This window comes from Haemaphysalis longicornis, unplaced genomic scaffold (genome assembly GCF_048455015.1).
Source record: "Haemaphysalis longicornis isolate Haplotype H1 unplaced genomic scaffold, Haemaphysalis longicornis Haplotype H1 scaffold_11, whole genome shotgun sequence".
In the NCBI taxonomy this organism is placed as follows: domain Eukaryota; kingdom Metazoa; phylum Arthropoda; class Arachnida; order Ixodida; family Ixodidae; genus Haemaphysalis; species Haemaphysalis longicornis.
The window spans coordinates 25,453,347-25,597,525 of record NW_027526214.1 but is presented as its reverse complement, the minus strand read 5'-3'; the positions used below and the strand labels follow the sequence as shown (position 1 = coordinate 25,597,525).

General features: G+C 43.9%; 1 non-coding gene across 1 annotated transcript; it reads right to left on the bottom strand.

Annotated features, from left to right (window-relative positions):
- Positions 1 to 9,495: 9,495 nt before the first annotated feature.
- On the bottom strand, positions 9,496 to 9,567 carry Trnak-uuu (transfer RNA lysine (anticodon UUU)). Its single transcript has one exon. It is a non-coding gene; the product is annotated as a tRNA-Lys (tRNA).
- Positions 9,568 to 144,179: the final 134,612 nt, after the last annotated feature.

Sequence of the window (144,179 nt, the reverse complement as noted above, 5' to 3'; positions counted from 1 at the left end):
TCAGAATCCACATTAGTACACATTTCCATAAATACAAGATGCATATATAATACTTGTATATGTCAAACAAAATCTCAGGCACATGAATTAACAAAAGGTCAACAGGGCTTTTTTAAGTTCTTGTTTTGATTGTGCAGCAAGGACTTCTTGGGGTAAATCGTTAAATAATTTTGGGACATAAACACTTCTACGTGCCATACCATACGATGTACGGGAGCGTGGGACTGAAAAGCGGGGCTGATTTCTTACAGGCCGGGCAGACTTGACTTCATGCTTAAAATCAGGCAACCAAAAATGTTTAACCACCACTGTTTCAATAAATAAATCACCAAATGACGGCAAATTAAAAGTTTTGAATATATCCTGCACATCTGTCAACGGCAATCCATAAGTGATAGACATCAATATATTTTTCAATAGGCTGTTCATGCGAGCTTTCCAACGGGATGAACAAAAATAAAAAATGGTTATCCCATACCTTAGTACACTATAGGCGAGGGCATGCGCAATAATTTTCTTGACGTGAAAGGGAACTAACGATTTAATGCTGTAAAGCACACAAGCCACACTTCGGAGCTTCCCACAGATATACGCTAAGTGTTCATGCCAAGAGAGTGCGGAATCAAAAGTAATGCCTAAATATTTAATAGAATCAACATCATTTACAACTACACACTCGCAGGTTCTGCACTGGTGATCATGAATATAAACAGGAACGTTAATCACAGTAGTTTTCAACGGATTACGGAAACAGATTAGTTTTATTTTACGGGAATTGATTTTAAAGCAATTTTCGGAGAACCAATGCACAGCATTACAAATGTCATTTTGAAGCATGTTTATCGCCTTATCATAATTCATATGTTTAGCAACCAAGACTGTGTCATCAGCGTACTGGTAAACTATGCATTTAGAAATTGACATAGAAAAATCATTTATGTAAATGTTAAAAAGCAAGGGCGACAAAATGGAACCTTGTAACAATAATGGAATAACAATAATAATAATAATGAAATAACAATAATAATAATAATATTAATAATAATAATAATAATACCAGCAATAATAAAATATATTATTCAATCAATCATTTTTCTGCGTGCGCAGGAACAGCCGGGGGCCCTTTCTGCTGCAGTAGGGAAACAAAATAACACACAAAACAAGACGTAGATATCTCTCAAAATATTAAAAACAATAATCAATGAACAAATTATTATTCAATCAATCTTCAATATTGTGTACAGGAACAGCGGAAGCATTCGTCCTGGCACAACGATAGGAAAAAGAAAGGCGGTACTGAAATATATCAGTGGCTCACAGATACGCAGTCGGTAAGAAAATCCCAAAAGTAAAAACACTAGAGCACTACATAGGTGAAAAATGAAAAAACCCCATCCAATGCACTTAGCTCAACATACATAGATTGTAATATCTAACACTTGCATGAAGCCACCGTGCAATAGGCTTAGCAATAGCACGAGGTAAATGTCTACAAGTAAGGGATAACATGAAGCTTCAATTTCGCATGAACGCATCCACCAAAATAAAGGACAAAGTTATGGATAATATTCCCAGAAAATCCTACCTGCCAAAGAAATGTTTTACTGTGGCCCCTCCGGGCCCCTTAGAAATGCACAACTTGAGATACGTTAAAAAAAATGTGTCATGGTACTTTTATTATTACACTCGCATTATTAACATCGTACACGAACAACTAAAAACCAACACGTGAAATCAAAGAACACTTGAAAGGAATTACTGTAGAAAAGGATTACGGGAGAAATGTATTTAGTGCGCCTATGCTAACAACCCGGCCAAAATCTCCCGAAGAGGACCGTGGAAATTTTGTAGTTTCCCTGAGGGAAACTTATATAGGAGCTACAGCCTATGAAATGGAGAACTACTGCTTAGTGTTTAGCTGTGTTGAAAATGTTGTAAAGCCTTGTTACTTTATTCTAAAACCAAAACGAATTCGTGCAAGCAGGTCTGGGCATAAAATAGTACCATGAACCACTTTGTATAAGAAAATACGTGTGACCGCGTTCGCTTGGAACTTAAACACTTAGCTGAAGACGCTGAGAAAGAAATGGACGCATGGGTATTATTTAAAATTCGGTATGTACACTCTGTATACACTGACAACAAAACTACACGTTGAATTCCCGATGGCAGAGTCATATTCAACTGCTGGATTACAAAGGGCTCAGAAGAGTTTTAGGAACAAAGGAGGACACTGAACGTATGGTAAAGCCTATATACAGCCCAAAGGGATCGGAGCACCCGTCTGGTGCCACGTCAGTTGCCACCAGCAAGGTGCCAAACCCCAAATCATCTGAGTGACATTTGGCGAAAAAGTATAGTTCCTGTCGAAGAGCAGTCCGAGGCCTTTCATCTCGTTGACCCTAGACAACAAACCTCCATCTATATTGTAGCGAAAAACTATGTGGTTTTTCGGTTATAATACACGACCTTTGTTTTTGCAAAATTAAGATTTATTCTTTTACCTCAGAGCTATTTAGCAAGGGAGAATATATCTTGCTCCAGGGCAACACTGTAATGGATGGACTCAATATGTGTGAATATTTTGTTATCTTCAGTGCTAAGAAACACGAAGACTTTTTGATTGCGGCTGACATGCAGTTTATGAAATGGAGAAGCAGAGTGAGCCCAGCCTTGTGGCACACGAATAAATGATCTGTACCTAGGTGACGTCTGCCCTATAACGCTAACAAAACTGAACCGATTGTCTAAATAACTACCCACCAATGCCACGACGGCGGTATCAGTGCGCGACAATAAAAAGATTATCAAATAACAATTCGTGGCATACGATATCTGATGCTTTGTGAAGGTCACACTAGACAACCTCCAACTGTCCTCTCTAACAAACTGCAGCCGAGGCCTGCACCATAAATAATTCCAGATTAGTTCTGGTCGCTCTTTCTGAGATAATACAATGCAGTTTACTCGTAAGATGATGTACAGAGAGTGAATATATTTTGTGCAGCGCTGTCTCAAAAAGCTTGAATTCGCCACAAAGGAGCGAAGCTGCTTTGTAGTTGTTTACAACAGAATTGGTGCTTGATTTGAAAATGGGACGCACCCAAGACATTCTGCTCTGGGAGAGAACATGAATATTTGTAACAGTGAATGAATATCCCAGTAAAATAGAAACAAAAGTGGTGCAGTATGTTTAAAATAGCAGGACGCATAAAGTGAGGGCCACACGACAACGATGGTCTCATGGGCCTCGGACTATCAAACACCAAATGCTCGTGCAATTGTTCTAACCTAGACTTCTGGAAGTGATTACACATTACATTTATTCTATTTACACCTCATTGGTCATATGTACAAAATGTATTTGTATAATTGTTGGCGACATCATTAACTTATTCCCCAAGTAATCAACAATACGGATGTGCTCATGTGAGTTATTGTTTGCTGGCTTTGCTGGTTTACTGGCCAGATGTTGCTGTCTTGGAATTTACAGTGCTCTCCACAAACTCAAGATTTGAGTACTAGTCCTGCGCAGAAAGACTTTACTTATTTTACGGTAATAGCGGAAGTCGTCTTTTCATCCATCCAGCCCGTTTTTTTAGATTGTCTGTGGCAGCGGTCTTTCATTTTAAGGGTGGTACGATGTTTTTCAGAAAACAAGAAGGGGTGTTTTTAACGGCAAGGTTTGCTCTTGGGGATAGACTGATTTATTCCGCATGTGACACTTTCAGATAACTGCTCTACCTGCTCATCGCAAACAGGGGGTTCATGAATAGCTAACCAATCAAAATGAAGAAAAAAGTCATACAAGCCAACGTAATCACCGTGGGTACAACTCTAGAAAAGGATTTTTTATTCTGCAGGCGGGCACTGCAAAGCTGAATAGCGACGGGAGCAGAATCTAAAAAAGGAGGATGAAGCATGTCGGGTTCAAAAAAAGGCATGTGAGAAAACCATACTCGCGCGTTTTTGGTGTCTCTAAAGCAAATATTTAAGATGTTTTGGGATCTGTACATGATATTGTTCTGTTGCACCATACATAAGAAAACTACAAATTTAAAACCAATGCATATTTTCGCTGTACGCAAAAACTGTAGTGTTTATAAGTTAGACTATCTTATTCTACACCAACTGTATTATAATAAGCCAGAGCAATAGGATGGTAATTCGCGTGTGATGAACAAACTTCTTGTATTGATGCAAGGAGCTCAATAAACGAAGAGATAGGAACATCCTGGGAAATGTAAAAAAGCTCCTACTAAATCTCCTCGCCCACACTCAGACGAATGTTTACCCAGACAGACTCGTTGTAACCCTCCTCAAGTTCATGATTCCGCTTAGACTGAAGAGCACTAGCCACTTCTACTAATACCAATTCATTTTCGTTTAACCTTAAAAAAGTTGCTATCTTTATGAAAAACGTGGTAATTTGTTTGAAACTTATCAGCTGAGCTAATGTCCACACGAGGCCGGTTTTCAAAAATAATAATACTTTGAAAATTTGAATATATTGCATTTGAAAAGCATCGCGATGCTTTGGTGTGAAATCAGCATGCACTCTGATACTTGATGGCCACCCTATCGTCCCTTATAATAGTCACATTATGATATGTAATATCACTTTATTGCCATTCACATCAGGAAATAAATGCATGTCAAATCCAAAAGGGTACTTAAGGGACCGGATAATGAGCAAAATGAATCAGCCTGCAAGTTACACCAAAAAAGCAGCCGGTTTCTTGAATATAGTTCATTTTTTGGTGCTTTAAAAATTACCGTAGTGGTTGCGAACGTTTTTGCAGCGTTTAGATAGTTTAATAAAACTTAATAGGCACATATAAATTTGTTTGTTACTTTGCGATATCTGGGGAAAAATGGGGTTCTCAAAAAACACTCGGTTTCCTAAAGGGGTCCTGAAATACCTTCCGCCGATGCATGGATGTACGTGTAACAAAATAAGACAATGTATTAGCAATCTCCTCCCGCAAGAATTTTCCTAAAGCGATGAGTATTAGCTGAGAAATCGTAAATCAAAAACCGCGCATTATCGTCGCGCCGCGCTTCCTCCTCTTTTCAACTGTTGACGGCGCGCGAGCACTCCCTGCCATGATGCTGCGCTACTCAGCGGTGACGTACTTCCGCATTACGCTCCTCCGACTGCCGTCTGCTACGGGCAAGTTTTGTTGACACCATGAATTCCGCACTCCGCTCAAGGATAGATAGGCGAACGAAAAATCTGGCCGCATGCGTGCGGTGGCCTGGCCTCGCCCTTTCGCGGTGTGCGTTGCTGCAGTGCAGCACATGACTTTTAATCGGCGGCGAACTCGCAGCCGCTGGGGAGGATCTTGCGCTCGGTCCCTTTTATGCACCGCGCACTGTTTATCCAAAAAGCGCCGTATCATATGTGGCCCCGCTGGTGCCGGGTCTTATTTTGCGGTGGTGGTACTTCCTGCCGGCGCCATGTGAAAAAGGCATTTTAAACCGATACAGAACCCGTGCACAAAACGCTTCAATCATGTGACAAGTTCAGCTTGGGGCGACGTGTGGTGGAGAGCGGCAGCGTTGGCAAAACATGCTCCGGCGCGGCTCTGAGCTTTCTAGCGCTGGAGCGAGCGCCTTTCTTTGACGATCTCAAACATCGGTTGCCTTGGCAACAAGGCACAAATGCCCCAGAGGTCAGTTACGGTTGCGTGATCCCTGTTTAGCTCGGGGCCCCACCTCGCGACATGTGGGCACTCAGACGTACCACTCACTCTCATTAGGAAGTGTGATATGCGTTTGGCATTACAGGAGGCGATGGTGTGTGTGTTGTGGACGCCTTTGTTTCGCGATGAAATGCGACGTTGTGCTTCTGCAGGTGGATAGTGCTTCCCATGGTATGGATTATCTTTCTCGAGCGACGTATGACTCAACCTCGCATGGGGTATGTGCAGTGTGCGTGGCTAAAAGCCATCTCGGCTTGCGCGCCAGAGTTAAGTGACTTGCTGTTGGTCCCCGAAAACCGCGCGGGAGGTGAGTGCCGAATTTACAATGGGCAGGAGGAGGCACCCCATCGTCTGTCAATCGCGGTTCAGACTTGCAACGCATGGTGTGACGTTGTGCTCGTTCGAAACGCATCTCTGGATTGTTTTGAAGTGGGAAAAAATGTACCCGTCAAACCCGGGCATTCGGCTCAGGGCGTTCTCTGCGATTGCACGAAAGAAGTGCCACGGGGCTTCAACGCTTTCTTTATGGAACGTACTCCGGTAAGAGAATATCCATGTCGTGTTATGGCCGTGTTGCATTCAATACGAACGGTTAAGCGTTTGCTTACACTTGTTTCGTTTGTCGTAAAATGTTCAAGCACTCCGGCACTACGCTAGCATATCAGCCGGCGAGTCACCGCTGAGCAGACGACTCATCTCTTTGCCGGAAGGGCGTGAAAAAGCCGCCCAATAGCAGGATGCCTAGCTCATGACGAACATCTGGGAATCGATGATGTAGACATGTGAAGATGGCGGCGTCCCAAAACACGAAGGAAAGGGTGAGAAAAAAGCGACAAACTTTGCAACAAAAGTGTGAGCTTTCCGCTGCGCGTAAAAGAGTAATACTTGGCCCAGATGACCTTGACGACCCAATCTAACGATTGCGCTACTTCATTTAGTGTGCTCAAAATGCCTTTCAGGGCTCCTTTCACAGTCTTGAAAGTATGGGTTTAGTTTTGAAATTGCTGCACCCGACATGCTGGAGAATGAGAGCCTCAAAAACAAAGAATGAAAGAACGAAGTTGAACAGCTGTGAACAAATTATCAGAGCTAGGTACGGGAGAATTCTAGACAGTAATGTTTAACATATTATTTCACAGAATATCAAATATTTTCTACAGTGCGTTGAACAACGCTCATCAAGAGTGATGCCATATCCTGAGGAAACCCTACGCCAGGGCGTCGATGAGAGTTTTTTACCTGTAGCGTCAGGAGAGGTTTTATGTAAAATAACGCGCATGCAGCCCCACGCAGTCTACCGCAAAGAAAATCTAAGTGGCTGTTTTACTATATGTCATTGTCAAAACCGACACCTAAGTATTTGATAAAATGTAAGGTATCCAAAGGAGAACAATTACTTGGAAGCAATTCTGCGGAAGCAAAAAAATTGGCACATTTATGTTTACTTTGTTCAATGGGTTACGGACACATAACGGTTAACTTTTATTAACGTTGATTGACAAACCATTTTCCGCGAACCACTTTCCTCTCTTAAAACATCGTTTTTTAATGCCCGCACTGCTGTCATCAGTTACAAGTGTGAACTCAGTAACACTCTGTCGTCTGCGCACTCAAAAACAGAAATTTCGAGGTAACTGCAGGAAAGACGTTCATATATATGTATATATATATATATATATATATATATATATATATATATATATCTATACACAGAAAGAAATGCCGGCAGTCTACAACGCCAAAGGCGACATAGGGGAGTGATTAGACTATTTTTTACCGTTAGTTGCGTTACATATTTTTTTAATTATTATTATTAATTACGTGAGAAAGAAAGAAAGAAAAACACGCGCCCAGAGTGGGGACCGAACCCACGCCTTTCGATTAGATTTCGAATGCCTTACCAATTCGGCTATCTGGGCGACTGTGTTCTCCTTCACATTCTGGGGTATTTATATTTACTACAATTGTATCTGACGCTTGAGGGTGGTAGCCAGCGCCACTCAGACTACACGGGGAGAAGGGGACCTTCTTTTCAACCCCCGGGGCGTGACGCGAACGTCTACAGCCTGTCATAAGCGGGTAACTGGCGGGAAACCCTCTTATGCTACCTTGGCATCAAGGCTGCCAGAACCGAGGCCCTCGCTAAGCTTTCGCACGATAAACGGGTTTGGAAATGAGGGGCTCGTTAGGATATTACAGAAAGAAATGCCGGCAGTCTCCAACGCCAAAGGCGGCATAGGGGAGTGATTAGACTTTTTTTACCGTTAGTGACGTTACAGATTTTTTTTGTTATAATTATTAATTACGTGAGAAAGAAAGAAAGAAAAACACGCACCCAGAGTGGGGACCGAACCCACGCCTTTCGAATAAATCTCGAATGCCTTTCCAATTCGGCTATCTGGGCGACTGTGTTCTCCTTCACATTCTGGGGTATTTATATTTACTACAACTGTATCTGACGCTTGAGGGTGGTAGCCAGCGCCACTCAGACTACACGGGGAGAAGGGGACCTTCTTTTCAACCCCCGGGGCGTGACGCGAACGTCTACAGCCTGTCATAAGCGGGTAACTGGCGGGAAACCCTCTTATGCTACCTTGGCATCAAGGCTGCCAGAACCGAGGCCCTCGCTAAGCTTTCGCACGATAAACGGGTTTGGAAATGAGGGGCTCGTTAGGATATTACAGAAAGAAATGCCGGCAGTCTCCAACGCCAAAGGCGGCATAGGGGAGTGATTAGACTTTTTTTACCGTTAGTGACGTTACAGATTTTTTTTGTTATAATTATTAATTACGTGAGAAAGAAAGAAAGAAAAACACGCACCCAGAGTGGGGACCGAACCCACGCCTTTCGAATAAATCTCGAATGCCTTTCCAATTCGGCTATCTGGGCGACTGTGTTCTCCTTCACATTCTGGGGTATTTATATTTACTACAACTGTATCTGACGCTTGAGGGTGGTAGCCAGCGCCACTCAGACTACACGGGGAGAAGGGGACCTTCTTTTCAACCCCCGGGGCGTGACGCGAACGTCTACAGCCTGTCATAAGCGGGTAACTGGCGGGAAACCCTCTTATGCTACCTTGACATCAAGGCTGCCAGAACGGAGGCCCTCGCTAAGCTTTCGCACGATAAACGGGTTTGGAAATGAGGGGCTCGTTAGGAAAATACAGAAAGAAATGCCGGCAGTCTCCAACGCCAAAGGCGGCATAGGGGAGTGATTAGACTTTTTTTTTACCGTTAGTGACGTTACATATTTTTTTTATTATTAATATTAATTACGTGAGAAAGAAAGAAAGAAAAACACGCGCCCAGAGTGGGGACCGAACCCACGCCTTTCGATTAGATCTCAAATGCCTTACCAATTGGGCTATCTGGGCGACTGTGTTCTCCTTCACATTCTGGGGTATTTATATTTACTACAACTGTATCTGACGCTTGAGGGTGGTAGCCAGCGCCACTCAGACTACACGGGGAGAAGGGGTCCTTCTTTTCAACCCCCGGGGCGTGACGCGAACGTCTACAACCTGTCATAGGCGGGTAACTGGCAGGAAGCCCTGTTATGCTACCTTGGCATCAAGGCTGCCAGAACCGAGGCCCTCGCTAAGCTTTCGCACGATAAACGGGTTGGGAAATGAGGGGCTTGTTAAGAAAATAAAGAAAGAAATGCCGGCAGTCTACAACGCCAAAGGCGGCGTAGGGGAGTGATTAGACTATTTTTTACCGTTAGTGATGTTACATATTTTTATTATCATAATTATTAATTACGTGATAAAGAAAGAAAGAAAAACAAGCGCCCAGAGTGGGGACCGAACCCACGCCTTTCGATTAAATCTCGAATGCCTTACCAATTCGGCTATCTGGGCGACTGTGTTCTCCTTCACATTCTGGGGTATTTATATTTACTACAACTGTATCTGACGCTTGAGGGTGGTAGCCAGCGCCACTCAGACTACACGGGGAGAAGGGGACCTTCTTTTCAACCCCCGGGGCGTGACGCGAACGTCTACAGGCTGTCATAAGCGGGTAACTGGCGGGAAACCCTCTTATGCTACATTAGCATCAAGGCTGCCAGAACCGATATATATATATGTACATATATATATATATATATACATATGCGTATCTACATATATACATATATGTATATACATATATACATATAGATATATATATATGTATATATATATACCCGCCGCGGTGGCTCAGTGGCTAAGGCGTTGCGCTGCTGAGCACGAGGTCGCAGGCTCGATTCCCGGCGGCGGCGGCCGCTTTTCTGATGGAGGCGAGAAGCAAAAACGCCCGTGTGTACGAGATTTCGGCGCACGATGAAGATCCCCAGGTGGTCAAAATTAATCCGGAGCCCTCCACTACGGCGCGCCTCATCGCCTGCGTTGCGTCGGCGCGTTAAACCTCACAATCAATCAATGTGTATATATATATATATATATATATATATATATATATATATAAATATATAAATATATATTAATTATTATTGGAGACATTGTCGATTCTCGCAGACCACCAGCTTTTATTGGGACTTTTGTGCTGAATGTAGTTGGGCTATCGACAGAGACAACCTGAAAATGCTAACCCTAAACTATTTTGCGTCTAGCGTGTAAAGGTCTACGAAAACCAACAAGACACAACGTTTGAAGGAATACATTAAGGTCCAGCGTGTAAAATGCCTTTGAAATGAATTAAAACAGTGCAGAGCGAACTAAGCTTTTGTTTAAATGGAGTATAGATATCAGCGTGCACTCTTGCAGCAATTCTACAGTCCCTGTTTCAGCAATAAATTCGAACTATCAGAAGTCACCCTAAATTTAACCATAAACTACATGATGCAGTGGAGTAAAAACTTCTCCAGAATTTGTTTTGAATCAATAAATACACACCTATATTTTGTTAGAAGATGAGGCGTACGGGAGTAGAAGCTCCAACAAATTATAGTAAAAATGGGTAATATAGGTGTTGGTCGGTGGTTTTGGAACATGTCTGTCTTTCCTTTTTTTGAACAGAGGCGTTGCTACTACCGTCGTTAGAGTCTGATGTAATATGACTGTTTCAAGGAACCCATTGAACATGTAAAGTAAGATCCCAGGAAGAACCTTGCAGTTACGTTAAAGGTACGCTATTGATATATCATTTATTACCGGGCGCTTGTTTTTCCAGAAGCTAAAAATGATGTAATCAAGGTCATTGAAAGGTTTGGGTTGACGAAAAGCTCACAAGGCTGCAGCATTGGTTAGCGCAGTATTAACCAGACCACCGTGTTGAAGTGGTAGCTGATGCACTCATTAAATACGCATTGAATAAATCAGCTGCTTTTACTGTAAAAACTTATGAGGGCGAAGAGTCTTCATTATCTTTACATCCAACGTTGGTATTAGAGAGAACGCTTTTTCTGGGTTTTTGGCGATTTTTGCCAAATATTTCAATGAATCTTGAGGTTATCTTCGTTTGGGTGCATGAATCAGAGCTACACTTCGATTTCTGGATGATCTGCACGGAAGTGTGAGGATACGTTAATTAGAGCAAGCTTTGAACGGTGGCATATTCATTCTCTGTGCGAAATCGCCTGCATAACACCAGAAGTCACCCAATTACACTCTTTTTATTGCTTCGAGACTAGAAAGCACTGATGTTGTGTATGAAAGATAAGCAATTCTTTGACAAAATCTTCGTAAACTACTAGTGGCGGAACAAAATTTATAACGAGCGACCAGTTTATCACCTCAGATCATCTTGTTTAATTTTATTTTGTCAGTTTCTTTAAGTATTTCGTGATCAGCCTGACCCCAAGAATTGGAAAGAAGGGAATCAGAAACACCAGTTTTTCGACAGACAGTGTATTTGTAGTTAGCTCACTTGTAAAATTATGCTAGAATCTGTCTTTGGCTTGGGAGCCGCAACATTTATGTAATTTAGGCAAGAGCTGTGCAATGTACTCTTTAGGGTGCTTTCAGTTGTGGGGGTGTTTATGGTGCAATGTATGCCACAACAAGAACGGGCAGATAAAAAGTCGGACGCCGTTTTTTTCGTGGTAGATATCAATGTTTTTAGTCACATGCCTACATTAACGGTACTTCCGAAAACTGTCACCGTAAACCATCTTCCAATTGAAGCAGAAAACGACTTTTGCTGTTGCACGGGGGCCCCATATAGCCAGACGAGTAAACAACTCTGCATGTAGCTTAGTTTTAGTCCTAGGTTATCGACGAGTGAGAAAGTGCTTTGCAAACGCATCACTTCGTGTTTATTTATCACAAAAAGAGCAATGCCTCTTCCTGTCCCCCAAAGTCGCGTAATGGAATACCAGTGGTAATGTCGCAGTGGAATATAATACAGCCACGGCTGTGGCACAATAATCTCGGCCAATATAAATGGAATAAAGAATTTTCAAGCCGATTTAGCCAGAAACCCTATTTCGTCCCAGTATTACCGGAGGCTTCAAATGTTCAGGTTTACAAGTGTAAAATTGGGATTGTGGTTTGTACCAAAATAACCTTGAAACTTCCAGAGTCAGGAAAGAAGCTCACAGAGGACATTTTAATGGCTGGGATTCTAAGCGTTTGTTTCAGTGTTCTCTGATACAGAAAGAGGCCTTGCCTCCCTAGTTATCCTTTCGATGTCTGCCTCGATGATCACACGCGTAAGTGTTGAGACTTGGAACTTAAGAAATTTTTCAGCCTTTGACCAACGCAAATTTCTAACCGTTTGACTATGCAATTTCCGTTGCAAGCCAAAATACCTTTCTGTTTGCTCACGTCGTGTTTCCGCTAAAGAATCACCTTGAAGTGACGGCGGAGTAGCGAAGCTGGCGAAGGTTTCCGCGCAACCAGACCACGTTTCCGTGGGAGTCACTGAAGCAAAGAAAACCAGATCCGGAGGAATCGGGCCCTGTATTGCCGGATGGCGAAGTATCGCAACTCTGTGTACCATAATTTTTTTAATTTTCAAACCTCTCGACACGCTTCTCTATCCATTCTGACATGTTGTCATTACGAGCCATGTTCAAACCATAAATTTATATATTGGCCCTTGTATTGTACTGCTCAGCTTCGCTCTGATCATGCAAAAGCTGTTCCAGGTGTTGCGCTAGCATCTGCACCCTCTTCTTCAGAGATTTTACTTTTAAATAAACTGCCTACGGGGCGCTCTTTTCACGAGTTCACTTCAGTTTCACAAACGGTGTCGTACTGCTTTGACAGGAAAGACAAAGGCTGTTCTCTCTCTCGAACTGGTTTCGCAAACTTTAAGACTTCTGCCTTCAGCAAAACTAGCCCATCGAGCTTACTGTGCATGCTGTTTACTTCTTTGATCTGCCTCGATATACTTCGCCAGTCTCAGAGGCAGCACCTGTTTTTTGCAACCCGACACCACGCCATTTTGTTCCGTGGGGCACAGTTTGGAGACCCTGTTATCTCGCTTCCTTTGGCTTATAGTTGTGAAAGTGTTACCAGTTATGTCTGACCTGTTCTTCCAGACATTAAAGGATAGTTTACAATTGGAACTGTCCAAATGCAGCCATCAGCAGTCAAATCATTATCACATGCATTTATACACCAGCCATAGCAAGCACAAGGTGCCAAAAAATTGGCACTCCGGCAAATTGGCAGTCATGGGCAATTGGCATCTCCTAGTGAAGAAAGTATCGACCGTACCTTTCAATGACTGTGCGTGAGTGTCTGGCCCTTTCGTTCGCTGCGGACGGCTGAGCATTTCGAAGAAGAGGGAGGTTCATCTCGGCACCCGACGAGCTGAAGTTCAAAAGTAGGATGCTCCTCCTCCGAACTCAGACCAAATTCTTCTGCAGAAAGCAGCTGAGAAGCAATGGCCTGGCATCGCTAAACACTGGGTCTTCAGCACATGCCAGCCGGTAAACAGCAGTCGGAGGGACCCACCTGATTAAGCGAAGTATTTGCTACCACACCGTCACCACCGCAAGAGCCTTTTAATAACAATGCTTGAGTTCCCGGTCATTGCGTTCAACTTCCGACGTATAGCATGAACAACCAGCAGAAAATCCATCATTCAATCAATCAGTGTTTTATTGTGTTCCAAAGAACAGCCGAGAGGCATTTGTGATGGCGAACAAGAATAAAAAAAGCAAAATGGAACACGCAGCGCAGGATGTGCACATCTCACAGAAAAAAAAGTAATACATTGGTTACTCTGAAAAATTACACAATTTGACACCCCCACAAACACACACACACCTATATAAATGACAAATTGCAGTACCTACAGGAATAGGGCAATGCACGCGAATGGTTATTGACCCATTGCATTGATACTGGCAAGGAAAATATGCAGATGGAATAAAATAGGCCATACAAAAACGGAAATATCTAAGATGGCAACCAGTTCAGATAACCGCCTAAAAGAAGTCTAACCATGGTAAGGTACGACACAATAAAAAACCATAAGAGAGAAGTAAAAATGTTTATGGGGCTAGCGTTTCAAGCAAGAATGCAAGAATAAAAAAGCGTAAAGTTATGCAAGGACAATCTCACAAACACGGTTGCGAAAGAAAACCGGAAAATAATAAATATATTTAGGTATATAATTAAAATACTTAAAATCAGTAAATCAATCTTTATCAAAGTGTCCTAGAACGGGCGAAAGCGACCATGCTGGCACACTGAGCGGGGAAAGATCAATCAATAAATCATTATCTACGTGTCCAAGAACAGCCGGAGCTTTCATGCGGCACACTGAGAGAGGAACGAAAGCCGGCACTGAAATACACCAGCGCCTAACACATTAACAATAAGAAAGAAAATCATATACGTAAAAAAACTATAACACTGTGAAGTTTAAAAAGAAAATATTTCCAACCAACCTATATAACCCGACTAGTATAGATTTTTGTGTTAAACACATCGCAGCAAGCCATCTGCAATAAGCATAGCAATAGCACAAGCTAAGGAAGACAGATATCTTCAAGTTGGGGGTTACATTAAGTATTCAATTTCACATGAATGCCTGAATAAAATTGGAGTAAAGTATATATGTATAATAAAGACAGAAAACATTAGGCACCTAATATTGGTTACTGTGGTGGGCCCGGGCTCCTTGGAATTGTGCTATGTAAGACGACTTGTCTACAAAAGTGTGTCATAGTACATACAACAATTAAACCCGCACCATCAACCTAATGCAACAACAAATCGGAATCAACCCTTAAAATCTGCGCACACATCAGATAAATAACCGAAAAAAGAAGCACTGCCAAAATAAAGTGTGTGCACCACGGCTAACAAACTGGCCAATACCTCCCGAATGGGATGGCGAAAAAAAATACCAAGTTACCCGGTGGGAAGTTATATAGGCGCTGCAGTCTATCAATGGAACATCTGTTAGGTGCTCCAGTATGCGTTTGAAAGTATGTTAATCCTTGGTGCTTTATTGTCGAACACGGTAACTTCTTGATGCAAGTAGTTTCAGGCACGAAATTGTAACTTGAAGCACTTTGTATAAGAAAAGAAGATCTGAGTGGTTTCGTCGAGCACTCAAACAAACAAATATTGAGGGAGGATCAGAGGGAAAAGATGCATAAATATTGATAAACAGTACGGTGTACATGCTCTACACATTGTCAATTATATCTGCAGGTTCCCCTCCAGATGACCAGGGCATATTCAAATTGAGGAATACCAAGTGCAATAAATATTTTAGAAACGTGTGAGGAAACTGGAAGTCTCGTGAAAACATGCATACGGAACCCAGCGAACAGAGCCTCGACCGAGTCATTTGAGTGTCATGAGGCGCGAAAATTAAGGCGCTGTCGAATTGCAGTCGAAGGTCGTTGGTCTGGATTACTCTAGACATGAAACCGCCACCAATGGTTTAGCGAAAGACAATGTGAACATTTTTCTAGCTGTAAGACATGACATTTGTTTTATTACGAGTAAGAAGTATTCTGTTATCTTATTAAGATGCAATACGTCTGCTGCAGGGCAACAGAGTCATCAATGGACCCCATACATCTGATTATTTTGATATTTTCAGCGTATATCAGAAAGGAAGAGTTTTTTTGCGTCTGACACACCGTTTACCCAAATTGACAAAAAGAGAGGGCCTAACACGGATTATTGGGGCACATGAATAATTGATCTGTGCATAGAGGACGTCTTCCAATTAACGCTTACGAATCTGAACCGAATAGCTAAATAAATACACAGCAATGCCACTAGTGGCGTATCAATGCCCAACTGCAAAAGCTTATCTAACAACCCGTGGCCGACAACATGAAATGCTGCGCTCAGGTCACAGTATAAAACTCCAACGGGCCACTTTCGCAAACTGCAGCGGAGACTTGCTCCATGAAGCAGGCGAGATTAGTGGTTGTTGACCTACCTGACATGAAACCATGCGGTTTACTTGTAAGAAAAGGCTCAACAGAACTTGATAATACTTTGTGCAGAGCTGTCTCAAAATCTTGGAGGCAGCACAAAAGGTAGAAACAGCTCCATGATTTGTGCATCTGATTCGGTGCCTGACTTGGAAAATTAAACGCACAGGAAAAATTTTCAACTGGCGAGGGAACATGTTTGGTTATATGCAGTGATTGAATATCCCAGTTAAACAGGAACAAAACTGCTTCTTAATGTTCTTAAAATTGTAGGAGGTATTCCGTCAGGAGCACACGAACGCGGTGGTTTCACGCGCCCTACATTCTCAATAACCAACTGGTGGGACAATTATAGTTTGCGAGAGCCCTGTACATGATTCAATGTTACGTTTATTTCCTTGTGACTGCGCTGGCCATATGCAGTCAAACATTAGGGCTGTAAATGATTGACAGCGTCCTCACCTTCTTCCACTGAGGATAGAAAGAACGAAGTGCTAATGTGAGTAATTGTTACAGGATCGAACATAATACCGCAATGTTGCAGGCTGTGAATTTCCGCTGCTCTCCACAGAATTGAGATACAAGCACTGATCACGCTCATAAAGACTTTACATATTCTGGTAAGAGCGAAAGTCCTCTTTGTGTTATTCCACCCTCGTTTGCTTAAAATCTTTGGCAGCTCTCTTTTTACGTTAAGGGCGGTAAGATGTTAATTACAGAACCAGAAGGGGTGTTATTAAGAGTACGGTTTGCACTTCGGAATAAAATAATTCATGTCGTTTGTGACAGATTGAGAGCACCACGCTACCACCGCATTGCAATCTGGGAATTCTTGAATTTCTAACCAATCTAATGAAGAAGAAAAGCTATGCATTCAAAAATAGTCACCATGGGCTTAACAGTATAGAGAATTAATCAATATTCAGGGAGGCACTACGACGCTGGATTTAGATGGGAGCAGAAACAAGAGAAGAAGGATGAAGCTTGTTCCGGTTTAGAACAGAGATATCCGACAACGATACTCGCGTGTTTGCAATGTCAAGAAAGCAAAGATCTAAGGTATATTGATAGCTGTTTATGATCGTATTAAGTTGAACTCTGAAAGGGAAGTCAACAAAGTTTAAAATAAGGCTTCAATTCTGCCGTACGTAATAATTGTAGGGTTGATGGTGAAAATGTTTCAATGTACACCACGTGTATTGATATCACTTAGAATGATATGTTGGAGATTATGGTGCAATGAGAAATATTCAGCACATATAAAGAGCTTAATAAAAAAGATATACGAACATCACGTGCTATATAAACACTCCAATTAAAAGCTTCTCGCCTCCAGTCAGGCGAATGTCCATCCAGATCGCCTCGTTGTGTCCTTCAAGTTCATGACGCCGCATACATTCAAAAGCACTATCGACGACAAATAACACCCACTTCCAGTTTGTGTAACCCCCGAATAGTCGTTATCCTAACGGAAAACTTGGTAATTTGTTTAAAAATAATCACATGAGCTAATATGAAAACAAAGCCAGGTTTAAGAAACTCAAATAGTGGAATATTTTGAAGAAATAGCACTTGAAATACATTTTGACCCTTTGGTGGGAAGGCCGCGTTTCATTCGGTAATAGATGTCCAACCTATGGCATCTTTTTGTCGTTATTTTGAATATCGCAGAATAGCAACGTGTTGGCATGCAACTTTGTATGGCACAATTTTAAAGACAGTTCTTGGGCCAGAAGAAAAAATCACCCAGAAGCTGCGAAGAGATTTCGTCGACAGTCACACGAAAAAAAACAGTAGGAGTTGTATTTAGTTTAGAGCCGCTGGTAAGCCAAAAGTACGACGTGTACTGTCGACAAGTGCACCGTCGGTTGCGCCGAGGTTGTGCAAGTTAATATTTTTGACAACAAGCTGTGCCTCGGATGTTTCGAACGCTGGACGACAGTGATGCGAAACGAATCATATGCACCTACACACGCCATGTGGTCGGCCCCTTCGTCAGGGACGAGTCATCGCAAAGTTCTTGGGCGGACGCAGCAGTTGCCGCATAGATTGCCGGTGCTGGGGCCAGCTGCGCAAGCGTTTACTTGGATGGTGTTTCCCCTGTTTCTTCACAACGATGGCGAATGATGAATGAAGCCCACGCTGCGAGGCAGGTGTCGCTGGCGTTGCTTTGAGCTCAGGTGTCTAAGGGGAGGCTGCCCATTCGGGAGGGAAGAGACCGGCTCATGCTAGCCGCGTTCCTGGAAGGCGGCGAACGTCCGTCCGCAGCGAAGCAATTATGCCTGCCTGCTGACACTACTTTTCTTCTCTCTACACAGCCGGTCATTGGACTCGCTCTACTTGGTGACTTCGTACATACAACTTGGAGGACACAAACCCGAACTCCACCAAATGGCTGCGAAGGCCATTTGGTGGAAGGCCGTTTGGTGGATTTCAGGTTTGTTTCCTCCAAGGTGGTTCGATCGGGGAGCGCCATCCTCTTGTTGCAAGCACGGGGTATGTGCTGGATCTTTTCTCGGGGTCGTCGCTAGGTTTAGAATAGTAATATATTATTATAATATTATATTAACCAATGAATCAATAAATTAAAAATCTTCTCTCTATTATAGTTCCCAGGTGCAGCCGTACTCTTTGTTCTGGCACTCTTAAGAAAAAGACAGACGACACAAATACATCCATGCGTGAGAACAACAAAATACAACTGAAGAAACAAACTAGAATGAAGAATAAGGGTCAATTACCAAAAATCAATGATTGCGGCACAATAGAGTTGGAACAATCACGAGACGATGAAACAGCGTGTCATAAAAATTTGACAATACAACAGGGAGATATATATGAGTAGGAAGTGTAACAACGCGAGAAAGAAAATCAAAAATAGGGCAATGACTATACAAGAGATTGTATGTTGGTTGATGGTTGTAGAATGGGCAGTATCGATGGCATGTTTTATGGGTACGAAGTATAGGGAACTTACGGGTGAATTTCGACCGTACTCTAAGGTTTACATTTGCGAGCAACTCTAAGAATGAAATATTCCCGTGAACAAACTGAAATGAAAAATTTGGTCAGCATTCGTTCTTCTGACTTTAGGCTTTGGAAAGGATGACAAATAAATAAGTCTGAACCATTCCCAGGCAGCACGAGCATGTGCGGTCAATCTTTGCCCAAAGAACATCGGCCAGCCTTTTTTCTCCTGGCCAATCCTCGGCCAAAGTGTTTGGCCTTCAGTCCAAAATGGTTCGTGGCCGTGTAAGATTGGGGCTTATCTGTCATTCAATGGCCAATATTAAATAAAGAGGATGAAGTGCGCCACGAGCGCAGCCAGCGGGAGCTCGCTCCACAAGCGCGGCTCTCGCAGCAGTCGGTCGTAGCAATCTTGGATAGCCGGACGTCTAGTCTTCTTGTTTTTTTTTTTGCTACACAATTGTCTCGTGCCAAAACCCCCAGCCGTCCGGTCCCGCCGACTCGCGCCATGGAATCGCTTCGTCGCCGCTGGGGAGTTTCTTCGCACCACCGTCACGAAGAAGATGAAGGCACTGGAAGCGCTCCTGCAAAACCCGGTGGCACCAACTCTCGAATTTCAGACGCTGCTGGACATAATTCTCGACAAGCAGCGAGCATTGCCCGAACTGGACAGCCAGATTCAGGCGACTCTCACAGAAGAGGAATTTGACGCCGACGTTTTGGATGCTATTGATTACGACGAGCGCATCTGCGCCCTTCGCACGCGCGTGTGCTCCGTCACGAGCCCGGCCCCTTCAGCCAGCGCAGCTACAGCCGAGTCTGGTGAGCCTTGCGGGAGCGCTCCTTCTCAGCCTCGACCTGGCACGCCTCGGACAACGCAGGGGACCCGCTTCGCCGCACTCCCAAAGCTCCAGATACCGAACATCTCGGGCGACCGACGCGACTGGCAAGGGTTATGGAACCAGTTCGAGTCAAGCATTTATTCGAACGCGACTTTGCCACGCATCAAGAACTTTAAGTACCTTTTCTTCTACTTGACCGGGCCCGCCAAGGACGCGATCGAGGGCATCAGGCTGGCCGACGACAATTACGACCTGACCGTCAAAATCATTACCAACATATTTGGGCGGAAAGACCTACTAGTGAACGACCACCAGGACAAAGTGCTCGCCTTGGAGCCGGTGCATAATTCGGTCGACACCGACAAATTGCGGGTCCTCTACGACACGGTCACGTTTCGCATAAACGCGTTGGAGGGCCTGGGCGTTTCCTCGGACCAGTACTCCATCGTGCTTCATCGCGTACTGCTGCGGACCTTGCCACACGACCTGGGCCTCCTGTACCGGCAAAGGCTGAAGGAGGCGCAGCAGGACGCATCCGAGGTGCCCGCGTCGTCCCTTTCCGCCAGATCCAAGGACATCAAGGTGATCCTGGACTTTCTCCGCGTCCAGGTGGAGATTCGAGAGGAGAGCACCTCCTATCGTTCTGTGCCGTCAACGCACCGCGTCCAGGAAAGGGGTCAGTCGTCGGCACCGCGTGTCGTTCTACCAACGGCAATGACAATGAGCACACAATGTTCCTCTGCCGGGCGGCCCAGGTGTCAACTTTGTAACGCTCAGGACCACGTCCTCGCCCACTGCACATCGGTGGTATCACCCGAGGAAAAGCGAAAGCGACTGCAGGCAAACAGGTGCTGTTTCTGGTGCGGAAAGCACAACCATTTCGCCAGACACTGCAGAGCAGCCAACAGTCTTGTCTGCAGCCACTGTTCCTGTCGCCACCTCACGTCGCTGTGCGACATCTAGCTCCCTGCGGAAGGGTTTGAGCCCACCAGTCTAGAGTCGGAGCAAAGTCGCCGCAAAGGGGCAGCAATCAATAATGCCGGCGCGGTGACTTCCGCATCAACCCGCGGAGCAGGACCCATGTCGGTGCTTCTCCAGACAGGCCGTGCATGGACACTCGGCAAGGGTCACCAGCTGCTCGTTCGCTTTTTGTTGGACAGCGGGAGCCAGCGAACGTTCATTCGACACGACGTGTCCCGAGCACTTTGTTGTCCTGTCAACGGTGTCGAACGTCTGACGCTTTTTACGTTCGGAGACACTTGCCCGAGAGCACTTTTTACGTGCAACAGAGTCTTTCACACTTAAAAGCCAGCACGATGGCCAGAACCTCGCAGTCGGGTCCCTGGAAGTCCCCAGCATCTGCACCATCACAAGCCCGCCGGTCAGCAAAGAAATCGTTCGTGCGATTGCCGATAAGGGTCAAGTTGCTGCGGATGCCCGACTTGCGCCCACGTTTCGAGAGAACCAGGTGAGCGTGTTGATCGGTTCAGACGCGTATTGGAAGGTGCCAACAGTAAACGTTTCGAGAATTTGCCCCACTCTGAAGGCCGTGGAGACGGTTCTGGGCTGGACAGTTCAAGGTACTCAACGCGACAGCTCAAGCCTTTCGACCGCTCACTCGAGCGCACTCTTTCTATCCCTTGGAGAATCGTCCACGGAAGACGCCTCCGTAGACAATGATCGATCGTCCACGCACCGCATGGAGGTCAGCGAAACTCGGGGCACTACGGAAAACTGCACGTTCAACGACCCGCCGTCCAACCTTTCGAAATTCAGGATCGCAAGGAAAACCTCTGGTATCAGGTGTTGCTCCGCAACGAAGAGCAAAGAAGCGACGTGGCAAATCATTTGCCCTTCCAAAAGGTGAAACTTGATTTTAAAACGAAGAGAGGTGACCCCTGCTTCATGAAAGTGCTCGGCACTTAGTGGAAGGGTTTAGACAGCCTTGTTCTGAGGGAGGACAATATCACCAAGTTTGTGTCGGAAACGCCTGTGGCAAAGAGCGAAGCCATGCCCGCTGTTCCAAGCCCACTCCTGGCTAAGCAAACAGAACACGTGCCTGCAGCAGAAACTCTGCCTTCTAGAACACATGTTGACTCGCAGCGAGCTGCGCATACTGTGACAGCACCGTCAAGCCGCCAAGGGGTATCGTCTGTGGCACCGTCCGATATGGGGATACCTCGTGCTGCTTCGATTCACCCACGAGGTGACAGAACAGCCGCCAGCCAAGCTCGAAGTAGAGGACGTCGTGTTTCTATAAGACAAGCCGATGCCTGCCGTCTAACAACTCGACCACCATCGTCCCCGATTTTTCGGTCGCGACGGAGTTGTGCGACCATGCTTCTTCCGCCAGTGGATTCCCGTCCGCCTGTCATCAGGACTTAAGATACGGCGACCGGGTCCGCAGATATTATGGTGCAACAAGTCCCTGCTCAAATTGGGGGCCGCGGGAGTGTGTTAAATAAAGAGGACTAAGTGCGCCACGAGCGCAGCCCGCGGGACCTCGCTCCACGAGCGCGGCTCTCGCGGCAGTCCGTCGTAGCCATCTTGGAAAGCCGGACGTATTGTCTCCTCGTTAGATTTTGCTACACATTCTCTGGTGCCGAAACAGCTAATCTGCTATGGCCGCAATACCATTGGCTGACCGATCATTGGCTTAATATGCATGGTCTACAATTGGCCAAAGAATTATTGCCTACTTTTGGCCAAGCTTATATAGCCTACCATTGGCCGAGTCTGTATGGCCTACCAATGGCCAAATATGTATGGCCTACCATTGATCTGATTCAGACTATTATATGCAGGTGGGAGGAAGCCCGCCCAAGCCGGCAGCCATGCATGCCCTAAAGCAGGCCGTTATCTGCGGATTAACATTGAAAGTATATATTTATTTCATTTTAAATGCATTAAAAATGCTCAGAAAATATCGTTTTAAATACGTGCATAATGCATTAGTAATGCAATTTAAATGCACTGAAAACACTGCTTCAAATATACTCAAAATGTGTTACTAGTGTATATATGAATAAAACCGTAAAAATAATGAACGATCCCTTGCAATGTGTCCTAGGGAGAATTGTTAACATCAACTAGAAATTTTTTCAAAACGTTATAGGCTATAGCCTAAAGATATGCTCCTTTGTGAAAACGTAAACCAGTCATGCTATGATTGCGGGCCAGCAAATGACTGAAAAGAACAGGATGTATGCACCCAGATTGGCAGTTTGAAAGTTGTTTATTGTACACCTCAGCAAAGGGGCCAATTTCGCCATTACTAAGCAGCAGGAATGATTGCCTGTCAGTCACCTCTGCAGCCAGCGCAGTAGTAGCGTTGTGAGTTGGAATCACGGTACTTTGGATTCTCCACGCGGGAAATTTTACCAGCACCTGAAGTGAAAACAAAAAGAAAACAGGAGAAAATCTTAGGGAAACACTTCTATTTTAGAGGCAAATAAATGTCAAATCAATCAGACCTTTTCTCTAGCCGTGCCATTGTTCCTCGTGAGCAGGGAGTTTTTGTTTCCCTTCAAACAAAAAAAACCGTCATGAAAACAATGCCCCTTTGAATCACTTAAGACAATGTATGCAATGTTAAGCATACTTTATAGCGTCATGCGGCCGCGACATTGGATGTTCAATACAATTGTAAAGAAAGGATGGTGGCTGAGGAAAAGGCCTATGTTTGGACATTGTCTAGCAATACAAATTAGCGAAAATTAGGAGAAATAAAGACGCAGCTATCAAAACAACGTTACCAAACATGCAACAGAGTTCTTAGCGTTACGCTAATTCACTTTCTTAGGCGCTTGAGTTAACTTACAATGGTGGCTATTATAGGTTTTACCTATAATAGCCACCACTTAGCCACCTATAATAGCCACCAATAGCCACTTGGACAAAACTGGTCTGTGACCTCCCAGTAGTAATCTTATAAACTAATATATTGTTATGTGCTCTGTATTTTGGTGTCAACTTCTCCGGAGATTACGTGCTGAAAAAATAGTGCTCAGCGAAATAGTTTAGAAATGCATGGGCAGGATTGTAGTAGAAAGCTTATATAAAAGTCATTAGATCGGCGTAAGCACTAAAAAATGCCTTGAAAGGAACGGCAAAGTAAGTTTATTTCGAAAAAAGGAAAAGTTTCAAGCCGTCCTTAACATTACAAGCTCTGATATGGTAGGCGCCTAACCAAAGCGATTAAAACAAGCAAAGCAAGAAAAAGTGTATTTTTGCTTACACACATAGGCAATTTTCTTGCTCTACGCCGCACATCACCGGTAATTTTATATATTTCGCTGTACACAGACAACATAAATGTTTAATTAGGGAGCAACGCGGAAAATAATTGTAAATGCTCGCGTTGTTAACATACAAAAAACAAATAAACTCCTGTTAGCGTGGGACCATCAAGTAAAAAATAGTGGCTTCATAAATACTCGAGACACCTAAAAGAAACTCGTTTAAGTACACCTTTTAGAAGCAAATGAGCAATTGCGGCGGCTAACACGCACAACCGCCAAGCAGCCCACGCGCACCAGCTCTACACCTATTGTTTTGTGGTACCTTTGGCACAATTTTGAAATTCTCACTGGACCACGAGCGGCCTAAGGGCCCCTCGGAATGCGCACACGTGTCCGTGAATTCGCTACAAAATGAATACAGAAAGGAGCGGAAAAGTTGCTAGGAAACACAAAAGAGGATGGGTGGAACATCCTGAAGTTCCCCGATATTTTGGGGGAGTGATCCATGAAACAGAAAGAGACGAACCCGGCAGGGGACCCATTCTGGGAACCGAGAAGTCTTGTGCGGGGGAACTGGTTGCCCACCTCGCAGCACCTTCCTTCTCCGTCCTTCCTTTGCTGGTTCTTGGTTCTCGGAACGGAAACTGATTGTAACTTAGCGGCGACTGTCATACAGTTTGTCTTAGATGGGCAAATCATTTCAAGTACCTGGGAATGAAGCACTTAGTGTCACTACAGCCACTTGCAGCGAAGATTAGGTGGTGGCTGTTAACACTTTTGGTCACTTCGAAAAAGACGCATAAACTCTTTCATGGCTTTGCATGACATAATGGCGACATTCAACAGAGGAAAATCGCGAAGGCTACTCGGCTTCTCGCCGTATGGCCCGGGCATGCGCATTAGTCGGATTCATGTATGCCACAAACTGGGTTCCTTCCACGTATTGCGGCTACTGTGAACATGCCCAGCTGTGAGCGGCACTGCGAACAGAAAAAAAAGAAATCTGCGTCCCTGAATACACTGAGTTTATTGTTTTTGGGGTGCGATACTTATGTATTGCAGCCGGGTAACCTCTTTCCCTCTCACACACTGTTGGTAGGGTTTAACACGCCGACGCTACACAGGCGATGAGGCGCGCCGTAGTGGAAGGCTCCGGATTAATTTAGACTACCTGGGGGTCTTTACGTGCGTCGAAAACTCGTACACACGGGCCTTTTTGCCTTATGCCTCCGCCAGAAAAGCGGCCGCCGCGGCCGGGAAGTGAACCCGCGACCTCATGGTCACCATGAATAAACTTCGCAAATTTCTCAAGCCCGTAAACATGGACAGCCAACGTTCTGTGGACAGGCTGTGCTAAAAACGTTCCTGGCTGTTGTGTTTAATGCAAGCGTTAGTCCTAAAAAAGCTCAGAACGGAATAACTTGATCTACCAGGAAACTCGTAGCAACAGTCCCCCGGCTACTCAGCGGGACCCGAGCTAAAAATTACGCGCACAATGAAAGCACTAAAATCCGTTCTTTTACGTCTTGTTGATATCGTTTATTTGTGAGTACATTCCCTTGCAGTGAGTAGTTACGGGAGAAAATCTTGCTCGCAGGGGGTGCTAAGCTTTACAACCACGTGCGGATTCCAGAAAAGGTGTTAACACTCTTTGATTGCAAGGCAAACATACATCGAATAATTGTTGTGCCACACAATACGCGCGAATAGACGGTAAATCGTGCAAACCTTGGCTAGACGGCAATCCCGATAAAAACGCCGCTGCAACGCACCGTCCAAGCAGAGACTCCATCCGCACGACGACCGCGCATTGAGGTGTACGAAAACTTGTAACACCACAAGACAGGCAAAAGAAACGCAGTGAGGGAAGCCAAAACTTGAAAGAGGGGTGCGCCGTTCACCGCAGGTACCGGGCACAGCGAAGGAGGCAGTGAGCGACAATGAGAGGCGCCGGGCGGCTAGCCCTTGCAAGCATAGCCAGCGTGGTCCATCTAAGGCCAATAATTTTCCGAAAAGAACATTGTCAAAGCCTCCACAAAGATACCGCCATAACAACGCTGGCAAAGTGCAAGTGTTTTCATACATATATATACTCGTTGAATTAGATGTTTCTGCTTTGCCGATTGCGTTGGAACACCGCTGCTTACTTATTTGTACGCCGAGTTTCTCTCTGCCTTAGTATGCCTGCCTTAGACAACGCAGTAAGTGAAAGTATCTCCCTCAGTTTCTTTTATTATAAGTAAACATCGAGGAGAAATTGACAGTACGTTTATTCATTTGAGGTGTACTTTATCCGGCACTTAAAATATGCTTCACGTGAATCTTACGAATCAGCAACTAAAGCAGCGCCTGTAGTGTACTCGAAATGTATTTCGGTAAAGCTTTTCTAATACATTTAAAATGTTTTTTTCAATAAATATTATTCCTGCATTGAGAGTGTATCTCTACCATGTTCGTTCCACAAACGTAAAATACATTTGAAATATATTTTGAATATAATCGGAGTATATTTCTATGCTTCAGCACACTTTTAATGTATACTAAGAGTACTGCTCTAAATGTAGTTAGGTAAGCGTATTTTTATAATATTTGCAGTCCATTTACAGCGTGATCGTTTCGTAGGAAGAAATACATTTTGAATAAATTCTGAATGCCTTGAACGAGCATTCGTGAGGTTCAGTACATTCCTAATCTTTTTGTACGGTACTTAAAAGCACTGCATTTTTATGCATTTAAAAAATGTATTTTCAATGTTTTTAATAAAAAATGGGAAAATGCAATTTTCAGTGCACTTGAAATACATATACAATACAAAGCATATTTTTAGTGCACCTAAAGCATACTCGTAGGTATTTCAAACGTATTACTTTTCGCTAAGGGCCCTTATCCTCCCTCTCCTGCCCCTTCTCTTCTCTCAGTTACACTCAGCCCGACGTTTGAGCCGACAGTGGACCTTCGATTGATTGATTGATTGATAGTAAAGTTGCACGCGCCGACGCAACGACGGCGATGAGGCGCGCCGTACTGGAGGGCTCCGGGTTAAATTTGACCACCTGGGGATCTTTAACGTGCGCCGAAATCTCTTATAAACGGGCATTTTTGCTTTTCGCCTCCATCAAAAAAGCGGCCGCCGTTGCCGGGATTCCAACCCGCGACCTCGTGCTCAGAAGTGAAACGCTCTAGCCACGTACCGAGCCATCACGGCGGGTGACAGTAGAATTTTTCTTCCTGGCCTAAGTTTTTAAACAAGCATTTAGTCTTGCACAGAACTGATGCTTCTTTTTTCTATCTTTTGAGTGAGGAAAATTCCATAGAAGTAGCTCAAAAGCATTTCAGTAACCACAAAGGTCCGCTAGGCCAGAAATGTTTGTGAAAAATTAGGAAGCGACGGGTTCGAGAGTAGAGCGCATGTTGGAGAAACTGAATAGAGGTGACGGAGCCGTAGGGGCAAACATTTTTGTGTTTAGGCAAGACGCGACCTCATGCCGGATCTTCCTTCAGCAGTGTCACCAGTAACCTACATTGGTGTGTCGTTCACATTATAGATGGTTTGTCACTGACGATATCGAATATACTATTGAAGTACCAGGCCAACTGATAGCCTCACAAGAAAATTGTACGGAAGTAACTATTCGTAATGCTCTCGTAGTAATTCATTTTGGAGACTGATTGATCACCTTACTGCGTAAAAATGGCGGCCGTCAAAATCGTAAAGAAAGGGTTGAAATGCGCTAAATTCGCTACTTTAAAAAAAGCTGTGATACATACGTTGCCTGGGTGAGAATATGTTTGTGGTAACGACATGGACAAGATTAATAAAGCTATAATTGAAAGTATGCTATCACGTTGCAGGGAAACACCGCGTAACGTTCCTTTAAATCCCCATGTTATAGCACGCATACGCGTTTCATCACACCCACGGAATACACTTTTTCAAAATTCAGGACGTGCCCTGGACGTGATTTCGTACTATTAAGGTATTCACAATCGTGGTATGTATAACTTTAATTCAACAACCTGCGTGCAACCTCGTAACGCTTGTATTATCCTCTGTGCATGCCAGGGGAGTTCTTATGCCCTGCGCGCCAGTAATATAGGGCTGCGCAACTGCCATGGTTCCTACCATTTTTGATGAATAACTCACGTCGTTTCAGAGCATTCACGTTTCATATAAATATACATAAGAGCATAAAACCTCAGCATGGCCTGTGGCTATTGTAAAAAAACATATTTCGAATTCTCGAAGGGTTCTTTTTTTTTGTCCAGGTACTGAATTCTATAGGAAATATAACCGCAATTAGGCGTCAAGGAAGTTTCACTAACCAATCACGAAACATCGTGTTTTCGGCGAAGCAGCTGGGTCACAAGACATTGTGGTGCAGCGACGTATGCAGCCATGCATAGCAGGGCTAAGCGGTATGTTGTTATTACGACGCAAATTTAATATTATTAATTAACAAAACACATGTCTCAAATGAAAGGTTGATGTTAATCAGTAGCGCCACGTGTATCAAGGGCACTTAGCTGTATGCTAGGAGCATATGCATGTGCTTGGTAGGCTTGGAAAAAGAAAATTAAATGAGTTGCTACATGCTCGTCACCTGTTTTTGTTTTATTCATGGGTGTCACGCCTAAAGTAACCAGAGTGGCGCGGTGCTTCCAAACAAAACACGAATATTAGTTAGGTATATCGCAACAGCTGCGGTTTTTTTCGCTTTTTTCAACAGATGCCTTACGTCGCTTTTGCGGTGCCATCTTTGTGTGATGTAAATGTAGCGTTTGGGTGTGCCTTTTTGTTTAGGCCAGCTTTATCGCAAAAAAAAAATGTTTGACGTTCAATTTAGCCTCGAACACGCTAATATTTAAATTATAGCAAGTCTCATGTCAGCAGCATTACCTGCTTTATCAGAGCTTATAAATTAAAGGGGAGATCTTTCTGGCTATAATGGCCATCATTAGCTGACTCACCGAATTGGAGATTCGCGGTAGAGGTCACTGCCACAGCCAGGCGCTCGCGAAGCTGCATACCATGCTACGGAATGCCATAGAGTCCCCGCGGAAAAACGGCTCATTTCCCCGCACCGTTGTATTTCCCGCCACCTCGACCCCGCCTTCCAGAGGTAATCACGTACAGACCCGGAATTCTCTCCCAGGAGATTTTTTCCACACAAGTGGCCGCACAGAAAACGAGTATTCCGCAGGCAGACGCTCGTCGTTCGTGTGCGAACCTTTGTTGGCCAAATAGGAAAGAGTAATTCGTGGGCAGACTGTTCCCCCTTTGTGTTCCGCCTTCCGCTGGCCAAATGTGAAACGATTACTGCGTGGCCAGACGCTCTTGGTTCGTCATCAGACGTATGGTGGCCATGGAGAAAGCGTGTACTCCGTGGGCAGATGCTTGCCGTTCATCTAGGAACCTAGGCTGGCGAAACAGACAAAGCGGCCCCAATGGCCAGACGCGTGCAGTTCGTCTTCCGGCCTCCTCACGTGGCAAAAAAAAACAAGTAATCTGTGGCCGGACGCTTGCTGTTGGTCGTCGGACGTATGGTGTCTAATAAAAAAACATGTTCTATTTGGCCAGATGCTTGCCTTTGGTGTAAACACCTCGGCTGGCCGAACAAACAACAAGTATACCGTGACCAAATGCATAACGAAGAACATAAGTTCTCTGGCAGTCGAAATTTTGCAATGGCGAAAAAGGAGCCAAAGGCTTGCCACGTTTTCTGTGCTGCCTGAAATTGTCACTGTGGCGGGAGAAACGGTGTTGTTTGATAGATATGAAGTGTTTTTGCACTCTGTCAGGGATATCACTGTTTCATTTGAACGTGCCGTTGAAAACAACACAGGCATATTTAAAACAGGGCGGACAACCGACAAAAAAGTATGTAATAGTGAGACAGGGTTGCTGACTTCTGTTGATACTCTACAAACGAACTAAACGCGGCGAAGGGGGCGTTAGAAATAGAATCCACAAGAGAAGAAACATTTAGTGGACTGTAAAAAACCACTCCAAGGTCAGATATGTTTCACACATGAGGTAGTGGCACACGTTTAACAACGTACAGATAAAGTGTCAGGTTTGTTTTGTGAGTGTAGGACATTACCTTTTTTAGTGCCCCTAAGAGCAGATTTGTTTGTGGTACGCCAGTTCCTAACGCCAGCTATGCAACCTTCATCACTAGTAACTTCTCTAAATCTTTTGATGCCTTTGCGTATTTCAGAAAACAAGGGTGATTTATAGAGGCTGCGACGTCATTACACTCAATGAAAACAAAAGTGTCGCGAGAACAGATCCCTGAGGCACACCACTGGAAGTATAGTAGGCAGCAGTTTTCTTATTATAAACAGAGACAAAAAATGATATATTATTAATATAGCTGCTGAGTAACTCCACGAGGCAAACGGGAATGTTACAGGTAAAAATGTTATGCAGAAGCAAGGAAATGCTAACTACGTCAAACGCTTTGCTAAGGTCACTATACAGGGTATCGAGCTGACTTCGACCATGCAGAGCTTCCGAGGCAAAGGACATAAAATACACAAGGTCCGTAGTAGTTGAAAGGCCAGATAAGAAACAGTGTTCTTCTGGAAGAAGGATGTTTTTGCCGCTTTTTGACAAAATTACGTGCAAAATTGTTTCGAAGAGTTTGCTTGCCTAGCAGAGGATATAAATTGGCCTTTAGTTTTTAACCTTTGTTTTCACACCAGACTTAACCACAGGAACAATACGCGCGACTTTCCCAAGGCGCCGGAAGGTAGTAGATTATATACAATTGTTAAACAGAGAAGCGAGAGTCGGAGCAAGTATCGCCCCATACGCTTTAGTAGAGCGGAAAACATTCCATCCAGACCAGAGGGAAAATTTGCTTTATCTCTTTTGAGTGCCTTAAGAACGTCTTCTTCGTATATAAGGTTGATACAAAATTCCGAAGAAGATAGTACGCCTGGGTGGAGAGGGTATTTTGTCCAATAACGAAAATAAAGTGCTCAGCGAATGCATCAGCAACACAAGCGATATCCTTTCCCTTATCATTGAGAAGGCTGATGTTTACTCGGCTGCTCGCGCCGGAGCGAAAACGCACGTACTGCCAGAATCATTTGGAACTGCGGGAAGCATCATTTTCATCAGCAGAGGTGTAAAGTGACCGATCCCGCTTGTAGAGCACTTTGCACAAACACATGTAATATGCAAATTGCTGTTGCCGTGACTCACTATTTTTCCGCCATGCCTTCATATGGACACGCTTCTTATGTTCAAAGACACGCGTAGATCGTCTGAAAACAAGGCGGGGAATTTAGAGTTCTTGGGCCGCTCACGCTGAATGATTCTGCGCATACCTTCATTGCATAATACAAGAAAATTGTTCGTCTTGCTCGTCACCTTTTCCAGCGTTCAAAACCTCAGACCAATCAAACTCCAACAGATAATTTTAAAAACCTATGTAGTCCCCAGTTGCAAAGTTAAAGCAAGGACGGGCAGATAGACAGCAGCGAATAAACTGAGGCGAACACGGTAAAGAAAGATGCACTGTTGGATGATACCTGTCAGGACACACAAGATGAAAGTCAAACTTGGAAACAGTGAGAGAATGAATATTGGAAAAACAAAGGTCAAGCTTGTTTCTATTGCATTTCTTACACCAATTCTTGCTGGAGGTCATTAAAGGAAACGAAGTCGAGAAGGCAGGCGCCATTCTTTATTGCGTAGTCGTTTTGATGCTGGACGGTACAATCCAACCAGTCTATACCAGCTGCGTTAAAATCGCCAGCGATACAGAATTTATGATAGGGATTTAAGGTGACGACGTTTTTGATGGCCGAAATACCCGACTCATACTCACGTGGATGAAGATTTGTAGAAAAGTAAAATGTAGATACTAATATATTCCGCTTACCTAGGCAGCATAATTCCATCCAGAGAGATACCCCCACAGTTTAAGTATTACTGCGCCTCAAGGAAGTAAAAAAACGATCCGCTGAAATGAGGACATCCACACCAAGCCTTTTACCTTTTGTACAATCCCGGTTACTGCGGTAAACATAAACGTTTCGGTAAAATATCCCACGAAGGCAATATCTGTTTCAAGCCAGGTTTTCATAAGTATAATATTTTGAAAATCGTATAAAAATACGAATAAAAACTGACAAGCCTTTGTCCGCAGGCCAGGCACATTTTGGAAAAGAATGCTCAGGGGCATCCGGGTGGATTATTGTTAGTTGTTTTGTTTCTGTAAAGAATGTAGTCATGAAGAGGACCAATAAACAGTTTAAAGAGGCATCCGTTCGCCCAAAAGATTGGGTCTTGCAAGAGTTCGAAGCACTCATTGGAGAACTCAACATGAAACGTGGCATAGTTGGTGAATCTTGTTTTTAGTCGTTTGCAGGTCATAGAAGGGGAGTTCACAGTGGTGAGGTGGGAGGGTAAGGATCCACTGGTAGTCTCTAGTGACAGCCTAGAAACAAACATAGCAGTTTGCCGCCGGTATACGTCACGTGTTGGATGTTGGTCAGCCGAGTGTGTTAACGTCAGTGAACCCACCGTGATAGATCCCGGGTCGCAAATTCCATAAGAAGGTTGTAGGCTATCTGGGAGTCCCTTCGGCTGTACAATCCCAGTGGCAGTTGGAGGGACAGATGCAACTACATTACCCTGCACACCCGCGGCAGTGGCGGATGTCTTCTATGTGGATGCGGTACGGGCAGGCACAGATGGAGCCGCCACAACTGCAGAAAACACAGACTTCAATTCTGGGGAACAGGGCTGGGTGCGCGTCGCTGGAGGCCGTCGGGCGAGTACCCCACGCAGGCAGCGAACTTCATCCCGGGGGGAGACAACAATATCGGCCGGCCGAGAAAAGCCCTGCAAGCTCTCACGACGGACCTGTTCGTTTTCTTCTCGAATCCGGGCCTCAATGTCGCTCATAAAAAAGACTTCCTCCAGTGCGTCGATGACCACCGCTTGGAGACAGGCAACTTGGGTCCGAAGATCGGCCGGTTGGGATGGCGGCGTGGGGGACTTGGCGGGCGGCGATTGTCGGCGGGAGCCGGGTTAAGAATGCATGCTGGACGGGCCAGGGTCGTTCTCGCCGGTAAACTTTCCGTACGCTTAAACACCGCATCGGCTGTTTCGCACAAATTGCATATAAATGGCGAGCACCCGGCTTCAAAAGCTGCAACTCCACGTCCGGCTTCAAAACCCACTTCGCGTGAACACGTTTTTGGCACGACGCACAGCGAAAAAACTTTCGTTTCCCAAAAAAGCACGGGAGAAGAGCACAGAAGTCCTGTCTGGGCGTTTTCTTGCCCAATAAAAATTTAATAGTAACATTTTTTTATTGATTTATTTATTTACCACCAGGGCCGGAAGGCATTACAGAGGGGAGTGGTTACAATCTACAATACAAACATAATAAAAAAGCAGTCAGTTACAATACAAACGCAAATAAAGCAATCTGTTTTTTATATAAAGCTACATTCAGTTCAAGTATATAAACAATTCAGGTAAATAACAAAAGCAGTCAGATATAATTCAAACGCAAATAAAGCAATCAGTTTGTTATGTAAAGATTAGTTCACCTTATTATACAATGTTAGGTAGGGTATCGTGAAAAAAATGGTTATCAGTAATCGCTACATCTTCTGCAGGAAGGTGGTTCCAGTCTCGTGATGTACGGGGTATAAATGATTGCACGAACGTTCTCGTAAGACATGAATTGAGACCTACTTTGTGAGCGTGATCAATGCGATGGGAAAGGTACGACGGAGAGGGAATTATTTATGGCGTAGCTCATTATGATGATATAGTTTGTGAAATAAGCTGAGGCGAGAAATTTTACGACAAGTCTGTAGTAACGGCAGGTCAAGACTGGACTTCATAGTAGTTATGCTGGCTGTACGGTTATAATTGGAAAGAATGAAGCGTGCAAAGTTATTCTGGACCATTTCAAGACGGTAGGTTAGTTTATTGTGACTGGGGTCCCATACTGATGAAGCATATTCTAATTTAGAGCGCACTAATGTTTTATACAGTAGTAGTTTTAATTATGATTGTGCGTTATGGAAGTTCCTACGCAAGTAGTCCAGCATTCTGTTAGCGTTATTAGCCACATATTCCACGTGAGCATCCCACGCTAGGTTAAAAGTAATACGGACACCTAAGTACTTGTAAGAGTCAACGGATTGCAAGCATACGTTATGGAGGTAGTAGGAACATCGAGTTACGTTAATCCTAGAGACATGCATGACTTTACATTTATTTGTATTCAGTTCCATTAGCCAGGTATTACACCAGTTAATAATAGCAGAGAGATCAGATTGAAGTGTTGGACTATCATTTTCGCTGGTAATTTCCCGAAGTAAAACACAGTCATCTGCGAAAAGGTGTAAATTAGAAGTCACGACATTATGAAGATCGTTAATATAGATAAGAAATAAAAGCGGACAACGGACGGATCCTTGGGGTACACCAGAATCAACAGTACTTAGTTTTGAGTTATGGCCGTTAGCTGAAACACATTGGGTACGATTAGTTAGAAAATACTCAATCCATCTAAGGACATTCCGATCTATGTTTAGTTTTCCTAATTTATGGAGTAGTAGTTTATGTGATACCTTATCGAATGCTTTTGAAAAATCCAGAAAAATACAGTCGGCGTGTGATGAGCGATCGAGGATTTGATGCAGCTTATGAGTTAGCAATGCAAGCTGAGTTGTGCCGATGTGAAAAATTAGTTTGATTCTAGGAATTTTACCAAGTTGGAATAAATGGCGTGTTCTAAAGCTTGCAACAAGTCCTTGTAAGAGAAATAGGATGGTAGTTAGCAGGATTAGATTTGTTCCCCGATTTGTGAACTGGAACCACCTTTCCGATTTTCCATGATGTGGGAAGACTGGACATATCTAATGATTGTTGAAAAATTTTTTATTAGGATGGCACTGTAGGTGGACGTGTTTTTTAGAAATTTTGTTGTGATGTTGTCATAACCGGGGGAGGAATGATTACAAAGACCACTAAATAATTTATATATACCAGCTATGTCGAAAGATATTTGAGGCATGATGGTGTAGTTATTGTAATTTGCCACAGGAAGGTAGTTCTGTGTTTTGCATTCGAAAAAAATGTTAACAAATTCCTCTTGCAAGACAGTAGCCCTTTCATCTTCAGGGATCAGGTTATTTGACTGGTCAACCAAGCTAATTTTGTCAGAATATGACGGATTAATAGCTCGCCAGAACTGTCTAGGGTTGTTTTTTAGCATGGCTGGTAGTGTATTGGTTAAAAAGTACAATTTGGCATTTTTAATAGCTGAAACATAAGCCTTTGAAGCAATATAATAGGCGGACCAGCGCGTGTTTGTAGGATTTCGTTTGGCCTGGCGATAAAGACGCTTCTTTTTGTTAGCTAGACGTTTGATATCAATATTGTACCAAGGTGCATGTGTGTTAGTGGTGATTGTACGTTGTGGAATGTGCTTTTCGGTTAGTTCATGAACTTTACATGCAAAAATGTCCCAGTTTTCTTCGACCGAACGATCATCAAAATTTTGAAAAAAAAAACTTCAATAAATTGTGACTAGGCGTTATTTATGGAAGCGAAGTCAGCTCTGCAGTAGTCGTGTACAGTTTTTCTAACTCGTCTTGTTTTTAAGATCGGTGCGTGAATATCGAGAGTGAGAAGACAATGGTCGCTTATTCCAGGCAAGTAAATGATTGGGGAAACGGAATTAAGGCGATTAGTAAGGATAAGGTCGAAGGTATTTGCACAGTTATCCGCAATTCTAGTCGGCTCAGAAACTAATTGTGTTAAAGAGAATATAGCACACATTTCAAGAAAGTCGCTGGATTCCTGAGAAAACGAGGTAAGGTGAGGCTGCTCGGCGTGCCAATCTATGTTTGGAAAATTAAAATCGCCGAGTAAGAAAACAGGCGACAAAGGAAAACGGTTTCGAATATTGTTAATTGCGTCGTGTAAGTGGTTAACAAAACCGGGTGGTGAAGAAGGAGACCTGTAGCAAACACCTATTACTACTTTTTGATGATTCATTGTGACTGAAGCCCAAACCATCTCGAGGGTGTTTTTTTAATGTGCATGCATAACGACGGAAGATCTTTTTAAATGGCTAGCATTACGCCACCGCCTCGTCGTATGGTTCTATTGCAGCGATAAAGGGAAAAGTGAGAGGCATTATGAAAGATTTCGGAGTCCCGGATATTAGTTGATAGCCACGTTTCGGTTAGGGCGATAATATGAGCGTTGCAGGTGTCGACGACTGATGACAGCGCGTCGCGTGTGTTAACTGTGCTTCGAACGTTGCCAATCAAAATGGATACGACAGATGGACACCTGGGTGAAAGTGACGAGCCACTGCCCCTCATGCGTTCCTATGTTCGGGCCTGTAATTGACGGCTGGAAGAAGCATCTTCCTCTGCCTGCATTTCGCGTATGGAATTCGAGATAAGATCGTAGGTGTACCATTTGTTGTTGAGCTTGATGTTTTTGTACCTTAGCTGACATTTGGGTGATCCAGGTTGTTTTTTGGCGAATTCAATCACTTTTTTGTGTATCAGACGGGTACTGGGTGAAAAGTCCTCACCGACAGTGAGGTCTTTTTCTTTCAGTTCTTTCCTCAAACCGAGGAATTTATCTTTTGTTTTGAAGTTGCTGAATTTAACAATGATTGGCCGGACTTTGCCGTTTGAAAAACTACACAGTCTGTGTGCGCGCTCAATTTCATTAGGCGAAAACCCATCAAGAACCGATGTTAGCACGGTCACTATTTTGGTTTCTGTTTCTTCCCACGTTTCTTTTGTGTCTGGCATGCCGTAAAAAATCAAGTTGTTTCTGCGAGATGGGTCTTCTATTTCGTCTAAACGAGATGCGAGTTCATAGTTTTGACTTGTTAGTTCGCGGGTTGTGCTCTGCAAGCTCAAAAGTTCCTGCTGTTGGCTTTCATTCTGCTCCGATTTTTGTTCTAATTTATTGAGTTTAATTTGTAAATTTGACATTTGGGATTCAATGGCTTTCTGTCCATCCTTAACAGCCTTCATTTCAGCCACAACATCGGTCTGCCACGCAGAACTTTGCAGAGCTAGAGAGTGTAAATCCTTGAGGAGGTGAACCATGTCTTTTGTTTGTTCTGTGGGGTCATCAGGTATGGTATCTAGGTTTAGTACGGACTTGGAACGTGTAGACTGACGGGGTTGCTTTCTATATCGCCTGAACGTAGCAATAGAAAAACCATAGAAACACAATTGCAAACAGAATCACAGAGCACTTGTGGGCACGGGAAAACTATAGAAACCTGTCATCCGACTTTCTAGCATACAGTGAATACGGCGTACACACCTGCAACAAGCAAGGAGGGCGATTAGCCATGTCGGCTGGAATGCGACCGTGCCCACTGAAGATTAGAGCGGGGGGAAGTCTTCTTATATCCTTTTCCCAGGCTGTCGATGTCGATGAGGAAGGTGGTACGTCACAGAACTTCACTGGCGCCACCACACGCGGAGCGCACGACCAGGACAGCTGCAGCGGCCCATCCAGCTGTGGAGGAGGCGAGCAGCAAACGAAGATGCCATCGCGCAGGTGCCGGAGTGGTCCAGGAGAAGAAAATCCAGGGGAGGGGGGCGGTGATAAACACCTGATCATTGCAAGCAAAGCCTGCAACAAGCAAGGAGGGCGATTAGCCATGTCGTCTGGACTGCGCCCGTGCCTACTGAAGATTGGAGCGGTGGGAAGTCTTCTTATATCCTTTTCCCAGGCTGTCGATGTCGATGAGGAAGGTGGTACGTCACAAAACGTCACTGGCGCCACCACACGCGGAGCGCACGGCCAGGACAGCTGCAGCGGCCCATCCAGAGGGGGAAGAGGCGAGCAGAAAACGAAGATGCCATCGCGCAGGTGCCGGAGTGGTCCAGGAGAAGAAATCCAGCGGAGGGGGCGGTGATAAACAGCTGATGATTGCAACCAAAGCCTGCAACAAGCAAGGGGGGCGATTAGCCGTGTCGGCTGGACTGCGCCCGTGCCCACAATAATAATAATATAATAATTATAATATTATACTCTTCAATCAATCAATCAATCAATCAATCAATCAATCAACCTCTATTTTCGATTCCCAGGCACAACCCCTTGGTCTTGGTGCTGGTACACCATACAAAACAAAAAACACTAAAATATAAGACAAGACAACACACAAAAACAATATGTATGAAAGAAACAATAAAGGAAAATATAGTTACAGATATCTGAGAAAGCCAAAAAAAGGAAGAAAAAAGACCGAAAGGTCAAAAAGTAAAGAAAAGACAGGCCAACTGTGGCAATTCATGACAGTCGGCCGGCGAAATGTTCAAGAGATGTGAGAATAGGACCTATACAAGGAAATATTGAACGAAAATGACGTATAGTATACCTAAAAAACCAAGATTTTCTAAAAATTGTTAGGAAGTTCCAAAAATAATAAAACTTGAGCTTTACCAGCACTGACACTAAAACGTACAGATATTTCAGTAACACAAAACAAGGAAAAGTGAAAAACAAACAAGAACACAGTTTGCATATAATTAGTACGGTGCATAAATTTGGAATGGGACAAACCAGCTAAGCTACAACAGTTTTCAACTCATTAGAGAACTAAGTAAAAGAGCTCCGGAATATATCCAGACGAACGGAATATTAATTATATGCACAATGTGTTCCATCGATTGGCGAGCGTCGGCTATTTAAAACAACTGGTCTGAAAGCTGGAAATTTTCTGAAAAAAGTTTATTTGGAAAGTTGGCATTGATAAGTGTAACCAAATCGTCACAGAAAATGTCACCGTGAACAAGTTTAAAAGAAGGTAATATTACCTCGCTTGCGTCACCACCAAAGTAAAGGAATAGTTTTCAGAGACGATATGCTGCCGTTTGTGTCTCCTCGCACATAACAGAAACGGTGCTTAACGATTGATTAGAACTTTTATCTCTTTCGATACGGTCACTGTTGTACTTGTAAATTCCATTCTAAACAACAGAACCGTATTACAGAAGAGGTAGGCATAGAGTGGAAAATACCTTTAATGATAGAACAGGTCCTTTGAACTCTCTATAATACCTGCAAAAAGCACCCAGACATCGAAGAGAGCGTCGGGTAATTTGTGTAACGTGGGAGGAGAAAGCTAGAGAAAAATCAAATAGTACTCCCAGGTCCAGAATTTCGGTCACCCTCGGCAGTGCAGTGCTTGCCATTTTATAAGAGTATTGCAACTGTTGAGTTCTATACTATAGGACACAACTTTTGGTTTTGAGGGTTTCACAATCAGATCTTTTTCGGTGCACCAAACATGAAATGACACCATATCATCCCGAAGAGAATTACAGACCTGAACATGACAGACTTCTCTAAAGATTTTCATATTATCAGCATACAACAAAAAAGAAGAATCGCGAATGGCAGAAGCAACATAGTTTATGAAAATGGAAAAAAAGAAGGGGACCCCGGGCAGAGCCTTGGGGCACACAACGGATTGCTGCTACCTAAATGATGTTTTCCATTAACACATTCATAGCAATATCGCTCCCTGAGATAGCAACGTTTAAGACCCACCAAGAAAGCTTGTACATCTAACAGAATGAGCTTGGCAAGCAATAACAAGTGGCTGACAACATTAAAGGCCTTGCTCATGTCATAGTATACCACAAAAAGCTGGCTTCTGCCAACGATTGCTGGGACACCTACTCCATGAAGCATACAAGGTTCGTAGAAGTTGAATGACCACGCGTAAATCTATATTGATTAGGAATGACTGCGTTTTTAAATGAGAAAGACAGAACCGTATGAAGAGAAAACTCGAAAATTTTAGAGGCACAACAACGGGGCGAGACAGGTATATAGTTTATAGCGTCCGTTTTTAGGCCTGACTTGAAAACACGGAACACACAAGAGATTTTTCATGAGCGAGATAACGTGCCAGACCGGAGACCATTATAAATATTGAATTACACACAGGAACGAATATATTTGCATACGTTTTTAGAATTGCTGCAGGAATACCATCTGGCCCACAAGAAAGCGTGGGCTTTAGCCACTTGATGCTGGTCCGAATGATGTTCAGGTCCTGTTGCAAACAACTGTAGTTCCCGCCCTGGTGACAAGGGATGCTGCTGTTATCACTACGACCACTAATCCCAAAGCATTCGGCCACCTAGGCAACCCTATCGGCGCTGGAGTCTAATAGACAGAAAGAATATTTAGTTGTACTAGATCTACAGCGAATGCTCTTCCAATACTCTCCCTGTTGATCACCAATTTAGCTTCTACCGATGCCAGGTACGAAGTAAGACCACGTTTTAATCATATTTTACATACGGCACGTTCTCGCCCGAATTCTTGAGCAAACAGGTTGCACCACAGCGCTTCACCTTTCTGTGCGCATGTTCGTTGAGTTTCAGAAAATCGCCCAATTCAGGCGAAAACCAGTGTGTGAATTTTAACTTCTTCGCTAAATATTTCAGGATGTATTCTCTAATTACCCGAAAGCACAATATTAGTAAAACGGTCAAGTTGTCTATTGATATCAGTGTGCACAATGACTGTCGACCATGGGGCAGCAAAAAAGTAGCCCTACAGCCCGACAATCTGCCCGGGCGAAAACGGAAGGAGGTTGCGTGTTGTTGGAATTCAATGAACGGTGCAGCATTGAAGAAAGGGAACAGGAAATAGAAATAGGAGGGTGAAATCTTTCGGGTGTCAGAGCGCGGTACACTAAAGCCATCAAATTTCGAAAAGCACAGGTCTACAATATTTCCCCTGCAATTTTTTACGCAATTACACTATGCCATAAAATTGAAAGCCAAAACTATGGTTACCTATTACCCTTCTGTTCATAGTGGTGGTTATAGTGGGCACAGGTAGCAGGCTTCACTGAACGCCAGGATCATTAAAATCTCTAAGGAGGAGGACCTCGCGGTTGCAATGAGTAGTAAGCATCTTGTCAATGAAAGGGAATAAATATTTCAACGCGCAAGGAGCTACACCAGGAGGAATGTAAAATACACCAACTAGTAGTTCTTCAGATTTAAAGAGATGAACTTCAACCCCGAGAGACTCATCTGCGTTCTCCATATTGCTCCGTAGCACACACGAGAAAGATTTGTCAAGGGCAAGAATTACGCCATCCCCTTTTTTTGCATCCCGTTAAGGTACGATCATTTAGATTTACATGATAATTTTAAGGAAAATATTGACTGGACAGGATATCACGGCGCAACAAAGTTGCTGAGATAGCTTATACGGAAAATCGAAGCGAGAACATTACCTTAAAAATCAGTGGCCTTCGTACGAAGACCTCACACATTCTGATAAAACACATCTAAAGTAGTCATCATTGTTTGTCTTATGTGATTCGCTCAGAGATGTATGGCATGCTTTCGCGAAACATGCCTCCAAACTCCTTAAACGGGCGGCCTTTCGGCCATACAGCGGGGTCATTATGCCCTTGAAACACCCTACATTCAGGGAAATATAAAAGGATGCATACGTGTCAAATTTAGTCTTCAGTCGTCGGCAGCTCAAGGGTGAGACACCTAAGCTTGACAGATGGGCATTGAGACTAGCAGAGGTGGCGGTCGGAGAAAGCTTTGAAACAAATGGTGCTTTGGGGCGATTCGGCAACGAAACGACGACAAGTCCATATATCTTCGATGCACCCACACATCCCCGGCTTTGGCGCTTCTTCTCAGTATTGGGAGGGTGAAAGAAAACCCCGATTGCTTAGATAGCTACCCAGCAATGCCACGAGTGGTGTATCAATGCCCGACTGCAAAAGCTTATCAAGTAACAACGCGTGGCAGACAACATCAAATGCTTTGCTCAGGTCACAGTAGACGACGCCCAAATGGCCTCGCTCAGAAAGTGCAGCGGAGGCCTGCTCCATAAAGCAGGCGAGATTAGTCGTTGTCGACCTTTCTGACATAAAACCATGCTGTTTACTTGTGAGAAACTGCTGTACAGAACTTGACAATACAGTCAAACGCCGCTACAACGAACGCTTCTACTACGAAATGGCCTGTACAACGAACCATGCCATATGGCCTGGCCAGATTCCGGTGTTTCCTATGTATTGTGAACGCCACTACAGCGAATACCACTACAGCGAATTTGCCTGTTTAACGAAGAAAATCATGCGTTCCCAATCGCTGAATTGTTGTTTGTTAACGAATACGGCTAGCCGCACACGTTGTAGCGCGCAGCAGCGAACCGAATCCGAGCAACCGGGCTGCTCGGGGCTGCGTCGCCGCGGCCCGCTGCTGCCGCTGATGGCACTGGCTAATGCAAACGGCCAGACCAAGGTCACCCAGGGATATCTTTTAAAGAACTACAAAAATAAAAAAGGCGATAATGCCGCTGCACTGCTGCTCAGGGATGTAGCCAGCGGGATGAGGGAGTTCGACCCCCCCCCTTTCCCCCTCCTTCCGAAATATTTTCCAGGCAGCGCGCGTAAGCGAGGGCTAGTGTTTCCTCCCACAAAACTCCTCCTCGGGAAGCCCATATGATTCCTTTTACGCAGCCAGAGAGGGGACGGTTCGCCTAATTGCGCCTATGGCCCTCGGAGCGAAGAACACAATCACTGGGGGGCGCAAACGCGTTCACAGAATGGCGGCGTGGCCCGACTGCGGTTACTGCTGAACCAGCTGTAGTACCTTCGGCCTTTCTTGGGTCGACAGGCGCCGAATAGACAAAATAGGAGCGCGGAAGACATCGACAAACAATTTCCATGTCGCCTCTTAACTTCCAGGTTGGGAGGCCTTCCTTTACTTCCGCTCCCTTCACTGTTTTCCTGCCGGCGGAAAAGCAGTCTGGACCGAGTTTCGCCGTCGCAGCAGGGTCTACAGTGTAAAAAATTCCCCGCATTTCGCCGAGGGGAAGAATGTGAAAGTGGGAATGCACGAGTTGAATTTGCGCGGTTCGGTAATGTTCGCGAAAGAGAGATCACACACACGCACACACAACTACAAAGAAAGAAAGATGCATTTATTCACAGACACCTATTTGTGTTGTCGTTGTACTTGATTGCTAGAGCGGATCTCAGCTTTGAAATTTCGTGTCAGTACTCCTTTAAGCGGGTGCATTAGCCCTTCTCACGCCCGATTCCTGGCCAATCCCCCACGTGGGTATGTGCCATGTCAGCGGCCAGGCAGCGCGCGCCCATCTCCCCCCGTTGCCAAGGAAGACGAGGAGATTCCTGGCCAATCCCCCACGTGGGTATGCTATGCGGACATCGCCGGTGGACGCAGGTTCAGGGTCGCTTAAGAAGTGCATTCGCACTTACCTGGCCAATCCCCCACGTGGGTATGTTATGCGGACATCGCCGGTGGACGCAGGTTCAGGGTCGCTTAAGAAGTGCATTGCACTTAATAAATAACATGAGAAATGGCACAAAACAGGCACGGTACGTCGGCATGGTCCCAAGTCCTGACTGGCTGTTCTGCTGTTCCCGGAGCACTTTTACTTTTTAGCGATACGAAAGAAAGAAAAGGGCGATCGGTGTGCAAATTTGGGATGAAACGTGTATTTGAGTTTTTTTTAGAATAACAGGGCGGTGGCGAGAAGGAAGGGACAAAGGACAATAACGATTTGGAGGAGAGTTTTTGGGCTAGTCTGGGGAGGCGGCACAATAAAAACGGCGTAAGAAGAGTCAGCTAAGTGTGCGCATGCGCGCACTGCCTGACTGCGGAGAGAAGCGAGTCTGTTCCTGACCTGGTCTGTAGCGTGGTTGTTCGATTGCGCCGTGTTCGTGTTGCAACGTCTTCGAATCGCGATGAGTGCAGGTGAAGGGGCAGGGACTAAAAGGCGACGACAATTAAGCCTCGATGAGAAGATGAAGATCATCAGTGCCGTGTAGAGCGGCCGGAAAAAAAGGACGTAGCCGAGGAGTACGGTATCAGCGCATCGACCTTGTCGACGTTCCTTAAGGACAAAGAAATGTATGTTTGTAGTTCTGTACTGGGTATTTATTAATTTATGTTACATTTCACTTTAATACCTTCTTTTCCTTTTTGCTTCATCGTGTTTTCTAATACTGAGTGAATGTAATTATGCCTGCTCTTGTTTCTTGTGGCATAGGGTGTTTAGAAATTTCACCTAGATGCGCGGTTTAGTGTTTTCTATCTCGTGAAAATTCCTTAGTGTTCTTTTGAATATTACTATAGTTTTACATGTATAATATTGCGTTTCCTGTTATTCTATTTGTCCTTTTTTCTCCCCCTTCGAGTCCGCCCTAAATATACAACTTATTTTGTAATGCTATATTGTCAATATTTTTTTATAATTTATATTACTACTCTGCAACGCATATAGCTCTATAATATGCCACTGTATAATATGATTCTAGCGGCTTTCACTGTGTGTTATTCTTCTATGTAATATTTACCCGAGGGTCCTGGTGCAGTCTCGACTATGGGACCCTCGTCTGTATAATTCTGCGTTGTAACCTTCATCTTCTTGTAAGATTGAATAAACTTCTTCTTATATATGCTTATCTGCTTTATAGAGTGTCAATTTAGTGCGCGACGCATATAACGAAGTGACGTGTATAACGAACAATTACCACGGTCCCGCACGCTTCGTTATACAAGCGTTTGACTGTACCTTGTGCAGCGCTGTCTCAAAAAGCTTGGAGGCAGCACAAAGTAGAGAAACTGCTCTATAGTTTTTTACATCAGATTTGGTGCCCGATTTGAAGATGGGGCGCGCTCGAGAAATTTTCCACTTACGAGGAAATGTGTTTGTGCTTAGACAGTGATTGAATACCCCAGTTAAAACAGGAACAAAAATGCTGTTGAATGTTTTTAAAATAGCGGGAGGTATTCCGTCAAGGCCACACGACAGCGACGGTTTCATGCGCCTTAGACTCTGGAGCACCAACTGTTCGTCCAATTGTACTAAGCTAGGACTCTGTACATTATTTAACATTAGGTTTGTTTCGCTGTCATCGCGCTGGCCATATGTAGTACTAAATTGCTGAGCAAAATGGTTGGCAACATCACGAACTTCTTCCCCAGAGAAATCAACAAGACTGATTTGCTCATGAGAGTTATTTTTACGGGATCGAATATATTTCCAGAATGTTGCAGACTGGGAATCAACGCTGCTCTCTACAGAATCGAGATAAGTGCGCTGGTCCCACTCATAAAGACTTTTACACATTTTACGGTAGGAGCGGAAGTCCTCTTTCCATTCATCAAGCCAGGTTTTCTTATATTTTCTGTGGCTGCGGTCTTTTGACTTAAGGGCGGTAGGAAGTTCATTAGAGAACCAAAAGGGGTGTTTGGAACGGGATGGTTTACACTTCGGTATAAACAGATTCATGCCACTTTTGACTATTTCAGTTAACTGCTCGACCTGCGCATCGCAATCTAGGAGTAATCAATCAATCATTCAATCAATCATGTTTATTTACGTGCCCAGGAACAGCCAGAAGCCTGAGTGCTGGCGCACTGGTAGTTACATGAAAACAAAATACAAGAAACATATAGCAAGAAACAAACAAGCGAGAAGACACACACAAAGTGAAGTAGTGAAAATGACAGAAATAAAGCACATGCGGAGCCTGGGTACAGGTAAAAAAAAAAAAAAGAAGATGCCTATGTTGCTCTGCCCGTCGTAAAGGCCACACGACAGGCACAGCAACAAAGTTTGACAGTAATACAACAAAAACAACGGCAAGAGTGTAGAGACAAATGAAAAAACGAACAAATGACAGTAAACAGTTTCAAAAATAGGCAACTATCAGTTGGATAGACACAACCGCAGAGAAATCAAATTCTAGAAAAAAAAAGAACGACAGACATATCATAGGTGTTTAACATACTGTATTCAACAGCGTTGTACGGTAAACTGTAAAGGATTTCTGAAAGATGCCAAGGCGTTCAAAGAAGCGGTTGTAACAATTCTGTATTCTGCGCACAGGAGAATGATTGGAGTTGCGCGCAGCGGTCAAGAACGGGCGATGCGACCTGGTGGGCCTTTGTGGTACACTAAACTCTAAACAGTTAAGCAGGTCTGCGCAAGAAAGGTCACCATGAACAATTTTGTGAAGAAATGTAAGGTCTGCACGCAAACGTCTGCAGTTCAAGGAAGGGAAGGAAGGGACCTTGAATAAGTCAGAATCAGGATGAATACTGTGATTGTGATGACGGTGCTTAAATATGGATAAAAACTTCTTCTGCACACGTTCTGTTAATTCACTACTAGATTTGGAGATGCCGTTCCAGGCAACAGAAGCATATTCTAACTGTGGTATACATATTGCATTGTATAGCTTTAGAAATGGATCTGGAGAAGAGAATTCCTTTGTAATCCGACACACATTTCCAAGGCTTCGGAGTGCTCGCCGGGTGATGAACCTATTATGAGGAGAAAAAGAGAGGGTACTGTCGAAAAGCACCCCTAGGTCCCTAATCTCCTCAACCCTTTGCAGAGGAGCTCCCTCAATACTGTAGGAAAACAGCAGACGGTGGGTTTTCCGGCTGTAGGTGACAATCTTTGTTTTAGTGGGGTTTAAAATTAGGCAGTTTTTCCTGCACCAGACCGATAATTCCGACACATCCCTCTGCAAGGCACAGCAGTCCTGAACACCGCTAATGTGCCTAAATAGTTCGACATCATCGGCATAGAGAAGAAAAGAAGAGTTTGTTAACACTGTTGAAACATCATTGATAAAGACAGAAAACAATAATGGACCCAGCATGGAACCCTGGGGTACACCACTTGTTGCAGAGTAAACACTAGACTTTTTGTAGTTAACATCTACATAAAAGGACCGGTCAAGGAGATAGTTGGACAACAAGGCAACAAGGCTTGCGTCTACACCAGACTTAGCAAGCTTGTTAATTAATAACTTATGGTTCACCACATCAAACGCCTTACTGAGGTCAAAATAAATAACGTCCAACTGGCCGTTTTCACAAACTGCAGCCGAAGCCTGTGTCATAAAGCTTGCAAGATTTGTGACTGTCGATCGACCCGAGAAAAAGCCGTGCTGATTTGGTATCACAACGTTCTTGACGCAGGCAGCAAGAACTTTGTGCAGAGCTGACTCAAAGAGTTTTGAGGCGACACAAAGGAGTGAGATCGGGCGATAGTTAGAAACGGCTGACTTATCACCAGACTTAAATATTGGAAAAATTCGAGCGATCTTCCATGCACGAGGAAATTTACCTAAAAGTAAGCAGTTATTTTCAATGGAAGTTAAGACAGGCACAAAAATGTTCCCGTAAGCCTTCACGAGGGCTGCTGGAATTCCATCTGCACCACAGGAAAATGATGGTTTCATCCGTTGAAGGCTATCATTGACAATTTTTTTCATCGAACCTAAGTGTGTTAAAATTAGAGTTATTAAACGATAGGCGTTCGTCGTTGCCATCTGGCAGTTGAAAGACAGAATAAAAGTACTGAGCAAAACTGGTGGCAACATCGTCAACCTCTTCACCTGCGGAATTTAGCAGGCTAACGTGTTCTTTAGACGCCTTAGAACGGCCGCGTACATACCTCCAGAATTCAGCCGGTTTCTGAGACGCAGCAGCCTCTAACGATTCTATATAGAGCTGGTGGTCACGCCGGTAGAGGATTTTACAAAGTGAGCGATACCGACTAAACTCCGCTTTCCACTTGTCACGCCCAGAACGCTTGGCCTTTTTGTGGGCTCTATCCTTAAGTTTAAGCGAACTTCGAAGTTCTTAAGAAAACAAGTGGGGAAATTTGAAGGAACAGGAACAAGGGATATACTTTTCCATGCCACTTCTGACTATTTCGGTAAAACGTCGAACCTGTTCGTCAACATCATTGACATCCAAAACACTAGACCATTCAGCAGATGAATAAAAGTGATACAGCCCAGCATAATCTCCACGCTTGAAAGCATATCGCGGGACTGAACAATTGTCAACACCGCCAGAGCGATGCTGGGTCGCGACCGAGACAGAGACAATAAGAGGGGGGTGAAACTTGTCGGGGTGCACAAAGGATATTTCGGAGGCACACACTTGTACGTTTTCTAAGTTTGAGAAGCACACATCTGGAACATTACTACAAGAGTTTTCTATGCGGCAAAACTGCTGCATGGAGGTGAACGACTGAAAATCTAATAGCATGCTGCATTTCTGCGCTGCATAATGGTTGTTGTGCTCAAAGGAAAGACTGTTCCAGCGAATACCTGGGGTGTTGAAGTCTCCAAGTATGATGAGCTTATGGTTGGAGTGTGCATTTGAGACATTTTCTATGGATGTGTGTGTTCGAGTAAATTCAGAAGGTAATACACCCGGGGATATATAGAATGCACCGATGAGTAGCTTCTCGCCCTTCGTGAGGCCTACCTCAAGCCAGACTGATTCGTCTAGGGTCTCGAGGTCAGCACGCCGCATGCAATGCACTGAATGATCAACGGCAACGAGAACCCCGCCACCTTTTTGTTTAGGTCCAGTTAATTTTCTGTCGCTTCTAAAGATTTGATAGTTAGAAGGGAAATAGTCGGAAGACGAGATATCATCGGAAAGCCAGGTTTCAGTAATGAGAACAGCAGAAAATTTAGAGCATACAATATTTCTAATAAATTCAGAGGACTTAGTTCGTAGAATAATAATATAATAATAATAATCAATCAATCAATCAACCTTTATTTTCGGTGCCAGGAACAACCCTAGGGTCTTGGTACTGGTACACCATATATAAATCGTACATAAAAACAAACTAAAATCAAGACAACACAACACACAAAACCGTATGCATGAAAGAAACAATGAAGTAAAGACAGTTACAGTAATCTCAGAAAGCAAAACAGCAAAAAAAAATAAGAAGAAGAAAAGAAAAGAAGCAGGAGACCTAGCGTTGCAAGCCATGACACTCGGACAGCGAAATGTTCAAGGCACGTGAAAAACAGGAAATACTCACTGAACATGACGGAGATAAGTTATACGCATAACACGAAGGTTTTATAACAAAATGTTCGGAAGTTTCAACTTGGAAAGAAGTTCAGCATTACAAGCACTGGCACTCATACCTACCGAAATTCAAGCAACGCAAAACCAGGAAATGTGAAAAACAAACAAGAACATGATTTGCCTAAAATAAATACAGCACATAATTTTGCAATGACTAAAGGCACTTAAGCTACAACAGTTTTCAAGTCGTTTGTGAACAAAGAAAAAGAGCTCTGAAATATATCAAGACGATCAGAATATTCATTATACGCACATTGTATTCTACAGATGGACGAACGTCTTCTACTTAAAGCATCTGTTCTAAAAGTTCGAAACGTTCGGAAAAGTTTGTTCGGCAAGTTTACATTGATAAGTGTAACCACGTCGTCACACAAAATATCCCCATGAAGAAGTTTATAAAGAAAGATAATATCAGCTCGCATTCGTCGACACCGAAGGGAAGGAAGACTTTCCAGAAAAGGCACACTGCCGTTAGCGTCTTCTTGCACATGACGGAAGCGGTGCTTAAAGATAAAGAGGAACTTATTTTGAACTCTTTCGATACGGTCACCATTGGACTTACAAGTTCCATTCCAACCAACAGAGCCGTATTCGAGAAGAGGTGGGCAGAGAGTCAAATACAACATTAAAAAAGGAAGAGGCCCATTAAACTCTCTAGAATACCTGCAAACAGCACCCAGACATCGAAGAGAGCGACGGGTAATTTGTGTAACGTGGGAAGAGAAAGTCAGAGAAGTATCAAATAGTACTCCCAAGTCTCGAATTTCAGTCACCCTCGGCAATGCAGTGCTTGCAATTTTATAAGAGTATTGCAGCTGATGAGTTTTTCTACTATAGGAGACAACTTTCGTTTTAGAGGGGTTCAAAATTAGGTCGTTTTTGGTGCACCAACGATGGAATGACGCAATATCAGCCTGATAATAATTACAGTCATGAATATTGCGCACTTCTCTAAAGATTTTCATATCATCAGCATACAACAAAAAAGAAGAATTTTGAATCATAGAAGCAACATCGTTAATGAAAATGGAGAAAAGAAGGGGACCCAGAACAGATCCCTGGGGTACACCACTGGTTTCTTTGTACCTGAATGAAGTTTGACCGTTAACACTAACATAGCAATATCGCTGCTGGAGATAGCAACGTATAAGACCCACCAAAGAAGCGTGGACATCTAGCAGAATGAGCTTGGCAAGCAATAACGAGTGGTTGACTACATCACCTTGCTCATGTCACAGTAGACCACATCAAGCTGGCTTCTACCAACGATTGCTGGGATAGCCTGCTCAGTGAAGCACGCGAGGTTTGTGGAAGTTGAATGACCACGCATAAAGCCATGTTGATTAGGAATGAGGATGTGTTTAAGTGAGAAAGACAACACCATATGAAGAAATAACTCGAATAGTTTAAAGGCAGAACAAAGGAGCGAGACTGGCCTATAGTTTATGGCGTCAGTTTTTGGGCCTGACTTGAATACAGGGACTACGCGAGAGATTTTCCATAAGCGAGGGAACGTGCCAGACCGGAGACAGTTATTACACATTGAAGTGAACACTGGAACGAATATGTTTGCATACGTTTTTAGAATGGCGGCAGGAATACCATCTGGTCCACAAGAAAGTGAGGGCTTCAGCCGCTTGATACTGGTCCGCACGATGTTCTCATCCAGTTGGAAACAACCAGAGTTACTGCCCTGGTGACAAGGGGCGCTACTGTTATCACTGCCACCGCTAATTCCAAAAAAAGAAGGAAACTAACGAGCAAAGCAGTCGGCCACCTCCACAACCTCTTTGCCGTTGGCGTCTAGTAAACGAATAGATTCTTTAGTTTTACTAGATCTTGAATGAATGTACTTCCAGAAGGCTCCCAGTTGATGGGTTGCTTTAGCTTCTACTGACGCCATGTACGAAGCATGATCTCGCTTGTGCAATATTTTGCATAAGGCACGTAGGCGCCGAAACTCCTGAGCGAACTGGTTCGCACTAGAGCGCTTCATCTTTCTGTGCGCACGTTCTTTGAGTTTAAGGGCATCCCGCAATTTAGAAGAAAACCAGTGTGGGAAATTAAACTTCTTTGGTAAATATTGCGGGATGTATTTTTTCATACCCAAAAGTACAATATCAGTAAAAAGGTGAACTTGTTCATTGACATCAGGTTCGTCAATGACTGTCGACCAAGGGGCAGCAGAAAAGTAATCACACAGCCCAACGTAATCTCCCCGGGCGAAAGCGTAGCGAGGTTGCGTGTTGCAGGAACTTACGGAATGGTGGAGCCTTGTGGGAAGGGAACAGGAAATAGTAAGAGGAGGATGAAATCTGTCAGGTCTAACTAGAGGACAATCAGAGTGTGACACACTAACATCATCAAAATTCGAAAAACACAGGTCCAAAATGTTTCCACTGCAATTTTATATGTGCTTATGCTGTACCATGGAAGTGAAATACGAAAAATCTAGTAATATATTACCCTTCTGTTCAATGTGGTAGTTATGGTGGGAACAGGATAGATGGCTCCTCTGAACGCCAGGAGCGTTAAAGTCTCCAAGAAGGAGGGCCTTGCGGTTGCATTGAGTAATAAGCTCTTGTTTAATGGAGGAAACTAACTGATTGAATGCGTCAGGAGCCACATCAGGGGGAATGTAAAAAACCCCAACAAGAACTTTTTCAGTTTTAGAGATAAGAATTTCAACCCATATAGACTCATCTGCATTCTGATTATCACTACAAAGCACACTCGGGAGTGATTTGTCGACGGCAAGAAGGACCCCACCCCCTTTTTGTTTGCTTCCCGTCAATGCACGATCACTACGATATACATGGTAATTTTGAGAGAAATAATGAATGGACAGAATATCAGGACACAACCAAGTTTCAGAGATAGCTATTAACGGAAAACACGAAGCCAGAACATTACCAAAGAAGTCAGTTGCCTTGGTACGAAGACCGCGCACATTCTGATAAAACACATCCAAAGTACTGGTCATCATTGCTTTTCTTATGTGATGCGCTCAGAGCTGTGAAGCATGCCTTCACGAAACAGGCCTCGAAACTCCTTAAAGAGGCAGTCTTTCGGTCAAACAGCGGGGTCATTCATCGCTCGAAAAACTCTTCACTGACGGATTTATAAAAGCATGCGTACGTGTCAAACTTCGTCTTCATTCGTCGGCAGCTCAAGGTCTAGACACCTAAGGTTGACAGATGGGCATTAAGGCTAGCAGAGGTGGTGGATGGGGAAAGCTTTGAGACGAACACAGCTTTGGGGCGCTTCGGCTGCGGAACGACTACGAGTCCACATGTGTCCGATGCACCTACACATGCCCGGCTTCGGCGCTTCTTCTCAACAGTAGGAGGGAGACAGTCAAGCACAGGCGCAGAATGCACCAGGGAAAGTTGGGACGGAGTAGGAGGCAGTGCAGGAGAAACCGAAGACACCGACTGCAGCGGAACCGACGTAGCCGAAGGCAACACTTCCTTATTTACAGCTTGGGCAAAAGAAGGCTGCCCTGAGCTGTGACGCACTCCGTCCGGCAACACGGCGGGGTGTTGAAGTAGTTGGGCACGCAAGGAGCACACCTCCGCTCGCAAGGAGGCAACCACCTGCGCATAATGGGCGCGGTCATCCTCCCTTCCGTGACGGAGACGGCCGAAAGCCTGCGCGTTTTCCCGGCGTAGGAGGTCGTTGTCCTCCCGCAGCCGGGCCACTTGGTCGCTGAGGAAAGAAATGCCGTCCAGCGCGTCGATGAGGAGTGCGCGAAGACCGGCAGCTTCCCCTCCTAGGTCAACCGGTTGGGACGGCGGAGGCGGGGCTTTGTTGACTACTGCCGGCGAGTCTCGTCGAAGGGAGAAGGAAGGAGCCCTGCTTGCGGACAGGTCGATGTCGTCGTTGGCTACGCTAGGCCTAGCCGCCACCCCAGCCTTTCACAAATATTACACTTGAATGGCCGAGCACCAGATCTCATGAGCTGAAGCTCAGCGTCCGGCCATACAACACACATCGCCTGCACGCGTTTCTTACAGGAAATGCAGCAGAAAAACTCTTGTTTACCGTAAAAAACACAGAAGCACAGAATACAGCAATGCTTGCTAGGCGCCATCTATCGACGCAATAACCCCCCGCACGGGGCACCTAGAGCAATCTTGGTGACGGTACTGGCGATACCGCGGACCCCGAGCCCCCAAACATAAGCTGGATCCAACCGTGGCGATGTGTTTATAGGTGGAGGGTTAGAAACCACGAACGGTGGCCGTCGGAGCCCAGGTCAAGCTCCGGCGGATGGGCTCCCTGTCTGTTCACCAGGCAGGGAGCTCCGGGACCTCTTTGGCTACCAGGGTAAGGTCAAGGAAGAAAGTACCCCCGTCTCCCTGCTTTTTCCTATGCTATATGGATAAATCAAAACCCCCCCCCAGACGTGATCGGCCCCCGAAAAGGGGCCGCACAGAAGTTTCCTTTCCATCCCTTCCAACAATCCACAGTCCGAAACCTGACAACTATCCTCAATTTTTGGTTATCGAGGCAGTTGACAAAACAAAGCCTGTTTCATCCATGTCCGTATTCTTGATCACTAAGTTCCTGGAAAGCATCCTCGGAAAATCGTTCGATGCTAAGAAACTCCGTACCGGTGAAGTCCTAGTCAATGTCAAGACGCAGCAACAAGCCACTAACCTCCTGTCGCAAACCTGCATGGCAGATCTGGCCATCACAGTCACTCCCCATCGTAGCCTCAACAGCTCTCAGGGTGTGATCTCGGAGACCGATTTGTTGAATGAGACCGAATCTGATCTGTTGGAAGGCCTGAAAGATCAGGGTGTAACTGCAGTGAGGCGTACCACCATCAGACGAGACAATAAGGAAATCCCCACAAAGCATATAATCTTGACATTCAACAAATCAAAACTTCCTGAACACATCAATGCTGGCTTCATTAGGTGTGGTGTACGACCGTACATACCTAACCCGCGCCGCTGCTACAAGTGCCAGCGATTCGGGCACGCTACAACTTCTTGTCGCGGCAAAATGACCTGCGCGAAATGCGCCGCACATGACCACCCTACTGAAAACTGTAACTCTACTACCTTCACCTGTGCAAACTGTCTGGGGCCGCACGCAACATGGTCCCGCAGCTGTGAAAAGTTTCAATTAGAAAAGAAAATAATCAACATCAAAGTCACTGAAAACATCACCTTCCCGGAGGCGCGAAAGAGGTTCGCCTCTTTTCCCCTGGGGAGGTACGCCGACGCAGCTCGCCGGGGGGCGGAGCGGCGTCTGGTTTCGGCGGGGACCCAGTACAGCGAGTCGGACTTGGTCCCGCCCCCGCCCCCCCCCCCCCTGGGTTGCCTCTGGCAGCCCAACCCGCCTCCGCACCGCTCGCTGAGCCAGCAGCGGCTGTGGTGGCATCCACGTCCTGTGGGGATGCTGCTGCACCCACCGTTTCCCCCTCTCCACCGGCCCGAAGCACACGCGAGGGCCCGGACGAGATGGAGACGGAGGCAGTCGCAGCGACCCCCTCCCCCTCCTCACTGCCTGTGCCATCTGGGGTGCTCCCCACGCCTTCGGCACTGGCAGCGCAGGCAAAGAACACCCGAAAGGGTACCATGGCAAGGGGGCCCATTCCGCTGGGCACCCCCTTGCCTTCAGATGACGTCATGGACGTCGAGCCCTTCCGGCTTTCATCGCAGCGGAAGGAACGGGCTGCGACGTCCAGGTCAGTAGAGAAGGTCAGAAAACCCCCTCCAAGAGTGCAAGCCCCGAAAGACCCTACATAAATAGTCACACTCCAGTAGCTCTGAACACATAATAATGGGAAGAGAAAATATTGTTCAATGGAACTGCAGAGGCCTTCTGAATAATCTTGACGACGTTTATGAGATTCTGCATGCCAATCAGCCAAGTATAATGTGTGTCCAGGAAACACATCTGAAATGCAAACACACAAATTTCTTGAATAGTTACATGGTATAACAGGAAAGACAGGGGTGGCTGCACACACTCTTCTGGCGGTGTTGCCATAATCACCCGCAAATCTTTAGCATGCCACCCTGTCATCTTGAACACCGTCCTTGAGGCTGTAGCCGTCCGCACAATAATATTTAATAGATTGATAACGGTATGCTCCATTACATTCCTCCTCATGTTGCACTTACGAGCTCCGACTTCGAGGCGCTGGTTGACCAGCTGCCCGAACCATACATCCTTACAGGCGACCTTAATGCTCACAACTCTCTTTGGGGCTCTTCCAGAACGGATGCCCGAGGTCGCCTGATAGAGAAATTCCTTACATCTTCTGGAGCATGCCTTTTCAACAATAAACAGGCTACATACCATAACATAGGTCATAACACATACTCATGTATTGACTTGGCTATTGGCTCCGCAGTTCTCTTTCCTCTTGTCGAGTGAGGAGTGGGAACTGACCCATATGGCAGTGACCACTTCCCCACCTCACTAACATACATAGGTGAAGGCCCATGTAGTCAATCTTCCCATAATAGGTTCAATGAAGCACGAGCTAACTGGAATACATTTACAGAGACATCCAAACTACACCACACATCCATAGGACACCTACACGTTGAAGAAGCTACCCAACTGCTCACGGCGCACATCCTCGACGCCGCCGAAAAGTCCATTCCCCACGCCTCTGGTGCCCCGCGCAACCAGCGGAGGCCGTGGTGGAATGAGGACTGCAGGCGGGCGCGAGAGGCCCAGAACAAGGCGTGGGGTGTCCTTCGTCGGTACCCCACGTCGGGTAACCTCATTTTGTTCAAACGGGCCAAGGCGTTAGGAAAACGTGTGCGCCGTGAGGCAAAACGAGAGAGTTGGCACACCTTCTTGACATCCATAAACTCTTACACAGACACACAAAAAGTCTGGACACGAATACGAAAACTAAAAGGACAACAGACACACAGCCTTCCCCTGGTTAGTACAACAGGGGACACACTGGAAGCCCAGGCTAACACACTTGCACAACACTTCGAACACGTGTCCAGTTCAGCACACTACACAAACACTTTCATGAAACACAAAACATCTGTAGAAAAGAAGTCCCTGCGTGATCACAACAAGTCGCACACTTCTTACAATTGTCCTTTTTCAATTCATGAGCCGAAGGTTGCTCTCAGCACAAGTAAGCCTTCAGCTCCAGGTGCAGACAAAATCACATACACCATGATACAACACCTACACCCAGGCACTCTTGAAACACTCCTACATCTATACAACAACATATGGTTTTCGGGGCACATTCCTCGCTCATGGAGGGAGGCCATAGTGGTGGCTTTCTTGAAGGAAGGAAAGGACCCTTCCTCTCCCGCCAGTTATCGTCCTATTGCCCTGACAAGCTGCCTGTGTAACCTCTTTGAGAAGATGATAAACAAGAGACTCGTGTACTTCTTAGAGTACCATGGTCTTCTCGAGAGCTGCCAGGCAGGCTTCAGGGCGGGGCGATCTACAAATGACCAACTTGTCGCTCTTGAGTCATACATAAAGGACGCTTTCATTCATAAACAGTTTTGCACAACGGTGTTTTTTGACCTTGAGAAGGCATATGACACCGCCTGGCGCTACGGGATCCTCAGTGACCTGAAGTCATTTGGTGTCTCAGGGAACATGATGAACATTCTTGCTAGTTATTTGTCCGAAAGAACTTTTCGTGTGAGAGTTGGTAGCGCACTCTCAAGGGTTCATGTACAAGAAAACGGCGTTCCGCAAGGTGGAGTTTTTAGCTGCACTCTTTTCATAGTTAAAATGAACTCCCTTGGGAAGGCATTGCCACCTACAATTTCTTATTCCATGTATGTAGACGACGTCCAGGTATCTTTTAAATCATGCAATATGTCCATTTGTGAGCGTCAAGTCCAGCTAGCTGTCAAAAAACTTGCCAGCTGGGCAGACAAGAATGGGTTTCAATTTAATCCAGAAAAAAGCACCTGTGTTGTCTTCTCCAGGAAGCGTGGGATCCATCCGGACCCAGACATTACACTTAATGGCGTTTCGCTTCCTGTGAGGAAGGAACACAAGTTTTTAGGAGTGGTGTTGGATGAAAAACTTACATTCATACCTCACATTAAGCAATTGAAACATAAATGTCTAAAGGCTCTCAACATTCTTAAAATCTTGTCCCACCAGTCTTATGGAACGGACAAGCAACTCCTCTTACGTATTTTCACAAGCCTAGTGGGGTCCCGATTGGACTACGGAAGCGTTATTTATGGGTCTGCAACAAAAACGGCACTGAAAATGCTCGACCCAGTGCTGCATCTGGGTCTTCGCCTTGCATGTGGTGCTTTTCGCACTAGCCCAGTCGAGAGCCTCTACGCCGAGTGTGATAAATGGTCCCTATATCACCAGAGGATTTACATGGATTTGTTGTATGCCTCGAAAATCATGGCCCTGACTAACCACCCTTTTAATTCCACCATTAATAACACATCCTCACAACAACTGTTCTTAAATCGTCCATCCATCTCTCTGCCCTTTTCACTTAGGGTAAGAGAGGAAGCCTCTGAGCATGAGGTACCCTTTTTAGACATTCACAAGAAACCCATCACTGATTTTATACCACCATGGAATCTGCGCCCTGTGCTCTGTGACCTGTCTTTTACGCATCTTGATAAGAACAGGGCACCAAGAATTGCGATTCAGCAGCATTTCATGTATCTGCAGGATAAATACAGGGCTGCAGAGTTTTTCACTGATGCTTCCAAAACGTTCACTGCGGTGTCTTGTGCTGCTCATGGACCCAATTTTGAAGGAGGTAGAGCCATGAATGCAAAGACAAGTATTTTTTCGGCAGAAGCATATGGCATCTTTCTGGCTGTAGATCACATAGTTGAACATCATATTCCTAAATCTATCATCTATACAGATTCGCTGAGCATCGTCCGTGCATTATCATCCGGAAAGTCATCGAAAAACCATGTAGTTAACCTTGTCTTGAAATCAATTGTGCTGGCGTATTCTTCAAACCTTGAGGTGACTGTGTGTTGGGTGCCAGGCCACTCTGGCATCGGCGGAAATGAACTGGCGGATGAAATGGCCGCCAATGCTGAACTCCGAAACACAGTAGACATAACAACACTACCTTACACAGACCTCAAGCCACACATAAGACAACACTTGCGCAGAACATGGCAAACACACTGGAATGAACAGACAGACAACAAACTACATGTAATAAAGCCACACTTGGGACGGTACACATCTGACTCGCACAACAGACACACGGAAGTCGCCTTGGGTAGGCTGCGGATAGGGCACACCCATGCAACGCACTCGTATCTGCTGACGGGATCTCCTAGACCCCAGTGCGGCAGGTGCGGAGAGGCCCTATCCGTAGTGCACATACTAATCACATGCAAGGCACTTCACACAACACGACACAAACACTTCAGAGAACTCTACAGACAACATATTCCCCTTCATCCATCGTTTTTTCTATGTGACGATGCAATTGTTTCCGTCAAACGTGTGTTTGAGTATTTGTCAGAAGTCAAGTTTTTAAACCTCATTTCCTATCACGCATCATGAAATCTGGCCCTTTACACCAGCCATCCTCACTGTCATTTATTGATTTTACTTTTGTTCTTGCTTACTGATTTCAGTGTCTAAGTTCTCACCTCTCATATTTAACCACTGTTTTGGCGCTCTTTGCCCTAGTTGGCCTTGCGCCATTAACATCCAACCATCAACATCATCATCATCGACGCAATAATAATATTATTATTATTATATAATCAATCAATCAATCAATCATTTATTTGCGTGCCCTGGAACAGCCGGGGGGGCCTTTGTGCTGGCGCACGGAAACAGAAACACACGAAACGTAATGTACACATCTCTCAAATACAAAATAAAATACAAAATACAAAAAAACGAAAGGATAGCTTATGTTGAAGTTACAGAATGAAAGTCATTTAAGAGCATGAACTCAAGAATAAAAGACAAATGCGCAATAAGAAATGTTGGCAGTTAGGCCAATACAAACTAACAGACATGTTTGCGAAACAGAGTAGGGCAATCAATAAATATATCAAGGAATCCGAGTACCGATTGTACGTGCATTGCAGTCGGAACACAGGGCACAAGACATGCAGACAATTGGGGTTGCAAAAGGTACCATGTTTCCTGGTCCACTTTTGCGGCACATAAAGATGAACATGTTGTAGCAGCTCACCACAAGACACTATGCCGTGCACAATTTTAAAGAGGAAGAAAATATCACCCTTGTTCCCCCTGGAAGTTAATCATGATAGCGTCAATGAAGAGGGCGATCCAGGGTTATAATTACTACTATCGCCAAAGCGATGGTTGAAGATAGATATGAACTTACTTTGGACCCTTTCTACAAGCTTACGGTTTGTTTTGCTCGTGCTGTTCCAGACAACAGATGCATATTAAAGCTGAGGACGACATATAGTTGTGTAGAGCTTGAGAAGAGAAATCGGCTACTTGAACTCCTTGGACACGCGACAGACAACGCCAAGTGATCGAAGAGATCTACGAGTAATTACCTGAATATGTGTAGAGAAGCTCAGTTTACTGTCGAAATGACGCCTAGGTCATTAACCTCTACCACAAGTGGGAGTAATTCACCGTTGATGTTATAGGGATACAAGATGTTGTCAGTCTTTCTTGTGTATGTCATTACCTTAGTTTTAGATGTAATAATGAGGAGTTTGTTGCATGAGCACCAATGCGAGAAGGACGAGATTGCTCTCTAGAGAGCGGAACAGCTGGCAGAGTTGGAAACAGATTTAAATATTTTTACATCATCGGCATATAAAAGAAAATTACAATCATTAAATATTGTAGCGACATCATTTATAAAGATTGAGAAGAGAAGTGGCCCGAGAACTGAGCACTGAGGGACACCACTGGTGACCTCATAGGAAAGAGAAGACTGTCCATTTACATGCACGAAACATGACCAATCACATAGGTAATTGCATATAAGAGATATCAGGGATGGTTGTATATCAAGCTCAGATAGCTTTTTGGATAAGAGCTCGTGGCAGACGACATCAAAAGCCTTGCTTAAATCAAAGTAGGCTTCATCAAGTTGACCTCTCCCTTGCACAGCTTCCGAATCATGCAGCATGAAGTTGATGAGATTAGTAGTGGTCGATCGGCCCGCGAAAAAACCATGCTGTTCAGGTATTAATTAGGTATTTTTACTGAATGTGAGTAGTTTATGCAGTATTGACTCAAACAATTTAGAAGCAGCACATAGAATAGATATCGGTCGGTAGTTCGTGGGGTCCAATTCTGAACCTGTAATAAATACAGGAACAACCATTGCATTCTTCCAACGAGCAGGGAACTTGCCATACTTGAGAGAAGTTTGAAATATACACGTCAATACTGGAACTAGGATATCACCAAACGCTTTCAGTACGGCAGAAGGAATGCCGTCAGGGCCGCATGAAAATGACGATTTCAATTGTTTCAGAGCTTTCAAAACGAGACTTTTTGAAACCAACACTTCTGAGTTTTACAGTAACCTAGAGATTGTAGAGGGGGGCAAGCTGCACTGTTGTTGCCATAAATAGAACGGAATTGTCGCGCAAAGGCATTGGCAACGTCTGATATGCTCTCTCCTCGTTCATCGATGAGGTTAATGTTCCCAGGTGCATTTTTACGTGTTTAAGAACGGACGTGGCCCCAGAAAGCTTTTGCATTGCGTGTTGCATCAGCCTCAACCGCGACAACGTAATTCGACGTATCGCGCCTAACCAGACATTTACAAAGAGATCTGAGTTGACGAAACTCATTCTGCCACCTTTCCTGCCCCGTTTTCTTTGCTTGCTTGTGCGTTCTATTTTTCCTCCCCACAGCTCGTTTAAGTTCACCAGAAAACCAACTCAGAAAATTGCCCTTCTTTTCAAATTTTCGGGGAACAAAGCTCCTCAAGCCATCATGAACAACTTCAGTAAAAACATTGGTCTGTTCATAAACGTCGTTGAGGTTAGCTATTGGTGACCAATCAGTGTTACTAAGAAAGTGAAATAAACCAATGTAGACACCATGAGCAAAGTCGTAACTACTGCTTCCTGGTGTGCAAACAGGGGGACTGTAATAAAGGAGAGATACGTTATGGAATAAAATATGTAATGACGGATGAAACTTGTCCGGTTTTACAAGGTTAGTATTACTGCGCGAGATATCGACAGTTTCTAAGCTAGTCAGACACAAATCTAAGACGTTCCCACATGAATTCCTAATGAGGTTGCACTGCTGCAAGGAAGTAAAGGAAATAAAATCAAATAGAAAGTCACACTTCGGAGATATTGGATGAGACGCCAGACTGACCCGCTGAGTCTCCCAAGAAATCCCCGGTGCGTTAAAGTCCCCAGTGACAAGGAAATGGTGATCACTGTGAGATAATACTGTAGTTTCGATTGTGTTAAGGATATTTCTGAACTCACTGGCATGTGTCTCGGGGGAAATGTAGTATGTACACACTAAGAGCCGTTCACCCCGATCACAAAACACCTCTAACCAAATACACTCACTCTCTAATTTAAGGTCAAGGCGGCGTTTACCCTTGATGGAGTCATGTAGGGCAATAAGCACACCACCACCCCGTTCTTTATCGTGCAACGGGTCACGGTCATGCCGGAAAATTTCGTAATGCGGAGGGAACAAGGTATCAGAACTTATGTCCGGGTACAACAAAGTTTCTGCAGAATAATTATAGGCCAGCAAGAAGAAACAACACTTGAGAAACATTCAGCTGACTTTGTGCGAGGTCCACGGACGTTCTGATAAAAGCAATCAAAGCTACTATTACCTGCCATCATCATCAAGTCGTTGCTGCTCTGCATGAACCATTTTTTCATGCAATTCACCACGGAAGGGCTTGAAAAGACAGTGCCGAGGCCACAGCGCTGGGTCTTTGAGCCGCTCAAAACACGTGTCGTCCACAGCGACGTAGAAAGAGGCGTAAGTGTCATGCCTCGTCTTTAAACGTTTGCACAGAATCGGGGCGGCCCCCACACCGGACAGGTGCTCGAAAACTTGAGCTGGAGTTGTAGACGGAACCAGTTTTGTTACAAACACAGTTTTTGTGGGCTTGCGACGGTTGACAGCCACATGACCAGATCCCTCAGATACACCAACAGCCAGGGGACGCGGTACGGAGTTCTTGGGAGTGCGTTGCTGCAGGGGTAGGTGCAGGGCGGATGGTCCAGGCGATGGGATTTCGAAGAAACCACCTTCGAGCTGGGATCGGCCGAGAGAGGTGATGCGGCAGGCGAAGCGCTCTGCGACAGCGGAGTGGGGGGTATTGTTTCCACGGACGACGCGGTTGAAAGCGGCGGGAACTCGGCTAGCCGAGAGGAGGAAGGAGGGTCGCCCCTCAACCGAGTCAAATCTGTGCGCAGTGCACGCACCTCCTGCCGCAGGGTTTTCACGACATCGGCGTGAGCTTCAGCATTTGTCGCGTTGTCCCGGCGCAGCCGCTCATTGTCCTCTCCCAACTTGGCAACCTGATCGGAGAGGAAGGAAATTCCTTCCAGGGCGTCCACGAGAAGGGCGCGCAGGGACAGCAGCTCGGCCGCAAGGTCAACAGGTTGGGTGGCGGGGGCTGTGCGGGGAGGGCTCGACGAAGGGTTGCTGCCGAAGCAACGCCGCCATAGTCGTCGTTAGGGCTAGCCAGCACACACGGCGACGAGGCAGACTTGCAGGCATTGCACACAAAACGACGCGCGCCTGACTTTATAGACTGTAGGTCCTCGTTCGGCAACGTTATGCACTTTGCGTGAGCACGAGTGTTACACTCACCGCAACGAAGAAATTTCTGTTTCCCGTAGGAAACGCACGAGCACAGAACACACGCATCCCTACTGGGCGCCATCTTGGAATAATAATAATCAATCAATAAATAAATAAATAAATAAATCAATCAATGTTTATTATAGTGCCCAGGAACAGCGGAGGCCTTCGTGCTGGAGCACTCAGAGGGGAAAATGCAGCACTGTAGTACATCAACAATTTGCTAATAAACACTCAGTGAGCAAAAAAAAGACAGAAAGACATTCAAAAACGGCAAAGAAGATTAGAAATAAAATAGTGCAATCCAACCGACTTTACACATTCAGGTCGTGCTGGCGCACAGACAAGGTATAAGACAGCAATGAAATGCATCAACAGCTGGCAAAAGAACAGTGAGTGAGCAAAAAATAAGAAGAAACTACAACTTCAAAGAAGAATAAAAATACCATAGTGTATTTTAGGCAACATTACACAATCAATAGAAACTGTAATGTCTGGTCCGTTGCAAGAAGACATCTTACAATCAGCGCAACTATACAGAAGGGGGAGTGAAAAGAAGAAAGTTTTTACAAGATTCGGGAAGCGTACAATTTCAGTTTCAAATGGACGCATGAAGTGAATATGGCAACATTTAATGATAAAAACGGCAGAAAAAGAAAAATTCTACGATAATTACAGTCGCAGTATCAGCACAATACATGAATAACCAGGAACAAGAACAAGCTAGGTGAAGTCAATGCACACGTCAGGACGATAAGTGAAGAAAAATAGCACTGCCAAGATTAACCTAGTGTGTCAGAGCTGACAACCCGGCCTAAAACTCCCAAAGAGGACGCTGAAAGATATCGGCTGTTGGTCAGCCAAGTGTGTTAATTTCGGTGAAACCACCGTGATTGAGCCCGGGTCGGAAGTGCCTTACGACGGTTGAAGGCGAGCTGGGCGTCCCTTCGGCTGTACCATCCCAGTGACTGGGGCAGGGGCAAATGCAACTACATTACCCTGCACACCCCCGGCAGTGGCTGATGTCGGTGAGAGACTTCGATTCCGGGGAGCAGGGCTGGGTGCGCGGAGCAGCAGGCCGTCGAGCGAGTTCCCCACGCAGGCAGCGAATTTCCTCCCGGAGGCAGACAATATCGGCCTGCCGAGCAAACCCTCCGTGCTCTCACGACGGACCTGTTCGTTTTCCTCGCGAAGCCGGGCCACTTGGTCGCTCAGAAAGGAGATTCCCTCCAGCGCGTCGGTGAGGGGGGCGTGGAGAGAGGCATTTTCGGTCTGTAGGTCGACCGGTTGGGACGGCGGCGCGGGGGTCCAGGCGGCCGGCGACTGTCGGCGGGCTAAGGGTGAAGAATGCGTGCGGGACGGCGGGCCGGTGTCGTTGCTGGCCGGCAAAGCTTCGGTAGGCTTAGGCGCCGCATCGGCGGTTTCGCACAAATTGCACCTAAATCGCCGAGCACCCGACTTCAAAAGCTGCAGCTCCTCGTCCGGCCACACAACGCACTTCGCGTGCACACGTTTTTGGCACGACGCACAGCGAAAGAACTTCTGTTTCCCGAACAATAATAATAATAATATAATAATAATAATAATAATAATAATAATAATAATAATAATAATCAATAAATCAATCAATCACCCTTTATTATAGTGCCCAGGAACAGCCAAAGCCTTGGTGCAGGCGCACTGAGAAAAAAAAAGAAAAAATGCCGCATTGAAATGCATCAGCGGCTGACACATATAAAACCACAAAAAAACTTGGGTGAATGAAAAACAATAAACTGGAATACCACAGAGAAAAAATTAAAAGTATCCAAACTACATTATACGAAGTTATGGTACATTGCACAAACACAGCGTACAATGACCATAGCAATCGGCTGAAGCATCAATTACACAAAAACGTATGAAACAAAGTACAGGAAATGTTTGTAACTATTCACATAAACTGATAAGTTATAGAAACATTTGTTTCTATAACATTTGGTTCGCCTGGGCCACTTAAACATATGTATGAAGTGTTGACTACAGAAGTGTAGCATAGTACATACAACGATTACGCCCGCAGCACTAACAACATATATGAACAAATGAGAACAGACTCTGTGAAAACAACATACACATGGGGAAAATAACTGAAGAACACGAGAACTGTCGAAATGAAGTTAGTGCGCCACGGCTAATAGCCCGGACAAAAACCCCCCAAGGGGACAGCAAAAAATATCAAGTTCCCCTGAGTGAAGGTTATATAGGCGTTGCAGTCTATCAAGAGAGGAACATCTGCTAAGTTGAGAGAGAGAGAAATAACATTTATTTACACATCCGGCGTGTGGAAAGTCCCCGGCCTCGCACGGCGCGGATGTTCCCTATCTTAAGACTACGGCTATTAGAGTCCGATAGTGCCAGAACCTAGACCTCGAGGGTGTTGTGCTCCAACTAGGCGACAGGTACTCGGGTGCCTCCGCGCCCGTTAGACGGGTCGTCGGCTCCCTTTCTCCGCTGCTTCGCCAAAGCTTCCTCAAGCCGCTGGATGGCCCTTCTTTGTGTCTTCGGGTCTTCGGAGCGTATCCACGCTCCCATCTCTTCGGGATACGTGGCGTCCTGGCACTGCCCGTTCCCATTGTCCACAGCACTGTTACACCCTCCCCACATGATGTGGCGGAGAGTAGCTAGTTCACGTTCGCACACACTGCCTAGTTCTGCTAAGTTGAGCAGCTGTGTGAAAAGGGTGGTTAAGCCTTGTTTTTTCCGAACACGAAACCCGATTGCTGCAAGCAGTTCCGGGCATGAAATTGTACCATGAAGCAGTTTATATAAGAAAACAAGATCTGAACGTGTTCGCCTGTAACTTAAAGAGACAGTTATCGGGAGAGGCTCAGAGGGAAAACGATGCATAAATATGGATAAAAATTTGGTCTGTACACGCTCTACACGTTGACAATAAGATGTGCAGGTTCCATTCCAAATGACAGAGGCATATTCAAGTTGAGGAATACAAAGTGCCATAAAAAGTTTTAGGAACAAATGAGGAGACTGGAAGTCTCTTGAAAACCTACATACAGCACCAAGCGAGCGGAGCGCCCGCCCAGTCAGTTGAGTGACATGAGGCGAGAAAGTTAGGGCGCTGTCGAAGAGCAGTCCGAGGTCTTTGATCTCGTCGACTCTAGACAGAAAACCGTCATCAATACTGTAGCGAAAGAAAATGGGGTTCGTTTTTCGCGTATAAGACATGACCTTTGTTATCGCCGGGTTAAGATTTAGTCGGTTATCTCGAGCACCGCTTGGCAAAGGAGAATATATCTTGCTGCAGGGTATCACGGTCTTCGATAGACTTTATACGTCTGAAAATTTTGATGTCGTCAGCATAGACAAGAAAAGAAGACTTTCTAATTGCGACTGACACATCATTCACAAAAATGGAGAACAAGAGAGGGCCCAACACGAAGCCTTGGGGCACACCGCTTGTTGATCTATACATAGAGGACGTCTGCCCATTAACACTAACGAAACTGAACCGATTGCTTAGATAGCTACCCAGCAATGCCACGAGTGGTGTATCAATGCCCGACTGCAAAAGCTTATCAAGTAACAACGCGTGGCAGACAACATCAAATGCTTTGCTCAGGTCACAGTAGACGACGCCCAACTGGCCTCGCTCAGAAAGTGCAGCGGAGGCCTGCTCCATAAAGCAGGCGAGATTAGTCGTTGTCGACCTTCCTGACATAAAACCATGCTGTTTACTTGTGAGAAACTGCTGTACAGAACTTGACAATACAGTCAAACGCCGCTACAACGAACGCTTCTACTACGAAATGGCCTGTACAACGAACCATGCCATATGGCCTGGCCAGATTCCGGTGTTTCCTATGTATTGTGAACGCCACTACAGCGAATACCACTACAGCGAATTTGTCTGTTTAACGAAGAAAATCATGCGTTCCCAATCGCTGAATTGTTGTTTGTTAACGAATACGGCTAGCCGCACACGTTGTAGCGCTCAGCAGCGAACCGAATCCGAGCAACCGGGCTGCTCTGGGCTGCGTCGCCGCGGCCCGCTGCTGCCGCTGATGGCACTGGCTAATGCAAACGGCCAGACCAAGGTCACCCAGGGATATCTTTTAAATAACGACAAAAATAAAAAAGGCGATAATGCCGCTGCACTGCTGCTCAGGGATGTAGCCAGCGGGATGAGGGAGTTCGACCCCCCCCCCTTCCCCCTCATTCCAAAATATTTTCCAGGCAGCGCGCGTAAGCGAGGGCTAGTGTTTCCTCCCACAAAACTCCTCCCCGGGAAGCCCATATGATTCCTTTTACGCAGCCAGAGAGGGGACGGTTCGCCTAATTGCGCCTTTGGCCCTCGGAGCGAAGAACACAATCACTGGGGGGCGCAAACGCGTTCACAGAATGGCGGCGTGGCCCGACTGCGGTTACTGCTGAACCAGCGGTAGTACCTTCGGCCTTTCTTGGGTCGACAGGCGCCGAATAGACAAAATAGGAGCGCGGAAGACATCGACAAACAATTTCTATGTCGCCTCTTAACTTCCAGGTTGGGTGGCCTTCCTTTACTTCCGCTCCCTTCACTGTTTTCCTGCCGGCGGAAAAGCAGTCTGGACCGAGTTTCGCCGTCGCAGCAGGGTCTACAGTGTAAAAAATTCCCCGCATTTCGCCGAGGGGAAGAATGTGAAAGTGCGAATGCACGAGTTGAATTTGCACGGTTCGGTAATGTTCGCGAAAGAGAGATCACACACACGCACACACAACTACAAAGAAAGAAAGATGCATTTATTCACAGACACCTATTTGTGTTGTCGTTGTACTTGATTGCTAGAGCGGATCTCAGCTTTGAAATTTCGTGTCAGTACTCCTTTAAGCGGGTGCATTAGCCCTTCTCACGCCCGATTCCTGGCCAATCCCCCACGTGGGTATGTGCCATGTCAGCGGCCACGCAGCGCGCGCCCATCTCCCCCCGTTGCCAAGGAAGACGAGGAGATTCCTGGCCAATCCCCCACGTGGGTATGCTATGCGGACATCGCCGGTGGACGCAGGTTCAGGGTCGCTTAAGAAGTGCATTCGCACTTACCTGGCCAATCCCCCACGTGGGTATGTTATGCGGACATCGCCGGTGGACGCAGGTTCAGGGTCGCTTAAGAAGTGCATTGCACTTAATAAATAACATGAGAAATGGCACAAAACAGGCACGGTACGTCGGCATGGTCCCAAGTCCTGACTGGCTGTTCTGCTGTTCCCGGAGCACTTTTACTTTTTAGCGATACGAAAGAAGGAAAAGGGCGATCGGTGTGCAAATTTGGGATGAAACGTGTATTTGAGTTTTTTTTAGAATAACAGGGCGGTGGCGAGAAGGAAGGGACAAAGGACAATAACGATTTGGAGGAGAGTTTTTGGGCTAGTCTGGGGAGGCGGCAGAATAAAAACGGCGTAAGAAGAGTCAGCTAAGTGTGCGCATGCGCGCACTGCCTGACTGCGGAGAGAAGCGAGTCTGTTCCTGACCTGGTCTGTAGCGTGGTTGTTCGATTGCGCCGTGTTCGTGTTGCGACGTCTTCGAATCGCGATGAGTGCAGGTGAAGGGGCAGGGACTAAAAAGCGACGACAATTCAGCCTCGATGAGAAGATGAAGATCATCAGTGCCGTGTAGAGCGGCCGGAAAAAAAGGACGTAGCCGAGGAGTTCGGTATCAGCGCATCGACCTTGTCGACGTTCCTTAAGGACAAAGAAATGTATGTTTGTAGCTCTGCACTGGGTATTTATTAATTTATGTTACATTTCACTTTAATTCCTTCTTTTCCTTTTTGCTTCATCGTGTTTTCTAATACTGAGTGAATGTAATTATGCCTGCTCTTGTTTCTTGTGGCATAGGGTGTTTAGAAATTTCACCTAGATGCGCGGTTTAGTGTTTTCTATCTCGTGAAAATTCCTTAGTGTTCTTTTGAATATTACTATAGTTTTACATGTATAATATTGCGTTTCCTGTTATTCTATTTGTCCTTTTTTCTCCCCCTTCGAGTCCGCCCTAAATATACAACTTATTTTGTATTGCTATATTGTCAATATTTTTTTATAATTTATATTACTACTCTGCAACGCATATAGCTCTATAATATGCCACTGTATAATATGATTCTAGCGGCTTTCACTGTGTGTTATTCTTCTATGTAATATTTACCCGAGGGTCCTGGTGCAGTCTCGACTATGGGACCCTCGTCTGTATAATTCTGCTTTGTAACCTTCATCTTCTTGTAAGATTGAATAAACTTCTTCTTATATATGCTTATCTGCTTTATAGAGTGTCAATTTAGTGCGCGACGCATATAACGAAGTGACGTGTATAACGAACAATTACCACGGTCCCGCACGCTTCGTTATACAAGCGTTTGACTGTACCTTGTGCAGCGCTGTCTCAAAAAGCTTGGAGGCAGCACAAAGTAGAGAAACTGCTCTATAGTTTTTTACATCAGATTTGGTGCCCGATTTGAAGATGGGGCGCACTCGAGAAATTTTCCACTTACGAGGAAATGTGTTTGTGCTTAGACAGTGATTGAATACCGCAGTTAAAACAGGAACAAAAATTCTGTTGAATGTTTTTAAAATAGCGGGAGGTATTCCGTCAAGGCCACACGACAGCGACGGTTTCATGCGCCTTAGACTCTGGAGCACCAACTGTTCGTCCAATTGTACTAAGCTAGGACTCTGTACATTATTTACCATTAGGTTTATTTCGCTGTCATCGCGCTGGCCATATGTAGGACTAAATTGCTGAGCAAAATGGTTGGCAACATCACGAACTTCTTCCCCAGAGAAATCAACAAGACTGATTTGCTCATGAGAGTTATTTTTACGGGATCGAATATATTTCCAGAATGTTGCAGACTGGGAATCAACGCTGCTCTCTACAGAATCGAGATAAGTGCGCTGGTCCCACTCATAAAGACTTTTACACATTTTACGGTAGGAGCGGAAGTCCTCTTTCCATTCATCAAGCCAGGTTTTCTTATATTTTCTGTGGCTGCGGTCTTTTGACTTAAGGGCGGTAGGAAGTTCATTAGAGAACCAAAAGGGGTGTTTGGAACGGGATGGTTTACACTTCGGTATAAACAGATTCATGCCACTTTTGACTATTTCAGTTAACTGCTCGACCTGCGCATCGCAATCTAGGAGTAATCAATCAATCATTCAATCAATCATGTTTATTTACGTGCCCAGGAACAGCCAGAGGCCTGAGTGCTGGCGCACGGGTAGTTACATGAAAACAAAATACAAGAAACATATAGCAAGAAACAAACAAGCGAGAAGACACACACAAAGTGAAGTAGTGAAAATGACAGAAATAAAGCACATGCGGAGCCTGGGTACAGGTAAAAAATAAAAAAAGAAGATGCCTATGTTGCTCTGCCCGTCGTAAAGGCCACACGACAGGCAGAGCAACAAAGTTTGACAGTAATACAACAAAAACAACGGCAAGAGTGTAGAGACAAATGAAAAAACGAACAAATGACAGTAAACAGTTTAAAAAATAGGCAACTATCAGTTGGATAGACACAACCGCAGAGAAATCAAATTCTAGAAAAAAAAAAGAACTTCAGACATATCATAGGTGTTTAACATACTGTATTCAACAGCGTTGTACGGTAAACTGTAAAGGATTTCTGAAAGATGCCAAGGCGTTCAAAGAAGCGGTTGTAACAATTCTGTATTCTGCGCACAGGAGAATGATTGGAGTTGCGCGCAGCGGTCAAAACGGGCGATGCGACCTGGTGGGCCTTTGTGGTACACTAAACTCTAAACAGTTAAGCAGGTCTGCGCAAGAAAGGTCACCATGAACAATTTTGTGAAGAAATGTAAGGTCTGCACGCATACGTCTGCAGTTCAAGGAAGGGATGGAAGGGACTATGAATAAGTCAGAATCAGGATGAATAGTGTGATTGTGATGACGGTGCTTAAATATGGATAAAAACTTCTTCTGCACACGTTTTATTAATTCACTACTAGATTTGGAGATGCCGTTCCAGGCAACAGAAGCATATTCTAACTGTGGTATACATATTGCATTGTATAGCTTTAGAAATGGATATGGAGAAGAGAATTCCTTTGTAATCCGACACACATTTCCATGGCTTCGGAGTGCTCGCCGGGTGATGAACCTAATATGAGGAGAAAAAGAGAGGGTACTGTCGAAAAGCACCCCTAGATCCCTAATCTCCTCAACCCTTTGCAGAGGAGCTCCCTCAATACTGTAGGAAAACAGCAGACGGTGGGTTTTCCGGCTGTAGGTGACAATCTTTGTTTTAGTGGGGTTTAAAATAGGCAGTTTTTCCTGCACCAGACTGATAATTCCGACACATCCCTCTGCAAGGCACAGCAGTCCTGAACACCGCTAATGTGCCTAAATAGTTCGACATCATCAGCATAGAGAAGAAAAGAAGAGTTTGTTAACACTGTTGAAACATCATTGATAAAGACAGAAAACAATAATGGACCCAGCACGGAACCCTGGGGTACACCACTTGTTGCAGAGTAAACACTAGACTTTTTGTAGTTAACATCTACATAAAAGGACCGGTCAAGGAGATAGTTGGACAACAAGGCAACAAGGCTTGCGTCTACACCAGACTTAGCAAGCTTGTTAATTAATAACTGATGGTTCACCAAATCAAAAGCCTTACTGAGGTCAAAATAAATAACGTCCAACTGGCCGTTTTCACAAACTGCAGCCGAAGCCTGTGTCATAAAGCTTGCGAGATTTGTGACTGTCGATCGACCCGAGAAAAAGCCGTGCTGATTTGGTATCACAACGTTCTTGACGCAGGCAGCAAGAACTTTGTGCAGAGCTGACTCAAAGAGTTTTGAGGCGACACAAAGGAGTGAGATCGGGCGATAGTTAGAAACGGCTGTCTTATAACCAGACTTAAATATTGGAAAAATTCGAGCGATCTTCCATGCACGAGGAAATTTACCTAAAAGTAAGCAGTTATTTTAAATGGAAGTTAAGACAGGCACAAAAATGTTCCCGTAAGCCTTCATGAGGGCTGCTGGAATTCCATCTGCACCACAGGAAAATGATGGTTTCATCCGTTGAAGGCTATCATTGACAATTTTTTCATCGAACCTAAGTGTGTTAAAATTAGACTTATTAAACGATAGGCGTTCGTCGTTGCCATCTGGCAGTTTAAAGACAGAATGAAAGTACTGAGCAAAACTGGTGGCAACATCCTCAACCTCTTCACCATCGGAATTTAGCAGGCTAACGTGTTCTTTAGACGCCTTAGAACGGCCGCGTACATACCTCCAGAATTCAGCCGGTTTCTGAGACGCAGCAGCCTCTAACGATTCTATATAGAGCTGGTGGTCACGCCGGTAGAGGATTTTACAAAGTGAGCGATACCGACTAAACTCCGCTTTCCACTTGTCAAGCCCAGAACGCTTGGCCTTTTTGTGGGCGCTATCCTTAAGTTTAAGCGAACTTCGAAGTTCTTTAGAAAACCAGTGGGGAAATTTGAAGGAACAGGCTTAAAACAAGGGATATACTTTTCCATGCCACTTCTGACTATTTCGGTAAAACGTCGAACCTGTTCGTCAACATCATTGATATCCAAAACACTAGACCATTCAGCAGATGAATAAAAGTGATACAGCCCAGCATAATCTCCACGCTTGAAATCATATCGCGGGACTGAACAATTGTCAACACCGCCAGAGCGATGCTGGGTCGCGCCCGAGACAGAGACAATAAGAGGGGGGTGAAACTTGTCGGGGTGCACAAGGGATATTTCGGAGGCACACACTTGTACGTTTTCTAAGTTTGAGAAGCACACATCTAGAACATTACCACAAGAGTTTTCTATGCGGCAAAACTGCTGCATGGAGGTGAACGACTGAAAATCTAATAGCATGCTGCATTTCTGCGCTGCATAATGGTTGTTGTGCTCAAAGGAAAGACTGTTCCAGCGAATACCTGGGGTGTTTAAGTCTCCAAGTATGATGAGCTTATGGTTGGAGTGTGCATTTGAGACATTTTCTATGGATGTTTGTGTTCGAGTAAATTCAGAAGGTAATACATCCGGGGATATATAGAATGCACTGATGAGTAGCTTCTCGCCCTTCGTGAGGCCTACCTCAAGCCAGACTGATTCGTCTAGGGTCTCGAGGTCAGCACGCCGCATGCAATGCACTGAATGATCAACGGCAACGAGAACCCCGCCACCTTTTTGTTTAGGTCCAGTTTAGGTCTGTCGCTTCTAATGATTTGATAGTTAGAAGGGAAATAGTCGGAAGACGAGATATCATCGGAAAGCCAGGTTTCAGTAATGACAACAGCAGAAAATTTAGAGCATACAATATTTCTAATAAATTCAGAGGACTTAGTTCGTAGAATAATAATAATAATAATAATAATAATCAATCAATCAATCAATCAACCTTTATTTTCGGTGCCAGGAACAACCCTAGGGTCTTGGTACTGGTACACCATATATAAATCGTACATAAAAACAAACTAAAATCAAGACAACACAACACACAAAACCGTATGCATGAAAGAAACAGTGAAGTAAAGACAGTTACAGTAATCTCAGAAAGCAAAACAGCAAAAAAAATAAGAAGAAGAAAAGAAAAGAAGCAGGAGACCTAGCGTTGCAAGCCATGACACTCGGACAGCGAAATGTTCAAGGCACGTGAAAAACAGAAAATACTCACTGAACATGACGGAGATAAGTTATACGCATAACACGAAGGTTTTATAACAAAATGTTCGGAAGTTTCAACTTGGAAAGAAGTTCAGTATTACAAGCACTGGCACTCATACCTACCGAAATTCAAGCAACGCAAAACCAGGAAATGTGAAAAACAAACAAGAACATGATTTGCCTAAAATAAATACAGCACATAAATTTGCAATGACTAAAGGCACTTAAGCTACAACAGTTTTCAAGTCGTTTGAGAACAAAGAAAAAGAGCTCTGAAATATATCAAGACGATCAGAATATTCATTATACGCACATTGTATTCTGCAGATGGACGAACGTCTTCTACTTAAAGCATCTGTTCTAAAAGTTCGAAATGTTTGATTGATTGATTGTAGGGTTTAACGCGCCGACGCAACGCAGGCGATGAGGCGCGCCGTAGTGGAGGGCTCCGGATTAATTTTGACCACCTGGGGATCTTTATCGTGCGCCGAAATCTCGTACACACGGGCGTTTTTGCTTTTCGCCTCCATCAAAAAAGCGGCCGCCGCGGAGTTAGAAATGTTCGGAAAAGTTTGTTCGGCAAGTTGACATTGATAAGTGTAACCACGTCGTCACACAAAATATCCCCATGAAGAAGTTTATAAAGAAAGATAATATCAGCTCGCATTCGTCGACACCGAAGGGAAGGAAGACTTTCCAGAAAAGGCACACTGCCGTTAGCGTCTTCTTGCACATGACGGAAGCGGTGCTTAAAGATAAAGAGGAACTTATTTTGAACTCTTTCGATACGGTCACTATTGGACTTACAAGTTCCATTCCAACCAACAGGGCCGTATTCGAGAAGAGGTGGGTAGAGAGTCAAATACAACATTAAAAAAGGAAGAGGACCATTAAACTCTCTAGAATACCTGCAAACAGCACCCAGACATCGAAGAGAGCGACGGGTAATTTGTGTAACGTGGGAAGAGAAAGTCAGAGAAGTATCAAATAGTACTCCCAAGTCTTGAATTTCAGTCACCCTCGGCAATGCAGTGCTTGCAATTTTATAAGAGTATTGCAGCTGTTGAGTTTTTCTACTATAGGAGACAACTTTCGTTTTAGAGGGGTTCAAAATTAGGTCGTTTTTGGTGAACCAACGATGGAATGACGCAATATCAGCCTGATAATAATTACAGTCATGAATATTGCGCACTTCTCTAAAGATTTTCATTTCATCAGCATACAACAAAAAAGAAGGATTTTGAATCACAGAAGCAACATCGTTAATGAAAATGGAGAAAAGAAGGGGACACAGAACAGATCCCTGGGGTACACCACTGTTTTCTTTGTACCTAAATGAAGTTTGACCGTTAACACTAACATAGCAATATCGCTGCTGGAGATAGCAACGTATAAGACCCACCAAAGAAGCGTGGACATCTAACAGAATGAGCTTGGCAAGCAATAACGAGTGGTTGACTACATCACCTTGCTCATGTCACAGTAGACCACATCAAGCTGGCTTCTACCAACGATTGCAGGGATAGCCTGCTCAGTGAAGCACGCGAGGTTTGTGGAAGTTGAATGACCACGCATAAAGCCATGTTGATTAGGAATGAGGATGTGTTTAAGTGAGAAAGACAACACCATATGAAGAGATAACTCGAATAGTTTAAAGGCAGAACAAAGGAGCGAGACTGGCCTATAGTTTAAGGCGTCAGTTTTTGGGCCTGACTTGAATACAGGGAATACGCGAGAGATTTTCCATGAGCGAGGGAACGTGCCAGACCGGAGACAGTTATTACACATTGAAGTGAACACTGGAACGAATATGTTTGCATACGTTTTTAGAATGGCGGCAGGAATACCATCTGGTCCACAAGAAAGTGAAGGCTTCAGCCGCTTGATACTGGTCCGCACGATGTTCTCATCCAGTTGGAAACAACCAGAGTTACTGCCCTGGTGACAAGGGGCGCTACTGTTATCACTGCCACCGCTAATTCCAAAAAAAGAAGGAAACTAACAAGCAAAGCAGTCGGCCACCTCCACAACCTCTTTGCCGTTGGCGTCTAGTAAACTAATAGATTCTTTAGTTTTACTAGATCTTGAATTAATGTACTTCCAGAAGGCTCCCGGTTGATGGGTTGCTTTAGCTTCTACTGACGCCAGGTACGAAGCATGATCTCGCTTGTGCAATATTTTGCATAAGGCACGTAGGCGCCGAAACTCCTGAGCGAACTGGTTCGCACTAGAGTGCTTCATCTTTCTGTGCGCGCGTTCTTTGAGTTTAAGGGCATCCCGCAATTCAGAAGAAAACCAGTGTGGGAAATTAAACTTCTTTGGTAAATATTGCGGGATGTATTTTTTCATACCCAAAAAGTACAATATCAGTAAAAAGGTCAACTTGTTCATTGACATCACGTTCGTCAATGACTGTCGACCAAGGGGCAGCAGAAAAGTAATCATACAGCCCAACGTAATCTCCCCGGGCGAAAGCGTAGCGAGGTTGCGTGTTGCAGGAACTTACGGAATGGTGGAGCCTTGTGGGAAGGGAACAGGAAATAGTAAGAGGAGGATGAAATCTGTCAGGTCTAACTAGAGGACAATCAGAGTGTGACACACTAACATCATCAAAATTCGAAAAACACAGGTCCAAAATGTTTCCACTGCAATTTTATATGTGCTTATGCTGTGCCATGGAAGTGAAATACGAAAAATCTAGTAATATATTACCCTTCTGTTCAATGTGGTAGTTATGGTGGGAACAGGATAGATGGCTCCACTGAACGCCAGGAGCGTTAAAGTCTCCAAGAAGGAGGGCCTTGCGGTTGCATTGAGTAATAAGCTCTTGTTTAATGGAGGAAACTAACTGATTGAATGCGTCAGGAGCCACATCAGGGGGAATGTAAAAAACCCCAACAAGAACTTTTTCAGTTTTAGAGATAAGAATTTCAACCCATACAGACTCATCTGCATTCTCATTATCACTACAAAGCACACTCGGGAGTGATTTGTCGACGGCAAGAAGGACCCCACCCCCTTTTTGTTTGCTTCCCGTCAATGCACGATCACTACGATATACATGGTAATTTTGAGAGAAATAATGAATGGACAGAATATCAGGACACAACCAAGTTTCAGAGATAGCTATTAACGGAAAACACGAAGCCAGAACATTACCAAAGAAGTCAGTTGCCTTGGTACGAAGACCGCGCACATTCTGATAAAACACATCCAAAGTACTAGTCATCATTGCTTTTCTTATGTGATGCGCTCAGAGCTGTGAAGCATGCCTTCACGAAACAGGCCTCGAAACTCCTTAAAGAGGCAGTCTTTCGGTCAAACAGCGGGGTCATTCAAGCGCTCGAAAAACTCTTCACTGACGGATTTATAAAAGCATGCGTACGTGTCAAACTTCGTCTTCAGTCGTCGGCAGCTCAAGGACTAGACACCTAAGGTTGACAGATGGCCTTAAGGCTAGCAGAGGTGGTGGATGGGGAAAGCTTTGAGACGAACACAGCTTTGGGGCGCTTCGGCTGCGGAACGACTACGAGTCCACATGTGTCCGATGCACCTACACATGCCCGGCTTCGGCGCTTCTTCTCAATAGTAGGAGGGTTACGATCAAGCACAGACACAGATTGCACCGGGGAAAGTGGGGACGGAGTGGGAGGCAGTGTCGGAAAAGCTGAAGACACCGACTGCAGCGGAGCCGACGTAGCCGACGGCGACACTTCTTTGTAGACAACATGCGTGAAAGAAGGCTTTTCCGAGCTGCGACGTACTTCATCCTGCAAGGCAGGGGGGCGGCGAAGCAATTCGGCACGCAAGGAGAACACCTCAACACGCAGGGAACTAACCAACCTCGCATAATGGCCGCGGTCTCCCTCCCTCTCCTGACGGAAACGGTCGAAACAGAGCGCGTTTTGCCGGTGCATGAGGTCGTTGTCCTCCCGCAGCCGGGCCACTTGGTCGCTGAGGAAAGACATTCCATCCAGCGCGTCGATGAGGAGTGCGCGAAGACCGGCAGCTTCGGCGTCAAGGTCAACCGGCTGAGACGGCGGGCCGGGGCCTTCGCGACGACAGGCGGCGAGTCTCGTCGAAGGGAGCAGGGGGAAGGAACCCCGCTTGCGGACGTGCCGATGTAGTCGCCGGCTCCGCAAGGCCTAGCCGCTGCCTCAGACGTTTCACAGATGTTGCACTTGAACGGCCGAGCGCCAGGACTCAGGAGTTGAAGCTCAGCGTCCGGCCACACAACACACTTCGCGTGCACGCGTTTGTTACAGGAAAGGCAGCGGGAAAAGTTTTGTTTACCATAAGAAACACAAGAGCATATAATACAGCAATCCTTGCTGAGCGGCATCTTGCCGCAATATTATAAAATAATAATAATAATAATAATAATGATAATCAATCAATCAATCAATGTCTTTATCATAGTGCCCAGGTACAGCCGTAGCATTTGTGCTGGCGCACTTAAAAAAAAGACAGACGAAGACACAAATAAATCCACGCGTGAGAAGAACAACAAAAAACAAGCGAAGAAAAAAACTATATTGAAGAATAAAGGTCATTTAACAAAATCAATGATTTCGGTACACTAAAGTTTGAACAATCGCGAAACAATAAAACACAGTGTCATAAAAATTTGACAATAAAAACGGGCAGACATAGTTTTATATCAGTAGGAACAGTAACAAAGGCGAGCAACATAAACGAAAATAATGCAATGAAAATATCATTTAAACTGGTCGGAACCAAGTCGGGGAGAGACAGAAGTCAGAAGGTCGCACATGTAAGACCGAAGGGGTGTATAAAACAGGTCAATATTATGGGAGTAGAGATTGTACGCTTCTTGTAGGCGGTACAATGTGCAGTGTCTATGGCATGTCTTACGGGTACGAAGTATAGGAGTCTTACGGCTAAGTTTCGACGGTACTCTAAGATTTACATTTGCAAGCAACTCCGAAAAAGAAATAATCCCGTGTACAAGTATAAATAAAAAAATAGGTCAGCATTGGTTCGTCTGGAGTTCAAACTTTGGAGAGGATTAGAAGTAAAAAAGTCTGAACCATTTCCTCTGTGGCGGGCGAAACGATGTTTGTGGATAGATATAAACTTATTTTGCACTTTGTCAAGTATATTACTGTTCGACTGGCACGTGCCAGTCCAAACAAAACAGGCATATTCTAAAATAGGGCGGACAACAGACAAAAAAGCTTTAGTAGTGAGACAGGGTTGCTGAATTCTCTTGATATTCGACAGACAAACCCCAAGTGGCGAAGGGCGCGCTTAGAAATAGAATCCTCACGAGCAGAAAAGTTTAGCGCACTCTCAAATACCACTTCAAGGTCAGATATTTTACACACACGCGGTAGTGGCACACTTTTCACAACGTACAGATAAAGTATGGGGTTTGTTTTACGAGTGTTGGACATAACCTTCGTTTTAGTGCCACTAAGAGCAAGTTTATTCGCGGAGCACCAGTTGCTAAAAGCATCCACATCAGATTGAAGATCTATGCAATCTTCAGTGCTAGTAACTTCTTTAAATATTTTGATGTCATCAGCATATAAAAGAAAACAAGAGTGATTTATAGAGGCTGAGACGTCATTAACAAACAAAGAAACAAAACATGCCCCAGAACAGATCCCTGAGGCGCACCACTGGAAGCATAGTAGGCAGCAGATTATTTATCATTAACAGAGACAAAACATGACCTATTATTTAGATAGCTGCTGAGTAACACCACGAAGCAAACGGGAATGTATAAGTAGACATTTTATGCAGAAGCAAGGAATGGTCAACTACGTCAAACTCTGCTGAGGTCACAGTACACGGTATCGAGCTGACCCCGCCCATGCACAGCTTCCGAGGCAAAGGACATAAGAGACACAAGGTTTGTAGTAGTTGAACGGCCAGATAAAAAACCGTGTTGTTCTGGAAGAAGGAAGTTTTTCACACTACTCGACAAAATTACGTGCAGAATTGATTCGAACAGTTTGCTTGCCGAGCAGAGGATAGAAATTGGCCTGTAGTTTTCTACCTTTGTTTTCACACCAGACTTAAACACAGGAACAATACGCGCCACTTTCCAAAGGCGCGGAAAGGTAGATGATTTATACAGTTGTTAAATATAGAAGCGAGAATCGGAGCTAGTATGACCCCGTCAGCTTTTAGTAGTGCGGAGGGAATTCTATCCAGACCAGGGGAGAGAGATGGTTTTTGCTGTTTGAGTGCCTTGAGAACGTCATCTTCGGATATAAGGGTGATACAAAAGTTCGAAGAAGACAGGTTGCGGGCGCGGGAGAGGGTATTGGGTCCAAATACTGAACTGAAGTGCGCAGAAATTGCATCGGCAGTAAAAGCGATATCATTTCCCTTTTCATCGAGAAGGCTGATGTGTTCTCGGCTCTGCGTGCCGGAGCGAAAACGGACGTACTGCCAGAAGCATCTGAAACTCCGCGTAGCATCATTTTCAACAGCAGAGATGTAAAGTAACCGATCCCGCTTATTGAGCACTTTGCACAAAGAACTGTAATAGACAAATTGCTGTTGCCATGACTCACTATTTGTCCGCCGTGCTTTCCGATGGGCACGCTTTCCATGTTTCAAGGCCACGCGGAGCTCACCTGAAAACCAAGCGGGGAATTTAGAGTTCCTGGGCCGCTTTCGCGGGATGAATCTGCGCATACCGTCTTGCATAATAGATGAGAATTGCTCGACTTGCTCTTCAACTTTTCCAGCGTTCAAAACCTCAGAGCAGTCAAACTCCGACAGATAATTATAAAAACTTACGTAATCCCCAGCGGCAAAGTTAAAGACAGGACGGGCAGATGGACAGGAGCGAATGAACTGAGACGAACACGGTAAAGAAAGATGCAACGGTGGATGATACTTGTCAGGACACACAAGATGAAAGTCGGACTTGGAAACACTGAGAGAATGAAGATTGGAAAAGCAAAGGTGAAGTGTGTTTCCGTTGCAATTTTTTACACCATTTATTTGCTGGAGGTGAGTTAAAGAAACAAAGTCGAGAAGGCAGTTGTCTTTCCGTATGGCATAGTGGTATTGATGCTGGACGGTACTATCCAACCAGTCGATACCAGGTGCGTTAGAATCGCCAGCGATACAGAAGTCATGACGGGGATTTGAGGTGATGACGTTTTCGATGGCCGAAATGCCTGACTGATACTCATGTGGATGAAGATTTGGAGAAAAGTAAAATGTAGAAAGTAATATAATCCGCTTACCTGGGCAGCCTAATTCAACCCAGACAGATTCATCCACAGTTTCGATATCACTGCGCCTCAAGGAAGTAATATAACGATCCACAGCTATGAGAACACTCCCACCAAAACTTTTACCTTTTGTACAGTCCCGGTGACTGCGGTAAACATTAAATTTTCGGTAAAATGGTCCCCAGAGGCAATATCTGGTTCAAGCCAGGTTTCCGTAAGAATATTAATATGAAAATCCAATGAAGATACAGAATAAAAAAAAAACTCACTAGCCTTTGTCCGTAGGCCACGAACGTTTTGATAGAGAATGTTGAGGCGCATCCGGTGGATTATTATTAGATGTTGTAGACGTGTGTAGCATGGATTCATGAAGAGGGCCTAGAAACCGTTTATAGAGGCACCCGTTCGACCACAACGATATGTCTTGCAAGCGTTCGAAGTACTCATCGGAGAACACGACATGAAACGACGCATAGTTGGTGAACCTTGTTTTTAGACGTTGGCAGGTCACAGGTGGGGCGTTCAAACTGGTAAGGTTGGAGGACAAGGCTTCACTAGTAGTCTCCGGTGACAGCCTAGAAACGAAAATATCGGGTGGCCGCCGAGATACGTTACGTGTCGGCTGTTGGTCAGCCGAGTGTGTTAATTTCGGTGAAACCACCGTGATTGATCGCGGGTCGGAAGTGCCATACGACGGTTGAAGGCGAGCTGAGCGTCCCTTCGGCTGTACAATCCCAGTGACCGGGGCAGGGACAAATGCAACTACATTACCCTGCACACCCCGTCAGCGGCTGATGTCGGCGAGGGGGATGCGGCAGGGGCAGGCAGCGTCGGAGCCGCCGCAACCGCAGAGAATAGCGACTTCGATTCCGGGGAGCAGGGCTGGGTGCGCGGAGCAGCAGGCCGTCGAGCGAGTTCCCCACGCAGGCAGCGAATTTGCTCCCGGAGTGAGACAACAACATCGGCCTGCCGAGCAGAGCCCTGTATGCTCTCACGACGGACCTGTTCGTTTTCCTTACGAAGCCGGGCCACTTGGTAGCTCAGAAAAGAGATTCCCTCCAGCGCGTCGGTGAGGAGTGCCAGGAGAGAGGCAACTTTGGTCCGTAGGTCGATCGGTTGGGATGGCGGCGCGGTGGTCCAGGCGGCCCGCGACTGTCGGCGTGCGCAGGGTGAAGAATGCGTGCGGGACGGCGGGCTGGTGTCATTGCTGACCGACAAAGCTTCGGTAGGCTTAGGCGCCGCATCGGCAGTTTCGCACAAATTGCACCTAAATCGCCGAGCACCCGACTTCAAAAGCTGCAGCTCTTCGTCCGGCCACACAACGCTCTTCGCGTGCACACGTTTTTGGCACGACGCACAGCGAAAGAACTTCTGTTTCCCGAAAAAAGCACAAGAAAATAGAACACAGAAGTCCTCACTTGGCACCATCTTGCCCGGCAAGATATTAATATTATTAATAATTATTATTACTATTAATATAAAAATAATATTATTATAAGAAGAAGAAGAATAATATTATAATTAATAATAATAAAAATAATATTCAATCAATCAATCACCCTCTATTTTTGAGGACCAAGAACAACCTAGGGTCTTGGTACTGGAACACCATATACAAGCATTCATAAAGACAAATTAAAATCAAGACAACACAACACAGAAAATCATATTTATGAAAGAAACAATAGGGTAAAAATAGCTCCAGAGATCCCAGAAAGCAAACAGCAAAAAAAAGGAAGCCTAGTTAGAAGCCTTGACACCCAGCCAGCAAAACGTTGAAGCCACGTGAAAAATTTAAAATACACAAGCAAATGCACAATGAACAAGACGGAGATAGATTATACACATAAAACAAAGGTTTTGTAACAAAATGTTAGGAAGTTTCAAAATGGACAAACGAAGTTCAGCGTTACAAGCACTGACACTTAAACCGACAGAAATGCAAGGAAGACAAAATCAGGAAAGTGAAAAACAAACAAGCAAGATGATGATTTGCATAAAATATATACGGAACAGAAATACGGCACATAAATGACATATAGGCACTTAAGCTACAACAGTTTTCAATTCATTAGAGAACAAAGACAAAGAGCTCTGGAATATATCAAGACGATCGGAACATTCATTATATGCACATTGTATTCTGCAGATGGACGAGCGTCGTCTACTTAAAGCATCTGTTCTGAAAGTACGAAATCTTCGGAAAAGTTTGTTCGGCAAGTCGACATTAATAAGTGCAACCAAGTCATCACACAAAATATCACGTTGAAGAAGTTTACAAAGAAATATAATGTCAGCTCTCATTCGTCGACACCAAAGGGAAGGAATACTTTTGAGACAAGACATGCTGCCGTTTGAGTCTTCTTGTAAATGACGGAAACGGTGCCTAGAGATAGAAAGGAACCTATTTTGAACCCTTTCGATGCGGTCACTATTAGACTTGCAAGTTCCATTCCAAACAACAGAACCGTATTCGAGAAGAGGTAAGCAGAGACCCGAATACAACTTTAAGAAAGGAAGAGGACTTTTAAACTCTCTAGAATACCGGCGAACAGCACCCAGACATCGAAGAGAGCGTCCGGTAATTTGTGTAACGTGGGAAGAGAAAGTCAGAGAATAATCAAATAGTACCCCAAGTCCCGAATTTCGGTCACCCTCGGCAGTGCAGTGCTTGCTATTTTATAGAAGTATTGCAGCTGTTGAGTTTTCCTACTATAGGAAACAACATGCGTTTCTTAGGGGTTCAAAATTATGTCGTTTTTGGTGCACCAACGATGGAATGACACGATATCAGCCTGAAGAGAATTACAGTCCTGAACATTACGCACTTCTCTGAAGATTTTCATATCATCAGCATACAACAAAAAAAGAAGAATTTTGAATGGCAGCAGCAACATCGTTAATGAAAACGGAAAAAAGAAGGGGGCCCAGAACGGAGCCCTGGGGTACACCACCGGTTGCTTTGTACCTTAATGATGTTTGACCATCAACACTTACATAGCAATATCGCTCCTGGAGATAGCAACGTATAGTACCACTAAAGAAGCGTGCACATCTAACAGAATGAGCTTGGCACGCAATAACGAGTGGTTGACTACATCAAAGGCCTTGCTCATGTCACAGTAGACCGCATCAAGCTGGATTCTGCCAACGACTGCTGGGACAGCCTGCTCCATAAACATGCGAGGTTTGTGGAAGTTGAGCGACCACGCATGAAGCCATGTTGATTAGGAATGAGGACGTGTTTATGTGAGAAAGACAAGACCATATGATAAGATAACTGGAATATTTTAGAGTCAGAACAAAGCAGCGAGACTGGCCTACCATTTATGGCGTCAGTTTTTGGGCCTGACTTGAATACAGGAAATACGCGAGTGATTTTCCATGAGCCAGGAAACGTGGCTGACCGGAGAGACTTATTAAACATTTATGTGAACGCAAGAACGAATATGTTTGGATACGTTTTTAGAATTGCCGCAGGAATACCATCTGGCCCAGAAGAAAACGAGGGCTTAAGCCGCTTGATGCTGGTCTGCACGATGTTCTCATCCAATTGGATACAAGCGGAGTTACCGTCCTGGTGACAAGGGGTGCTACTGTTATCACTGCCACCGCTAATTCCAAAAAAAGAAGGAATCTGACGAGCAAAGCACTCGGCCGCATCTGCAACCTCATCGCCGTTGGAATCTAGTAGACGAATAGATTCTTTCGTTGTACTAGATCTACAATGAATGTACTTCCAGAAGGCTCCCGGCTGATGAATTGCTTTAGCTTAAACTGACGCCAGGTTTAAAGCATGATCACGCTTGTGCAATATTTTGCATAGGGCACGTAGGCGCCGGAACTTCTGAGCGAACTGATTCGCCCCAGAGCGCTTCATCTTTCTGTGCGCACGTTCTTTCAGTTTCAGGGCATCCCGATTCAGAAGAAAACCAGTGTGGGAACTTGAACTTCTTTGGTAAATATTGCGGGATGTATTTCTTGATACCCAAAAGCACAATCTCAGTAAAACGGTCAACTTGTTCATTGACATCAGAGTGGTCAATGACTGTTGACCAAAGGGCAGTAGAAAAGTCGCCATACAGCCCAACGTAATCTCCCCGGGCGAAAGCGAAGCGAGGTTGCACATTGCTTGAAATTACAGAACGGTGGAGCATTGTAGGAAGGCAACAGGAAATAGAAAGAGGAGGATGATATTTGTCGGGTATTACTAAACCACAATCAGAGCGCCACACATTAACGCCATCGAAGTTTGAAAAGCAGAAGTCCAGAATGTTTCCACAGCAGTTTTTTATGTGATTACGCTGTGCCATGGAAGTGAAAGACGAAAAATTTAGTAACCTATTACCCTTCTGTTGAAAGTGGTGGTTGTAGTGCGAACGGGTGAGGAGGCTCCACTGAACGCCAGGAGCGTTAAAATCTGCAAGGAGGAGGACCTTTAGGTCGCAATGAGTAGTGAGCACCTGTTCAATGGAGGAGACTAACTTATTGGAGGCGTCAGGAACTACATCAGGAGGAACGTAAAAAACACCAACTAGAAGTTTTTCAGTTTTAGAGATATGAATTTCGACCCATAAAGACTCACCTGCGTTTTCAATATCGCTACGTAGCACACACGGGAGAGATTTGTTAACTGTGAGAAGTACCCGCCCCCCTTTTGTTTGCATCCCGTTAAGACACGATCATTACGATATACATGGTAATTTTGAGGAAAATAATCATTGGATAGAATCTTAGGGCACATCCAAGTTTCAGATATAGCTATTAACGGAAAGCAAGAAGCCAGAACATTACCAAAAAATTCAGTCGCTTTAGTTCGAAGACCTCGCACATTCTGATGAAAAACATCTAAACTAGTCATTTCTCTTTTTCTGATGTGTTGCACTCAGAGCTGTGAAGCATGCATTCACCAAACATGCCTCGAAACTCCTTAAAGAGGCAGTCTTTCGGCCAAACAGCGGGGTCATTCAAGCGCCCGAAAAACTCTTCACTGACGGAAATATAAAAGGATGCGTACGTGTCAAATTTAGTTTTCAGTCGTCGGCAGTTCAAGGGCGAGACACCTAAGGTTAACAAATGGGCATTAAGACTAGCAGTGGTCGTGGACGGAGAAAGCTTTGAAACGAACATTGCTTTGGGGCGCTTCGGCTGCGGAACGACGAAGAGTCCACATGTGTCCGATGCACCTACACATGCCCGGCTTCGACGCTTCTTCTCAACAGTAGGAGGGAGACAGTCAAGCACAGGCGCAGAATGCACCAGGGAAAGTTGGGACGGAGTAGGAGGCAGTGCAGGAGAAACCGAAGACACCGACTGCAGCGGAACCGACGTAGCCGAAGGCAACACTTCCTTATTTACAGCTTGGGCAAAAGAAGGCTGCCCTGAGCTGTGACGCACTCCGTCCGGCAACACGGCGGGGTGTTGAAGTAGTTGGGCACGCAAGGAGCACACCTCCGCTTGCAAGGAGGCAACCACCTGCGCATAATGGGCGCGGTCATCCTCCCTCCCCTGACGGAGACGGCCGAAAGCCTGCGCGTTTTCCCGGCGAAGGAGGTCGTTGTCCTCCCGCAGCCGGGCCACTTGGTCGCTGAGGAAAGAAATGCCGTCCAGCGCGTCGATGAGGAGTGCGCGAAGACCGGCAGCTTCCCCTCATACGTCAACCGGTTGGGACGGCGGCGGCGGGGCTTTGTTGACTACTGCCGGCGAGTCTCGTCGAAGGGAGAAGGAAGGGGCCCTGCTTGCGGACAGGTCGATGTCGTCGTTGGCTACGCTAGGCCTAGCCGCCACCCCAGCCTTTCACAAATATTACACTTGAATGGCCGAGCACCAGATCTCATGAGCTGAAGCTCAGCGTCCGGCCATACAACACACATCGCCTGCACGCGTTTCTTACAGGAAATGCAGCAGAAAAACTCTTGTTTACCGTAAAAAACACAGAAGCACAGAATACAGCAATGCTTGCTAGGCGCCATCTATCGACGCAATAATAATAATATTATTATTATATAATCAATCAATCAATCAATCATTTATTTGCGTGCCCTGGAACAGCCGGGGGGGCCTTTGTGCTGGCGCACGGAAACAGAAACACACGAAACGTAATGTACACATCTCTCAAATACAAAATAAAATACAAAATACAAAAAAACGAAAGGATAGCTTATGTTGAAGTTACAGAATGGAAGTCATTTAGGTGCATGAACTCAAGAATAAAAGACAAATGCGCAATAAGAAATGTTGGCAGTTAGGCCAATACAAACTGACAGACATGTTTGCGAAACAGAGTAGGGCAATCATTAAATATATCAAGGAATCCGAGTACCGATTGTACGTGCATTGCAGTCGGAACACAGGGCACAAGACACACAGACAATTGGGGTTGCAAAAGGTACCATGTTTCCTGGTCCACTTTTGCGGCACATAAAGACGAACATGTTGTAGCAGCTCACCACAAGACACTATGCCGTGCACAATTTTAAAGAGGAAGAAAATATCACCCTTGTCCCCCTGGAAGTTAATCATGATAGCGTCAATGAAGAGGGCGATCCAGGGTTATAATTACTACTATCGCCAAAGCGATGGTTGAAGATAGATATGAACTTACTTTGGACCATTTCTACAAGCTTACGGTTTGTTTTGCTCGTGCTGTTCCAGACAACAGATGCATATTAAAGCTGAGGACGACATATAGTTGTGTAGAGCTTGAGAAGAGAAATCGGCTCCTTGAACTCCTTGGACACGCGACAGACAACGCCAAGTGATCGAAGAGATCTACGAGTAATTACCTGAATATGTGTAGAGAAGCTCAGTTTACTGTCGAAAGTGACGCCTAGGTCATTAACCTCTACCACAAGTGGGAGTAATTCACCGTTGATGTTATAGGGATACAAGATGTTGTCAGTCTTTCTTGTGTATGTCATTACCTTAGTTTTAGATGTAATAATGAGGAGTTTGTTGCATGAGCACCAATGCGAGAAGGACGAGATTGCTCTCTAGAGAGCGGAACAGCTGGCAGAGTTGGAAACAGATTTAAATATTTTTACATCATCGGCATATAAAAGAAAATTACAATCATTAAATATTGTAGCGACATCATTTATAAAGATTGAGAAGAGAAGTGGCCCGAGAACTGAGCACTGAGGGACACCACTGGTGACCTCATAGGAAAGAGAAGACTGTCCATTTACATGCACGAAACATGACCAATCACATAAGTAATTGCATATAAGAGATATCAGGGATGGTTGTATATCAAGCTCAGATAGTTTTTTGGATAAGAGCTCGTGGCAGACGACATCAAAAGCCTTGCTTAAATCAAAGTCGGCTTCATCAAGTTGACCTCTCCCTTGCACAGCTTCCGAATCATGCAGCATGAAGTTGAGGAGATTAGTAGTGGTCGATCGGCCCGCGAAAAAACCATGCTGTTCAGGTATTAATTTGGTATTTGTACTGAATGTGAGTAGTTTATGCAGTATTGACTCAAACAATTTAGAAGCAGCACATAGAATAGATATCGGTCGGTAGTTCGTGGGGTCCAATTCTGAACCTGTAATAAATACAGGAGCAACCATTGCATTCTTCCAACGAGCAGGGAACTTGCCAGACTTGAGAGAAGTTTGAAATACACACGTCAATACTGGAACTAGGATATCACCAAACGCTTTCAGTACGGCAGAAGGAATGCCGTCAGGGCCGCATGAAAATGACGATTTCAATTGTTTCAGAGCTTTCAAAACGAGACTTTTTGAAACCAACACTTCTGAGTTTTACAGTAACCTAGAGATTGTAGAGGGGGGCAAGCTGCACTGTTGTTGCCATAAGTGGAACGGAATTGTCGCGCAAAGGCATTGGCAACGTCTGATATGCTCTCTCCTCGTTCATCGATGAGGTTAATGTTCCCAGGTGAATTTTTACATGTTTAAGAACGGACGTGGCCCCAGAAAGCTTTTGCATTGCGTGTTGCATCAGCCTCAACCGCGACAATGTAATTCGACGTATCGCGCCTAACCAGACATTTACAAAGAGATCTGAGTTGACGAAACTCATTCTGCCACCTTTCCTGCCCCGTTTTCTTTGCTTGCTTGTGCGTTCTATTTTTCCTCCCCACAGCTCGTTTAAGTTCACCAGAAAACCAACTCGGAAAATTGCCTTTGTTTTCAAATTTTCGGGGAACAAAGCTCCTCAAGCCATCATGAACAACTTCAGTAAAAACATTGGTCTGTTCATAAACGTCGTTGAGGTTAGCTATTGGTGACCAATCAGTGTTACTAAGAAAGTGAAATAAACCAATGTAGACACCATGAGCAAAGTCGTAACTACTGCTTCCTGGTGTGCAAACAGAGGGACTGTAATAAAGGAGACATACGTTATGGAATAAAATATGTAATGACGGATGAAACTTGTCCGGTTTTACAAGGTTGGTATTACTGCGCGAGATATCGACAGCTTCTAAGCTAGTCAGACACAAATCTAAGACGTTCCCACATGAATTCTTAATGAGGTTGCACTGCTGCAAGGAAGTAAAGGAAATAAAATCAAATAGAACGTCACACTTCGGAGATATTGGATGGGACGCCAGACTGACCCGCTGAGTCTCCCAAGAAATCCCCGGTGCGTTAAAGTCCCCAGTGACAAGGAAATGGTGATCACTGTGAGATAATACTGTAGTTTCGATTGTGTTAAGGATATTTCTGAACTCACTGGCATGTGTCTCGGGGGAAATGTAGTATGTACACACTAAGAGCCGTGCACCCCGATCACAAAACACCTCTAACCAAATACACTCACTCTCTAATTTGAGGTCAAGGCGGCGTTTACCCTTGATGGAGTCATGTAGGGCAATAAGCACACCACCGCCCCGTTCTTTATCGTGCAACGGGTCACGGTCATGCCGGAAAACTTCGTAATGCGGAGGGAACAAGGTATCGGAACTTATGTCCGGGTACAACCAAGTTTCTGCAGAATAATTATAGGCCAGCAAGAAGAAACAACACTTGAGAAAAATTCAGCTGACTTTGTGCGAAGTCCACGGACGTTCTGATAAAAGCAATCAAAGCTACTATTACCTGCCATCATCATCAAGTCGTTGCTGCTCTGCATGAACCATTTTTTCATGCAATTCACCACGGAAGGGCTTGAAAAGACAGTGCCGAGGCCACAGCGCAGGGTCTTTGAGCCGCTCAAAACACGTGTCGTCCACAGTGACGTAGAAAGAGGCGTAAGAGTCATGCCTCGTCTTTAAACGTTTGCACACAATCGGGGCGGCCGCCACACCGGACAGGTGCTCGAAAACTTGAGCTGGAGTTGTAGACGGAACCAGTTTTGTTACAAACACAGTTTTTGTGGGCTTGCGACGGTTGACAGCCACATGACCAGATCCCTCAGATACACCAACAGCCAGGGGACGCGGTACGGAGTTCTTGGGAGTGCGTTGCTGCAGGGGTAGGTGCAGGGGCGGATGGTCCAGGCGATGGGATTTCGAAGAAACCACCTTCGAGCTGGGATCGGCCGAGAGAGGCGATGCGGCAGGCGAAGCGCTCTGCGACAGCGGAGTGGGGGGTATTGTTTCCACGGACGACGCGGTTGAAAGCGGCGGGAACTCGGGTAGCCGAGAGGAGGAAGGGGGTCGCCCCTCAACCGAGTCAAATCTGTGCGCAGTGCACGCACCTCCTGCCGCAGGGTTTTCACGACATCGGCGTGAGCTTCAGCATTTGTCGCGTTGTCCCAGCGCAGCCGCTCATTGTCCTCTCCCAACTTGGCAACCTGATCGGAGAGGAAGGAAATTCCTTCCAGGGCGTCCACGAGAAGGGCGCGCAGGGACAGCAGCTCGGCCGCAAGGTCAACAGGTTGGGTGGCGGGGGCTGTGCGGGGAGGGCTCGACGAAGGGTCGCTGCCGAAGCAACGCGCCATAGTCGTCGTTAGGGCTAGCCAGCACACACGGTGACGAGGCAGACTTGCAGGCATTGCACACAAAACGACGCGCGCCTGACTTAATAGACTGTAGGTCCTCGTTCGGCAACGTTATGCACTTTGCGTGAGCACGAGTGTTACACTCACCGCAACGCAGAAATTTCTGTTTCCCGTAGAAAACGCACGAGCACAGAACACACGCATCCCTACTGGGCACCATCTTGGAATAATAATAATCAATCAATAAATAAATAAATAAATCAATCAATCAATGTTTATTATAGTGCCAGGAACAGCGGAGGCCTTCGTGCTGGAGCACTCAGAGGGGAAAATGCAGCACTGTAGTACATCAACAATTTGCTAATAAACACTCAGTGAGCAAAAAAAAAGACAGAAAGACATACAAAAACGGCAAAGAAGATTAGAAATAAAATAGTGCAATCCAACCGACTTTACACATTCAGGTCGTGCTGGCGCACAGACAAGGTATAAGACAGCAATGAAATGCATCAACAGCTGGCAAAAGAACAGTGAGTGAGCAAAAAATAAGAAGAAACTACAACTTCAAAGAAGAATAAAAATACCATAGTGTAATTTTAGGCAACATTACACAATCAATAGAAACTGTAATGTCTGGTCAGTTGCAAGAAGACATCTTACAATCAGCGTAACTATACGGAAGGGGGAGTGAAAAGAAGAAAGTTTTTACAAGATTCGGGAAGCGTACAATTTCAGTTTCAAATGGACGCATGAAGTGAATATGGCAACATTTAATGATAAAAACGGCAGAAAAAGAAAAATTCTCCGATAATTACAGTCGCAGTATCAGCACAATACATGAATAACCAGGAACAAGAACAAGCTCGGTGAAGTTAATGCACACGTCAGGACGATAAGTGAAGAAAAATAGCACTGCCAAGATTAACCTAGTGTGTCAGAGCTGACAAACCGGCCTAAAACTCCCAAAGAGGACGCTGAAAGATATCGAGCTTTCTGGAGTGAACATTATGCAGATGCTGCATCCTTTGAAGAGGAGAACGTGTGCTGAGAGCTCCAGCTGCTTTAAAAGGGTGGGCGAGCCTTGTAGCTTTTTGTGGAACGCGAAAACTGATTGATTCAAGTAGTTCCGGGCAAAAAATAATACCATGAAGCAATTTGTACATGAAAAGAAGGCCTGAGTGGGTCCACCGATACTTAGAGAAACAGTTATAGGGATAGGCTCCGAAGGAAAACGATGCCTAAATATTGATGAAAATTTGGTTTGTACACGCTCTATACGTTGACAGTTGGAACTACAGGTTCCATTCCAAACGACAGAAGCATATTCTAGTTGCGGAATACAAAGCGTTCTGAATAGTTTTAAGAATGAAGAAGGAAACCGGAATTCTCAAGAAAACCTGCATACAGCCCCAAGAGAGCGCAGCGCCCGCCTAGTAAGTTGAGTGACATGAGGTGAGAAAGTTAAGGCACTGTCGAAAAGCACGCCGAGGTCTCTTATTTCTTCAACTCTAGACAAGTAACCGCCGTTAATACTGTAGCAAAATAAAGTGCGGTTCGTTTTCCTGCTATAAGACATGACCTTTGTTTTTGTAGAGTTAAGATTTAATTTATTGTCTGAACACCACTTGGAAAATGAGGATATATCTTGCTCCAGGGCAATGCAGTCATTAACGGACTCAATCCGTCTGAATATTTTAATGTCGTCAGCGTAAAAAAGGAAAGAAGACATCTTAATTTTGGCTTACACATCATCGACAAAAATGGAGCACAAGAGAGGCCCCAACACGGAGCCTTGAGGCACACCGCTTGTTGATCTGTACAGAGCAGACGTCTGCCCGTTAACGCTAACGAAACTGAACCGGTTATCTAGATAACTACCGAACAATGCCACGAGTGGTGTATCAATTCCTACATGTAAAAGCTTTTTAGGTAACAGCGTGTGGCAGACAACGTAAAATGCTTTGCTCAGATCACAGTAGACAACGTCGAGCTGGCCCCTCTCAGAAATGGCTGCCGATGCCTGCTCCATAAAGCAGGAGAGATTAGTCGTTGTCGACCTTCCTGATATTAAGCCGTGCTGTTTACTTACAAGAAAATTCTGTACAGAACTTGACAGTAATTTGTACAGCGCTGTCTCAAACAGCTTGGAACAAGCACAAAGGAGAGAAACTGCTCTGTAGTTTGTTGCGTCCGATTTGGAGCCTGACTTGAAAATAGGATGGACTCGAGAAATTTTCCACGCGAGACGGAACACGTTTGTTTTTAGACACTGGTTAAATATCACCGTCAAAACAATAACAAAAATGCTGCCGTATGTTTTGAGAATAGCTGGAGGTATTCCGTCAGCTCCACACAACAATGACGGTTTCATGCGCTTTAGGCTCTGCAAAACCAACTGCTCGTCCAAAAGCACTAAGCTGGAGCCCTGTACGCGATTTAACAATATGTTCATTTCAGAGACGTCACGCTGGCCGCATGTGGCACTGAAGTGCTGAGCAAAGTGGTTGGCGACATTATGAACTTCTTTCCCAGAGGAATCTACAAGATTGATAAGATTATGTGAGTTGTACTTACGGGACCAGATGTATCTCCAAAATGTTTCAGGCTGAGAATTCGCACTAATCTCTACAGAATCGAGATAGGAGCGATGGTCCCGCTCATAAAGGTTTTTACATAATTTACGTTAAGAGCAGAAGTTCTGTTTCCATTTGTCTCTCCCGGTTTTCCTATACTTTCTGTGGCAGCGGACTTTTATTTTAAGAGTCGTACGAAGTTCTTTCGAAAACCAATGTGGGTGCTTGGAGTGGTTTTGTTTTATATTTGGGAATAAATTGGTCCATACCGCTTTTGACAATTTCGGTGAACCGTTCGACCTGTGCATTGCAATCAGGAAGTTCTTGAATTTCCGACCAATCAAACGAAGAAAAAAAGATATACAAGCCAATGTAATCCCCACGTGCATAACAGAAGGGAGAGAGTTCATTATACTTGAGTGAGATACCACAATGCCGAATCGAAACGGGAGCTGAAACTGAAAAATGGAGGATGAAGCTTGTCGGGTTTGACAAGAGAGATATCCACCATTGATACTCGCGCGTTCTGTATGTTTGAGAAGCAGAGGTCTAAGATATTTTCGGAGCAGTTTATGATGTTATTCAGTTGTGCGATGGATGTGAAATCTAGGAAGTCTAAAACAATGCGAGATTTTTGCTCTACGTAATAATTGTAATGCTGGTTAGTTAGACTGTCCCATTGTACACCAGGTGCCTTGAAATCCCCTAGAATGATAAAATGGTGATTTTGGTGTGAAGCACAAACTTCTTCTACAGAAGTAAGTAGCTCATTGAACGAAGAAATAGGAACATCGGGGGGAATATAAAACGCCCCTATTAAGAGCCTCTCGCCCCCAGTCAGTCGGATGTCCAGCCAGACACATTCATTGTCGCCCTCAAGGTCTTGACGGCTCTTACACTGAAGACCACAATCGACCGCAACTAATACGCCCCCTCCCTTTTTTTAGCCCCAGTAAAATTCCTATCTTTGCGGAAAACTTGGTAATTTGGAGGGAAATAATCATTTGAGCTAATGTCGCTACAGAGCCAGGATTCCGAAATTACAATAATTGGAAAATTTGAGGAAAGTACATTAGCAAAAAATTCGGACGCTTTAGTGCGAAGGTCGCGCGCATTTTGATAGTAAATGTCCACCCTATTGTTAGTTTTTTTCATCGTGTGGGACATCAGTGGAACAGAACATTTCGGGATGCAGCTTTCCGCGGAAAGGTTGGAAATGGCAGCCCTTCGGCCAGAACAAAGGATCGCTGAAACGCTCAAATAATAATAATATAATCAATCAATCAATCAATCAATCAATCAATCAATCAATCAATCAATCATGTTTATTTACGTGCCCAGGAACAGCCATAGGCCTGAGTGCTGGCGCACGGGTAGTTACATGAAAACAAAATACAAGAAACATATAGCAAGAAACAAACAAGCGACAAGACCCACACAAATTGAAGTAGTGAAAGTGAGAGAAATAAAGCACAGGCGGAGCCTGGGTACAGGTAAAAAAATAAAAAAAGAAGATGCCTATGTTGCTCTGCCCGTCGTAAAGGCCACACGACAGGCAGAGCAACAAAGTTTGACAGTTATACAACAAAAACAACGGCAAGAGTGTAGAGACAAATTCAAAAACGAACAAATGACAGTAAACAGTTTCAATCATAGGCAACTATCAGTTGGATAGACACAACCGCAGAGAAATCAAATTCCAGAAAAAAAAAGAACGACAGACATATCATAGGTGTTTAACATACTGTATTCAACAGCGTTGTACGGTAAACTGTAAAGGATTTCTGAAAGATGTCTAGGCGTTCAAAGAAGCGGTTGTAACAATTCTGTATTCTGCGCACAGGAGAATGATTGGAGTTGCGCGCAGCGGTCAAGAACGGGCGATGCGACCTTGTTGGCCTTTGTGGTACACTAAACTCTAAACAGTTAAGCAGGTCTGCGCAAGAAAGGTCACCATGAACAATTTTGTGAAGAAATGTAAGGTCTGCACGCATACGTCTGCAGTTCAAGGAAGGGATGGAAGGGACTATGGATAAGTCAGAATCAGGATGAAAACTGTGATTGTGATGACGGTGCTTAAATATGGATAAAAACTTCTTCTGCACACGTTCTATTAATTCACTACTAGATTTGGAGATGCCGTTCCAGGCAACAGAAGCATATTCTAACTGTGGTATACATATTGAATTGTATAGCATTAGAAATGGATCTGGAGAAGAGAATTCCTTTGTAATCCGACACACATTTCCAAGGCTTCGGAGTGTTCGCCGGGTGATGAGCCTCATATGAGGAGAAAAAGAGAGGGTACTGTCGAAAAGCACCCCTAGGTCCCTAATCTCCTCAACCCTTTGCAGAGGAGCTCCCTCAATACTGCAGGAAAACAGCAGACGGTGGGTTTTCCGGCTCTAGGTGACAACCTTTGTTTTAGTGGGGTTTAAAATTAGGCAGTTTTTCCTGCACCAGACCGATAATTTCGACACATCCCTCTGCAAGGCACAGCAGTCCTGAACACCGCTAATGTCCCTAAATAGTTTGACATAATCAGCATAGAGAAGAAAAGAAGAGTTTGTTAACATTGTTGAAACATCATTGATAAAGACAGAAAACAATAATGGACCCAGCACGGAACCCTGGGGTACACCACTTGTTGCAGGGTAAATACTAACCTTTTTGTAGTTAACATCTACATAAAAGGCCCCGTCAAGGAAATAGTTGGACAACAAGGCAACAAGGCTTGCGGCTACACCGGACTTAGCAAGCTTGTTAATTAATAACTGATGGTTCACCACATCAAACGCCTTACTGAGGTCAAAATAAATAACGTCCAACTGGCCGTTTTCACAAACTGCAGCCGAAGCCTGTGTCATAAAGCTTGCAAGATTTGTGACCGTCGATCGACCCGAGAAAAAGCCGTGCTGATTTGGTAGCACAACGTTCTTTACGCAGGCAGCAAGAACTTTGTGCAGAGCTGACTCAAAGAGTTTTGAGGCGACACAAAGGAGTGAGATCGGGCGATAGTTAGAAACGGCTGACTTATCACCAGAATTAAATATTGGAAAAATTCGAGCGATCTTCCATGCACGAGGAAATTTACCTAAAAGTAAGCAGTTATTATAAATGGAAGTTAAGACAGGCACAAAAATGTTCCCGTAAGCCTTCATGAGGGCTGCTGGAATTCCATCTGCACCACAGGAAAATGATGGTTTCATCGTTGAAGGCTATCATTGACAATTTTTTCATCGAACCTAAGTGTGTTAAAATTACAGTTGTTAAATGATAGGCGTTCGTCGTTGCCATCTGGCAGTTGAAAGACAGAATGAAAGTACTGAGCAAAACTGGTGGCAACATCCTCAACCTCTTCACCATCGGAATAAAGCAGGCTAACGTGTTCTTTAGACGCCTTAGAACGGCCGCGTACATACCCCCAGAATTCAGCCGGTTTCTGAGAAGCAGCAGCCTCTAACGATTCTATATAGAGCTGGTGGTCACGCCGGTAGAGGATTTTACAAAGTGAGCGATACCGACTAAACTCCGCTTTCCACTTGTCAAGCCCAGAACGCTTGGCCTTTTTGTGGTCGCTATCCCTAATTTTAAGCGAACTTCGAAGTTCTTTAGAAAACCAGTGGGGAAATTTGGAAGGAACAGGCTTATAACAAGGGATATACTTTTCCATGCCCCTTCTGACGATTCCAGTGAAACGTCGAACCTGTTCGTCAACATCATTGACATCTAAAACACTAGACCATTCAGCAGATGAATAAAAGTGATACAGCCCAGCATAATCTCAACTCTTGAAATCATATCGCGGGACTGAACAATTGTCAACACCGCCAGAGCGATGCTGGGTCGCTACCGAGACAGAGACAATAAGAGGGGGGTGAAACTTGTCGGGGTGCACAAGGGATATTTCAGACGCACACACTTGTACGTTTTTTAAGTTTGAGAAGCACACATCTAGAAAATTACCACAAGAGTTTTCTATGCGGCAAAACTGTTGCATGGAGGTGAACGACTGAAAATCTAATAGCATGTTGCATTTCTGCGCTGCATAATGGTTTTTGTGCTCAAAGGAAAGACTGTTCCAGCGAATACCTGGGGTGTTGAAGTCTCCAAGTATGATGAGCTTATGGTTGGTGTGTGCATTTGAGACATTTTCTATGGATGTGAGTGTTCGATTAAATTCAGAAGGTAATACATCCGGGGATATATAGAATGCACCGATGAGTAGCTTCTCGCCCTTCGTGAGGCCTACCTCAAGCCAGACTGATTCGTCTAGGGTCTCGAGGTCAGCACGCCGCATGCACTGCACTGAATGATCAACGGCAACGAGAACCCCGCCACCTTTTTGTTTAGGTCCAGTTAATTTTCTGTCGCTTCTAAAGATTTGATAGTTAGAGGGGACATAGTCGGAAGACGAGATATCATCGGAAAGCCAGGTTTCAGTAATGACAACAGCAGAAAATTTAGAGCATACAATATTTCTAATAAATTCAGAGGACTTAGTTCGTAGACCAACGAGTGTTTTGATAGTATATGTCGAAACTCTCGTACTTACTGATCATTTTCAGATATTTCAGAGCTGTGCAAGATACCAGGGTGGACCTTGCCTTAAAACGGCTTGAAAAGGTAGCCTTTTGGCCACATAGACGGGTCGCTCAGGCGCCTAAAACACTCCTCGTTAACAGTTACGCAAAAAGAAGAATAGGAGTTGTACTTAGTACTAAGCCGTTTGCACGACAATGGCGTAACTTGCACAGTTGACAAGTGGGCCAACAGTTGAGCAGATGTGGTGTTAGCCGGCAGTTTTGAAACAAAGATGGCCCTGGAGCTGGGTGGTCGGTGTACCACAACCAACTGAGAAGCTTCCGACGCTTCACGCGGGGAGGGCTCCTTTTATTCTGCAAGTTTGTCGGCGGGCCATTATTCGCAGTGTCGGACCTAGGAGTCGGGGGCAGAGGGTGGACCGAAGGGCAAACCAAAGTGCTCAAGGCCGTAGCAGGTTGACTGCTGGGGCGGTCAACTAACGGCGAAGCGGTGGTAGATGACAGGAAGGGGGCACATTTACCAGCTGCACCGGCGGCGGCTTCGGCGAACGACGACTTTGTAGGGATACCAGACTGCGGTGACGTCACCGGTGGCATGAAAGGATTAGCAGGCTTCGGGGAAGCAGGCGGAGAAGGCGGGGGACGCGCGAGCTCCCCTCGCAGGCAGCGAACCTCCTCGCGCAGGGAAGCGACGATTGCAGCCTGCTGGGCAAGCCCAGCCACATTATCCCGTCGAAGAAGCCGGTTTCCCTCGCGCAGCTCGGTGACAACATCCCCGAGAAAAGAGAGGCTGGCGCAGGCTTCGGACAGGAGATTCTTCAACGCAGCTACCTCTGCGCGTAGGTCCGCCGAAGGGTTGAAGCTTGCTCCGACAGGGGACGCCACTCGTTTGGCCGGGATGTTCGCTAGCTCACCGTCTTCGCTGGCTTGGTCACCGGGGTCGCTAGGCCTAGCGGGTGACGCCGCAGCCACACACAGATTGCAGACGAACGGCTGCTCACCGGAGATCAAACGCTGGAGTTCCTCGTCCGGAAGAACAATGCACTTTCCGTGCGCACGGCGTTTACACTCAGAACATCGAAAAAACTCCTGCCGGCCGAAGAAAGCGAGGCAGCAGAGGAGGCACTTGTCTAGTGTTTACCCTGCAACAAGTGGTGTACCCCAGGGGTCCGTGCTGGGTCCATTATTGTTTTCGGTCTTTATCAATGATGTGTCAACAGTGTTAACAAACTCTTCTTTTCTTCTCTATGCTGATGATGTCAAACTATTTAGGCACATTAGCGGTGTTCAGGACTGCTGTGCCTTGCAGAGGGATGTGTCGGAATTATCCGTCTGGTGCAGGAAAAACTGCCTAATTTTAAACCCCACTAAAACAAAGGTTGTCACCTACAGCCGGAAAACCCACCGTCTGCTGTTTTCCTGCAGTATTGAGGGAGCTCCTCTGCAAAGGGTTGAGGAGCTTAGGGACCTAGGGGTGCTTTTCGACAGTACCCTCTCTTTTTTCTCCTCATATTAGGCTCATCACCCGGCGAGCACTCCGAAGCATTGGAAATGTGTGTCGGATTACAAAGGAATTCTCTTGTCCAGATCCATTTCTAATGCTATACAATGCTATATGTATACCACAGTTAGAATATGCTTCTGTTGCCTGGAACGGCATCTCTAAATCTAGTAGGGAATTAAGAGAACGTGTGCAGAAGAAGTTTTTATCCATATTTAAGCACCGTCATCACAATCACAGTTTTCATCCTTATTCTGACTTACCCATAGTCCCTTCCATCCCTTCCTTGAACTGCAGACGTATGCGTGCAGACCTTACATTTCTCCACAAAATTGTTCATGGTGACCTTTCTTGCGCAGACCTGCTTAACTGTTTAGAGTTTAGTGCACCACAAAGGCCCACCAGGTCGCATCGCCCGTTCTTGACCGCTGCGCGCAACTCCAATCATTCTCTTTGAGCGCAGAATACAGAATTGTTACAACCGCTTCTTTGAACGCCTTGACATATTTCAGAAATCTTTTACAATTTACCGTACAGCGGTGTTGAATACAGTATGTTAAACACCTATGATATGTCTGTCGTTCTTTTTTTTTCTGGAATTTGATTTCTCTGCGGTTGTGTCTATCCAACTGATAGTTGCCTATGTTTGAAACTGTTTACTGTCATTTGTTCGTTTTATCATTTGTCTTTACACTCTTGCCGTTGTTTTTGTTGTATTACTGTCAAACTTTGTTGCTCTGCCTGTCGTGCGGCCTTTACGACAGGCAGAGCATCATAGGCATCTTTTTTTTTGTTTTTTTTACCTGTACCCAGACTCCGCCTGTGCTTGATTTCTGTCATCTTCACTACTTCAACTTGTGCGTGTCTTGTCGCTTGTTTGTTTCTTGCTATATGTTTCTTGTATTTTGTTTTTCATGTAACTACCCGTGCGCCAGCACTGAGGCCTCTGGCTGTTCCTGGGCACGTAAATAAACATGATTGATTGATTGATTGATTGATTGATTATTATTATATTATTATTATTATTATTGTTCGTTTTTTTTACGTGAGGAGCTGGCCCGCCGTGTGATCCCCGCGCCTGCGAAGTCCCCGACGGTTGTTCCATTTCAAGCTTCCGTGATCCCCTCAACCTCCGACAACCCCTCGCCCTCCGACACGCCTCGAGACACCGAGACCAGTCCTGTTTGCCCTACGCCGCCAGCTCGTCAATCCCCTTCGGAGCAACGCGTTGACGATCCTGCCAGACCCCCTTTGACAACAATTGCCACAAAGGGTGAAACGAATGCAAAGAAGGGAAACAGGCCTGCATTCCTTGGAGCCATGGAGTCGTGTGCATTGTCGGTGGTTGAGCGGCCGCAGCGTCAAAGGGCACTATTTGTTTCAAAGTTGAGCCCTGACACTGCCACTGCTGACCTGAAGAAGCACATTGAATCTCAAAATATTTGTCCCCTTTCCTGCCGGCGGCTGAAAACAAAATATTTGTCGTTCTCCTCGTTCTAGGTCATGGTTGACAAAGAAAACATGAAGCGTCTGAACAACCCCTCAATGTGGCCGCGTGGCTGCATTTTCAAGCCTTTCCGTGGGATTCTACGTGATGATATGCTCCATCCTTCAGAATCTGTAATTGACAGTGAAGGTGTGTAATTTGGACATCTTTTACCAAAACGCCCGTGGTCTACGAACTAAGCCAACTGAATTCTTCGCTAATGTTATTTCGTCTTCGTTTCCTGTCATTGTGATTACCGAAACTTGGCTGTGCAATGAGATTCCCTCATCAGACTATTTTCCATCAAGTTACAACACCTTCCGCAGTGATCGTGACTTCAGTGCAACCAAACAAAAAGGTGGTGGCGTACTTGTGGCTGTAGATAATTCTCTGAGATGTGTACGCCGAAGTGACATTGAAACTGTTCCTGAATCAATATGAGTCGAAATTAGCCTTGATCGCTGCGAAAAATTGTTGATTGGGTCCTTCTATGTGCCGCCTAGCATTACCCCAATCTCTTTTAATGACATCATCTCTTCCATTGACAATGTCATAGCTTCACATAGGAAGCACAGGATTGTTGTTATTGGTGATTTTATTACCCCTGGTATCGACTGGAGAACACATAAATATTCTCATTACCATCAATACATAGAGAATAAGTGCGGCCTGGTATTAGATTTTCTTGCTTTTAATTCCTTCCAACAACATAATTCTATTGCCAATTCTTGCGGTAACATATTAGACCTGTGTATTTCGAACAATCAGCCTATTGAAGTGTCACTCTCTGACGTTTTTCTTGTTCGTCCCGATAAATTTCACCCACCACTTAAACTAACACTCTCTCTGTCAGGGGAAAAACAGAGCTTTCAAAATAACATCAACAAATCGCCCAGATTTGCTTTCAAAAGAGGTGACTACGTTGGCTTACACCGTGACTTATCCTCCATTGACTGGTCTATAGTAACTGAAAAAACCAATGTTGATGACCAAGTAGATCAGCTTACGGAACTTATCTTAAGCAGTATGCGCAAATATATTCCACAATATACTCCTAAACTTCATAAATATCCCCCGTGGTTCTCGTCTGAACTTATAAGTGCTCTAAAGCATATGGATCGCGCACACAGAAAGCTTAAAAGCACTCCATCTCTCGAGCGCAAGGAAGAATTCCGATGCTTTCGAACTCTCGGTAAACGCCTATATCAACGGGATCACAGTTCATATATTGCACACTTAGGAAAAAGCGCCTCTGACAGGCCGGCTGACTTCTGGAAGTATGTACGCAAACGGTCTAACAAAAGTTAAGAGCCTTTAATACTACTGGACTCCAATGAAGCAGAACTACAAGCCGTCGCTGACTGTTTTGCCACGCAGTTCTCTTCCGTTTATAAAGCCTCTGACTCTAGCACTACTATCGAACAACATTTGGAAATCAACACACCCAATGCTCTGTCGCTAGATGAAAATCTAATCAGCGAATGCCTTAAGCGCTTGAAACCATCCTTGTCATGTGGTCCAGATGGTATCCCCTCAGCCATATTAAAAGCTTATAGCAGTATATTGGTCCCAGTACTGACTAGCATATTTAATAACTGTCTAATTACTTCCACATTTCCTAACAGGTGGAAAATTGCTCGTGTTTTTCCAGTATTTAGGTCTGGCTCTAAAACTGATGTCTCGAATTAGCGACCCATTTCTCTTCTCTGTGCCATGTCAAAGATTTTTGAGCTGGCCCTTCACCACATACTGTCTTTTATAGTGAAAAACTCATTGAATAATAATCAAAATGGATTTGTCCCTGGCTGCTTAACCGTCACTAATCTTGCCAGTTTCATGACGCAAATATCTACACCTGTATTCCAGAGAGGACAGGTCGACACCATTTACTGTGACATCAGCAAAGCGTTCGATGTAGTCAGTCACTCAATGCTTATGGTTAAACATGCTCATTTTGATGTTGACACCACTGTTGTGAATCTCTTGCATAGCTACCTTCGTGACAGATCATGTTATGTTGCCGTCAATGGCCAAACGTCCTCCTTTTACAAAGTGACCAGTGGTGTACCTCAGGGTTCAGTATTAGGCCCACTCCTCTTTTTAATGTATGTTAACGACATTTCTTCTGCCATTCGCAATTCTTCTATCCTTTTGTATGCCGATGATATAAAGATATTTAGGGGAATTCATTCATTTAACGACTGTTGCTTGTTGCAGTCTGATTTATGTTCTTTTTCAGAATGGTGTAATAACAATAACCTTTCTCTCAATATTTCAAAGACAAAAGTCATGAGTTTCACTCGGAAATCATCTAGCGTATCTTTTTTATACTCTGTCAATTCTGTGCGTTTATGTAGGGTTTGTGAGATCAATGATCTCGGCGTTCTCTTTGATAGCACCTTGCATTTTTCAGCTCATACTAAGCGTGTTGCTATGCGGGGTCTTCGTTCTCTCGGCTGTGTTTGTAGAATATCGAGAGAATTCAATTCTCCTATGCCACTCCGCAAATTGTACACCGCAATATGTCTTCCTCAACTTGAGTATGCATCTGTGATCTGGAATGGCATCTCTAATTCCTTAAGTAACGTAGTTGAGCGTGTCCAGAAAAAATTTCTAAGCGTTTACAACCATCGCTTCGCTAAAAATGACTCTGGCTCGTGTTATAACACCGTTGAAATATTGTCACTGCCTTCACTTCGCTGCCGGCGAAATCGCGCCGATCTCTTCTTTCTTTTCAAGCTCGTTCACGGTACTATATCCTGTCCTATGCTGCTCAATAGTATTATTTTCGGAATCCGCGGAAGCAAACAAGAGAGAGCAGGCCGTTTCTTGTAACTACCCGCCTCTCTCCGCACTCAACCCTCAAAAGGATACAAAGTCTTTATAATTTTTATTCTCTTGACCTCGATGTTTTTGATGGGTCACAGTTATCGTTTTCCTCCAAGGTTTCTACCGTTATAAGATAACATCAGATGTGCAATTTGTTCTATCCTTCTCTTTTAGTTTATCTTTCGCATTGTTGTATGTATGTATGTATGTATGTATGTATGTATGTATGTATGTATGTATGTATGTATGTATGTATATTATCTGACTTTTTGTCATTATCATTAGCTATTTCTCATACTGTGTTAATCTACTTTTGTGCTGTCGTCCTAATATTTCTGTACTCATTGTGTCTCTTATAGTTTTCTTCTGAACAGTTATCTTGTTCTGTTGTGTTATTCATAGTTTTTTTTTTGTTTCTTTTTTGTGCACCAGCATCAGGACCTCTCGGTTGTTCCTGGGCACGTTAAATAAATGATTGATTGATTGATTATTATTATTAATATTAATATTATTATTATTATTATTACTTTCTATCTTTAAGCACCGCTTCCGTCATGTGCAAGACGACGCAAACGGCATCATGTCTCTTCTGAAAAGCATTCCTTCCCTTCGGTGTCGACGAAGGCGTGCTGATATTATCTTTCTCTATAAACTTCTTCATGGTAATATTTTGTGTGACGATTTGGTTACACTTATCAATGTCAATTTGCCAAATAAACTTTTCAGAAAATTTCCAGCTTTCAGACCAGTTGCTTTAAATAGCCGACGCTCGTCCATCTGCCGAATACAATGTGCATATAATGAATATTCCGTTCGGCTTGATATATTCCAGAGCTCCTTTACTTTGTTCTCTAATGAGTTGAAAACTGTTGTAGCTTAAGTCCTTTATGTCATTCCAAATTTATGTACCCTATGTATTATGTGCAAACTGTTCTTACTTGCTTTTCACTTTTTCTTGTTTTGTGTTGCTTGAATATTTGTACGTTTTTAGTGTCAGTGTTGGTAATGCTGCAGCTTTTCCCCCTTTTTTTTCTGGAACTTCCTAATATGTTGTTAGAAAACCTTGGCTATATACGTATACTCTATGTCATGTTGATTCAATATTTGCTTGTATAGTTCCTATTTTTCACATCTACTGAACGTTTTGCTGGCCGAGTGGCATGGCTTGCAACACTAAGCCTGCCTTTTCTTTTTTGACTGTCTGTTCTTTTTTTTTCCTTTTTTGCTTTCTAAGATTTCTGTAACTATTTTTACTTTATTGTTTATGTCATACATATAGTTTGTGTATGTTGTCTTGTCTTAATTGTAGTGTTTTTTTTTGTATGGTGTACCAGTACCAAGACCCTAGGGTTGTTCCTGGGCACCGAAAATAAAGGTTGATTGATTGATTGATTGATTATTATTATATTATTATTATTATTATTATTATTATATTATTAGTATTATTGAATGGAACCTGTAGTTCCAACTGTCAACGTATAGAGCGTGTACAAACCAAATTTTCATCAATATTTAGGCATCGTTTTCCTTCGGAGCCTATCCCTATAACTGTTTCTCTAAGTTCCCGGCGGACCCACTCAGACCTTCTTTTCATGTACAAATTGCTTCATGGTATTATTTTATGCCCGGAAATACTTGAATCAATCAGTTTTCGCGTTCCACAAAAAGCTACAAGGCTCGCCCACCCTTTTAAAGCAGCTGGAGCTCTCAGCACACGTTCTCCTCTTCAAAGGATGCAGCATCTGCATAATGTTCACTCCGAGAAGCTCGATATCTTTCAGCGTCCTCTTCGGGAGTTTTTGGCCGGGTTGTCAGCTCTGACACACTAGGTTCATCTTGGCAGTGCTCTTTTTCTTCACTTTTCGTCCTAACGTGTGCATTGACTTCACCGAGCTTGTTCTTGTTCCTGGTTATTCATGTATTGTGCTGATACAGCGACTGTAATTATCGTAGAATTTTTCTTTTTCTGCCGTTTTTATCATTAAAAGTTGCCATATTCACTTCATGCGTCCATTTGAAACTGAAAATGTACGCTTCCAGAATCTTGTAAAAACTTTCTTCTTTTCACTCACCCTTCCGTATAGTTACGCTTATTGTAAGATGTCTTCTTGCAATTGACCAGACATTACAGTTTCTATTGATTGTGTAAGGTTGCCTAAAATTACACTATGGCATTTTTACTCTTCTGTGAAGTTGTAGTTTCTTCTTATTTTTTGCTCACTCACTGTTCTTTTACCAGCTGTTGATGCATTTCATTGCTGTCTTATACCTTTTCTGTGCGCCAGCACGACTTGATTGTGTAAAGTCGGTTGGATTGCACTATTTTATTTCTAATCTTCTTTTCCGTTTTTTGTAGGTCTTTCTTTCTTTTCTTTTCTTTTTTTTTGCTCGCTGAGTGTTTATTAGCAAATTGTTGATGTACTACAGTGCTGCATTTTCCCCTCTGAGGGCTCCAGTACGAAGGCCTCCGCTGTTCCTGGGCACTATAATAAACATTGATTGATTGATTGATTGATTATTATTATTAATAAAGGTTGATTGATTGATTTGTTATTTTTGTTATAATTAATAATAATCAATCAATCAATCAATCAATCAAACTTTATTTTCGGTGCCCAGGAACAACCCTAGGGTCTTGGTACTGGTACACCATACAAAAAAAAACACTACAATTAAGACAAGACAACATGCACAAACTATATGTATGACATAAACAATAAAGTAAAAATAGTTACAGAAATCTTAGAAAGCAAAAAAGGAAAAAAAAGAACAGAAAGTCAAAAAAGAAAAGAAAAGGCAGGCTTAGTGTTGCAAGCCATGCCACTCGGCCCGCGAAACGTTCAGTAGATGTGAAAAATAGGAACTATACAAGCAAATATTGAATCAACATGACATAGAGTATACGTATATAGCCAAGGTTTTCTAACAACATATTAGGAAGTTCCAAAAAAAAGGGGGGGGAAAAGCTTCAGCATTACCAACACTGACACTAAAAACGTACAAATATTCAAGCAACACAAAACAAGAAAAAGTGAAAAGCAAGCAAGAACAGTTTGCACATAATACATAGGGTACATAAATTTGGAATGACATAAAGGACTTAAGCTACAACAGTTTTCAACTCATTAGAGAACAAAGTAAAGGAGCTCTGGAATATATCAAGCCGAACGGAATATTCATTATATGCACATTGTATTCGGCAGATGGACGAGCGTCGTCTATTTAAAGCAACTGGTCTGAAAGCTGGAAATTTTCTGAAAAGTTTATTTGGCAAATTGACATTGATAAGTGTAACCAAATCGTCACACAAAATATTACCATGAAGAAGTTTATAGAGAAAGATAATATCAGCTCGCATTCGTCGACAGCGAAGGGAAGGAATGCTTTTCAGAAGAGACATGATGCCGTTTGCGTCGTCTTGCACATGACGGAAGCGGTGCTTAAAGATAGAAAGGAACTTATTTTGAACCCTTTCGATACGGTCACTATTGGACTTGCAAGTTCCATTCCAGACAACAGACCCGTATTCAAGAAGAGGTAAGCAGAGAGCCGAATACAACTTTAAGAAAGGAAGCGGACCTTTAAACTCTAATAACAATAATAATCAATCAATCAATCAATGTTTATTATTATAGTGCCCAGGAACAGCGGAGGCCTTCGTGCTGGAGCACTCAGAGGGGAAAATGCAGCACTGTAGTACATCAACAATTTGCTAATAAACACTCAGTGAGCAAAAAAAAAAAGAGAAAAAAAGACAGAAAGACTTACAAAAAAACGGCAAAGAAGATTAGTAATAAAATAGTGCCATCCAACCGACTTTACACAATCAAGTCATGCTGGCGCACAGAAAAGGTATAAGACAGCAATGAAATGCATCAACAGCTGGCAAAAGAACAGTGAGCGAGCAAAAAGTATGAAGAGGCTACAACTTCAAAGAATAAAAATACCATATTGTAATTTTAGGCAACATTACACAATCAATATAAACTGTAATGTCTGGTCAATTGCAAGAAGACATCTTACAATAAGCGTAACTATACGGAAGGGTGAGTGAAAAGAAGAAAGTTTTTACAAGATTTGGGAAGCGTACATTTTCAGTTTCAAATGGACGCATGAAGTGAATATGGCAACTTTTAATGATAAAAGTGGCAGAAAAAGAAAAATTCTACGATAATTACAGTCGCAGTATCAGCACAATGCACGAATAACAGGAACAAGAACAAGCTCGGTGAAGTCAATGCACACGTCAGGACGATAAGTGAAGAAAAAGAGCACTGCCAAGATGAACCTAGTGTGTCAGAGCTGACAACCCGGCCAAAAACTCCCGAAGAGGACGCTGAAAGATATCGAGCTTCTCGGAGTGAACATTATGCAGATGCTGCATCCTTTGAAGAGGAGAACGTGTGCTGAGAGCTCCAGCTGCTTTAAAAGGGTGGGCGAGCCTTGTAGCTTTTTGTGGAACGCGAAAACTGATTGATTCAAGTAGTTCCGGGCATAAAATAATACCATGAAGCAATTTGTACATGAAAAGAAGGTCTGAGTGGGTCCGCCGGGAACTTAGAGAAACCGTTATAGGGATAGGCTCCGAAGGAAAACGATGCCTAAATATTGATGAAAATTTGGTTTGTACACGCTCTATACGTTGACAGTTGGAACTACAGGTTCCATTCCAAACGACAGAAGCATATTCTAGTTGCGGAATACAAAGCGTTCTGAATAGTTTTAGGAATGAAGAAGGAAACCGGAATTCTCGAGAAAACCTGCAAACAGCCCCAAGAGAGCGTAGCGCCCGCCTAGTAAGTTGAGTGACATGAGGTGAGAAAGTTAAGGCACTGTCGAAAAGCACGCCGAGGTCTCTGATCTCTTCAACTCTAGACAAGTAACCGCCGTTAATACTGTAGCAAAATAGAGTGCGGTTCGTTTTCCTGCTATAAGACATGACCTTTGTTTTTGTAGAGTTAAGATTTAATCTATTGTCTGAGCACCACTTGGAAAATGGGGATATATCTTGCTCCAGGGCAATGCAGTCATTAATGGACTCAATCCGTCTGAATATTTTAATGTCGTCAGCGTAAAGAAGGAAAGAAGACATCTTAATTGCGGCTGACACATCATTAACAAAAATGGAGAACAAGAGAGGCCCCAACACGGAGCCTTGAGGCACACCGCTTGTTGATCTGTACAGAGCAGACGTCTGCCCGTTAACGCTAACGAAACTTAACCGGTTATCTAGATAACTACCCAACAATGCCACGAGTGGTGTATCAATTCCTACCTGTAAAAGCTTTTTAAGTAACAGCGTGTGGCAAACAACGTCAAATGCTTTGCTCAGATCACAGTAGACAACGTCGAGCTGGCCCCTCTCAGAAATGGCTGCCGAGGCCTGCTGCATGAAGCAGGAGAGATTAGTCGTTGTCGACCTTCCTGATATAAAGCCGTGCTGTTTACTTACAAGAAGATTCTGTACAGAACTTGACAGTAATTTGTACAGCGCTGTCTCAAACAGCTTGGAACAAGCACAAAGGAGAGAAATTGCTCTGTAGTTTGTTGCATCCGATTTGGAGCCTGACTTGAAAATAGGACGCACTCGAGAAATTTTCCACGTGAGAGGAAACACGTTTGTTTTTAGACACTGGTTAAATATCACCGTCAAAACAGGTACAAAAATGCTGCCGTATTTTTTGAGAATAGCTGGAGGTATTCCGTCAGCTCCGCACGACAATGACGGTTTCATGCGCTTTAGGCTCTCCAAAACCAACTGCTCGTCCAAAAGCACTAAGCTAGAGCCCTGCACGCGATTTAACAATATGTTCATTTCAGAGACGTCAAGCTGGCCGCATGTGGCACTGAAGTGCTGAGCAAAGTGGTTGGCGAAATTATGAACTTCTTCCCCAGGGGAATCTACAAGATTGATAAGATCATGTGAGTTGTTCTTACGGGACCGGATGTATCTCCAAAATTTTTCAGGCTGAGAATTCGCACTACTCTCTACAGAATCGAGATAGGAGCGCTGGTCCCGCTCATAAAGGTTTTTACATAATTTACGGTAAGAGCAGAAGTTCTGTTTCCATTCGTCACTCCCGGTTTTCTTATACTTTCTGTGGCAGCGGTCTTTTAATTTAAGAGTCGTACGAAGTTCTTTCGAAAACCAATGTGGGTGCTTGGAGTGGTTTGGTTTGTACTTGGGAATAAATTGGTCCATACCGCGTTTGACAATTTCGGTGAACCGTTCGACCTGTGCATTGCAATCAGGGAGTTCTTGAATTTCCGACCAATCAAACGAAGAAAAAAAGCTATACAAGCCAATGTAATCCCCACGTGCATAACAGAAGGGAGAGAGTTCATTATACTTTAGTGAGGTACCACAATGCCGAATCGAAACGGCAGCCGAAACTGAAAATGGAGGATGAAGCTTGTCGGGTTTGACAAGAGAGATATCCACCATTGATACTCGCGCGTTCTGAATGTTTGAGAAGCACAGGTCTAAGATATTTTCGGAGCAGTTTTTGATGTTATTCAGTTGTGTCATGGATGTGAAATCTAGGAAATCTAAAACAATGCGAGATTTTTGCTGTACGTAATAATTGTAATGCTGGTTAGTTAGACTGTCCCATTGTACACCAGGTGCATTGAAATCCCCCAGAATGATAAACTGGTGATTTTGGTGTGAAGCGCAAACTTCTTCTACAGAAGTAAGTAGCTCATTAAACGAAGAAATAGGAACATCGGGGGGAATATAAAACGCCCCTATTAAGAGCCTCTCGCCCCCAGTCAGTCGGATGTCCAGCCAGACACACTCATTGTCGCCCTCAAGGTCTTGTCGCCTCTTACACTGAAGACCACAATCGACCGCAACTAATACGCCCCCTCCCTTTTGTTTAGCCCCAGTAAAATTCCTATCTTTGCGGAAAACTTGGTAATTTGGAGGGAAATAATCATTTGAGCTAATGTCGCTACAGAGCCAGGATTCAGAAATTACAACAATTGGAAAATTTGAGGAAAGTACATTAGCAAAAAATTCGGACGCTTTAGTGCGAAGGCCGCGCGCATTTTGATAGTAAATGTCCACCCTATTGTTAGTATTTTTCATCGTGTGGGACATCAGTGGAACAGAACATTTCGGCATGCAGCTTTCCGCGGAAAGGTTTGAAAAGGCAGCCCTTCGGCCAGAACAAAGGATCGCTCAAACGCTCGAAGGAGTCCTCATCGACCGTAACGCAGAAGGAAGAATATGAACTGTACTTAGTCTTCAGCCGCTGACAAGCCAGAGGTATGACATGTACCGTCGAAAGATGCTCCGTCAGTTGGGCTGATGTGGTGGACGGTGACAGTTTAGACACGAAGATGTGTCTCGGACGCTTAGATGGACGAACGACGGAGATGCTACACGCATCTGAAGCACCCACATAATATTAATATTAATAGTTATAATTATAAAAAAATACTAAATCAATCAATCAACCTTTAATATTAATAATAATAATAATAATAATAATCAATCAATCAATCAATCAATAAATCAACCTTTATTATAGTGCCCAGGAACAGCCGAAGCCTTGGTGCTGGCGCACTGAGAAAAAAAAAATGAACAAAATGCCGCATTGAAATACATCAGCGGCTGACACATATAAAACCAGGAAAAAATGTGGGTGAATGAAATACCACAGAGAAAAAATTAAAAATGGCATCCAAACTACATTATACGAAGTTCTGGTACATTGCACAAACACCGCGTACAATGACCATAGCAATCGGCTGAAGCATCAATTACACAAAAACGTATGAAACAAAGTACAGGAAATGTTTGTAACTATTCACATAAACTGATAAGTTATAGAAACGTTTGTTTCTATAACATTTGGTTCGCCCGGGCCACTTAAACGTATGTATGAGGAGTTGACTACACAAGTGTAGCATAGTACATACAACGATTACGCCCACAGCACTAACATATATGAACATATGAACAACATACGAACACTAACATATATGTACATATATGAACAACATATATGAACAAAGGAGAACAGGCTCTGTGAAAACAACATACACATGCGGAAAATAACTGAAGAACACGAGAACTGTCGAAATGAAGTTAGTGCGCCACGGCTAACAGCCCGGACAAAAACCCCCCAAGGGCACGGCAAAAAATATCAAGTTCCCCTGAGTGAAGGTTATATAGGCGTTGCAGTCTATCAAGAGGAGAAAATCTGCTAAGTTGAGCAGATCTGTGGAAAGGATGGTTAAGCCTTGTTGCTTTTTAATAATAATAATAATAATAGTAATAATAATAATATTAATCAATCAATCAATCAATCAATCAACGTTTATTTTTGGTGCCCAGGAACAACCCTAGGGTCTTGGTACTGGTACACCATATACAAGCATTCATAAAAACAAACTAAAATCAAGACAACACAACACATAAAACCATATATATGAAAGAAACAATAAAGTAAAAATAGTTACAGAGATCCCAGAAAGCAAAACAGAAAAAAAAGGAAGCATAGTGTTAGAAGCCATGACACCCGGCCAGCAAAACGTTGAGGGCACGTGAAAAATTTAAAATACACAAGCAAATACTCAATGAACATGTCGGAGATAGATTATACACATAAAACAAAGGTTTTGTAACAAGATCTTAGGAAGTTTCAAAATGGAAAAACGAAGTTCAGCATTACAAGCACTGACACTTAAACCGACAGAAATTCAAGCAACACAAAATCAGGAAAAGTGAAAAACAAACAAGCAAGATGATGATTTGCATAAAATAAATATGGAACAGAAATACGGCACATAAATGACATCAAGGCACTTAAGCTACAACAGTTTTCAATTCATTTGAGGACAAAGACAAAGAGCTCTGGAATATATCAAGACGATCAGAATATTCAATATATGCACATTGTTAATTTCCTACTATAGAAAACAACTTTCGTTTTTGAGGGGTTCAAAATTAAGTCATTTTTGGTGCACCAACGATGGAATGACACGATATCAGCCTGAAGAGAATTACAGTCCTGAACATTACACACTTCTCTGAAGATTTTTATATCATCAGCATACAACAAAAAAGATGAATTTTGAATGGCAGAAGCAACATCGTTAATAAAAATGAAAAACAGAAGGGGGCCCAGAACGGAGCCCTGGGGTACGCCACTTGTTGCTTTGTATCTAAATGATGTTTGACCGTTAACACTTACATAGCAATATCGCTCCTGGAGATAGCAACGTATAAGACCCACTAAAGAAGCGTGAACATCTAACAGAATGAGCTTGGCAAGCAATAACGAGTGGTTGACTACATCAAAGGCCTTGCTCATGTCACAGTAGACCGCATCAAGCTGGCTTCTACCAACGACTGCTGGGACAGCCTGCTCCATGAAGCATGCGAGGTTTGTGGAAGTTGAGCGACCACGCATGAAGCCATGTTGATTAGGAATGAGGACGTGTTTAAGTGAGAAAGACAAGACCGCATGAAGAGATAACTCGAATATTTTAGAGGCAGAACAAAGGAGCGACAGTGGCCTATAGTTCATGGGGTCAGTTTTTGGGCCTGACTTGAAAACAGGGAATACACGAGAAATTTTCCATGAGCGAGGGTACGTGCCAGACCAGAGACAGTTAATAAATATTGAGGTGAACACAGGAACGAATATATTTGCATACGTTTTTAGAATTGCAGCAGAAATACCATCTGGCCCAGAAGACAACGAGGGCTTTAGCCGCTTGATGCTGGTCCGCACGATGTTCTCATCCAATTGGAAACAAGCGGAGTTACCGTCCTGGTGACAAGAGACGCTGCCGTCATCACTACCACCGCTAAGCCCAAACAAAGAAGAAAACTGACGAGCAAAGCAGTCGCCGCATCCGCAACCTCATCGCCGTTGGAATCCAGAAGACGAATAGATTCTTTCGTTGTACTAGATCTAGAATGAATGTATTTCCAGAAGGCACCCGGCTGCTGAGTTGCTTTAGCTTCAACTGACGCCAGGTACAAAGCATGATCACGTTTGTGCAATATTTTGCATAGGGCACGTAGGCGCCGGAACTCCTGAGCGAACTGATTCGCACCAGAGCGCTTCATCTTTCTGTGCGCACGTTCTTTGAGTTTCAGGGCATCCCGCAATTCAGACGAAAACCAGTGTGGGAACTTGAACTTCTTTGGTAAATATTGCGGGATGTATTTCTTCATACCCAAAAGCACAATCTCAGTAAAACGGTCAACTTGTTCATTGACATCAGAGAGGTCAATGACTGTTGACCAAGGGGCAGAAGAAAAGTAGCCATACAGGCCAACCGTAATCTCCCCGGGCGAAAGCGTAGCGAGGTTGCGCATTGCTTGAAATCACAGAACGGTGGAGTATTGTAGGAAGGCAACAGGAAATAGAAAGAGGAGGATGATATTTGTCGGGTATTACTAAAGCACAATCAGAACGCGACACACTAACACCATCGAAGTTTGAAAAGCACAGGTCCAGAATGTTTCCACTGCAGTTCTTTATGTGATTACGCTGTGCCATGGAAGTGAAAGACGAAAAATCTAGTAACCTATTACCCTTCTGTTGAAAGTGGTGGTTGTAGTGGGAACAGGTGAGGTGGCTCCACTGAACGCCAGAAGCGTTAAAATCTCCAAGGAGGAGGACCTTGAGGTCACAATGAGTAGTGAGCACCTGTTCAATGGAGGAGACTAACTTATTGAACGCGTCAGGAACTACATCAGGAGGAACGTAAAAAACACCAACTAGAAGTTTTTCAGTTTTAGAGGTATGAATTTCGACCCATAAAGACTCACCTGCGTTTTCAATATCGCTACGTAGCACACACGGGAGAGATTTGTTAACTGCGAGAAGTACCCCGCCCCCCTTTTGTTTGCATCCCGTTAAGGCACGATCATTTTGAGGAAAATAATCACTGGATAGAATATCAGGGCACAACCAAGTTTCAGATATAGCTATTAACGGAAAGCAAGATGCCAGAACATTACCAAAAAAATCAGTCGCCTTAGTTCGAAGACCTCGCACATTCTGATAGAAAACATCTAAACTAGTCATTATCCTTTTTCTGTTGTGTTGCGCTCAAAGCTGTGAAGCATGCCTTCGCGAAACATGCCTCGAAACTCCTTAAAGAGGCAGTCTTTCGGGCAAACAGCGGGGTCATTCAAGCGCTCGAAAAACTCTTCACTGACGGAAATATAAAAGGATGCGTACGTGTCATATTTAGTCTTCAGTCGTCGGCAGTTCAAGGCCGAGACACCTAAGGCTGTCAGATGGGCATTAGGACTTGCAGAGGTCGTGGACGGTGAAAGCTTTGAAAGGAACATTGCTTTAGGGCGCTTCGGCTGCGGAACGACGACCAGTCCACATGTGTCCGATGCACCTACACATGCCCGGCTTCGACGCTTCTTCTCAGCAGTAGGGGGGAGACAGTCAAGCACAGGCGCAGAATGCACCGGGGAAAGTTGGGACGGAGTAGGAGGCAGTGCAGGAGAAGCCGAAGACACTGACTGCAGCGGAGCAGACGTAGCCGAAGGCAACACTTCCTTGTTTACAGCTTGGGCAAAAGAAGGCTGCCCTGAGCTGTGACGCACTCCTTCCGGCAACGCGGCGGGGTGGCGAAGTAGTTGGGCACGCAGGGAGCACACCTCGGCTCGCAAGGAGGTAACCACCTGCGCATAATGGCCGCGGTCACCCTCCCTCCACTGACGGAGGCGGTCGAAAGCCTGCGCGTTTTCCCGGCGTAGGAGGTCGTTGTCCTCCCGCAGCCGGGCCACTTGGTCGCTGAGGAAAGAAATGCCGTCCAGCGCGCCAGTGAGGAGTGCGCGAAGACCGGCAGCTTCCCCTCCAAGGTCAACCGGTTGGGACGGCGGCGGCGGGGCTTTCTTGACGACTGCGGGTGGGTCTCGTCGAAGGGAGGGGGAAGGAGCCCTGCTTGCGGACGGGCCGATGTCGTCGTTGGCTACGCTAGGCCTAGCCGCCACCTCAGCCGTTTCACAAATATTACACTTGAACGGCCGAGCACCAGACCTCAGGAGCTGAAGCTCAGCGTCCGCCCATACAACACACTTCGCGTGCACGCGTTTTTTACAGGAAATACAGCGGAAAAAATCTTGCTTGCCGTAAAAAACACAGGAGCACAGAATACAGCAATCCTTGCTAGGCGCCATCTTGCGTCGCAAGATGGCGCCGCAAGATTAATATAATAATAATAGTAATAATCAAGCAATCAATCAATCAATCAATCAACCTTTATTTTTGGTGCCCAGGAACAACCCTAGGGTCTTGGTACTGGTACCCCATATACAAGCATTCATAAAAACAAACTAAAATCAAGACAACACAACACAGAAAACCGTATATATGAAAGAAACAATAAGATAAAAATAGTTACAGAGATCCCAGAAAGCAAAACAGCAAAATAGCAAAAAAAAAGGAAGCCTAGTGTTAGAAGCCATGACACCCGGCCAGCAAAACGTTGAAGGCACGTGAAAAATTGAAAATACACAAGCAAATACTCAATGCACATGACGGAGATAGATTATACACATAAAACAAAGGTTTTGTAACAAAATGTCAGGAAGTTTCAAAATGGAAAAACGAAGTTCAGCGTTACAAGCACTGACACTTAAACCGACAGAAATTCAAGCAACACAAAATCAGGAAAAGTGAAAAACAAACAAGCAAGATGATGATTTGCATAAAATAAATACGGAACAGAAATACGGCACATAAATGACATAAAGGCACTTAAGTTACAACAGTTTTCAATTCATTAGAGAACAAAGACAAAGAGCTCTGGAATATATCAAGACGATCGGAATATTCATTATATGCACATTGTATTCTGCAGATGAACGAGCATCGTTTACTTAAAGCATCTGTTCTGAAAGTTCGAAATCTTCGGAAAAGTTTGTTCGGCAAGTTGACATTGATAAGTGCAACCAAGTCATCACACAAAATATCACCATGAAGAAGCTTATAAAGAAAGATAATGTCAGCTCTCATTCGTCGACACCAAAGGGAAGGAATACTTGCGTCTTCTTGTACATGACGGAAACGGTGCCTAAAGATAGAAAGGAACTTATTTTGAACCCTTTCGATGCGGTCGCTATTGGACTTGCATGTTCCATTCCAAACAACAGAACCGTATTCGAGAAGAGGTAAGCACAGAGCCGAATACAACTTTAAGAAAGGAAGAGGACTTTTAAACTCTCTAGAATACCTGCAGACAGCACCCAGACATCGAAGAGAGCGTCCGGTAAGTTGTGTCCGGTAATTATTACTAATAATATTAGTAATAATAATAATAATAATAATAATAATATTCAATCAATCAATCAATCAATCAATCAATGTTTATTATAGTGCCCAGGAACAGCGGAGGCCTTCGTGCTGGAGCACTCAGAGGGGAAAATGCAGCACTGTAGTACATCAACAATTTGCTAATAAACACTCAGTGAGCAAAAAAGAAAAGAAAGAAAGACCTACAAAAAACGGCAAAGAAGATTAGAAATAAAATAGTGCAATCCAACCGACTTTACACAATCAAGTCGTGCTGGCGCACAGAAAAGGTATAAGACAGCAATGAAATGCATCAACAGCTGGTGAAAGAACTGTGAGTGAGCAAAAAATAAGAAGAAACTACAACTTCACAGAAGAGTAAAAATGCCATAGTGTAATTTTAGGCAACATTACACAATCAATAGAAACTGTAATGTCTGGTCAATTGCAAGAAGACATCTTACAATAAGCGTAACTATACGGAAGGGTGAGTGAAAAGAAGAAAGTTTTTACAAGATTCTGGAAGCGTACATTTTCAGTTTCAAATGGACGCATGAAGTGAATATGGCAACTTTTAATGATAAAAACGGCAGAAAAAGAAAAATTCTACGATAATTACAGTCGCAGTATCAGCACAATACATGAATAACCAGGAACAAGAACAAGCTCGGTGAAGTCAATGCACACGTCAGGACGATAAGTGAAGAAAAAGAGCACTGCCAAGATGAACCTAGTGTGTCAGAGCTGACAACCCGGCCAAAAACTCCCGAAGAGGACGCTGAAAGATATCGAGCTTCTCGGAGTGAACATTATGCAGATGCTGCATCCTTTGAAGAGGAGAACGTGTGCTGAGAGCTCCAGCTGCTTTAAAAGGGTGGGCGAGCCTTGTAGCTTTTTGTGGAACGCGAAAACTGATTGATTCAAGTAGTTCCGTGCATAAAATAATACCATGAAGCAATTTGTACATGAAAAGAAGGTCTGAGTGGGTCCGCCGGGAACTTAGAGAAACAGTTATACGGATAGGCTCCGAAGGAAAACGATGCCTAAATATTGATGAAAATTTGGTTTGTACACGCTCTATACGTTGACAGTTGGAACTACAGGTTCCATTCCAAACGACAGAAGCATATTCTAGTTGCGGAATACAAAGCGTTCTGAATAGTTTTAGGAATGAAGAAGGAAACCGGAATTCTCGAGAAAACCTGCATACAGCCCCAAGAGAGCGTAGCGCCCGCCTAATAAGTTGAGTGACATGAGGTGAGAAAGTTAAGGCACTGTCGAAAAGCACGCCGAGGTCTCTGATCTCTTCAACTCTAGACAAGTAACCGCCGTTAATACTGTAGCAAAATAAAGTGCGGTTCGTTTTCCTGCTATAAGACATGACCTTTGTTTTTGTAGAGTTAAGATTTAATCTATTGTCTGAGCACCACTTGGAAAATGAGGATATATCTTGCTCCAGGGCAATGCAGTCATTATAGGCCTCAATCCGTCTGAATATTTTAATGTCGTCAGCGTAAAGAAGGAAAGAAGACATCTTAATTGCGGCTGACACATCATTAACAAAAATGGAGAACAAGAGAGGCCCCAACACGGAGCCTTGAGGCACACCGCTTGTTGATCTGTACAGAGCAGACGTCTGCCCGTTAACGCTAACGAAACTGAACCGGTTATCTAGATAACTACCCAACAATGCCACGAGTGGTGTATCAATTCCTACCTGTAAAAGCTTTTTAAGTAACAGCGTGTGGCAGACAACGTCAAATGCTTTGCTCAGATCACAGTAGACAACATCGAGCTGGCCCCTCTCAGAAATGGCTGCCGAGGCCTGCTCCATAAAGCAGGAGAGATTAGTTGTTGTCGACCTTCCTGATATAAAGCCGTGCTGGTTACTTACAAGAAAATTCTGTACAGAACTTGACAGTAATTTGTACAGCGCTGTCTCAAACAGCTTGGAACAAGCACAAAGGAGAGAAACTGCTCTGTAGTTTGTTTTAATAATAATATTAATAGTTATAATTATAACAAAAATAATAAATCAATCAATCAACCTTTATTAAAGTGCCCAGGAACAGCCGAAGCCTTGGTGCTGGTGCAGTGAGAAAAAACAAAAAAAAATGCCGCATCGAAATACATCAGCTGATGACACATAAAAACCCAGGAAAAAATGTGGGTAAATGAAAAACCATATACTGGAATACCACAGAGAGAAAATAAAATGGTATCAAAAGTACATTGTATAACTAACAGAGACTGTAAGTTATGGTACACTGCAAAAACGAATCGTACAATGACCATAGCAATCGGATGAAGCATCTATTACACAAAGAGGTACGAAACAAAGTACAAGAAGTATTTGTAGCAATTGACATAAAGTGGTAAGTTATAGAAACATTTGTTACCATGCCCCGCCCAGGCCACTTGAACATAAGTATGAAGAGTTGAATACAGAAGCGTATCATTGAAAATTCAACGATTACGCCCGCAGCACTAACACCCTATACAAACAAACGAGAACAAACTCTGTGAAAACAACACACACATGAGGAAAATAACTGATAATATAAATATATTTTAATAATAAAAATTATAGTTTAATAATATTATTACAATCAATCAATCAATCAACCTTTATTTTCTGTGCCCAGGAACAACCCAGGGTCTTGGTTTTGGTAAACCATACACCACCATTCATTAAAACAAACTAAAATCAAGACAACACAACACAGAATACCATACGTATGACAGAAACAATAAAGTAAAATATTTACACAGATCCCAATAAGCTAAACTGCAAAAAAAGGAAGCCTAGTGTTAGAAGCCATTACATCCGGCCAGGAAAACGTTAAAGGCACGTAAAAATTTAAAATACGCAAGGAAATACTCAACGAACATGAGGGAGATAGATTATACACATAAAACGAAGGTTTATTAAGAAATATTAGAAAGCTTCAAATTGGAAAAACAAACTTTAGCATTACAAGCACTGGCACTCAAGCCAACAGAAATTCAAGCAACACAAAACCAGGAAAAGTGAAAAACAAACAAGCAACCTGACTTGCATAAAATAAATACGGCCCATAATCAATCAATCAATCAATCAATCAAAAAAAGCAATCAATCAATCAATCAATCAACCTTTATTTTCCGTGCCCAGGAACATCCCTAAGGTCTTGATGCTGGCACACTATATTCAAAACATTATTAAAAGAAACGTCAAACAGTACGACACAACACACAAACTCCTCCATATGACAGAAACAATAAAGTAAAACTACTTACTGAAATTCAGAAAAGAAGCAAAAAAAAAACCAGCGTTGCAAGCTATGGCACTCGGCCACCGAAATGTTCAAGGCACTTGAGAACAGGAAATATACAACAAAATACACACTGCACATGATAGAGACAGAATATACATATAATACGAGAGTTTTGATTTTTGAAAAGTTACTCTGCAATAAAGTATTACCGTAAAACGAGCGATGTCTTGGTGATGTCCCATCTTGTTGGGACACACAACAAACATAGCAACAAGTTTGACAGAACAATAGCGAAAAAAAACCATGGCAGGAGTATAGACATAAATGATCAGACCAACTAATCGCAAAGATAATAAAAATGATGAAAGCATCAAACAATTCATTGTTCATTAGTGTGTCCAGGAACTATGTGTTGTTGTGGAAATAAAAGTGTATATCTCAGAAAAGTATAGGAAATAGCAATGTATAATCTGATCAAGAATGAGATACTTTGAGATACACACACGCCGACACATGCACCTGCCTTGAGCACATCTGCAAACAAAGCAGTGCAATCACTGCATAGAACCGAGATACTGCTGACTGCTATGGAGACTACAAGTGTAAGAAAACAAGACATGATTAAAACTCTGTAAACTGAAACATATAAACCGGAAAACGGTAATAGCTAAGACCATGCCACAATGAAGACATAAAACTTACATTGACATGGGAATATCGAAACAATTAGCATACATACATAGTTAACCTAACCCCGTCAGCATAAAATGTCTGAATGAAAGTTACGTAGTAGGGCAAGCAAACTACTCCTGGTTTGTCAAGCTATGCATTTTCTTACGAAAAGCTGGAAATAGACGATGGATTACGTCCAAACTTTCTCCGTGCATATTAAATAGGTGCTGAATGAGACCCACCGGAATCTTGACATGGGCGGAGACTAGAAACGGTCTAGGTGCCCTGGTGTTGCGTGTAGGGCTTCTCAAATTTATGGTACCCAAAAACATTGTACAATCAATGAGGCTATGGACCAGTCTGTACAAGACAATAAAAATAATAATCAATCAATCAGTCAATCATGTTTATTTACGTACCCAGGAACAGCCAAAAGCCTGAGGGCTGGCGCATGGATAGTTACACAAGACCAAAATACAAAAAACGTACGGCAAGAAACAAACAAGTAACAAGACACAAATTGAAGTAGCGAAATTTATACAAATAAAACACAGGCGGAGCATGGGTACAGATAAAAAACAAAAAAGAAGATTCCCGTTTAGCTCTGCATGTTGTAAAGACCATACAACAAGCAGAGCTACAAAGTTCGACAGAAAAACGACTGAAACAATGACAAGACTGTAGAAACAAATGATAAGACCGCCGAACAAATCACAGTAAACAGTTTCAAAAATTAGGCAACAATCAGTTGGTTAAAGAGATCTATGGAGAAACCAAATTCCAGCAATGAAGGAAAAAAAAGAAAGAACGACAGAGAAATCAGAGATGTTTAAAGTACTGTATTCAACAATGCAGTACGGTAAATGTTAAAGGAACCTTGAAAGATGTCAAGGCGTTCAAAGAAGTGGTTGTAAGAATTCTGCATTCTGCGTACAGGAGAATGATTCGAGTTGCGCGCAGTGGTCAAGAACGGGCGGTGTGACCTGGTGGGCCTTTGCGGAACACTAAACTCTAAACAATTATCAGGTCTGCGCAGAAAAGGTCTCCTTGAACAATTTTGTGAAGGAATGTAAGATCTGCACGCATACATCTCCAGTTCAAGGAAGGGATGGAAGGAACTGTGGGCAAGTCAGAATCAGAAACCGGACTGTGAATGTGATGGTGGTGCTTAAACATGGATAAGAACTTCTTCTGCACACGTTCTATTAAATCACTACCTGATTTGGTGATGCCGTTCCAGGCAACAGATGCATATTCTAACTGAGGTTTACAAATTGCATTGTATAGAATTAGAAATGGATCTGGAGAAGAGAATTCCTGTGTAATCCGACACACATTTCCGAGACTTGATAGATTGACAGATTATTATATTATCAATATTATTATTAATAATATTAATATTGTTTACCGCAGTGACCGGACTGTACAAAAGGTAAACGTTTTGGTGGGGGTATTCTCATAGCTGTGGATCGTTCTATTGCTTCCTTGAAGCGCAGCGATATCGAAACTGTTGATGAATCTGTCTGGGTTGAATTATGCTGCCCAGGTAAGCGGTATATATTACTTTCTACATTTTACTTTTCTCCAAATCTTCATGCACAAGAGTGTGAGTCAGGCATTTCGGCCATCGAAACCGTCGTCACCTCAAATCGCCGTCATGACTTCTGTATCGCTAGCGATTTTAACGTACCTGGTAACGACTGGTTGGATGGTACCGTCCAGCATCAATACCACTATGCCATACGGAAAGGCACCTGCCTTCTCGACTTCATTTCTTTTACTGACCTCCAGCAAAAAAATGGTGTAAAAAACTGCAACGGAAACACGCTTAACCTTTGCTTTTTAAATCTTCGTTCTCTCAGCGTTTCCATGTCCGACTTTCATCTTGTGTGTCCTGACAAGTATCATCCCCCCTTGTATCTCTCTTTACCGTGTTCCCCTCAGTTCATTCGCTCCTGTCCATCTGCCCGTCCTGCCTTTAACTTTGCCGCTGGGGACTACGTAGGTTTTTATAATTATCTGTCGGAGTTTGATTGGTCTGAGGTTTTGAACGCTGGAAAAGTTGATGAGCAAGTCGAGCAATTTCCTTCTATTATGCAAGAAGGTATGCGCAGATTCATCCCGCGTAAGCGGCTAAGGAACTCTAAATTCCCCGCTTGGTTTTTAGGTGAGCTCCGCGTGAACTTGAAACATAAGAAGCGTGCCCATCGGAAGGCACGGCGGACAAATAGTGAGTCATGGCAACAGCAATTTGTCTATTACAGGTATTTGTGCAAAGTGCTCCACAAGCGGGATCGGTTACTGTACATCTCTGCTGTTCAAAATGATGCTACGCGGAGTTCCAAATGCTTCTGGCAGTACGTCCGTTTTCGCTCCGGCACGAAGAGCCGAGAACACATCAGCCTTCTCGATGAAAAGGGAAATGATATCGCTTCTGTTGCCGATGCATTTGCTGAGCACTTCAGTTCAGCATTTGGACCCAATACCCTCTCCCGCGCCCGCGAACTGTCTTCTCCGAATTTCTGTATCACCCTTATATGCGAAGAAGTTGTTCTCAATGCACTCAAACAGCTAAAGCAATCTCTTTCCTCTGGTCTGGACGGAATTCCCTCCGCACTACTAAAAGCTTACGGGGCCATACTAGCTCCGATTGTCGCTTCTATATATACCAACTGTATAAAATCATCTACCTTTCCACGCCGTTGGAAAGTCGCGCGTATTGTTCCTGTGTTTAGGTCTGGTGTGAAAACAAAGGTAGAAAACTACAGGGCAATTTATATCCTCTGCTCGGCAAGCAAACTGTTCGAATCAATTTTGCACGTAAATGTGTCGATCAGTGTCTAAAACATCCTTCATCCAGAACAACACGGTTTTTTATCTGGCCGTTCAACTACTACAAACCTTGTGTCTTTTATGTCCTTTGCCTCGGAAGCTGTGCATGGGCGGGGTCAGCTCGATACCGTGTACTGTGACCTCAGCAAAGCGTTTGACGTAGTTGACCATTCCTTGCTTCTGCATAAAATGTCTACTTATAACATTCTCGTTTGCTTCGTGGAGTTACTCAGCAGCTATCTTAATAATGGGTCATGTTTTGTCTGTGTTAATGTAAATAATCTGCGGCGTACTATGCTTCTAGTGGTTTGCCTCAGTCATCTGTTCTGGGGCCCCGTTTGTTTTCTTTGTTTGTTAATGACGCCTCGGCCTCCATAAATCAATCTTGGTTCGTGTTGTATGCTGATGACATCAAAATATTTAAAGAAGTTACTAGCGCTGAAGACTCCATAGCGCTTCAATCTGATGTGGATGCTTTTAGCAACTGGTGCTCGGTTGAACAAACTTTCTCTTATTGACACTAAAACGAAGGTTATGTCCTACACTCGTAAAACAAACCCCATACTTTATCCATACGTTGTGAAAAGTGTGCCACTACCGCGTGTGTTGAAAATATCTGACCTCGGAGTGGTATTTGACATTGCGGTAAACTTTTCTGCTCATGTGAATTCTATTTCTTAGCGCGCCCTTCGCCGCTTGGGGTTTGTCTGTCGAATATCAAGGGAATTCAGCAACCCTGTCTCACTACTAAAGCTTTATTTGTCTGTTGTCCGCCCTATTTTAGAATATGCCTCTGTTGTTTGGAACAGCACGTGCCAGTCGAACAGTAATATACTTGACAAAGTGCAAAATAATTTCATATCTATCCACAAACATTGTTTCTCCAGCCACAGTGGCAATGGTTCAGACTTCTTTACTTCTTATCCTCTCCAAAGTTTGAAGTCAAGACGAACCAATGCTGACCTAATTTTTTTATTTAATCTTGTACACGGGATTATTTCTTGTTCAGAGTTGCTTGCAAATGTAAATCTTAGAGCACAGTCGAAACTTACCCGTAAGTCTCCTATACTTCATACCCGTACGACATGCAATAGACACTGCACATTGTACCGCCTTCAAGAAACATACAATCTCTACTCCCATAATATTGACCTGTTCCATACACCCTTTCGGTCTTACATGTGCGACCTTCTCACTTCTGTCTCTCCCTGACTTGGATCCGACCAGTTTTAATTCTATTTTCATTGCCCTATTTCCGTTTATGTTGCTCGCCTTTGTTACTGTTCCTGTTCATATATATCTATATCTGCCCGTTTGTATTGTGAAATTTTTATGACACTGTGTTTTATCGTTTCGTGATTGTTCAAACTTTAGTGTGCCGAAATCATTCATTTTGTTAAATGACCTTTATTCTTCATTCTGGCTTTTTTCTTTGCTTGTATTTTGTTCTTCTCACGCGTGGATGTATTTGTGTCGTCGCCGGTCTTTATCTTAAGTACGCCAGAACAAAGGCTACGGCTGTACCTGGACACTATAATAAAGAGATTGATTGATTGATTATTAATTTATTATTAATAATATAATATTATTATTATTATAATTTGTTCTATCCTTCTCTTTTAGTTTATCTGGCGCATTGTTGTATGTATGTATGTATGTATGTATGTATGTATATAAGTATGTATATTATCTGAGTTTTCGTCATTATCATTACCTATTTCTAATACTGTGTTAATCTACTTTTGTCCTGTTGTCCTAATATTTCTGTACTCATTGTGTCTCTTATAGTTTTCTTCTGAACAGTCATCTTGTTCTATTGTGTTATTCTTAGTTTTTTTGATTCGTTTTTTTTTTTGTGCGCCAGCATCAAAACCTCTCGGTTGTTCCTGGACACGTTAAATAAATGATTGATTGATTGATTATTATTATTATATTATTATTATTATAATATTATTAGTATTATTATCATGTTCCTTGTTATTCGTGTATTGTGCTGATACTGCGACTGTAATTATCGTAGAATTTTTCTTTTTCTGCCGTTTTTATCATTAAAAGTTGCCATATTCACTTCATGCGTCCATTTGCAACTGAAAATGTACGCTTCCTGAATCTTGTAAAAACTTTCTTCTTTTCACTCACCCTTCCGTATAGTTACGCTTATTGTAAGATGTCTTCTTGCAACTGACCAGATATTACAGTTTCTATTGATTGTGTAATGTTGCCTAAAATTACACTATGGTATTTTTATTCTTCTTTGAAGTTATAGTTTCTTCTTATTTTTTGCTCACTCACTGTTTTTTTGCCAGCTGTTGATGCATTTCATTGCTGTCTTATACCTTCTCAATGCGCCAGCACGACTTGATTGTGTAAAGTCGGTTGGATTGCACTATTTTATATCTAATCTTCTTTGCCGTTTTTGTAGGTCTTTCTTTCTTTTTTTGCTCTCTGTGTGTTTATTAGCAAATTGTTGATGTACTACAGTGCTGCATTTTCCCCTCTGAGTGCTCCAGCATGAAGGCCTCCGCTGTTCCTGGGCACTATAATAAACATTGATTGATTGATTGATTGATTGATTGATTGAATATTATTATTATTATTATTATTATTATTATTATCCCGCATAATGGCGCCCAGCCGGGATGCATGCTTGCTCTGCTCGTGCCCTTTTTTCGGAAAACAACAGTTCTATCGCTGCGAAAGGTGTGTAAAACGTGTGCACGCAAAGTGTGTGACCTGGCCGGACGACCAACTGGAACTTTTGAGGGCTGGATCGCGCCCATTTTGCTGCAATTTGTGCGATTTGACCAAGTCGGGCGCTAAGCCTAGCGACGAGATGGAGGCATCCCCGACGGAAACGTGTTCTCCGCAGCCCACCGCTCCCCCGACCGGTTCCTCTCCCTCCCCTCCGGGTAACCTTTGTGGTGAGATTGCCGGTCTCCGCCGTCTTCTCCTGGACGCGCTGGAGGGAATTTCTTTTTTGAGCGACGAAGTGTCGCAAATGCGCGAAGAAAATGAGCGCCTCCGAAAGGACCATTCCCGTGGAGCCGAACAGCAGGCTCGAATCGTCGCCTCCCTCCGCTCCGAGGTTCGTTTTTTTACGTGAGGAGCTGGCCCGCCGTGTGACCCCCGCGCCTGCGAAGTACCCGACGGTTGTTCCATTTCAAGCTTCCGTGATCCCCTCAACCTCCGACAACCCCTCGCCCTCCGACACGCCTCGAGACACCGAGACCAGCCCTGTTTGCCCTACGCCACCAGCTCGTCAATCCCCTTCGGAGCAACGCGTTGACGATCCTGCCCGACCCCCTTTGGCAACAATTGCCACAAAGGGTGAAAAGATTACAAAGAAGGGAAACAGGCCTGCGTTCCTTGGAGCCATGGAGTCGTGTGCATTGTCGGTGGTTGAGCGGCCGCAGCGTCAAAGGGCACTATTTGTTTCAAAGTTGAGCCCTGACACTGCCACTGCTGACCTCAAGAAGCACATCGAATCTCAAAATATTTGTCCCCTTTCCTGCCGGCGGCTGAAAACAAAATATTTGTCGTACTCCTCATTCTACGTCATGGTTGACGAAGAAAACATGAAGCGTCTGAACGACCCCTCAATGTGGCCGCGTGGCTGCATTTTCAAGCCATTCCGTGGGATTCTACATGATGATATGCTCCATCCTTCAGAGTCTGTAATTGACAGTGAAGGTGTGTAATTTGGACATCTTTTACCAAAACGCTCGTGGTCTACGAACTAAGCCAACTGAATTTTTCGCTAATGTTATTTCGTCTTCGTTTCCTGTCATTGTGATTACCGAAACTTGGCTGTGCAATGAGATTCCCTCATCAGACTATTTTCCACCAAGTTACAACACTTTCCGCAGTGATCGTGACTTCAGTGCAACCAAACAAAAAGGTGGTGGCGTACTTATGGCTGTAGATAATTCTCTGAGATCTGTTCGCCGAAGTGACATTGAAACTGTTCCTGAATCAATATGGGTCGAAATTAGCCTTGATCGCTGCGAAAAATTGTTGATTGGGTCCTTCTATGTGCCGCCTAGCATTACCCCAATCTCTTTTAATGACATCATCTCTTCCATTGAAAGTGTCATAGCTTCACATAGGAAGCACAGGATTGTTGTTATTGGTGATTTTAATACCCCTGGTATCGACTGGAGAACACTTAAATATTCTCATTACCATCAATACATAGATAATAAGTGCGGCCTGCTATTAGATTTTCTTGCTTTTAATTCCCTTCAACAACATAATCCTATTGCCAATCCTTGCGGTAACATATTAGATCTGTGTATTTCGAACAATCAGCCTATTGAAGTGTCACTCTCTGACGTTTTTCTTGTTCGTCCCGATAAATTTCACCCACCACTTAAACTAACACTCTCTCTGTCAGGGGAAAAACAGAGCTTTCAAAATAACATCAACAAATCGCCCAGATTTGCTTTCAAAAAAGGTGACTACGTTGGCTTACACCATGACTTATCCTCCATTGACTGGTCTATGGTAACTGAAAAAAACAATGTTGATGACCAAGTAGATCAGCTTACGGAACTTATCTTAAGCAGTATGCGCAAATATATTCCACAATATACTCCTAAACTCCATAAATATCCCCCCTGGTTCTCGTCTGAACTTATAAGTGCTCTAAAGCATAAAGATCGCGCACACAGAAAGCTTAAAAGCACTCCATCTCTCGAGCGCAAGGAAGATTTCCGATGCTTTCGAACTCTTTGTAAACGCCTATATAAACGGGATCACAGTTCATATATTGCACACTTAGAAAAAAGCGCCTCTGACAGGCCGGCTGAGTTCTGGAAGTATGTACGCAAACGGTCTAACAAAAGTGAAGAGCCTTTAATACTACTGGACTCCAATGGAACAGAACTACAAGCCGTCGCTGACTGTTTTGCCACGCAGTTCTCTTCCGTTTATAAAGCCTCTGACTCTAGCACTACTATCGAACAACACTTGGAAATCAACACACCCAATGCTCTGTCGCTAGATGAAAATCTCATCAGCAAATGCATTAAGCGCTTGAAACCATCCTTATCATGTGGTCCAGACGGTATCCCCTCAGCCATACTAAAAGCGTTTAGCAGTATATTGGTCCCAGTACTGACTAGCATATTTAATAACTGTCTGGTTACTTCCACATTTCCTAGCATGTGGAAAATTGCTCGTGTTTTTCCAGTATTTAAGTCTGGCTCTAAAACTGATGTCTCGAATTATCGACCGATTTCTCTTCTCTGTGCCATGTCAAAGATTTTTGAGCTGGCCCTTCACCACATACTGTCTTTTAATGTGAAAAACGCATTGAATAATAATCAACATGAATTTGTCCCTGGCCGCTCAACCGTCACTAATCTTGCCAGTTTCATGACGCAAATATCTACACCTGTATTCCAGAGAGGACAGGTGGACACCATTTACTGTGACCTCAGCAAAGCGTTCGATGTAGTCAGTCACTCAATGCTTATGGTTAAACTTGCTCATTTTGATGTTGACACCGCTGTTGTGAATCTATTGCATAGCTACCTTCGTGACAGATCATGTTATGTTGCCGTCAATGGCCAAACGTCCTCCTTTTACAAAGTGACCAGTGGTGTACCTCAGGGTTCGGTATTAGGCCCACTCCTCTTTTTAATGTATGTTAACGACGTTTCTTCTGCCATTCGCAATTCTTCTTTCCTTTTGTATGCAGATGATATAAAGATATTTAGGGAAATTCATTCATTTAACGACTGTCGCTTGTTGCAGTCTGATTTGTGTTCTTTTTCAGAATGGTGTAAAAACAATAACCTTTCTCTCAATATTTCAAAGACAAAAGTCATGAGTTTCACTCGCAAATCATCTAGCGTATCTTTTTTATACTCTGTCAATTCTGTGTCTTTATGTAGGGTTTGTGAGATCAATGATCTCGGCGTTCTCTTTGATAGCACCTTGCATTTTTCAGCTCATACTAAGCGTGTTGCTATGCGGGGTCTTCGTTCTCTCGGCTGTGTTTGTAGAATATCGAGAGAATTCAATTCTCCTATGCCACTCCGCAAATTGTACACCGCAATATGTCTTCCTCAACTTGAGTATGCATCTGTGATCTGGAATGGCATCTCTAATTCCTTAAGTAACGTAGTTGAGCGTGTCCAGAAAAAATTTCTAAGCGTTTACAACCATCGCTTCGCTAAAAATGACTCTGGCTCGTGTTCTAACACCGTTCAACTATTGTCACTGCCTTCACTTCGCTGCCGGCGAAATCGCGCCGATCTCTTCTTTCTTTTCAAGCTCGTTCACGGTACTATATCCTGTCCTATACTGCTCAATAGTATTAATTTTCGGATTCCGCGGAAGCAAACAAGAGAGAGCAGGCCGTTTCTTGTAACTACCCGCCTCTCTCAGCACTCAACCCTCAACAGGATACAAAGTCTTTATAATTTTTATTTTCTTGACCTTGATGTTTTTGATGGGTCACAGTCATCGTTTTCCTCCAAGGTTTCTACCGTTATAAGATAACAGCACATGTGCAATTTGCTCTATCCTTCTCTTTTAGTTTATCTGGCGCATTGTTGTATGTATCTATATATGTATGTATGTATGTATATTATCTGACTTTTCGTCATTATCATTAGCTATTTCTCATACTGTGTTAATCTACTTTTGTCCTGTCATCCTAATATTTCTGTGCGCATTGTATCTCTGATAGTTTTCTTCTGAACAGTCATCTTGTTCTATTGTGTTATTCTTAGTTTTTTGTTTCTTTTTTTTTGCGCCAGCATCAAGACCTCTCGGTTGTTCCTGGGCACGTTAAATAAATGATTGATTGATTGATTGATTATTATTATTATTATTATTATTATTATTATTATTATTATTATTATTATTATTATTATTATTATAAATATGGCCGGGTGTCATGGCTTCTAACACTAGGCTTCCCTCTTTTTTTTTGCTGTTTTGCTTTCTGGGATCTCTGTAACTATTTTTACCTTATTGTTTCTTTCATATATATGGTTTTCTGTATTGTGTTGTCTTCATTTTAGTTTGTTTTTATGAATGCTTGTATATGGTGTACCAGTACCAAGAACCTAGGGTTGTTCCTGGGCACCAAAAATAAAGGTTGATTGATTGATTGATTGATTATACACAAATTACCGGACGCTCTCTTCGATGTCTGGGTGCTGTTTGCAGGTATTCTAGAGCGTTTAAAAGTCCTCTTCCTTTCTTAAAGTTGTATTCGGCTCTCTGCTTACCTCTTCTCGAATACGGTCCGGTTCTATGGAATGGAACTTGCAAGTCCAATAGTGACCGCATCGAAAGGGTTCAAAGTAAGTTCCTTTCTATCTTTAGGCACCGTTTTCGTCATGTACAAGAAGATGCAGACGGCATCATGTCTTGTCTCAAAACTATTCCTTCCCTTTGGTGTCGACGAATGAGAGCTGACATTATCTTTCTTTATAAACTTCTTCATGGTGATATTTTGTGTGATGACTTGGCTGCACTTATTAATGTCAACTTGCCGAACAAACTTTTCCGAAGATTTCGAACTTTCAGAACAGATGCTTTGAGTAGACGACGCTCGTCCATCTGCAGAATACAATGTGCATATAATGAATATTCCGATCTTCTTGATATATTCCAGAGGTCTTTGTCTTTGTTATCTAATGAATAGAAAACTGTTGTAGCTTAAGTGCTGTTATGTCATTTATGTGCCGTATTTCTGTTGCGTATTTATTTTATGCAAATCTTCACCTTGCTTGTTTGTTTTTCACTTTTCCAGATTTTGTGTTGCTTGAATTTCTGTCGGTTTAAGTGTCAGTGCTTGTAACACTGAACTTCATTTTTCCATTTTGAAACTTCCTAACATTTTGTTACAAAACCTTGATTTTATGTGTATAATCTATCTCCGTCATGTTCATTGGGTATTTGCTTGTGTATTTTCAATTTTTTACGTGCCTTCAATGTTTTTGCTGGCCGGGTGTCATGGCATCTAACACTAGGCTTCCTTTTTTTTGCTGTTTTGCTTTCTGGGATCTCTGTAACTATTTTTGCCTTATTGTTTCTTTCATGTATATGGTTTTCTGTGTTGTGTTGTCTTGATTTTAGTTTGTTTTTATGAATGCTTGTTTATGGTGTACCAGTACCAAGACCCTAGGGTTGTTCCTGGGCACCAAAAATAAAGGTTGATTGATTGATTGGTTGATTATTCGTACGTCTGTGTACTGTGCTGCTATGTTTTTTTACGGAAAGCAGAAGTTCTTTCGATGTGCATCATGCCGAAAACGTGCTCACATCAAGTGTATTCAGCTACCAGATGAGGAGCTAGAATCTTTGTTGACCGCTGAGCAACCTTTTCAGTGTGGTCTGTGTTCGTGTTCGGCGTTGGATGCCGCGGGTAGGCCTAGCATCGACTGCGGCGAAGAGAGCCAACGATTGCCTCCGTCGTCGCAACCACTCCTTACACAGAAAAGCACCCCCTGTTTGGGTGACCTTGAAAACTCTGCCGGTCTCCAACGCATGCTTCTCAACGCCCTCGAGGGGATCTCTTTCCTGACGGACGAGGTTGCGAAGTTGCGAGAGGGGAACGAGCGCCTGTGCAGGGACAATGCCCGTGCTTTCGCCCAGCAGGCAGACGTAATTGCTTGGCTGCGATCGGAGGTTCGCAGCCTGCGCGGAGAGCTGTCGCGACGTGCGTGTTCCTTTCTTCCTGTGCATTCCCCCCTTCGACGCCCATGCTCAATGAGACGGCGGCGGCAGCTTCTCTACGGCGTGAGCCCTCTTCAACGTTTGCCGGGGCTGTGGCGAATACGATCGGGACGGTGGCGGACACTGCGCCCGACCAGCCGATGGGAGTGTCGACAACTTCTTCGCCTTGTCCCCTACTAGGTCCCCCATCCGGTGCGACTCCTCGCACCGACTCGGTAAGGTCCAACAAAAAGAACGTGAGTGCGGCGTGTGTAGGCGCAGCAGACACAACTCTTATCTCCGTTGTGCTGCGACCGAAGCACCCGAGGCGCATCTTTGTTTCGAAGCTATCTCCCTGCACCACGTCTGCGGAACTGACAGCGCACTTATCGTACGTGGACGTCACACCTTTATCGTGCCAGCAGCTGAAGACAAAGTACGACTCCTATTCTTCCTTCTAGGTGACTGTAAACGAGGCCTCGTCTCAGCGTCTGGCAGATCCCTCCTTGCGGCCTAATGATTGTCTTTTTAAACCGTTCCGAGGAAAGCTGCTTCAGGAGATGACACTTACTACCGATGTCGTGTAAGATGACCAAAGGGACAAATAGAATAGACGTCTATTATCAGAATGCTCGCGGTCTTCGCACCACAGCGTCTGAATTTTTCTCAAATTTAGTTTCTTCAAGTATTCAGGTTATTGTTATTTCCAAAACCTGACTCTGCAGTGATATTAGCTCTTCGGATTATTTTCCACAAAACTACCAAATCTTTCGTAAAGATAGGGATTTTGGTGGGGTTAAGCAAAAGGGAGGGGGGATGTTAGTTGCGGTTGACAGTACGTTTCAATGTGTGCGGCGTCTTGAACTGGAGGGCGACCACGAGTCTGTCTGGCTAGATATACGACTAAAAGGAGGTGAGATGCTTTTACTGGGGGCATTCTATATTCCTCCGGATATTGCTCCTTCATCGGTCAATCAGGTTCTTACATGTATAGAACAAGTATTCGCATCTCACCAAAACCATCAGCATGTTATTCTGGGTGATTTCAATACACCTGGTGTGCAATGGGATAGCCTTACTCTTCAACACTACAAGTAATACGTGCAACAGAAATCCAGCATGCTATTAGACTTCGTAGCCTTTACATCCATGATGCAACTTAATAATATCAAAAATAGCTCCGACAAAATCTTAGACCTCTGCTTTTCAAACATTCAGAATGCACGAGTATCGAGGTCTGGTATTTCCTTGTTAAAACCGACAAGTTTCATCCTCCGTTTTTAGTTTCTATTCCAATCTCTTTTCAACGCCGTACTGTCTCGTCGAAGAATTACGAGTTATCTTGCTACTGTTATGCTCGTGGGGACTACATTGGCTTGTGTGACTTCTTTTGTACATTTGATTGGTCTGCTATTCAAGATCTTCCTGATTGTGATGCGCAGGTCGAGCGGTTCACTGAGGTTGTAAAAAGCGGTATGGACAAGTTTATCCCCAAGTTCCCAGCCCAGCCGCTCAAAGTACCCCTATTGGTTCTCCGCAGAACTTCGTACCGCGCCTAAATTAAAGGGCCGCGCCCACAGAAAGTCAATGAGCACTGGACTTTCTAAATGGAAGGAGGAATTTCGCTCTAACCGAAAAATATGTAAAAGTCTATATGAGCGTGACAACCGCTCCTATCTAGATTCCATGGAGAGCAGCATGAATTCCCAGCCTGCAAAATTTTGGAAGTATATCCGGTCTCGTCAAAACAACTCTTGTGATCGCATCGGCCTGGTTAATTCCTTTGGGGAACAGGTTTATGACGTCGCCAACTATTTTGCACAGCAATTTAGCGCTACATATGGCCAGCGCGATGAGACGGTAATGAACCTTTTGTTAAACCATACACAAGGCCCAAGCCTTATACTATTACACGAAAAGCTGGTTCTTGAGAGCCTAAAGCCCATGAAACCATCTTTGTCCTATGGCCCTGACGGAATCCCTCCAGCCATTGTTAAAACCTATGGCAGTATTTTTGTACTTGTTCTAACTTCTACATTCCATACTTGTCTAAAAACAAACGTCTTCCCCCGCACGTGGAAAATCTCTCGAGTGCGTCCAATTTTAAAGACAGGCCCGACGTCTGACGCAACAAATTATAGGGCTGTTTCTCTCCTTTGTGCCTGTTCCAAGCTTTTTCAGACAGCGCTTCACAAAGTCTTATCAAGTTCTGTACAAAACGTCCTTATACCTAACCAGCAAGGTTTTATATCGGGAAAATCGACAACAACAAACCTCACCTGCTTCATGCAGCAGGACTCCGCAGCAGTTTCAGAGAGGGGCCAGTTGGACGTTGTATACTGTGACCTGAGCAAGGCATTCGATATTGTCACACCAGTCGTTGTTACTTAATAAGCTTTTACTGTTTGGCGTTGATGCACCACTCCTGGCATTGTTGCGGAGTTATCAACACAATTGGTTTTGTTATGTGAGTGTTAACGGCAAGGAGTCCGCTATGTACAGGACAACAAGTGGTGTGCCCCAAATCTCTGTGTTGGGCCCTCTGTTGTTTTCTATTTTTATGAACGATGTGTTAGCTGCAATCAAGAAGTTTTCGTTCCTAATCTAGCTGACGACATCAAAATATTCAAACGTATTAAGTCTGCCGAGGACTGTGTTTCCCTAAACAAAGATGTGTCCTTGTTCTCTATATGGTGTTCAGAGAATAGATTACCTCTCAATCCAAAGAAAACAAGGGTCATCTCTTATAGCCGAAAAACAAAAATCCTTTACTTTTCTTACACCATTGACGGCGGCCCCCTGTTTAGAGTTGATGGTATCAGAGACCTTGGAGTGCTCTTTGACAGCGCCTTAACTTTCTCGCCCCATGTCGATCAACTTACTCGGCGGGTTCTTCGCTCTCTTGGTGCTGTATGCAGATTTTCACGGGACTTTTGGTCTCCTAATTCATTCCTGAAACTATTCAAAACACTTTGTATTGCTCAACTAGAATATGCCTCGGTCGTGTGAAATGGAACCTGTCATTTTAATAGCAAACGTATAGAGCGTGTTCAGACCAAATTTCTATAAATATACAGGCATCGTTTTTCCTCTGGGCCTCCCGAGACTGCCTTAGCAGTATCCAGATTCCCATTGCCTGTCTCTCTGAGTTGTCGGCGAACCCGCCTAGATCTTCTTTTTCTATATAAACTGCTTCCTGGTATTATCACATGCCAGGAACTACTTGCACTAGTCAGCCTTCGTGTTTCGCAAAAAACAACACGGTTTACCTCCCCTTTCCATAATGCTTCAGCACTCAACACCTATTCCCCCCTCCAAAGAGTGCAGCGTCTCTATAACTGTCACTCTGGGAAACTTGATATATTTCAACCTACCCTTCGGGAGTTTTTGACTGGGTTGTTAGCTGTGATACAATAATTACTCTTCTTTTCGGCACTTTTTCTTAGTTTTTAAATGGTTTTTATGTATGCAATGCAATGTCTTCATAGTTCTTGATTCTGGTTTGTAAGTCCAATGTATTCGTGACTTTGTGGCTGTAACTGCTTCATCGACTTGTCATATATTATGGTATGCTGCTTGCCTTCCATCGCACCCGATTTATTGTGATGTGTCTGGTACTTTCCATCATCTGTGGCTGTAATTTCATAAATCAGTTCCTGTATTTTGTTTCATACATTCATGTTTAATTGAAGCTTTGTGTTTTCGCCTATATCTGCGAATATGTTTTTATGTCTGCTTGCTTCACCCAACTGCTGTGACCATTGTTCTATATACTTTTGCCATTGATCCACCATTAGAGTTTCTTAATCATTTAATTGTGGATGGAATATCTTTTTTTTACCCTTAGGGTTTTACTGCTCTTTTGTTTCTTCGCTCGGTCTTCTCGTTGACTGTTTATATTGTGAGTTGCTCCTGTGTATTAGTGCCGCATTTCGTCTTCCTCAGTGCGCCAGAACCAAGGCCTCGGCTGTTCCTGGGCACTCTAATAAACATTGATTGATTGATTGATTGAATAATAATAATAATATTATTATTATTATTATTATTATTATTATTATTATTATTATTGGAAAGCGGATTTTAGTGGAAAGCTGGTTTTAGTCGGTATCGCTCACTTTGTAAAAGCCTCTACCGGCGCGACCACCAGCTCTATATATTGTCGTTAGAGGCGTCTGCGTCTCAGAAACCGGCTGACTTCTGGCGGTATGTACGCGGCCGTTCTAAGGCGTCTAAAGAACACATAAGTCTGATTAATTCCGATGGGGAACAGGTTGAGGATGTCGCCACGAGCTTTGCTCAGTACTTTCATTCTGTCTTTCAACTGCCAGATGGTCCCGACGAACGCCTATCGTTTAATAATATGTCTAATTTTAGTACACTTATGTTCGATGAAAAACTTGTCAATGATAGCCTTAAACGGATGAAACCGTCATTTTCCTGTGGTGCAGACGGAATTCCAGCAGCCCTCATGAAGGCTTACGGCAACATTTTTGTGCCTGTCTTAACTTCCATTTATAATAACTGTTTGCTTTTCGGCAAATTTCCTCGTGCATGGAAGATTGCTCAAATTTTTCCAATATTTAAGTCTGGTGATAAGTAAGCCGTTACCAACTATCGCCCAATCTTACTCCTTTGTGTCGCCTCAAAACTCTTTGAGTCAGCTCTGCACAACGTTCTTGCTGCCTGCGTCACGAACGTTCTGATACCAAATCAGCACGGCTTTTTCTCGGGTCGATCGACGGTTACAAATCTTGCAAGCTTCATGAGGCAGGCTTCGGCTGCAGTTTGTGAAAACGGCCAGTTGGATGTAATTTATTTTGACCTCAGTAAGGCGTTTGATGTAGTGAACCATAAATTATTAATTAACAAGCTTACTATGTCCGGTGTTGATGCAAGTCTTGTTGCCTTGTTGTCCAACTATCTCCTTGACCGGTCCTTTTACGTAGATGTAAACTTCAAAAGGTCTAGTGTTTACACTGCAACGAGTGGTGTACCTCAGGGTTCTGTGCTGGGTCCACTATTGTTTTCTATCTTTATCAATGATGTGTAAACAGTGTTAACAAAATCTTCATTTCTTCTCTATGCTGATGATGTCAAACTATTTAGGCACATTAGCAGTTTTCAGGACTGCTGTGCCTTGCAGAGGGATGTGTCGGAATTATCGGTCTGGTGCAGCAAAAACTGTCTTATTTTAAATCCAGCTAAAACAAAGGTTGCCACGTACAGCCGGAAAACCCATCGTCTACTGTTTTCCTACAGTATAGCGGGAGCTCCGTTGCAAAGGGTTGAGGAGATTAGGGACCTCGGGGTTCTTTTCGACAGTACCCTCTCTTTTTCTTCTCATATTAGGCTCATCACCCGGCGAGCGCTCCGAAGTCTTGGAAATGTGTGTCGGATTACAAAGGAATTCTCTTCTCCAGATCCATTTCTAATGCTATACAATGCAATATGTATCCCCCAGTTAGAATATGCTTCTGTTGCCTGGAACGGCATCTCCAAATCTAGTAGTGAATAAATAGAACGTGTGCAGAAGAAGTTTTTATCCATATTTAAGCACCGTCATCACAATCACAGTTCGGGTCCTGATTCTGACTTACCCATAGTTCCTTCCATTCCTTCGTTGTCCTGCAGACGTATGCGTGCAGACCTTACATTTCTTCACAAAATTGTTCATGGTGACCTTTCTTGCGCAGACCTGCTTAACTGTTTAGAGTTTAGTGTTCCACAGAGGCCCACCAGGTCGCATCGCCCTTTCTTGACCGCTGCGCGCAACTCCAATCATTCTCCTGTGCGCAGAATACAGAATTGCTACAACCGCTTCTCTGAACGCCTTGACATCTTTCAAAGCTCCTTTACAATTTACCGTACTGCTTTGTTGAACACAGTATGTTAAACATCTATGAAATCTCTGTCGTTCGTTTTTCTTTTTTTTATTGCTGAAATTTGGTTTCTCTGTGGTTCTGTTTATCCAATATAGTTGCCTGTTTTTGAAACTTTTCTTATCATGGTTGTCTTATCATTTGTCTCTATATTTGTCATTGTTCTTGTCGTCTTACTGTTAAACTTTGTTCTCTGCTTGTTGTGTATTCATTACAATAAGCTGAGCCACAAAGGCATCTTCTTTTTCTTTTTTACCTGTACCCAGGCTCCGCCTGTGCTTTATTTCTGTAATTTTCGCTACTTCAATTTGTGTGTGTGTTGTCGCTTGTTTGTTTCTTTCAATATGTTTCTTGTATTTTCTTTTCATGTAACTATCCGTGCGCCAGCACCCAGGCCTCTGGCTGTTCCTGGGCACGTAAATAAACATGATTGATTGATTGATTGATTGATTGATTATTATTACGCAGTTCTCTTCCGTTTATAAAGCCTCTGACTCTACCACTACTATCGAACAACATTTGGAAATCAACACACCCAATGCTGTGTCGCTAGATGAATATGTCATCAGCGTAAGCATTAGGCGCTTGAAACCATCCTTATCATATGGTCCAGATGGTATCCCCTCAGCCATACTAAAAGCTTATAGCAGTATATTGGTCCCAGTACTGACTAGCATATTTAATAACGGTCTGATTACTTCCACATTTTCTAGTATGTGGAAAATTGCTCGTGTTTTTCCAGTATTAAGGTCTGGCTCTAAAACTGATGTCGCGAATTATCGACCGATTTCTCTTCTCTGTGCCATGTCAAAAATTTTTGAGCTGGCGCTTCACCACATACTGTCTTTTATTGTGAAAAACTCATTGAATAATAATCAACATGGATTTGTCCCTGGCTGCTTAACCGTCACTAATCTTGCCAGTTTCATGACGCAAATATCTACACCTGTATTCCAGAGAGGACATGTCGACACCATTCACTATGACCTTAGCAAAGCGTTCGATGTAGTCAGTCACTCAATGCTTATGGTTAAACTTGCTCATTTTGACGTTGACACCTGTGTTGTGAATCTATTGCATAGCTACCTTCGTGACAGATCATGTTATGTTGCCGTCAATGGCCAAACGTCCTCCTTTTACAAAGTGACCAGTGGTGTACCTCAGGGTTCGGTATTAGGCCTACTCCTCTTTTTAATGTATGTTAACGACATTTCTTCTGCCATTCGCAATTCTTCTTTCCTTTTGTATGCAGATGTTATAAAGATATTTAGGGAAATTCATTCATTTAACGACTGTCGCTTGTTGCAGTCAGATTTGTGTTCTTTTTCAGAATTGTGTAAAAACAATAACCTTTCTCTGAATATTTCAAAGACAAAAGTCGTAAGTTTCACTCGCAAATCATCTAGCGATTATTTTTTATACTCTGTCAATTCTGTGTCTTTATGTAGGGTTTGTGAGATCAACGATCTCGGCGTTCTCTTTGATAGCAAATTGCATTTTTCAGCTCATACTAAGCGTGTTGCAATGTGGGGTCTTCGTTCTCTCGGCTGTGTTTGTAGAATATCGAGAGAATTCAATTCTCCTATGCCACATCGCAAATTTTACACCGCAATATGTCTTTCTCAACTTGAGTATGCATCTGTGATCAGGGATGGCATCTTTCATTTCCTTAAGGAACGTTGTTGAGCGTGTCCAGAAAAAAATTCAAAGCATTTACAACTCTCGCTTCGCTAAAAATGACTCGGGCTCGTGTTTTAATACCATTAAAACTGCCTTCACTGCCTTCACTGCCTTCACTTCGCTGCCGGCGAAATCGCGCCGATCTCTTCTTTCTTTTCAAGCTCGTTCACGGTACTATATCCTGTCCTATACTGCTCAATAGTATTAATTTTTGGATTCCACGGAAGCAAACAAGAGAGCAGGCCGTTTTTTTAACTACCCGCCTCCCTCAGCACTCAACCCTCAACAGGATACAAAGTCTTTATAATTTTTATTTTCTTGACCTCGATGTTTTTGATGGGTCACAGTTATCGTTTTCCTCCAAGGTTTCTACCGTTAAAAGATAACATCACATGTGCAATTTGTTTCTATCCTTTCATATTACTTTACCTGGCGCATTGTGGTATGTATGTAAGTAGGTATGTATGTATATTATCTTACTTTTCGTCATTATCATTGGCTATTTCTCATACTGTAATAATCTACTTTTGTGCTGTCGTCCTAATATTTCTGTGCGCATTGTGTCTCTGATAGTTTTCTTCTGAACAGTCATCTTGTTCTATTGTGTTATTCTTAGTTTTTTTTTCTTTTTTTGTGCGCCAGCATCAAGACCTCTTGGTTCTTCCTGGGCACGTTTATTAAATGATTGATTGATTGATTGAATATAATATTATTATTATTATTATTAATATATTATTATTATTATTATTATTCATCCTCGACAAGCTTCATCCTCCATTTTCCGTTTCGGCTCCCGTTTCGATTCGGCATTGTGGTACCTCTCTAAAGTATAATGAACTCTCTCCCTTCTGTTATGCACGTGGGGATTACATTGGCTTGTATAGCTTTTTGTCTTCGTTTGATTGGTCGGAAATTCAAGAACTTCCTGATTGCAATGCACAGGTCGAACGGTTCACCGAAATTGTCAAAAGCGGTATGGACCAATTTATTCCCAAGTATAAACCAAACCACTCCCAGCACCCACATTGGTTTTCGAAAGAACTTCGTACGACTCTTAAATTAAAAGACCGCTGCCACAGAAAGTATAAAAAACTGGGAGTGACGAATGGAAACTGAACTTCTGCTCTTACCGTAAATTATGTAAAAACCTTTATGAGCGGGATCAGCGCTCCTATCTCGATTCTGTAGAAAGTAGTGCGAATTCTCAGATTGAAACATTTTGGAGATACATCCGGTCCCGCAAGAACAACTGACATGATCTTATCAATCTTGTAGATTCCTCTGGGGAAGAAGTTCATAATGTCGCCAACCACTTTGCTCAGCACTTCAGTGCCACATGCGGCCAGCATGACGTCTCTGAAATGAACATATTGTTAAATCGCGTACAAGGCTCCAGCTTAGTGCTTTTGGACGAGCAGTTGGTTTTGGAGAGCCTAAAGCGCATGAAACCGTCATTGTCGTGTGGAGCTAACGGAATACCTCCAGCTATTCTCAAAACATACGGTAGCATTTTTGTACCTGTTTTGACGGTGATATTTAACCATTGTCTAAAAACAAACGTGTTCCCTCTCGCGTGGAAAATTTCTCGAGTCCGTCCTATTTTCAAGTCAGGCTCCAAATCGCATGCAACAAACTACAGAGCAGTTTCTCTCCTTTGTGCTTGTTCCAAGCTGTTTGAGACAGCGCTGTACAAATTACTGTCAAGTTCTGTACAGAATTTTCTTGTAAGTAACCAGCACGGCTTTATATCAGGAAGGTCGACAACAACTAATCTCTCCTGCTTTATGGAGCAGGCCTCGGCAGCCATTTCTGAGAGGGGCCAGCTCGACGTTGTCTACTGTGATCTGAGCAAAGCATTTCACATTGTCTGCCACACGCTGTTATTTAAAAAGCTTTTACAGGTAGGAATTGATACATCACTCATGGCATTGTTGGGTAGTTATCTAGATAATCGGTTCAGATTCGTTAGCATTAGCGGGCAGACGTCTGCTCTCTACAGATTAACAAGCGGTGTGCCTCAAGGTTCCGTGTTGGGGCCTCTATTGTTCTTCATTTTTGTTAATGATGTGCCAGCCGCAATTAAGATGTCTTCTTTCCTTCTTTACGCTGACGACATTAAATGATTCAGCCGGATTGAGTCCACTAATGACTGCATTGCCCTGGAGCAAGATATATCCTAATTTTTTAGTGGTGCTCAGACAATAGAAGAAATCTTAACTCTACAAAAACAAAGGTCATGTCTTATAGCAGGAAAACGAACCGCACTTTATTTTGCTACAGTAATAAGGGCGGTTACTTGTCTAGAGTTGAAAAGATCAGAGACCTCGGCGTGCTTTTCGACAGTGCCTTAACTTTCGCACCTCATGTCACTCAACTTAATAGGCGGGCGCTACGCTCTCTTGGGGCTGTATGCAGGTTTTCTCGAGAATTCTGGTTTCCTTCTTCATTCCTAAAACTATTCAGAACGCTTTGTATTCCGCAACTAGAATATGCTTCTGTCGTTTGGAATGGAACCTGTAGTTCCAACTGTCAACGTATAGAGCGTGTACAAACCAAATTTTCATCAATATTTAGGCATCGTTTTCCTTGGGAGCCTATCCCTATAACTGTTTCTCTAAGTTCCCGGTGGACCAACTCAGACCTTCTTTTCATGTACAAATTGCTTCATGGTATATTTTATGCCCGGAACTACTTGAATAAATCAGTTTTAGCGTTCCACAAAAAGCTACAAGGCTCGCCCACCCTTTTAAAGCAGCTGGAGCTCTCAGCACACGTTCTCCTCTTCAACGGATGCAGCATCTGCATAATGTTCACTCAGAGAAGCTCGATATCTTTCAGCGTCCTCTTCGGGAGTTTTTGGTCGGGTTGTCAGTTCTGACACACTAGGTTCATCTTGGCAGTGCTGTTTTTCTTCACTTATCGTCCTGACGTGTGCATTGACTTCACCGAGCTTGTTCTTGTTCCTGGTTATTCATGTATTGTGCTGATACTGCAACTGTAATTATCGTAGAATTTTTCTTTTTCTACCGTTTTTATCATTAAAAGTTGCCATATTCACTTCATGCATCCATTTGAAACTGAAAATGTACGCTTCCAGAATCTTGTAAAAACTTTCTTCTTTTCACTCACCCTTCCGTATAGTTACGCTTATTGTAAGATGTCTTCTTGCAATTGACCAGACATTACAGTTTCTATTGATTGTGTACTGTTGCCTAAAATTACACTATGGCATTTTTACTCTTCTGTGAAGTTGTAGTTTCTTCTTATTTTTTGCTCACTCACTGTTCTTTTACCAGCTGTTGATGCATTTCATTGCTGTCTTATACCTTTTCTGTGCGCCAGCACGACTGGATTGTGTAAAGTCGGTTGGATTGCACTATTTTATTTCTAATCTTCTTTGCCGTTTTTTGTAGGTCTTTCTTTCTTTTCTTTTTTTTTTGCTCACTGAGTGTTTATTAGCAAATTGTTGATGTACTACAGTGCTACATTTTCCCCTCTGAGTGCTCCAGCACGAAGGCCTCTGCTGTTCCTGGGCACTATAATAAACATTGATTGATTGATTGATTGATTGATTATAGCCAAGATGGCGCCCAGCACAGATGTTTGCGTGCTGTGCACGACGTGCATCGAAATTTTCGATGCACGTCGTGCAAAAAAAGTGCGCACTCCAAATGTATTCAGCTGCTCGACATGGAGTTCCAAGCTGTGAAGACTGGTGAGAGGCCCTTCTATTGTAATCTGTGCCTGTGTTCGGCGTCGGAGGTGGTGAGTAGGCTCAGTGACGATTCCGTACAAGAGAGCCTGCCGGCCACGCAGCCACCCGATCCTCAGAACAGCGCTCCTCAACCAGGCGACCTTGGAGGGGATGCGACCGACATGCGCGAAATGCGGCTCCACGCTCTCGAGGGCCTTTCATTCCTGACGGACGAGGTGGCAAAGCTACGAGAGGAAAACGACCGCCTGAGCAGGGAGAACGCGCGTGCCTTCGCCCAGCAGTCAGGCATAATTGCTTCACTGCGGGCGGAGGTTCGCATCCTGCGAGGGGAGCGGATCCCGCGGTTACCGCGGGCCGGTCGCTTGCCTCCCGAGCTGCCTTCCCCCCTTCGACACTTGAGCTCAACGTGACGATGGCGACCCCTTCAACGCAGCGAGTGGACCTTTCATTTTTTGCCACTGTTGTCTGGAAGAGAAACGCAGAGTCTACGATTTCAGCGAATGAGCAGCTGACCCCAGCCCCTTCCGAGGCTTGCCTTTTGTTAAATGATGTATCCAGCAAGCCACCTTCCAA